At 49.7% G+C, this 142,807-nt stretch overlaps 1 long non-coding RNA gene across 1 annotated transcript; it reads left to right on the forward strand.

The window, feature by feature from the left end:
- The first annotated feature begins 408 nt into the window (after positions 1 to 408).
- Positions 409 to 121,212, forward strand: LOC132012862 (uncharacterized). The gene is made up of 3 exons (XR_009402782.1): positions 409 to 458; positions 28,479 to 28,634; positions 121,073 to 121,212. It is a non-coding gene; the product is annotated as an uncharacterized LOC132012862 (long non-coding RNA).
- Positions 121,213 to 142,807: the final 21,595 nt, after the last annotated feature.

Raw genomic sequence — 142,807 nt, forward strand, 5'->3', positions numbered from 1 at the left:
TGCAGTCTGTGGAGGTATTCTGCCCAGGCCCAGGCCAGCTCCTGCCGGAGGTGACCGGGCCTTGCGGGAGCTGTCTGCTGGGGTTTTGTGTCTGGAATCCCAGGGGAGGAGAAGAGACCCCCCCACCCCACTGCCCCAGGTTCTGCTTGGGGCTCCTGCCTGCAGTTTCCTACTGTCAGCAGGCATGACACAGGGCTGCTGTGTGGGCACCGGTGCATGTGAGGTGATTACCCCTTTAATGTTTAATGTGCTGAAAAACCATTAGACCCCGAAATGGACAAGTTCTCAGTTGGTAACTTTAATTATTGTTAAGACTCAGTCACGCCTGCTTATTAGCAATTATGCATGGCATCTCCCAGGGTGCCGTGGGCCTTCCCCTTTCCCTTCCTTCTCCTGAAGAGAGCAGGTTTGCAGAGGGCGGCCTTCCCATGGCTGGAAGAGGAGCACCAACCACACAGGTAGTTCCCGTTGCTTCCACCAGAGACTGGCCTTGCTTAGGGCGGAGAAGGCCCCTTGTTTCTTCTGGGAGGGGGGAGGAGGGGCCTTGCCGGGTAATCGGCGAGAGTTGGGGGAGGGGGCCAACTGCACATGATACCCTTTACAAAGCCCTTCTCTTCCAGGACCTCATTTCCTGGGGCCATCCCCATTTTACACACAAGCCCACCGAACCTTGGAAGTTTAAGTCACAGCAGTCACCTCCTCGAGAGCCTCCCTTCTGGGAGAGCGGCCCGCTAAAGCCCGGGCCATCCCTGCCGTCCGCTGCCCTTGCTCCAGACCAGCCTGGGTCTGCTGGTGCCTGGCCCTTCAGGGACTCTGTCCTGCAAATGGAGAGTTGAGACATGGTCAGCGGGAAGCTGGATGTGGGAGGTGATGGGCAACTGGGAAGCCCAGTTTCAATCACATACACGGAAAGCCAGTCTCTAGGAAGTAAGGCAAGAGCAGATTCATAGAGGCAGAGAGAGGGATGGAGAGAGAGAGGGAGGGAGGGGGAGGGAGGGGGACAGGGGGAGGAGGAGGGAGAGAGAGAGGGGGAGGGAGAGAGAGAGGAAACACAGAAATCATTCCTGGTTCTTTACTCTCCACTTCAGTGTGAGGTCTGGCTGGCTGAGTGCGCTTCCCTATCCTTTGGTTCCCAGAGATGGCCCTATGCTCTTCCAATAAAGCCCCCTCTCCTGCCCCAGATAGTTCCCTATCCCAAGTCCCTCAGTGAGCTCTGACATAAGCATTTCACGGCCAGCCCAGGTGGTCAGCCGGAGAGAAGGGAGCTCCAGCATTCCTTCTGACTTCGGGGGCCAGGGGGTTCCCGCAGAGCTGTGGGTATGATGTTGATTTCAGGCTGGAAGAAGGGACTGAGAGGAGGCAGCGCCCCCCCACCCCCCCACCCCCAGACCACCAACAATGCCCATCCTCCCCTGGAGAGGCTTCCTGGAGGACCACCTCTCTCCTACCACCCCCTGCCCAACCCTGGAAACCCTCACACTGGGCAGGCTCAGGGGAGTGGCCGAGCGGAGCCATGAGCCCACAGCCCTGCCTCTAGCCCCAATTTTTAAGAAGGGGAGGGGACACATAACGGAAGGGAAAAACTGAACATGAGTAATGGGCCTGGAATGAGGCATGCGAGATAACACTGAATAATAACGCGTCAAAAACTACAAGATATATTTTTTTTATTTCCCAGTGGAGTTTCCATTGCGCTAATCCATCACTGTAGAGCAGGCAAGATTATGCTTTCCCCAAAAAACTCTGAGAGATAAATGTGAGTAAATTAGGGTTTATTATATTATTTGGGGTGATATAATTTCCAAGCGGGCCCTTATTAAATTACTTCCTCTGGTGCTGACACCTTGTGCCTGGGTTTCAGCACCTCCGCTTTGCTCCCCTGTCTGAAGCTGCTTTGTATTTTAATGCTTCTCATCATGTGTTGTGGGGGTGGGGTGCCCGCGGAGAGAGCTGGAAAGCAGTGCTGCGTCACTGCTCTCCGGCTGGGCTTCTTCCTTGCCAGCCTTCCCGTCATCCCAGCAGCACAAACTCACATCGCATCGATGCTGGGAAAAAATACACAGGCACCCAGCCCAAACCCTCACTGTTCAGGTGGGGAAACTGAGGCCTGGGGAAGAAAAACCAGTTGCCTTAGGTCAGACACATAGGTAGAGACAGAGTTGAGACCCGCATACCTGGAGCTGACTCCCAGGACAGTGCTCATTCTTTGTGTGGGGTCTTTTTGTGCCTGGAAGTCTTTTTGGCTAAGGTCAGCTTCAAGCCCAACAGAAACCCAGGTAATTTAGGAGTTTGGTTGTCTACTATTCAGTCTTCCCAGTGACCCAAAGAAGATCTGAGAGAAGACCTGTGATCTAGTCTTGGTTGGACCACAAAAAAGCTGTGTGAGCTGAAGGAAGTGACTTCACCTCTCTGAGCTTTTATAGTGACTATACCATCTTTATAGCAAAAAGGTTTGGAAGAGCTTCGTGGTTTTCAGACTATGTTTTCAGCAGTGGAACTCCGTTTTGGAACGTTATCTGGGACTCCAACATATAAAATAGTGAAATGCAGAGTTGCAGTAACTGAAGGAGAAGCCTGGGGTTGCATGACCCTCCCTCAGTTTCCCTCCATCTTTGTCCCCCATGGTTTGAAGCCACTGGGCCCAGTTCCAGCATCTGACCCTGAATTTGCCCTGCAGTGTTCTCCTGGCATCCTGACCAGTTCTGCCCAGTCTCCTCCAGCCTTGAGGGTCTCTGATCAAACTCCACAAGGCCGGTCCACACAGCCTGCCCGCTAGGTGCCAACACGCGTAACTTCATGGTCATCAGCCTCGGGGTTGTGCCATTTTTTAGCTGTGTCAGCCTGGGCAAGTCTTTACTTTTAATCTCTCTGAGTCTTTCTCATCCTCTCTGAAATGGGCTAATAAGAATCTTGACCTCAGAAGGCAGTGAGGTTTGAATGAGGAAATACACAAGAGTCTTCGCATGGTATCTGGCATGCTGTAAATTAGCGGGTTGTTATTTTATTTTCTTTATGAATACCACCGTCTTGGTGTTTTTGTTTTTGTTTTGTTCTTGGTGAGGCGTATGTAAGTGCTTATGACACAGTCGATGCTTGACCAGGGGGTATGTGGTGATGTCATTTTTATTAGCTGTTATGATAACAGGCTAAGGGACTCCCAAGTTGTGCTTGTCCATGCAGACGGGAGCACTAAAGCTGCCCTGACCAGGGTCTGGGCTTCCAGAGAGCACACTAAGGAAGCTGGAAGGAGGACAGTGTGCATCACCATAGGGGCGGGAGCAAAGGACTTAGACAGGGGGACGCTCTTCTCAGGACACAAGAAATTACACAAACCGAGTAGTTTATTTTTTTATTCATCTATTTTTTTAAAGATTTTATTCATTTGAGAGAGGGTTGAGCAGTGGATGGAGGGGCAGAGGGAGAGGGAGAAGCAGACTCCCTGCTGAGCAGGGAGCCCCATATGGGGCTTGATCCCAGGACCCTAAGATCATGACCTGAGCCGAAGGTAGATGCTTAACCGACTGAGCTACCCAGGTGCTGCACAAACTGAATACTTTCAAACAACACCTCTGAACTCGCAGACACATGTTGCTGGGGACTGTAGGGAGAGAACAGGGGTGGTGAGAAGTAGTGTTTGATGGGGACCGAGATTCTGTTTTGCAAGATAAAACCTGTTCTGGAGATCGTTAGTACGGCAATCCACAGGTATTTGACGCCACTGATCTGGACATGAAAAAGATGGTAAATTTTATGTTATATGCATTTAGCCACCATTTAAAAAAAAAAAAAAGAAGAAGAAGAAAAGAAAAAGAAAATCATGAGGAAGAAAACAACAAAACCACTACAACACCTAGATCTGACTTCCCAGTACTGTAGGTCAGAAGTCTGGCCAGGAGAAGGCCTGCGGTGACCCAAGCTGACCTCCTGGGACCCAGAGGTTCTGTCCCATTTCCGGGTCTTTCTAGCCTCCTGGCCACTGTGTGGCCCACACAGGTCCTGGTCTCCTCCCCAGTGTCCACACAAAGCAGGGGCCAGCAGCTCACTGGGGCTGGGCCAACCTAGCCAGAAGCAGAGGGGCTGCGTAGATATTTGTTCTCAGCAGGTTGGGGACCCGTTTTTCTGACTTCCCAGTACCAGAAGTACCAGGTCAGAAGTCTGGCGGGGCTCGGAGTAGCCACAAGGCTGACTCAAGGTATTCTCATATGGAGAAGCTGGGGAAAAATCACTTCTGAGCTCATTCAGGCTGTTGACAGTGGTAGGACCGAGGTCCCATTGTCTTGCTGGCTGTTGGCTGCCGGTCACTCTTACCCCTACCCCCAGGCTGCTTTCAAGTACTGTCCACACAGTCCCCTCCACCTTCAAGCCAGCAGCAGCATGTCGTAGCCTCTTGGTTCCAGCCTCTCTGACTTCTCTTCTGTGACCAGCAGGAGAAACTCTGCTGTGAAAGTGCACGGTGATTAGGTCAGCCCCCCCGAATCATCTCTGTGCCTTAAAGTCAACGATTTGGGACTTTAAATATGTCTGCAAGATTGATCACAGCCACACCTAGTTTAGTGTTTGATTGACTTGTTGGGAGAGGAATTTGGGAGGCATTTTACACTTTTGCCCATCCTGGCAGGTATCTTTAGAAGGGGATGGAAGGAGAGGCAGGATTTCCAAGGGCGCAGAAGGGCATTCCGGGTGGAGAGCTCCAGAACGAGGAGGATGAGGAGGCCCTGAGCCCTGGGCTGGATGGTGTCTGTGGGGTGGGAGAGGCAGGCCTAGCGTGTGAGTGTGGTGCTGAAGCCTGTTCCCGAGACATGGCCCAAACCAGTGGGGGAAGTAGCAGAAATGGTCTTCTTTGCTCTCCATACGAAGAGCTTGTTTCCTTTCTTCCTTCATTCTGTTATTCACCTATTCTATAGGTATTGTGGGGTACCCGCCATGGGCCAGGTCTGTGCTAGATTCGGAGCACACAGTGGTGTGTGAGCAAGGTGGGCTTGAGCCTTGCCCACGACGTGCACTTGGAATCCAGGCAGGAGAGATGAGCGAAGAGGGGCCTCCTGTGCAAAGGGGAGTGTTGCGGGGGGCGGGGGGGAGCCACTGGAAGGTTCCTTGTCCCAGGGCCCTGTTTAGAGTGGATGGAACAGGAGCCCCTTGTCTCCATTGGAAGGTGGAGGGGGACAGTGGCCCTGAGAAGGGTCATCTGGGGGGTGCTTACCCAGGCCCCTTTTGCCTTTTGCCAGAAGAAGTCCAGTGCTGGCACTGGGAGGAGCCCAGAATTGTCCCGAAATGCCTAGTTCTGGGGGAAAGGGGTGCAGAAGGAAGTACAAAACTGTTTGATCAGAGTCTGGCCCCTGGGAAAGAGATAAGTGTCTTTTTCTTGGCAGCTGCAGCAAAAGGAGCAATCATCGGAAGGTGGCATTTTGCATTAAAATTGTTCCCACCAGCCAGTGACATTTTCTTGTTCCTTCTGGTCAGGAGACCTTTCAGTGCCACAGATTCAAATGACTCAGGAGTCAGAATTTCTTTCCCTCTGGGGGAAAAGCCAGTCCAGTCACCCTGGGGTGGACGTACAGATTAGCGGAGGTTAAAAAAGCAGATGAACTAGTGACACAGGAAGGACCAGTGTGAGTGAGGGCATGGAAGGAGGCAAACTGTGTTCTGGGCCTCCCAACTGTTGTGTCTGTGAGGGTAGCAGGTCCCTCACGTGCCTTCGTCCCCGTGGGGAGAGGCCCTCAGCGTGCTCACCGAGGACAGTGGTGGAAGGTGTGCATGGGAGCCAGTGTGTGTGTGTGTGTGTTTGTGTGTGTGTGTGTCCACACGTGCCCACAGGGGCAAGCCAGCCCTTACTGGAGCCTGGGCGTGTGTGTGTGACCATACAGCTCGTGAAGGGTTGTCCTGTGGTCTGTCTGAGGGGTGGGTGGCAGCTGACCCTTCTGGCTCGTCGCCCACCTACCCACAGTCCTCCCATCTTGGTGAGGGGTCGCACCGCGGGGCCAGCTGTCAAGCCCCAAGCCTTTCCTCCCTTGCTTTCCTCTCAAGTTCAAATTTCTCCTCTTCAGATAGACCTTTTGTTACCAATTCAGCCAACATACCTCCTTTGGCGGTCCTAGAGGTATGCTCCATTTCAGTACAGATTCCTTTCCTTTCCAGGCTTATCTCTGCAGGAACTTATCTTGTTCTGTGCTTGTTTATATGATAGTGTCCTCCACCCTCTCCAGAATGCAGCTCCCTGAGAGCAGGGATGGCTTTCCGGAACGTATTCCCAGGAGGCACTCAGGGAAGGCTTTGTAAAATGAGTGATGAACCGACTGGTTGCCTTGCCTTGCCCCAGGAGCTGACGGAGGTCTTAGAAGAGCTGTTGGAGGCATTACGCCACAGACCAGATTAGCACATGAAGGACTGAGTTCCCTGTCAGGGAAAGCATTCACAGACAGCCTGAGTGAATGCTGTTAGCTTTCCACACCCGTGGATTACCACCTGAGTGCCCTATTGTGGGACACAAAGTCATCAAGATCCGGTCCCAGCGCACCTCCCCAGCCTCATACCTCCTGTCTGCGTGGCCTGGAAAGCCCTTTCTTTCTTCCTTGATGTAAACTCTTTCTCAACCCTCTAGCCAGTGCTCCAGAATTCATGCGCTGTGAAGTTAACCTTGACTCTCCAGGCAGAACCCTGTCCCTGAGGCTTTGTCACCGCTCCTGGGACCCTTTGGTATGCACAGCCTCGCTCCGACCACTCTGGTATATTCGCCGGTGCACCCCACAATAAACCCAAACTGCTCGGAGACAAAGCTTGTAGCTAGACATCCTAGGGCACAGGGTAGGAGGGCTGGCAGGACGGTGAAAGGTGCAGGTACCATGAATGTGTCTTCTGTTCTCTGACCCACCCCCCACACCCCGGGTCCCTCTGATCTGACGACCACCAGATCCTTTCTTATAACTCCTGGGCTCAGCTTGAGAGCCTCCGATGCCCCGGGGAAGGCAGTAACCAGCTGACTATACAGACTCCCGGGGAGCCAAGGACTGGGGGGGGGGGGGGTCCTTCCCCAAGCTTGAGTCACTGGGCAGAGGGACTCAAACTCTGGCCACCAAGGAAGCTTACCAAGCTCCTCCTTACTATGGCCCAGATGGATTGTTCAGGGGAGACCCCAGGAAGAGACACTGCTTTTGGGGAGACCAGGGCTGGGTGAGGAAGGAAGAATTGAGCCCCAGAGATCCCCAGTGTCAGTGTGCATCCCCCCAGAGACGCAGAGAGCAAAGAACAAGTGGCAGAGGGCCGGGGAGGGGCCATCCCGGGGAAGATCGGAGCGGGCCCCCTGCAGCAGGATGCCAGTCTTGGAGCAGGCTGGGCTTGTGGGTGTACACAGGCAGCAGAGAGCCCTGGGGAGGCCTCGAGGGGCACCACCCTGAACCTGAAGTTGGAAGCCAGAGGTCCAGTCTGACTCTGCCACTTCCTAAGCACACAACTTTGGATGAGAGTCTCCAATTCATCCAAGCCTCGGTTTCTCATCAACGAAAGGGCTTAAACACTGTATTGTGCACTATCTCATTTAATCTTCGTGGTGTCTCTCTGAGGGAAGCACTGTTTTATTTCCCATCTTACAGATGAGGAAACCAAGGCTTATGCCAAATAACTTGTGCCTAGCCATGCTGTTAGCCAGTGCTGGGCTTTGAACCAGTGCCCTGTCTTGCTGTGCACACAGGTCCTCTGCCGCTACTCTACCCTGCCTGGCAATTCCTGCCAGACCTCGTGCCCAGGCCCAGTGTAAAGATCTGATAGTGTGAGATGCTCACATGTGAGCAGGGCTTGCATGTGGGACTGTGGCCATGGGGTCTGGGCTCAGGGCAGCCCCTTCTCTGGGACGCGGCTCCCCTCCCCCAGCCAGCTCTCACTGGGCCGCCCCCCGGGGCAGGTGCAGGCTGCTGCCCTCTCTGCCTGCTTCGGCTGCTGCTAAACTTTACACTGGGCTCTGTCATTAGCCCAACAACAAGCTCCCTGTTTGACTAGCCCTGTCCAAATTTGCTCGGCGCGAGCAGGAGCCCATGGTAAGTAAACGGTTTTCTGTTGATATTTGAGCACTAATGAAGAGGCAGCGAGCGGGCCCATTAATAACTGAGGAGATGATTGTGTTTGCAGAAGGCCTGTATACAGCCTGTCGGCCTGCCCAGACAGGGCCCGCCTCCTTATTGATTTCCCAATAAGCCGCCGTGATGCTCTCGCTCTCTGCACTCCGTGCAGGCCCAGGGTTAGATTTCCTTTCCCTGGGTGCCGCGACCCCACAGAGGCCCTGCTCAGCCTGCCACTCAAGGGGCGGTGGGAGCTTCATTCATTTCTCATTCATTCATTCAACATGCCTGGGTGGAGCGTCTTCTATGCACAGCTCATTCGGCCAGTAGGAAGTCCCTGTCCCCACCTAGAAACAGAGACTGCCCTCGACCTCACCTGGGGGCTTGGTCCCTGATCCCTCTGGGTAGACATACAGGCAAAAGCTGATTCTCTGCGGACCCCTGACCGTGCACCAGATGGTAACTTGTCACCATGTGCTGCCCACCAGAGCCCTCTACCTCCTTCTTGAACTGACCAATTGCCTAACCTGTGATGGAGGTCTGGCAGTCCTGGGGTATTGTCTGTCCTCCCCATGCTGTCCTTTAACCTTGAGATCCAACAGGCTCAGCTTGGGCATTTCTGGTTTGGGAAAGGGTAGTTAGTTATGGACAAGGACTATAACATGGCTGGAGGCCTACTCATCCTCCCTGCTGGGAACCTTCCAGATCCTGAGCTCTCTGGGGAGATGCAACAGCAGATCCAGGGCCAGGGCTCCAGGAAGCATGCCAGGCCTCCCAGCCTGAGCCTGGTTTGGGGGAGGATCATTTCTGGCCTGTCTTGAATGGGACATCAGGATGACCAAGGCCATATCCTATCTGATGAACTCCTAGTCTGGTAGAGAAGGCTGACCTGTGAAAAATACTGCAAAGCCTGGGTCCAGGGCTGTGGCAGCAGAGAGAAGGGTGCTGGAAGTCAGGGAGGACTTCCCAAAAGAGGTGATATTTAAGCAGGTTCTTTAAAGCTGGCTAGGGGTTTTTAGAAGACATAGTGACTGCTCCCATGGGTGAGGAAGGAAAAGAATGAGGTCTGCCATTGATGGTAGTCCGCAAAGAGAGCCAGATTTGTGTCTTCTGACCAGGATAGATTTTTGGTGGAAGGATTTTGTCAGGCAGCTCCTTGAGTTGGAATTGGGGTGCTATGTTGGGCTTGGAGTGAGATGCTCCTGGAGGAACACCTTCCTGGGCAGGGTGTTAGTGCCCACGGCTCTTCCCTCATTGGAGTACTCCTGAGAAAAGATGAAGTAAGGCATGGGGTTGGGAGTCAGGCCACTCCCTCTCTCATCCTAGCCTGGTCATGAACGGCAAGAGTGACTTCACTTCTCGGAGCCTTCAGTTCCTGATCTGTAGAATGAAGCTGGTAACAGCTGCCTCCGCCAAAGGGGAGAAACAGTTGGGGTAGTAGAATAGGAAACGCTATGAAGAAAAGCCGTGCAGTGCTGGGAGCCTGTCAGCATACCAAGAAACACAACCCAAGCATCTGTATTTAACTTTGGTCCCCCGGTAGACAGGTAGCTCTCATACACTCTGTTCCCCTCCCCAACTGACATCATAGCAGTCTTCTCCGGCAATGGCCCTGGAGAGGCAGCGGGCAACGCCCATCAACAGACACTGCGAGAAAACCGTACTGGGAGGGTCTCAGAGCCGGATGGAGATGGTCTCGGACTCAAGACCAAGGAACTGGGCACAAAGGATTGAGGAAGATGCCTGAGCTGGCCCTAAGGAAGCCAGCCTTGGCATTGCGTCCTCTCTCCCAGGACACAGAGGCCCCTGGTAGGGCCGCTGGCTTGAGTACCCTCCAGCAGAGGACCCCCAGCACCTGGTCAGTAGGGCCATTTGGAGTCCCCTCAGGAAGGAGTGAGGAGTGAGAGGCCAACCCACAGGGCCTGTCCCGCTCAGCCCTTCGTTAGGGCCCCAGCCTGCCTCCCTCTCTCACTCTCATCTCTGGGATCGGCATGAAACTGGGGCTGCAGAGGGCCAGCGCTCCTGCTGGCTGGAATCTCCAGGTTAGTGGGTGTCTTTGACCAGATTCTAATGAGGGGAGAGGAGGTGCTGGCAGGAGTGATCTCCTTTCTACCACCCTCATTGGCATACCGCCTTGTGCTACTTACCGTTGCTCGTTGAGAGCTGGAAAGAATGAGCCACAGCTCTCCTGCCAGCTCCTGGCCCTTAACCCCAGGCTAGCACAGCCGGCTGGAATGGCAGGTACCATCATGCAGGCCAGACCCCCCCGGGTCTTGGCTGCTGACAAGGGACTGGATATTGGAATCAGCCAGCTCTGGAATCACTGGTCCTAACCACCTTCTTCCAGAAACTGGAGAGGAGTGCTAGAATGAAGGGCAAGATCTGAGTCATAGCTGGAATCTTCAGAGGCGGCCCAGGGTGGCCACACGTGTATGTAGGTGATGGCGCTGCCCCCACAGGGGAGCTGTTCATGGACCCAGAGCCATGCAGACTGCCGAGTCTTGCAGCTCTGGCTCACTGCCCTGGAACGAGCATATGGCGGCGTGGGAGGAATGGCTTCTCCCTCCCTCAGCATTCTGCCGTGTCCCCCTCTATGGATCTGCAGCTCTCCCGCAGCAGTCTCTAGAATTGCTTCTGCTCTGCCCTCTGTGCTTTCAATTGCTTCCTCTTTCCAAAGGAGTTGGCGAGATGGGAAGAGGGGCCCGCACCAGAGTGGCCTGGGCACCCTTCCTCTCTCTCTCCTGCCAGGACTGCCCTGTCTGCAAGGTGCCTGCCTTCTTCTCCTCCTCGCTGGAGTGATGTCTACCCTGTAGGGAGAAGACCTGCAGTTCCAAGTGCAAAGTTCAGTTTCTGAGCAAAACTATGAGGAGCCCGGCTGTGGATGTAGATCCAAGCTGGGCTTGCCAACCCCGCCTTCCCTGCAGTAGGCTGGTGGTTCTTTCTGTTCCTGTGGAGGGCGCCACTGGTGGAGCCAGGCAGCAGAGGATGCACAAGTTAGGCTGGGGGTCAGAGCATGGTGTGGGGAGAAAGTGGCATGGCAAACTGGCCCAAGAAGAACACTAGCAAACGAGCTGGAAGGAGAGGATGGAGGCAGGTCCCGGACGGCCTCAGATGCTGAGTTGAGGACTTTGAACTTTACTGGACTCGTGGTGGGTGGAGGCCCCAAAGTGTATGCCAAGGTGTGGCAAATATCAGAATTGTAGGGATCTGGAAAGGTGGCTATGGATTCAGTGGGAGGAGCAAGGAAGAGTAAGGTGTCACAAGAAACACCAGGGTTTCAAATTCGGTTGCAGGGTAGATGTGGACAGCATTCCAGCATTCCCAGAAGCTGGGAGTAAGAAGGGGTTAGCCAGGGTGCAGACATAGAACGAGGACAGCAGGAGAAAGCGTGTGGTGAAAGAGCACGGCTAGAGACACAGCCAGTGAGGACACTACCAAGTGGGGCTCTGGGGGAGGCAGAAGAGGTGGGAAATGCCCAGAGGGGTGGGGGCCCCAGAAGGCAGCTGAGGGGTGCCCCTGAAATCGAGGAGGGGGGTGCTTTGCATAGTGTACGGGGTGGCCACCTAGAATTGAACTTAAGCAGAAGCAGGTTGCCCAAAATAAGAAACGCCACTCAGAAGTTAAAGGGGATGAGGACCGACAGCAGCTCTTAGGTGTGTCATTGGAAGGTGGGGACAAGGGAGAGAGATGCTCTCTCCCAGCCAGACTGGGGCATTCTCACATCGCCTTCTGAGTCATCCTCTGGTTCCCATGGTAAAGCTCAAGCTCCTTACACAGCATGTGAGAGCCTTCTCTGTGTTATCCTGCCCCTCTTTCCAGCCAGTTTTGGATTGAGATGTCTTGTCCTGCATGGCCTGCATGGCCCCAATGTTCCAGTCCAGCCAGGCATCTCCTTGGCCTTTGAATATCTTGCTGTGCTTTTGCAAATGCCAAGCCCAGTGTCTGGAATAATCTTCTGCCTCTTCTCTCACTGATAACTCCTGCCCATTGTGAAAGACCCTGCTCATAGGTCATCTCCTCTAGAAAGGTTACCACCTCTGGGGTGCCTGCTCGTTCCTTGGGCATCATACTGTAGACATTGTTGGTAGTTCATCCATGAAAATTCATGACAGATCCTGATTTTATCTGGGCACTCACCACTCTCCCACATGGCCAGTGGCTTTAGGGGAAGTTGATTTCCCTTGACTCTCAGGCCTCAGAGGTAAGTCTAAGTGGTCTTAAATAAACCTTGTCCTCCTGCCAGTGACTGGTTCAGGATCTGGGAATGTACCCTACATTTGGACCAATAAAACACATGAAAAGAAGTAGACAAAGAAGCTTCTGGAAATAGTCTTCCTCTAGAAGAAAGCCAGGAAGAGAATTTCTTGTGTGCTGCCCACTATCAGGTCTGGAAGGGATGGCTTCAACTGTTTCAGCTGCTCCTGTCACCAGACTGAAGAGGAAGCCGAAACCAGAGAGAGCACAGAGGAGGGGCAGGAAGAAGCAGGGCTCCTGGTCATGTCATTGAGCTCTTACATAAGCCAGCTCTGGATCCTGCCTTAGCCCTTGGCTTTCTGCTACATAAAATAATACCCTTTCCTTATTATTTAAGTGAGCTGGAATAAGAATTTTTGTGACATGCAGCCCAGTTCCAGTAGCACTTCTAGGACTTCTGTGAGGTCGTATCATATTCCAGGCTGAGACAGTCTCATAAGCAGTCTTAGCTCCATCCCTGGCTCTTTGCACTGTGCCTTGGAATACCAGTTCACAGGTGGATTGAATAAGTGCATGATTGAAACCTGGGCTCATTTGGCCATACTCCTTAGGATGTCCTATCTCAAGGGTGATTTTTCCAATCCCAAGACCCCTGTCAGACTGTAGTGGGACCCCAAACTTGGCCTTCAGACCTTAAGAACTCAGATGCTCAGCCATTGTTATACCACAACTGTAAACACTGCCCAAGGATCTCTGTGTCCAAAGGAACTTTTGTACCACACACAAGGTTTGCTCAAACCAGCCCTCCTCTGTACACTTTTGTGTCCTTGACTCAGGCTGATCTCACTCACCTGGGCACCACCTTTCCTTAAGATAATATTATTTGGGGGGTCTGGATTTTAGAGACCGTTGGCTCAGCCACAGATCTCTCCGACCCATTTGAACTCCTTCTAGTTTTGGGGTATTATGATGAATCATGCTGCTGTGAAACTTCCTGTACAAGCCTTTGTGTGGACATGCGTTTTCTTTGTAAGGTTTTGAAGGTTAAATGGGAGCTGACTCGATTGTTAAAGCCAAAGGAAAACATTCCTGGCAGGTTATACAGTATGTACAAAAGTGCATAAGATTAAAGTGCTGTGTGTATGCAGGGGATAATAGTAGTTCGGTATCGTAGGGAAGGGGACAAAAATCTCTTTTCCTCTCTCTCCATCTTGAGTTCATTGCCTGAGGCCTTGAAAATTAGACTGACAAAAGGAGATAGACAGAAACAGGAGGCAAACAGATTTTATTAACACATATGTCTTACATATACACGGGAGGACCCAGTGATGAGTAACTCGAAGAGGTGGTTAGAACTTGGGCTTCTATAGCATCTGAACAAAGAACAGTACATTTGTAGAGAAGTGACAAGACAAAGGAGGAGGGGTTTAGGCTCTTAATGGTGGCTAACTGTAAGAAGGTAAATACATGGGGGAAACTGAAGGAATATAAGGGTGGTTTTAGCAAGCTTTGTTATGTAGATTACTCTGGTGCCACCTCCGGGCAGATGAGAGTCCAGTGCTGTTCCCAGTGAATAACAATCACCCTGCCCTTCCTGGTAGAGAGGAGACCAAAAAGTTTATCCTGTGTCTGGTTTTTAGAAATTGCCTTCAGTCCAAAATAATCCTTATGGTAGAGTGGCATTCTCAGGGAGTGGGATAGAGGTAGTAGGGCTGTGGCGCAAAGCTTAAGGCACTGGGAGTGGGGACAAGGTGTGTTGAATTGTATTTTAAAGGCTTTAAGGAAACTGAAAGGCGTTCTATAGGAATCAACATGGTCACGCATGCCTTGTAGAAAGGTCCCAGGCTTGTAGCACAGAGAACGGGCTAGCTAAAAGGGTGTTAAAATAGACAGGTGTGGGACGCAAGTCCTAAACCTGGTCCTGGTTCAAGGTGGGGGTGGTTGGAGGGCAGATTGGATAGATTAAGGCTCTGTGTATGTGTGTCCTTGGGGAGGTCAGGACATGGGGCGTCGAGAGGGTAGCCTAGTGACTCAACCTTGCCTGCAACCCCATGAACACCCCTTCCCCAGTGAGAAGGCAGCCCCCAGCTCCGTTCTCACCCATCCGTGTATGGCTCTCAAGGTTAGCGCCATGGGGGTCAGCGCTGTTTAAATGTTGATTACAGAGACTGTGGGAGCTGCTCAGATTTCTAATTAAGATTAAAGAATGTACCTGGCTTATAAATGGTTCTTAGGAATGTATAATTTGATTAGCCTGTTTTCTCTGGGCGCTTTCATTTATGGATTAGCGAATGTGGCCTCTGACTCCAGGTGGGGTCACTGGCTCACCGCACACAGAGTTTGGGACCTTGCAGGGCATTACGATGGGGGTAGTTAGGGCAAGAGGAAGAGAGAAAGCCCTGGTCAGTGGGGCACTTCCTCTCTTTCTCCTCATCTTCCTCTTCACTTCTGGATCAGTGAAGAATGCCCAGCTCGGGATCAAAGCATGCCCAGATCCTGACTGTAAGATAAACGTGCTCACCTGGACCTCATTTACACTCATTTATTTCTCTCCAAAGGCACAGGAGGCTGGGTCGTCCCACTGCTGAACCCAGTCCTCTTGCATTCTCTTTCCCATTTTGAGCCCATCCCACGGATCCCCAGCAGGGCTAAGATCTTTTTAGGGAGCACTGCCCGAGTGTCCATCATAGTGATAGCACAGCTTTAGGGCCCAGTCAAAGGCAACCTCTTTCCACCAAGCCCTGGGCATCGCCAGTGATGGGCCGGGCCCACGGTTGGCATCTCGGAGGTCACACCACCCCTGCACCTGAGGCTCCAAGACAGCTGCTCTTCACCCCACCCATAGCCCTTACCTACCCCCCTCTGCACGCTCACTTGTGACCCCCAGGGCACTTTCCCTTCCGTGGGTCTCTTCCTCTCTGAAAAATAAGTAGGTAAGTAAGTCTATTTTACAACTGCATGGGTATAAAGCCAAATAAGTTGATATTATGTGTTGAAATGGTTTATTCCATCTGCAAGCTCATTTGTTTTCTTCTGATTTCAAAGAAATTGAAACGTTTCCTTGGTTCCCTTAATGGGCCCTGGGCCCTGAGCCTCTTGGGACTGATGGATAAGGCAGCTCCCCTCCCCTGTCCCCCTTGCACTGCCCCCTTCAATCCGAATCTCCTGATAGGCAGCCTACCTCCCCGCCAACTGACCTAGTGACCAGTGGCAGGTCTCCAGGGTCTGGCAAACCAAATGCTGCTCCTCCCCGCAGAAGTCCTCAGAGGAAGCCTATGTTAGTTTTGCCCTCAGGCTGTCCCTAACCTCCCCTAGCCACCCCCTCCACCTCAGCACCCTGCTTCTGAAACCCAAGACCCTCCTGTAGAGGAGGCCGAAGTCTTCCCGCCATCCCCCAACCCCCAACAAGGCCTCGCCCAGTTGGCTCTGCTTTCCTGGCCCCACTGTTTTCTGTTTGAGTGTCTACCCTGCTTGGCACTCCCACATGGCTGACCTCTGGGGCACTCTGTGCGATGCTCAGCTCCTGTTGGCCAGGGGTTCTGAGAGTGGCTGTAGGAATGACTGGGGATGGGGAGGCCATGGAATGAGTATTTTAAAGAACATTCCAGGGGCTCGAAGTTAACTTCTGCATCAGACCCCTCAGGTTGGAGTGGGGAGACTGCCCTGTAAGGGCCTCCCAGGCGATTCCCTCCCCCTGCACATAAATGTTGGAGGGCCCAAGTATCAGGAAAGGGCCTGAATTCTCCTTGCCCCTCCTTCCTTCTGTTTCACCCCTGCTCAGAATTCGACCAGTGCTAGCAGCCACTGTGGTAGGAGTGGTAGGAGTGATGGAGGAGAAAACAATAGGTGTAGCCTAACCTCTGCTTTGTGGAGTGTAAAGTCTTCTCAGAGGATTTTCCTCTCTGCCACCCTAACCCCCACCCATACAAGAGGCTCGCCTCTTCATGCTTCTGTGGAAGGGGTCTAGGGGCTCAGCCTAACTTCTGAAGTTAACAGAAAACATCTCTTGGCAAAAATGCTTGTTGACAGAAAAGTGCTGAATTTTAGGAAAGTGACATGAGAAGCAGAGCAGGCAGCAGTTGCGTGCCTTTGGAGAAATGAGTCTAGACGCACTGGGAAGGTGAGCTGAAAGCTACTGCACAGGACCCAGAGAGCGTACCCCTGGGCTCTGCCTCAGGGTGCCCACTGCCCAGGTAAGCTGTGACTCAGACTGAATCCCCTGACCCCTCTGAGCCTCTGTGTCTCCTTAGGACTGACTGAGATAATCCAATGTATGTTTCAGCCTGTTGTAAATGGTAATGAACTCTGCACGTCATTCATTATTATCTTTCTAAGTGTTGCTGTGGTTATTCTAAGGGGAACAGTCTAGAAGAAGCTGAGCACTAGAGAAGTCTGGAAGCTGGAGTTTGGCTCCGCTTCCTCCTGGCTGTGTGATACATGGAGACCCTTCACCGGTCTCATCCTTGTAATCATTATCCCGTAAAGGTGGGAGAAGGGACTGTATCATATTCAGTCTGGGTTTAGGACTTCAGTGCAGTCTAACTCAAGACCAGGTTCTGCCAGAATTTCCTCTTGGTACATCCAGAACCCACTTGAGTTCGGTTTGTACCTCTCTGCTTGTCAGCCCTGGCCTGGCCTTAGAGGAGGTCGGGATTGAGCACCAGGCTCTCTGGTTGGGGGGTGGGGGGGGGTGTTCTGGAGGCAGCCAGAGATAAATCCTGTAAGGCCGAGGAAGACAGATTGCTTGAGTCCATGCAAAGGCTAGGAGACCTTACTAGGAGACCACCTCGACCCATTTCCTCTGCCAGCTCCTACACATCCTCAACCTTAGGGCTCCTCCTCAGTGATGCCTTCCTGGGAATGGATACACCTACAGGTAGTTGTGTCTTGTACCCCGCTCTGCCTCCTTCCAGTCTCTGTCCTCGCATCCCAAACTGCAGAGGGCCTGGGAAAAGCGACGGAGAGCCAGGAGGGGTGGGAGGACAGGCTGGGAGCCAGCTCTCTGAGCCCCGCCCGGCCACTGCCAAGCAGGCTGGCAAGGGGATGCTCTGGGCTGCCCGCGCCGTTCAGGAAGCGTGTTGGGACGGGGCTAATGATAATTAACACTTGGGGCGCGTTTTGTCTTCGAAGTGCTTTACAAACACGACCTAATTAGCCCGCGGGGAGGAGCGGCGCCACCGAAAAGCTTGCTTGCTTTATTATTCATTTCTATAGCGTCTGGAGCGCGCCTCCCGGCGCACGAGTGTTAGCTCGCCAAGTGTAAGCGAGGAGGATGTGCGGGTTGGGGCGCCTCCTCCTAGCACCTCCCCCTCCCAGCCCCAGGTCTCCGGGTGAGTGCGACTCCGCCCAGTTCAGCCTCTTCTCACACATCTCATTTCATCTCTGCGGCAAACTAGAAAAAATTGTAGGCTTTGGGGCTCAGAGAGGTTAAGTGACTTGTCAAAGACCACACAGCCGATAGCGGGGCACTGAGACTCAAACCTCAAAGCTCCAGGCTTTCGCCACCTCTCCAGGCGCCTGGAGCATCTGGGCATCCCGCGGGGCTCCGCGCTTCGGGGCGCAGTGGTAAAAGCAGGCGGTGGCTGGAGAAGGCGGGCGGCTGGCGGCAGTGCGCGCGCGCGTCCCCGGCCGGCCGAAACTGTTGCCAGCTCAAAGCTCCCCGCTACACCTGAGCGGGGGACAGATGTGCATCAATATTTATTCGGAACTCCCAGGAAACCTGGATGAAGTGTAATTATCTCAGCTCAATCAGCTCGGATTAGCATAACATCAAGTCACCCATCAGACGAAGGGTTTGATTTCGGGGATCAAAGCGCCGCGCTGTAGCCGCTGATTAATCGGGGAGAAGAGAGCAGCGAGAAGAAAGCTGTGCGGGCTCTGCGAGTCGCAGCTGCACCGCTTTGATGCGTGGATTGCACCAAGTTAACTTTCCTGGCCCGCTCGGCGCTCGCCCCTGCCGCTTCTCCGACTGCTGCGCCCGCCGGGTCTCCAGGATTTGGTGCCTCTGCTTGGGCATCCGGTCGCCAGTTGTAACATAAACCGCCACCCTGGCCCACCCCAGGACTGTGCTGTGAAGCGGGGTGCTTATCCATCCATTTTTTTGGCGGGAGGTGCAGGTCGCTACGGGCTCGCTGGTGGGGACGCCTGAAGATTCTCTGGAGGCTGCCCCAAGGCTGAGCGGGGGAGTCGGATGCCTGCGTTCAAGGCCTGCGTCCAGAACTCACCCTGTGTTCTTGAGTCTGTACCTTTGTACAGTGTATTCCGAGATGCCCTTCTGTCCATTCCGTTCCCTAACAGACTCTGGGGTCTTGAACTCTCAGCCCAAATGCATCTTGCCTTTTGCTTCCCATTATTTCCTGAGCTAGGGCCACCTCTGTTGTGGCTGAGTGGCCCTTGTGCTGTCACCACCATCATTTGGATAGCACTCCTCCCCGCCCCTCAGACTTTGCTCTGAGCAAATCTGGGAGGGACCCTGGGGGCCCTGGAGGAAAAAGCATTTTCTGGAGGATGAGGGTGTGCAGCAGGGTTAGAGTTCACTGATTATCCATCCGGACCCCCCCCCCCTCATTTGCACTGTCTCCCCCTTCCTCCCCACCAGTGGTGCTGAGGGCAGGAACTCTGTTATACTGATGTTTGTGTCCTCTTGGATACAATCCTTTGCCCCAGATGGATGTGTATTTTAGCTCCTGTACTTGGCCAGTTCTGTTTACTTGACCAAGTCACTTGACCCCTCCAGGAACTCAGACTGTTGGGGAGCAAAGGTCTTTGTGATATTCTGTGTTCTGTGATCTTCCTTCAAAAACCCTGTTCTGTGAAGCCACTCCCAGGGGACAGTGCCCTAGTAGGGGTCAGGGAAGCCTGGAATCTTGAGGTTGAAGGAAAACTCACAGATCCCTTCCTCATCCTCTTGACAGCCTGTCTTCATCCTTTGCTTGAGGGGATGGGAGAGGGGAACAGGGGTCCTGAGGGTCTGCCCTGCCACGGGCTCCTGTGGGAGCTTGCTCAGCATGGCAAGCGTGGGGAAGCTGAAGGACCTGTATGGCTACACTTCAAGGCTCTCTCTGGCTGGTAGGAAGAATGCCATCAGCTGTGGCATCCTCCAGAGTGTCTGGACACCAGGATTCTTCCTGCTGGAAACACCTGAAGAACAGTGGAGACCCAGAGGGTCTCAGAGCTGAGATATGAGTGTGTCCATTGGTGTTCTTGTGGGGAGTGTAAACCCCTTGCGGGCAGGGACTATCTCTATTTTATTTCCTACTGAGCCCCAGAATCAAAGTTTGGTGCTGGGCACATAGGGGCTCAAGAAATAGATGTAGAATAAATTAAAGAAGAAATGAATGAAACAGGGAGGAAGGAAAGAAAGAAGGGGGGAAATTAAAAGATTGCCTGTCCTGGTAGGGGGCGGAGTCTTAAGAGTGGGTGGGCAGATGCCCAGTATCCTGGCAGAAAGAGGATTTATCTCCATTTCACATCTCTGCCATGCAACATCGTGGATTTTTCTCTCCCCTTTAATTAAGAACTAAATATAGATCTTAATTAAGACACTGATGAATTTAATTTAGAGTGGCATTAGGGCCTTCTCTTGCAAAGCTCAATGCCCTGTTTGTATAATGTGGGATATAAGCTAAATGAGTGCTTGCTTGTTACCACCATAAATAATTCCCTTGCAAATCCCTTTTGAAGCATTGCGAACACTAATCTACCCCCATCTAGAGGATGCTCTTGGACGCCCATTGCCTCGCCCCTCTTTGTATGTTTCCCTCCCAAGGAGGACCCATCTTGTCCCCCTGCTCTGACCAAGTCAGGCATCCTTCCCCCACTTCAGCTACCTTGCTCGCTACTGTCTTTGTTCACACAAGTCCCTCTGCTGGGAATGCCTTTTCCTCGCTTCTCTCTCCAAGTCTGTCCGGAGGATTCCTCCCCTTCCCTCAAGTTCCACCATGAGCGCATGGAGTTGACAAAGCCCTCTCTGTTCTGTCTCCCCATCTCCTGATTGCTAAGCACATGAGGTGTGAGCCCCAAAGACCCATAAGGTCCAGTTGAGTCCCACACTTCTTCAGCCATGTGCTGTCTCCCGCCCCGTAATCGGGTTCTAGGTGACAAGCACAGGGCCTGTGTGCAGGCAGAGGAAGTTGGGACTATGGCTTTCACCCATGGGACTCAAGGAAGCACCCCTCCCATCTCAACCCTGGATGCCTGGTGCTGTCCTGGGACCTGGGAGACCTTTCCGATTTCTGCAGTGTGTCAGGGCATGGCAAGGGCAGTCAAGTGGAAGGGTAGAATGTGACTTGGGCCCATTTTATCCATTGTTCGGGTTCCTGTCTGATACCAGGAGAACCCACATGGTGAATGAGGGCTGTAGCTCTAGAATCAGTGGACAGAGTAGACTTGGTTACCTTACCTGTAAAATGGGGTTGTCACGAGACTAAATGACATTTCGCTTTGCCACGCGTAGCACCTAGTGAGTGCCCAGAAAACGGTGGTGACATTGATGATGGTGTTCGGTTGGAGATTGGGCGATCTGTAGTCCAACAAAGCAATAAGTTGTATCATTCATGCTTGGTTTGTAGGAAAGCTGGGATGCAGGGAGTGATCGGCCTCTGCAGGAACTCCATGCCTTTTGTCCACATTGCCTCTGGCTCTGGGCCCTTCTGCTGCCCTCTGCACGTCTCAGCTGTGAAATGATGGGGTGGGATAGAGGGGTTTCACTGCCTCCCCACACCCTACCCCCTCCTGGTCGTCTTGAGCAGTTCAGCTCCCAGCCTCCTCCGCCCTCTTTCCTTTCCTCACACTGGTGCAGTTTCATCACAAGTGTCTAGAGAGCGGGCACTCTGTTTCTCAAGCATCTTTCCCACAGTGCCGGACACACTGTTCTTTCGTGTGGCAAGTGGAAGCTCTCTGTGATGTGATAAATACTTTCCCGGAGCCTCCTGCCTTGCTATGGCACCACTGTCCTGGGCTTTGCACAAAAGCTGTACCTTTTGAAATTTGTGGATTCAGTTCCCTTCTCTCTCTCATTGCGAGCACATGTCGAACACACTCTGTGAGGGGCTAGCCCAGCATTCCTCAGCCTCAGCACTCTTGACATTTGGGGCCAGATAATTCTTTGTGGTGGGGGGTTTCCTGTGGTCTGTGCAGTATTTAGCATCACCCCTGATCTCTACCCGCTAGATACTAGTAGCAAACCCTCTCTCCCAGTTGCGACAACCCAAATGTCTCCAGACATTGCCAGATGTTCGACATTCCTGGTGGGCAAATCGTCCCCAGTTGGAAACCATCGTGTTATATAAAGCACTGGCCATATGCATTATCTTATTTCTCTTCTTGCCAAACTTGGCTACAGATACTATTCTCATGCTCATTGTGTAGACAAGGAAACAGACTGGGCAGAGATTCTGGAATCAAACACAGTGTCATCCGGAAGCTGGGCACTTCTCTCTGTGAGCTTCAGTTTCTCACCTTTAACATGTTGATAATCACACTTTGCTCTCAGGGTTATTGTCAGGTTCTTAGCACAGTGCTTGACATTTGGTGAGTGTCCAATAAATATTACTGAATATTCTTTTGTAGACGCACATTCAAATTCAACAGCCCCTTTTTAATGCCTACTGCGTGCCTGTCATAGCAACAATACTTACCGAATATTCGCGATACAGGAGAAACTGCTTCAACGTACGAACTCATTTGACCCTCGTAGCCATCCTCCGGCCGTTATTCTTGTTATTCAGATGAGGAGCAGAAGTGCAGAGAGTTAAATAACTAGCTACTAGCATGAGATGGGATTTGAACCCAAGACAGTGTTGCCCCAGAGTGCATGCTTTTTATTGCTGCACTGTGCTGTGGCCCCACACTCTCCATGGGAACTGCCACGTTCGTGTCGCTATGAGCCCCATCTCCAGAGATGCCCCTATCTAGAACCATACTGTCCAGTTGGGTATCCATCAGCCATCGTGACTCTTTAAAATTAATAAAAATGTCAAATTCAGTTTCTCGGTCATACTGGCCATAGTTCAAGTGCTCAGTGGCCCTGTATGTTCAGTGGCTAGGTACTGGATGGCTCAGACACGGAACGACCACACCATCACAGAGAGTTCTCCTGGACAGCTCTGTTCTGGGACTGTGGAAATGCATTTCTTTCTCTTCAGAGTCTTTTGATATCCCTTTGGCTAACTGGTGTCAGTCAACCAACAATTCTGTTTCTGGAACTGTACAGCCACCAGAGTTTTCTGTTCACTCCCCATGGGGGAGGGCCCTATGACGAGTTGCCTGGAATAGCAGGCAGGACTGGAAAATAGAGAACTAAATAAATATGGCCCCTTTTTCACAAATATGATTTATAAGAGCAGTAGGTCGTTAACTTGCAGAACTGAAATGTTAGTGCTGTCTTTGTATCACGTGTCTAGGAGCTAAGTGAATGCAAGAGGGGCTAGCTTTGTGTCAGAGCCAAAGCTCATGGTGCAGCTCAGGGGACAAATCATTCTCTCAGACGGTCTTCCTGGAGGGGTCTTCCCCTAGGGGTCTTCCTGGAGGAGGGTCCTGGGGACCCTTCCTTAGAGGACAGTCGGCCGCTCCTCAGGCAGGTAGAGACGGGACGATGTTTTCTGGGTTCTGGATCTCCAGAACTCAAACTCTCTTTGGCTGGAATTTTTGCTGTTGAATGAGGGTGGAGCTATTAGGCAGGTTGGCATTATTTAAAAGCGATTTTGTCAGTTGGTAAAGAAGGTACATTCCAGGGGCGCCTGGATGGCTCAGTGGGTTAAAGCCTCTGCCTTCAGCTCAGGTCATGATCCCAGGGTCCTGGGATTGAGCCCCACATCGGGCTCTCTGCTCAGCAGGGAGCCTGCTTCCTCCTCTCTCTCTGCCTGCTTCTCTGCCTGCTTGTGATCTCTCTCTGTCAAATAAATAAATAAAAATCTTTAAAACAAAAACAAAAACAAACAAACAAACAAACAAAAAAAGAAGGTACATTCCAGAAGTTACATGGTTGAGCATGGTGAGTTAGATCAGAAGAGAAGAGATAGAAATATTAGGATGTCATTTCTGCTTGCACCTCTGGAGACCCAGCATCCTTCTTTACTGATTCGCAGCTGAGCCCTTTATCCCACCTCCCTAGAGCTCTCAACCCCCACTCCCCACCATGTCAGCTGACCCTGACCAATTGCCCGTCTTCCTGCTCCAATTCAGCACTCCCCTAGCTCAGAAATTGCTTGGTGATATTGGGAACAATGAGGCCTGACTCTGTTAGTTCAGAGCAAAATGGTTTTTTTTTTTTTTTTTTAAGGGTATTGCATTCTTGGTGATGTATGGATAAGTCAGGAGAGCAGAAGGAGAGCCAGGACAGGAGGGGAAGTTGAGGAGCTCCAGAGAGGCTGGAGCCTTGCGGGACAGGGAAGGTGGCTGCTGCTGTTGGTGCATGCGCTCGTGGTCCCACAGAGCTGGGCCCTGGCTCATTCCCACCAGAGGAGAAACCCTACATGCTTGGCAGGGAGGGGGGAGCCATAGGGCTGCCAAGCAGCTAGGGGCTTCTTAGGGACAAAAGAGGGATCAAATTTAGCTTCATCTCATCCTTGCTGTTTTATTTTATTTTATTAAGATTTTATTTATTTATTTGACAGAGAGAGACACAGTGAGAGAGGGAACACAAGCAGGGGGAGTGGGAGAGGGAGAAGCAAGGCTAGTGGGAGAGGAAGAAGCAGGCTTCCCGCTGAGCAGGGAGCTTGATCCCAGGACCCTGGGATCACAAGCTGAGCGGAAGGCAGATACTTAATGACTGACAGAGCCACGTCGGCGCCCCTCTCCTTGCTGTTTTAGACAAGAGTGAGGCAGTGAGAGGGGCTTGGGAGAGAAGGTCCACATGGGGCCACCCTGGGGCCCAAACATTGCAGTGATTGCCTGAGGTCATACAGCAAGTCAGTGTTTCCATAGCTTGAACTGAGGACTCTGTGTGTGTGTGTGTGTGTGTGTGTGTGTGCTCTTGTGCTATGCGTCTTGTCAGTCACTCATTACTGTGGTTGCTGCGCAGGCTTCCATGGTATGCGTGCCCCATATTCACCTGCTTTGGGTTGATTGCAGCTTGGCTGTTATTTTTTGATTAATAGACTTAATTTTTTAGAGCAGTTTTAGACTTACAGAAAGACTGAATTGAAAACACAGAGCGTTCCCATGTATCCCCTCTGCCCTCCCCCTCACAGTTACATTATTACCATCTTGCTTAAGTATGGCACGTTGGTTAGAGTGGAGGAGATAATATTGATACATTATTATTGATGAAAGTTCATGGTTCACAGTAGGGTTCCCTCCCGGCTTTGTATATCGTATGGGTTTTGACAAATGTATAGTGTCATGTACCTGTCATTCCAGTATCACACCGTGATTTCACTGCCCTGAACATCTCTTATGCTCCCCCATTCATTCCTCCCTCTCTCCCTCCCAACTGCTGCCAACCGCTGATCTTTTTACTATGTCCAGGATGTTTTTATTTGCTGCTTTGGGGAATTTTCTAAGGGCCTCCCCTCTTGGATCTCTAGACCTGACCATACCTAGCCCCAGAGGCTTTTTGGAAGCCAGGCACCATGGGACTATTTCAGGACTGTGTGAGCTGTCTGCACGGAAGTTGGAGCTACTGCTGGAACTGGATGATCTCGCCCTGTGCCATTGGTTGAGCTGTGGCCTCAAGAGGGCTTGGTGCTCCAGGCCCTGTTTGGGGTGAAGGAGAGCAGAGGAAGGGAGGGAGTGGCCTCGTCAACTGAGAGTTCAGCTCTGGTGTCTTTTCTAGCCCCGAGGCCCTTGGAGACCCCAAACACTCAGCTCCTTTACAGCTGAACTTAGAAGCCAGCTGCCTGGGCCTTTTCCCTCCTAGTGCCTCTGGCTCAGCCTGGGGCTGCCTCCTAGCTTGCAGGCTCCCCCACTAAGTCCCACTTTCATTTCTAAACAGACAGTAAAATAAGCGATTGATTTTTGGATATTACATAAGTGGAGCAAGGGAAAGTTTAATAAGGAAAAGAGTAGAGGGAGGGGTCTGAATATCTTAAACTCCAAACTACAAAAAGCCCACCATTTCCAACCCACACAGAAACAGCTACAAGCCAGCTATGATCAGAGAGCATGCAGGTGGCCCCAGGCCCTTAGGAGAAGGCTGGCCCAGCCAACCAGGGCTCTGCAATGTCTCACTGGAGGCTGAGCCGAGGCAAATCTTTTCCATTTCCTCCTGTTAGAGCTCCCATGGTCATTCCTTATGTTCCCCAGGCCATTCTGCACCTCCACGGTCCTTCCTGTGATTCTCAAACCACTCCTGAGGCAGCCTGAGACTTCAGGCAGTCAGGGGTACCCAGGATAGGAGGGCAGGAAGAGACCACAGTGGCTGAAGTCAGCGCCTGGCATTGTAAGGTAAGGGAGCCTGGGCTGAGAAGGTGCTGTTAGTGCATAACAGGGGCTACAGTTCAGAGGTTCCAGTGCCTGGGCAGGGCCCGTCCACTGTTGGCAGGTGAGATGATGAACGTGTAGAGTGCTTTGCAGGGAGCCTGCGGTCAGTACTGTCCTCCATACTATTAATGTTGTGTACGCTCTAGACCAAGAAGCTGGGCTTTGGCAGAGTGGCTCTCCCTTGTCCAGGCCTTTGCACTCCTGGTTTGGTGTTCTTGACTGTTCCATGTTTTCTTTATGGTCATCTAGCTCATTTCAGGTAGGGTGGTCTGCCCACATCACGTTGATTGTGTGTGTGTGTGGCGGGTGGGACATGAATGATATGGACGGGTAACTAACACTTGGCAGGAGGAAGGCGGAGGTTTAGTAAGTGTCTTGTGGGTCCTGCTGTACACTGGCCTCCTAGGCTTAGGAAATTTTCACTTAGAACATATGGCTCTGAGTAGTCCACTGGGCACCGGGGTATCTTCTGCACCCCCTTCTCTTGGAGTCCCTTAGTTCTCGCATATAAAGGATGTTGGTAGACAGGACCGTGAATGCCACATCTCCCCCAAACCTGGAGTCCCAAGAACAGGATCCCCAGAGGGCTTAAAATCTAGATGGGTGACCTTTCTCCTATGGGCAATTGCTGGTCTGCTTTGAGGTCCTTGCTTGGGTTGGGTTTTGGAGCCAGCAACCGAAAAGCACCCCTCCCATTGACTATAGCCCACAGGACATTCATCCTGCATCTGGTGCTGGTGTGTTTTCATAGTAGCTACATCCTTACCTAGATTCCTGGGTTCTCTTTAAGAAAAGATTGGAAGATGTGAGACCGCAGGAAAGTCTTGGTGACTTCCTCTCACTGGGTTGTGGAGATTCAGGGTGGTCCTTGTCTCATGAGTGAGGATAATGGTGCAGGAGGATAAATGAGAGCTCAGGGCGCTCTGTGATGAGAAGCAGACCCTGACTGAACACCCCAAGCAGACTCTGATTGAACACCGAGTGCTGCCTGGGTTAGGAGGTGGGAGCAGCGTCCCCTTGGTGTGGACCTGCGTAGGGGCAGTTTGCATTTGAGAAGGACCCTGAGTAATGGGTAGGAACTGAACAAATGGTGGTGGGAGGAAAGGGTGTTCTAGGTGGCCACAGTGGCCCGGGCAGGGGACCAAGGCAAGAAATCCTAGTGTACTTGGGAACTGCTAATGTATCAGGTTTAACTAAAGCATGGAGGATATGTAGAAGAGGGATGACGGAGGCAGCCTTGGTGGGGCTTGAGCTGGGTCATGGAGGCTCTCCAATGCCAAGTAGAGGAGTCTGGGCTGCATTGAATTGTCAGCAGGGAGCCTTGGAGGTTTTTGAGCTGCAAATGTCATGATCAGAGTGGTGCTTTAGAAAGATTAACTTAGCTGTGTTGCACAGGATGTTGCTGAGCAGTAATCACGTGATTGCTGGGGTTGGCGGGGGTGGGGAGTGGGGGGTGGGGTGGGAGGGTGGGGGGTGGGGGCGGGGGGGGGATGCCTGAACTAGAGATGTGGCCATGTGAAGGAGTGTAGGGTGTGCCCAGGGAAAGCGCAGAGGAGATAAAGATGCGACTCTCCTCTGTAAGCCTAGCTGGGGAGACAAGGCATATATGAAAGATATATATGAAAAATGAGAGAAACATCGGAGGAAAAATGAATGAATTGCCAAGTTGTATATGGCCAAGTGCCAAGTACATGTTTTGGGCTGATGGAAAGAGATGGACCAGGAGTTGGAGCAGAAGGAAGAGTCGCGTGGGACCATGTGGTGCTTGAGTCTGTTCTTAAAGACAAGGAGTATTTGAGAAGGAGAAGAGGGGTACAGGTAGAAGGAGGGAGTTCCTGGCAAGGAACAATGTGAGTGAGGGTAGTTACAGCTTCAGGTGGGACCTGGGGCTACACTGGACTGCACTAATCATATTACTTCTGGATAAAGCCCTTTATTAAACTTCAGATGCCCGGAGCTCGGAGGCCAGAGGCGTTGGGAGACCCAGTTGAGGGTGTCCCACACCTGCTTCATGGAAGACTCCAGATCTCTAGGTCCTGCACAAAGCCTTGGGCGGGCTGGCTTCTGGCCAGAGTCTGAAACTCTCGTGCCATCCTCCGTGCTCAGGCTGGTCCCCTCCCCAGGAGCTATTGCGGGGGGTACAGGGAAGGAATGCAGGCCTGGGGGCTGGGTTTCAAAAAGCAATGTGGCTGTAGAAGGCAATGAACAAGCCACACTTTCGAGAGCTTGTCTGCTCCCTGGCCAGCCTCACTTTCTGGGTGCTCAACAGGATCCTCAGATTTCTATGAAGAAGCCTACTCTTTAGAGCCCCAGAAGGGCAGTTCTCCCTGGCTTCTTGTTTTCCCTCCCTCTCTGCCTTCAGTGGCCTCATAGAGAGACTTCTTCTTTGAGGTCCCCTTTGGTTGTCTCCAAAATGGGGCTTTGTGGAGGGAAATGACCAAGACCGCCTTCACCATGTACTCCAGGCTGATTCTGCAGAGCCAGGCATAGAGACAGAAAAGAGGAAACCGTCCCTGCTGGGTGTGCCCATCTTCAATCTCTGTTTAGGGCAGTGAGGGGTGGGGGCGGGTCCCCGTTAACACTCTCCTGCCAGTGAGGAGCAACGCTGACTCCCTCTCCTTTGGCCAGCCTAGGGATCCAATACTAGACTCAGGGAAGTACAGATGTATACAGAAGATTCCAGTTTTGATGTTGGGGGAGGAGGGAGAGTCGTGGATCCAAGCTGTGCTGGAGGTGGATCCAGGATAGGCAAAGGGAAAAGACATATTTAGGACCAGGCAATGTGACCCTATCTCTCTCTCTCTCTTCTTTCAGCCCTTGTTTTTATTCAAGTAACTGAAGGCTAAGTTGCTGATCGGCCCACCCTGGGAGGGAAACTTCAGAAAAGAGGACTGTGCAGCCAGAAGCCCGAGACGGGAGGAGCAGAGCAATGTCAGCTTTTGGATGCACATCACAGGACCCATGATCCAGGTGAGAGAGACCTCTGCCCTCCTAGCCCACCTCCCGCACAGCCAAAGCAGGGGTCAGGGCGCCCCCGCTGGCTTTCGTTTTGGCGGGTGTCTTGGCCCCTCCTCAGGGGGGCTCTCTGTCCCTCTGCCCAGGGGCTTGCCCAGGCTTTTGTGCTGCCTTTGGCTCCCAAGCTCATGGTCAGGTGACTCTAGTGCTGCTCTGGAGTAGTCAGGTCTCATCACTTGCCGCTTGTAAAGAGCCTGCCCCTGGGTCAGATTCCACCTGCTTTCCACTGTGGCTCCCCAGGGTGGGGGTGAAAGCCCTGGCCCTCAGGGCTCCCCATGAAAGGATGCAGGCCTAGAGCATAAAGCCCGAGGATGCCCCCAGACCTAGGGCTGCGTTTTGGCCACATCCTGAACCCCAGCCTGGCGCATCTGCATTCTCAATACAGCCCGGGAGAGGCAAGAGCATGCAGACTGCCAACCCTCCGGCCCCCGGGCTTCTGAACCGAGGAAATGTCTGAATAATGAATGAGCCGCAGCACATCAGAGCGGTGGCCCTGGGGACGGTGTGGGCAGAAGGAGGGGCGCGGACAGGTGGGAATAACTGGGCACGGGGAGAGATGCCGGGGGCCCCGATGAGGGCCATGGCTATGGCTTCCCCTGCAGAGCAGAGCTGTGGACCCGCAGAGGGAAGTGTCCATGGATTGTGTCGCACCTTGGGCCTGTCCCACATCGGAACTCTTGGATCAGGGTCTGTTCTCTCCCGGCCTCAAACCTCCTACTCAGGAAGGCTACTTGAGGACTTTGCAGAGGTTGTGGAGCTGGATTTAGACTATATGTGGGGATCAAAGCTGCCTCCCCCGTAGATGAAGATTATAGGACGGGAGACTTTGAGGGGGCATTTAGAGGAGGGCCAGATTAAGCAGGAGAGCACCTGTGGTACATGTGACTCCTGGCAGATTCTGGACAAGGGCAACTTGCAAGGGTGTCCCCAGCAGGGGTCAAGGCTCCTCAGGGCCACCAAAGACTTGATGGCTCAGCGATGAGACCCCCCCTTCTCTTGAGGCAGCCTGTTTCATTCAGCAGTTCAGTTGCGTAAACGTCCAAGGCTGTGACCTGGGAGTCCCCTGCCCCTCGTTATCTCTGCCAACTCAATACCATCCTTGTACTTTCTGCATGGCCAAGAAGGGCTGCAGTTTCCACAACTCAGCCTGCAGACACAAAGGGACGCTCCTTGGTTGGAGTCTTGCCACTTGCCTGGCTCCTTTCCTCACTGAGCCCACATGTTAGTTCAAATCTGGAAGCATGAGTGTCCCTCTTTTCAAGACAAATAACTGAGGGACAGAGAGACTGAGTAACTGGGCTTGAATTATGCCCCCAATAACTCACTGGTGAGCTGGGATCCGAATGTGTGTGGCTGAGCTGGGCTTGGAACTGGAGGAAGTTTTCGTCCTTTCGTTGGCATTTTCGGGGGTCTTTCAGTCAGGCTCCCTATTGGGGCAGCTAGACAGCTGCTACCCATTGCCCCAGCCCCCCAGGTCTCTTAAGCCCCGTTGGCAAAAAGTAACTGCTAGGGCATGGGTTGGGCCAGGGTCTTCTTGGTCCTGGATCGCATTCATAGGAATTTCTCCCCCTTCCGTGCAAAGCCAAGTTGAAATAGGTGAATGTCCTGTACTTTTCAAGTGTGTGGGACCCACCTGATAGCCCTTGTCCCTGGTCTTGCTACAGGACCATTTTCCCCAGGCTTTCTCCCTCTGCCAACAGCCAGAATTGCTCCAAAGCCCGTGGCAGACCCTCCTCTCAGCTCAGAGCAGATGCCCTCTACCCACACTCTCAGCCCATCCTTTAGGCAGGAGGCAGCATCCCTGGGCTCTGATTACCAGGGGCCCTTCCTCTCCCCCAGCTCCTCCTCTGAGCTCTGCCCTCCCAGACCTTCCCTGGCTGCTAGCTGCAAACATTGGTCCTAGTCAGAGCCCAGCCAAAGCCCCTCTGCCTCGGGAAGAAGTTGGCCCTTGTTCTTCCCATTCCCCTCGCTTCTGCAAAACTGACTTGAAGAGCTGGAGTCAGGAGCCCCAACATCGGCCCTGGGAAAGATGGTTCAGCAGAAAGGGTTTCAGCTTTGGTGGGAGCCAGCCTGGATCACCAGAGGGCCAAACTGTCTTAGAACCTTCTCTGTACATACGACACACCGAGGCCAGGAGGTGGGGCAGGCTGGGAGCAGACCACCTGATCCCCGGCCTCCCTGGGGTCGGGCTGGGCTCCGAGCTGGCCTGCATGGACCAGACAGTGACCAGGCCCCATTAGAACAAAGCCTCCCGGCCTGGAGGTTCCCTCCAACCCAAGTGCACATGTCACTACACCTCACAACAAATTTCACTGTCGTTCATGTTTTATTAGTATAAGTGCCTTAAAAGCAGATCAGAGATTCAACTAATTTGCTCATTAGTAAAAGGAAATTAGCCATTTGAGATCTGTTCTAATAAAATTAGCTTGGTGACAAACGCTTTGTTGCCGTGTTTATTAGATTACACACTCCCTGCATTTTAGAGGCCAGAGCAGCGCTTGCCGGCTCTTCTGGGCATTCTCAGAGCTTCTTCTCTTCCTTGTTTTGCGGAGACTCTTTTTTCCCCTTTCAAGGCTAACTGGGAGGGCCTGACCCAAATCTGTGTTCCATTCACGCATTCCCCAAGCCCTCACTTGGAGCGCGAGGTCTGTCTCCAGGTCCCTCTGCTACCTCTTTCCCTGGACTCTAGGCTTGGCCCCATCCCCCCACCCCTCACCCCACCCATCCCCTTAAGTTTCTGTGTCGCGTGTCCTTTAATGGATCCAGCATCTCTCTGTTGCCCCACCAACCCCCCAAGATCAGCCCCAGGCTGCCAGCTGCGATGCCCCCTACCCCCTGCCCTCCCCAGACTGCAAGGTGGGCCTTCTCACTGGTCCTCCCTTGGTCTCCCATCCCACGGAGTCTGCTCCCTTACACTCCAGCTTCGGACCGCCCTGGCTTCACCCCGTCCCCTGGAAGTGACCCACCCCCCTGAGCGTGCTCAACTTCCGTCCTGCATGTGCTTGGTTGTCTGGAGCTTGGCTGGACTGGACAGAAACCTCCATGATGCATCCCACCACAGGGCGAGCTGCCTGGAGGGCTCCACAGGTGTCTGACGCCACGGGAGGGCTGTGGGGATCACGGGGAGCTCCCAACTGACCGGGATGTCATGGTTTGGGCGCAAGCGTTCCCCAGCATCGCCGCAGCACTCCGTTGGCCCCTCTCCTAGCCGTATCTTGTTCTACACCGTGAGTTTCACCGCAGCCGGGAGCCTTAGTTGCTCTGTGCCAGGCAGAGGGGGCGCTTAGGGCTTCTGTTGTGTTCTCTCGTTTAATCTTCTGCATGACACTAAGAGGTAGACCCTGTGGTTATTCTGACTTACAGGATACATTTCCTATAGCTACGGCGCTGGGAAGCTGCAGTGGGGGGAGACCGAGAACCCAGAGTGTGTCTCTCTGAAGTGCCGGGCCACACTGTGGGCTGCCGGCCCAGACTGGAGTGTGGGTGTGACCTTCCTGAAGGGATGGGGCCTGGGACCTTCCAGTGCCGGCCACAGGCGGCCTGTGGTGGGTGCTCAAAGCATTTCTCAAATGTCCAGGTGGATAGGGGAGGGATGACCAGGCAACCCCACCCGCTCTAGGGTCAGACGCCTGTTGGACAGGGGCCAGGGCCAGTCCAGCAGAACCAGAGCGCTCATCCCTCTCCCCCTTTGCTGACAGCAGCCCCAGGCCCCGCCTCTCCCTGCCCCTTCCAGCTCCCTCCTCTCCTGGCACAAATCATTGGCTCAGACAACAGCGATGGGTTTATCCCATAGGATGTGACTCTGAATATTAGAATGTCAGAAGCAGCAGCCTTCGCAATAAGTTGCTGTCAGAGAGGAAATAAAAGGGGAGTTGCAGTTATTTAATTTGGGGCTTTCATGCGACAGGCTAGGCCTGAGGACTCACTGCTGTGTGCCCAGCAGTCGGGACAGCAAACCTCATAGGACCCCCGCCCTGGATTCTCCAGTCATACCTTCCTCTAGCCTCTCCCCCTCCCCCGACGTGTCCCACAATGGGGGCCCTCGCAGTCCTGCAGTCCTCGGAGCCCTGTGCTCCCCTGCTCCTTCTCCCCACTGCCCTGCCCAGCTCTCCCGGCTCCTTCCACCTTTGCTGCGTTATTTATAATATAAATGATATTTACCGATAATATTATCAATGCTAAACATTATTATTGGTATTAGTTATTAATAATTAGGGTTCTTGGGGTGTGAGTGACACCGTTCAGGTGGTGACCTCCGCCCCGCATCAGGCTCTGTGCTCAGTCTGCTCGACATTCTCTCTCCCTCTGCCTCTCTTCCTCATGCTTTCTCTAAAATAAATACATTTTTAAAAAATAATGATTAGGGTTATTAATATTTATCCTTATTCTATCTTTATCCTCACTTTACCACCACTCTGGTGAGGCAGATACGATTTCTCCCAATTTAAGGAGGGAGGAAACTGGGCCTCAGAAAGCCGAAACATCCAGGTCTTCTGACTCACATAAAAGAAGACCCAAAGGAGGTCAGTCACGGTGGGCCCACAGCGCTCCGCAGCTCTCTCGGTTGTGGGCGCTCCCCGTTCGGTTTCTGGCTTATTTGCTGCTCTCTTGATCATCCCACTGGGACTGCCCCTCCATCTCACAGAGCTCTGGGCCTGGCGCATTGCTTCCTCAACTGCCAACAGCCCCACGTCGGTTCCCGGCCTTCTGTTCCCACTCAGGCCTCTCCCGCATGAAGGTTCTTGTTTTTAGTGGTCAGCCGTGCCCTGGAAGAACCACAGCTGGGGGCGGGGATGCGGCAATCGCAGGCGCGATGCCCCCTTTTCTTACTCAAGGTTGTTTTTCATGAGCAAAGTCTTCTCAGTGGCTTGTTCTGCCTTTGGCTGATTTTCGGAGCCCGAATGGTTGCTCCGTATTTGACGATTTGGTCCCAGATTTGGGGAAGAAAATTTACTAGCCTCTTCACTGCACCCTCCCTGGAAATTGCCTGGATTCTTGAGACCAAGGTATATCAGTGTGTAACATGAATTTTATTTGCAAAGGTTGAGGACCTCTCTCCCTGTACGGTGTCTCATGAGCTTCTTGAGCCCTTTGATGACCGAACTTGTCTCAAGACAAAACTGATTTGGATATTTGCAGGAGCTCCCGTGGAGGTCTCCTCTATCCAGGGGTGAGGGCCAGCTTCTGCAGCAGCTGAGCTATTCCAAGACCTTGAACCCCTCTCCACTGAGGGTCTACTTGCCCACCAGCCCTACCTGATGCATACCACTGATGAAAATGGAGGGGGTGGTTTCCTGCAGGGACCCCTGAAATTGTGACCCATTTCCTTATGAGGCTTGTCTGGTAAGCACTCCTCTTTGGAGGAGGGCCTCTGGTCCTACCTTTCCCTGGTGGACGGATGCTGCTCTCCAAGGATTTCCTGGATCTCACTGCCTCCAGAGCCCCCACAGTCTTTGGAGCAGCAAGTTTTGTTCTCCCCATACAGCTTCCTAAAACACAATTAACTCACCACATTGTTCAAAGCCTTGCTGGCTTAGCACTTACTGTTGGATAACATTGAAACCTTCTAGCCTGGCATTCAGAGTCCTTCGTGATGATGCCCCAACTTACCTTTCTAGGCTTCACTGCTGTCGGTTCCCCTCACACTCTGTGCTCCAGTCGGGGGAGCCGTCTGCTGCTCTTCGAATGGGACGTGCTTGCTCACACCCCTGTACCTTTGCATATGCTGTTCCCTCTGCCTAGAATGCCTTTATCCCTTCTCTGTTCGGAGGTAGCTCCCTTTAGGACCCATCTTGGTGCTCACCCAGTCTATTAACGCTTCTCTGATTCCTCCTGGCAGAGGCACGTTCCCTCCTCTCTCCTTTCCTGGCGCTCTGCCTTCTCCTGGGCTAGCCCATCGTACTCGTCTACCAAATCCACTATCTTCTTCTTCCATGTCTGCTTCTCTGTCTAGCCTATGAGCAAGGTGAGGGCAGCGGTGGTCTCCTGCTCATGTCTATGTCTCAGTGTCTGACACAGTAGCTTCCTAGTAAATATTTGTGGAGTGTGAGAGTGACCTTTCTTTATTTAAACCTTTTCTGCCAGAAGTGAGGTCTCTTAATGGCGCATTGTAGGTTTTCAAGTCTTTGGAGTACAGCTTACACTCCTGTTATATCCAAATCGATCTATATGACAACATTCAATTCAGTTCAATTTTTTATCATTTTGGGTGGCTTTTAACTTATTTAATATTTATTGTCAGTAGCACTGGGAGATTCTGTCCTTCCCAAACTCTATTTTGGGGCTCTAGAATTGCTTAATTTGGTTTTGTCCATCGGTTGTAAACCGTTGTCTTTGAAGCCTAAAGAAGCATCCTCCCCTTCTCTTATCCCCACCAACCCCACCTTTGTTCTTTGAGATCAAGGGTGCTGGTGCTCCTTGCTGCTGCCACAGGTTTTTCTAGAACAGCTGGTGTGTGTGTGTGTGTGTGTGTGTGTGTGTGTGTAGGAACATTGGTATGGTATGGAACAATGGTATGGAATCAGCTTGTTATTTCATTATTTCTTCTTTTAATAAGCAAATTACTGATGCTGGTGAGTATTAAAGATTAATCCTATAAATTCCTCTCTGAGCCGCAGTGATCCCTCAAACAGGCCCCTTCCTTGATGGAGTACATTCCAGGAGGGAGGCTCTGGAACAAATCTCATCCTCAGGTGGGGGGAGGGGAATTGGTGATTTTTGGACTCCTGAGCTGACACCTGCCCTATCTGGCAGTTGGAGGGAGGCAGTCCTGGAGGGAGCCATGGGATATTCCTTGGGACCCTGCTCCCTGCCTCCTTCTCCAAGCCAGGGACCCCGGGGGAGAAATGGTGAAGCTACAGGTTACCATACCTACGGCTCAGAGGAAAGAAAGTCAAGGGCAAGGTGAAGCGTTTTGGGAGGCTTGGTGCACTGGGCTGGGACTCCTAGGGTTAGAGCTGTGTGGGGGCTCAGATCTATCATCCGGGTCATTCTCTAACTTCCACAGAGGTCCAAATCCAAACAGCCCCTAGCAGAGAAAATCTGTCTCCAGATGTGTTGATGGATTGGATAAGGGACACCCCATCTGGTGTCCAGTTCTCAGAAGGAGGTGGCAGTGCCCACTGTGCCCTCTGATGGCCCTTCCCATAGCACCTTTGGGACTCTGTGTCCCTAGTTCTGTATGCCACAGAGTTCTGACTCCCACCAACTATAAGTTCCTTGGGGCAGGAACTGTGTCTGATTTATTTTTATAATTCAGTATCTAGCACTGTGCCTACAGTGTAGATTGGGTTCACAAGATTTCCTGAAAAGAGAAGGAATGGGTAGGTCGAGGGACATAGTTGGGTTGGAGAAGGGAAGCAGAGGAGAGATCCTTGACTCTGTGATGTCTGCCCGGTGACTTGTTAGGTACTTGTGTTCCCCAGGGTGTCCCATATAGTCTGTGGCCCCCTGTGTCCCTGAGTCCTCGAAGCAGCTTAGAGCTGAGGACAGGCTCCCTAACTGGTCTGGACAGAGGAGTGGGCCAGGTCAGGGTCCAAGGGGAGACCACAGCTGTAGGAGCTGGGTCACACGCAGTGGGGAGAAGGGGGCGTTAGGATTGGGGGAGGGAATTGGCGATGTCCAATGCTCGGGGTCTGGGGTCAGCTGAGAGTGCCCATCTTGGGGAGATGTGTCGATCCCCTGGCCTCCGCTCACATTCTGGCTGGGCTAGGCTGGAGATGGGCAGCTGTGGCCCTTGAGAACCTGTCCCAGAAATGCAGAACTATAACCCAGATCGTCCAGCTGCCCAACCCACCCCCAACCTGGGCTTCCCTGCCTCTGAGTCTATGACCCAGCAGAGTTTTTCTCTTTCTCTCTATCTTATTAAAAGCCATCTACCCCAGGCAAGAGAGATAGCTGCCTGTCGATAAAACACCAATAGCCGTGTACTCTCCTAATCAATACTGGAGTGGAGAGGGAAACAATTAGTAGCTTTTTATCTTCCAAGGATTGGGCTGTCTTTTGCGCAGGGCAGAGGTAGAGGGCACCTGGCAGGGGACAACAAAGTTCTTCATAAATCAAAAGTTAGTGACTTCTAGATCTTACAACATTGATGGATGTCTGGAGAGTTGTGTCTGGGTTTGCTTACGGGGAGGGGTTGGAAGGGGAGGCAAGCTGGAGACCCTTACTCTAAGAGAGTGAGTTCAGACTTGAGGGAGGGAGACAGGCCTCACGTTGCAGGGACTGGTGGCTTTTTTGGCCCACTCCAGACTTGGCTGAAAGTTTATAAATCATCGAGGGCAAGACTTCAGAACTTGAAGATCCTTAGCCATCTATGGACAGATGCCCTCCTTTTATGGAGTGAGACTCAGGCCTTATGAAAGCAATGACTTTCCCAAGGTCGCAGAGAGTGTCCATGGCAATGCCACATGGTAGCTCATGAAATCCTCTCAATAAGCCGATCAAGTGGGCTCCTTTCAACCTGTTTCATGGCTGAGGAGCTAGAGGCTCAGAGAAGCCAAGTCACGGGTTCAAGGTCATACAGCCAGTGAGCAGAGAAGCCTGGCTCTGTCCGGCTTTGCAGTCCATGCCCTCCCTCCAGACGTGCAGAGACAGTCTTGCTGGGCCAACCTGGGGCCATCTTGTCATCTCACGCTCTGTGAGCAGAGCATGGATCTTTATTTTGACAACATCCAAGTTCCACACCACTAATTGCTATTGTCTGTTGGAAGTGGCCCTGCTCTGTGTTTGGGATGATGCATGAGGTCAGCCTGGGGATAATTAATGGGATCCATCCTCCTTTCTTCTGCTCAATTGAACTCAATTTGGGTGATTTTCATTAGTCCATCTGGAGGCCTTATCCCACACAGGGGTGGAAGGCTAATGGGGTAGTCGTACCCCAGGGTCACCTGGGTCTCCCACAGCATGGCGAGTGACTGACACAGGTCGTCGTGGTGAGGGGCTGGCTAGTGTCGAAATCCTCCACTCTTCGAGAAGAGGAGGACGACTTGGACGAACCCTGCTCTGGGCCCAGGCATGTGCGTGGAATAATTGTTCCTCTCCCCTCTGGTCCTGCTGGAGGCCTAGAAACCAGGATGCTCTGAGCTGAAAGGCATGGACTTATTTTCTAATATTCAGGCCCTTTCTGCCGCACCCTTTCTCCCCCAAGCCCTCGGCCAGTCTTTCCTTGCATATCCCCAGGGACAGGAAGCTCACTACTGCTCCGACAGAGCTCCTCCAGTGTCCTTCCATCAGCCCTTTTTGTGAATTCTCCTCCGCCATGGGGCTGCCATGTGGGTGGTCAGAGTGCCATTGCTGGTCACCTACGGCTTTGGGCAACCTCACCCATTCCTTTCCCCAACAAGAGAATGGATACCACACTTAATGGGCCTAATGGTCAAGTTCATTCTCTTAACAACTCTTTAAATATCGGATCCTATGTCCTTGCAAGTCTTCTATAGGCTAAAGACAGCCAATTCCTTCAATATCTCTCTACCATCATTTGAAGCCCATCTGCATCCTGGTCACCCTGCTCTAAATCTCTCTAAAGCACTCACCACTGAACCCAGGTCCCAGGGAGGGCTTTCCCTGCAGAGACAGATGAGACTATCACCTCCTTCATTTTGGACCCTTTGCCTCCATGAAAGCAACCCACACCTGCTAGCTTGGCTGGTGACCCCTTCACAATGCTGAGTCTGTGCAGCCTGGAGCCCCTAAGTCCTTTTCACAAGGACCAGGTGAGACCTTACTCAGGACCATCATCCTTGAGGTGCCTACAGCGGCTGTTACCACCTTCCACTCTGTGCCCTTAATAGAGAGAACCCAACCAGCACACATCTGTGCGGTCCGTTATGTGCTTCGCCTTTTGCTAGTTCAAAAGGAGGAGGGGACATGGCTTCTCTTCCCAAGAAGAGAGACCCCTGAGAGTGATGTTGGTCATGTGAGTGTCCTGTGAAGACAGAGCGCTCTCTGTCTTGGGTTCCAGCTCTGATTCTGTGCTTCCTTCCTCCTGCTGTCCTTGGTGTTCTGCCCCCTCACTCCCTGAAGTTCTATGCTCCCTCTCTCTTCCAGTTGTCTGTGGATCCTTGCTTAGCCCTGGGAGTGATGCAAAGGGGAAGACCAGGAAAGTACAAAGGTCTAACCTAGTCCGGACTAACACTAGTCCGGCATCCTTAACACAGCTCGAGTAGTTTCTGCTTGCACCTCCATCCAGGTAGGTTGAATATGTTCACGCCAATTTGGCGGCCACACACTGGGGAGAGGGATCCATCTTCACCGGCTTTCAGAGGATGGTCATCTTTTGGTCAGTGCCCCACGTTGGATTCCGATCACTGCACCCGGATGCCCTCAGCTAGCATGTTACGTTGCAGTGCCCTGGGCTCGCATCGGTTGGACCCAGGTCCTAGCCCAGGATCCATGCTTGTTCCCTGTGTGCTCTCAGGAAAACTACGTGACATCTCCCAGCCTCAGTGTTAAAATCTGGAATACAGGGTCATAACTTCCTTCCACCAGGACTGAGGTGGAACTTGAAGAAGATATCATGCGCTCTACCGCTCGTGCAGCACCGTGCTTGCTGAAAAGATTCTATTGGTTCTTTATTGGCATTTTTCTACGGCTGATGAAATGAACCCTTACCAGGGTGGGAAGCTTGGGCAGAATGGGAAGGACTGGGAGTTGGAGGGCTGTGGCATGGTGTGCAGGCAGCCGTGCATCCCTGCCCCCCCCTCCCCAGCCGTCCTTCCTGGTCTTTCTCCCAGCTGGGCCCGCCCGTCTGGGGAGTTGGAGAGGCTTCCGAGCTGCCCCCACTGCTGCTGGAGCCTCGGGTCCTGCAGGAGCTGTCGTCTCTGCCCCCGGCTCTAGGCTCTAGTGACACTGCAAGTAAACAGCAGTTGTCAGAGTCGATTTAACGTTGATATTTTTATCACATATCAGGGCCCGGCGCCATGGCAAGGAATGACAGAAGCAGAATGCTAAATAATTTCTCTAAATAATGTGCGCTCCCTGGGCTGCCTGCAGGGAGAAGCCGGGGGAGAGCGGGGACGCTGGCTTGGTTTCCTGCGCGCGCGAGGGACATGTCTCACTCCTCATCCCCCCGGGCCCTGCTGCTGACAGCCTCCCGCGGGGGGGCTCCCGGCTGAGTGGGACCGACCACAGGGCAGCAGATGTGGGTGGGAGTAGAGGCCAAGGAGAAGCAGGGTCAGGGAGGGGAGAGAGGGAGAGGGTCAGACTCAATAAATACTTGTTGATTTGATTTGAAAGAGGGACGAAAGGGAGGACAGAGAGGCAGGAGTTCGAGACTGTGAAGGGAGGGAAGGTAGCACAGATGGAGAGAGACCGAGGGAGCAGGGGAAGTCAGGGACAGGGGAAGAGGAAAGAGACATGGATGCCAGCAAGGGTGACCCAAGCTGGAGTTGCCCGGGGAGAGCAGGAAAAGGGGCTCAGCCAGGGGACCAGGGAGGGATGGGGGGTGGGTGATGAAGAGACGGGGCCTGGGGCAGGCTGGACATCCCAGAGGGCCACAGCAACAGCGCTAGACAGGCCCGGGTCCCTGAGATCGAAACCTTGTTATTTACAAACCTTCGTCATTCTACTCCCCTTCTCCCCCAACCGGCCACTTCCTTCTGGGCAGAGTTTCTCCTCTGGGCTCTGGGAAAGGCAGGGAGCTCAAGGTTGTGCAGGTTCAAAGCCTTCCCAAAGTGACGGAGCCGTCTGTGGGGGAAGCCACACAGCCACACAGCCCAGCAGCCAGAGTGGGAGGGACCAGAGAAGAGGGCCCTTCTCCTGGATGGGCCTGGCCATCTTGACCCCTGCCTGGCGACAGGACTTCCAAGGACTCATTGATTCCCGTCTCCCGTCTCCCCCTGGAGAACTGCGTCAGTCTCCAGTTCCAGTCCCCGGTGAAGTGCTTGAATGTATCACATGGTCCGTGCATTATTTGTAGAATGAATGAAGGAGTAAATGAATGATGTCACGGTGAAGGGACGTCAGAGATGTAGAGAGTTAAATGACCCTTCCCACAGCACGTTCGTGATGCACTCAGGATCCACAGACTCCCAGGCTGAGGACAGGTCTTCCAACCTCTCTGTAAATCTCTGGAGCCTGGAGGACACTTTGGTCCAGACTCTTGGTTACTAAGTAGGTGAGGGTTGAGTCCTGACCAGTCTAGGCTATGGCTGAGTCCTTCTAGAAAGTCTGTCTTCCCCCCTCCACACTTCCTCAGCATCTTTCCTATCTCTCTCCTGTGCCAGTCCAAACTGCCAGGGAAATATTGTAATGATGCGGCCAGCCGTAGCCCGCCAAAGCTCTCGCTCATGCCATCCTCTGTTGCCACAGTAGCAAGAGCCCCCAGATCCCCGCGGCTCATCACAGGATCGGGGACTCTCCTTCCTACATGGATGCAAAGTACGTCTGTTTTTGTCCTCATGCCAAGGCTTCCCAGGTACTGGAAACTCAGGGGCCCGTGTGGGAGACTCATCCCAAATCCTGGCCCCTCCTTCCTCACTTCTCTTCACATATACGTTGGCCTTTATTTTTGCTCGCTCTTCGGCAGCCCCCCTCACTGTAACATCCGGACCTTACTGTCCAGAATCGCCCCCTCCTCGGAACTCCTGCCTCTGTGCTTTGACCACAACTTCCCATTAACTGAGTTCTCTCTCTTGCCATTTCTTCTTTCCCAGTAAGTGGTTTTTTTCCCCTTCCCTCTTTGAGAGTCCCTTGATTTCTGTCACTTCCCTGTCCTCATTTCCTTTCCCACCCAGTTTAAATTCTCTGGTCCACCATCTATCCACTGTATTAGTGGAACAGAAAGACGGAACCAATAGACAGTTATATCTATATGTCTGTATCTATATTTATGTAAGAGATTTATAAGACATTGTGTGATGCAGTTACAGAGCCTGAGAAGTCCCCAAACCTACAGCCAGTGAGCTGGAGACCAGGAAGAGACACTGGTGTAGTTCTGACCTGAAAGCGAACAGGATCCAGACCCAGGGAGAGTTGATGTTTCAGTTCTAGTCTGAAAGCAGGAATGAACCCTTGCCCCACTTGAAGGCTGTCAGGTAGGAGGAGTTTTCCTCTGCTTTTGGGAGGGTCAGTCTTTATGCTCCACTCAGGCCTTCAACTGATTGGATGAGGCCCACCCTCACTGGGGAGGGCAATCTGCTACACTCACACTACCCATTCAAATGTTACTCTCATCCAAAAACACCCTCACAGGCACACCCAAAATAATATTTTAACCAAATGTTTGGGCACCCCATGACCCAGCCAATTTTACACATAGAATTAAGCAATTCAGCCCATCCTTTTGCAATATCCTCCTGTCCTTTGCTGCATTGCTTGTGTCTCATGACCTGGACAGATTCTAAACCCTGGATCAATACAGCAGTCTCCTTTGCTCATTTCTCAGTCTGGGATGATGAGTGCCTCCGGCCACACATACAAGCATGCACATCCACGCATGCACGCACACACACACATGCACACACACATGCGCGTGTGCGCACACACACACGTGCACACAAAGCACTGAGCCCCCTGGCCTTTCACCTGGCCTTCAGCGGCACTCTCCTCAGCCCTTCTCCAGTTCCCTAGGTAGTTCTCTTTCCATTTCTCCAAGAAGCTGTCTCCAGCCTCCTTTACCATCCTTGAACTTCCTCAATACTTCTCCCACCCACCCACCCCCATCCATCCCACCTCTGGCACCATGAGATGGCAGTGGCCCTTCCCCCACAGTGCCTTCAACAGACTTCTTCCTCCCCCACACTGACTCCACATATCTGTGTATGAGCTTTTCCTGGGTCCTTCCTGTCCCTGCGAATGGGGGACCATCTTTTCTGTTTCCTGCCAGGACTTAATCTCACCATCAGCAAGCAACTTTCTCTGCTACGACTTACAAGCCCCCCTCCCTGTCTGGATCCACTGTCTGTGCACCACTGGAACACCAGCGTCTCTCGTACACGAACAAACATGCACCCTTCTCTGACTTCCCACGCATCCCTCGTCATTGCTCCTCCTCTTTCTTGTAGAGGCAGACTTTTTGAAACATTGTCATCATTTTCTGTTTTTATTGCATTCATAGCACTGGAATCAATTTCACCGATCACTCTGTTGAGGTCACCTGTGACCTACTCCTGTCACCAAATGCGACAGGGAGGTTTAGCTCGTGCTCTGCTTGACCTGTCCCCATCGTCCCATCTAGCTGACCACGCCTTCTGGAAATGCTCTCTTTCCTCCCGTGGTGCTGTTTTCTTCTGTTCTCTTTCTTCGTGGTCTGAGTTCTAAACTCTGTCTCCTTAAATTCTGATATTTCTCAGGGTTCTTCTCTCTGCCTCCTTCACCTGACACTTCCCAAGCTGTCTGGGGGCTTGAGGCCAACCCCATGGCTTCGGTTGGGGTTTATCCGCTGGTGACTCTGGCGCCTTCTCTCCACCCCAGCCCCTGTGGAGTCCACTCTGCTGCTGATCCCCTAGACGTCACTCAGCATCCTCACTCCCAACAAACACGCTCCCCTCCTGGATCCCTCCCTTGGTGAATCCTTTCATTCAGCACGCACTTTCGGCGTGCCTGCTGTGTGCCAGGCAGTGCCCTAGACTTTGGGCACACTCCCCCCTGCTGCCCACAGCAGAAGCCCCTGCGGGCAGCTTTCAGTGCTCTCACTTTCCATCTCCTAAAACACACAATGCTGCCCAATCGACCTCTGCAGTCTCATCAGGACTTACCTTCGCTCGGTTCTTGCTGCCTCCCGCTTGGGTTACTACCTTAGCTCCCAAACCTGTGCCCCTGTTTCCAGTCCTGCCCACTTCAACCCCTTGCCTCTGTGAAGACCAGACAATTCTTAGCACTCCACTGTGAAGCTCCAAACCCCTAGTAGATTCTCCTTGCTCTCAGGCTCCCAGGTACCAAAGCCTCCCCTGCCTCTGTGTGGCCTGGCCCCTGTTTGTTTCTGCAAGCTTGTTTCTCTTGCTCTGCCCCATCTCGGTCTACGCTGCATCCACCATGAAATGTTTGCAGCCACAGGCATGCCATGCTGTCCCCTCTGCCTGGAATGCCCTGTCTCCTCATCTTTGCTTGCGAACCATTCATAGCTCAGGTGACACAAAGTTCCTGGGGGCACCACAGCAAGGAGGGGACAGTCTGAACCCAGCTCCTGCCCAGATTCAGGCCTCCCACTGGGGAGCAGACACTAATCTGGATCCCTTGGGAGGAGGGCTTGGCTTAAGGTCACTGGGGAGTGGGATAGCTGGGGCCACCACTCTGAGCCCAGCAGGCCCCCAGACTCCCTCCCCAGCCCTGCTTCTTCCTGGAGCCATACCTGTTCTTCCCATAGATCCTGTGCCCAGGCCCTAGGTAAACCACCTTGGAGCCTAAAGTGGTACTCAAGTGTGGGCAGCTGGATATGGTGGGTAGGCCATGAAAAAGACTTGTCCCAGCTCTGTCCCCTGCCAGCTCTGGGCTATTGCTTATTGCTTCTGGTCCTTTTGTGCATCTCAAGGATGGAATTAGAAGCCCACCACATGGGCTTCTTTGAGGGCCACCAAGAGGGCCAGTACAAGGTGTGAAGCAGCTGAGTATGTGGGTCATATGTGCTATGCAAGTAGTAAGGCTGCTCAGACCAGTAAACCGGTTTACTGTCCGCAGGGTGTATGTGGGAGTTGGTAAGAGGGTATTCCCAAAAAAGGACTTTCCCCCACTTTGGCTCCCTCTAGTAGATGTTCCTATGGGGCATGAGGGGTCCCTGGCCAGTCTCAGGAGGGAGGGGAGGGACAGGAGGCCCGGAGAAGGCAGCTACAATTTGGAGAGCCCCAGGAGCACTGAGGATGGAGACCCCGAGAGGCCGGCCGGGCTGATGCCAGGACTTGGCTGTGCCAGAGTTTTAAACTGGTTGCTTAGAGTTGAGTGTTTAAAGCAGTTTACTCATGGTGCCAACTGTTCTTGGATGGTTTTCCCTAAATGTTTTATGTTTTGTACTTGTGCCCAGAGGCAGTTTTATCTGGTGGGGGCACTTCTGTCAATCTGTCACCATGAATGATTGGAGAGAGGGGGGAGGAGAGGGAGGGAACAGACCGAGAGGAGGAGGAGCCTGTGTCCTGGGGTGGGGGGCGGGGGCGGGGGTGGGGGCTGGGGAAGGTCTGTGTACCGTGGTCTGCTCAGGCAGGTTGTCCAGCGGTCACTGCCCCCATGGACTGAGCCCTGAAGTCCCCCAAATGCAGCTGGATGGGGGCAGAGTATGAAAAAATGGGAGGCTGGTGTTTTTGCCTTCAGGGCACTGAGGATTGAATGACAGGTCTTTCTCTCTCTCTGTCACACACACACACACACACACACACACACACACACACACAGAGCTGGGATGCAAGCTCACCTTACCAGTGAGTGGTTTCCTATAGGACACTACTTACGGAATTTTGGGGAGTTTCTCCATCATGATGCCTTTCCTCTGTCCTATTACCTGGCATCCCCTTTCCTGCGAGCAGTGACTCTGACTTTCCCCAAATCTTAGGTCAACTGTTTGGAGGCCTCGGCAAACACTGAGAGGGCACAGTGCCTCCTCTGGGAGGAGGGCAGGCCACCGGCCCGGGCCCCTCTCTCTCCGGTTCCTGACTTGAGCAATTAGATGCTGAGTGGTGGCCACTCCAAGCCTAGAGCTGGCCTAGGGCGGCCTCTAGAAGCCTCGGAGGACTAGTGGTCAGGGGTCAGCAGGCAAGCTCCTGGAGGCCCGGCCCTCGTCTGGTGTGCTTCACGCTCGGAACCATGCCTGGCCTGTGACCGGCGTGGGGTCAGTACTTGCTAGATGACTGAATTAAGACGTCTCAGGATGGTGGAGCTGAGGTTTCACTTTGTGGAAGGGCAGGGAGTCTCACGCACCTGCTCTTTTAAAAAGGCAGGTGCTTGAGTGAGAGGCGGGGCATGTGTTGCCCCCAGTCACGGAAGGTGGCCTGCCGCATCCAGAATGGCCACTCTGCCTGTGACGGCGGTGTGAGCTCAGTGTCCTCACCAGTGACATGGCCTCCCAGGGCAGCAGTGGAAGTTCAGACCAAGTGGGGACTGAGAAGGAGGCACATAAGCAGCCCAGAGGGCAGCGGGCCTAGGAGGAAGGACGCCTGCCCTCAGGGAGCACTGGGTGCCCACTGGGCTGGACTTCTGCGCCCCCCTGGCTGGCTTGGGGGGCCAAACCCAGTGCTGAGGTCTCAGTTCCTCAGGGGTGAGGGGGTCAGGGTTTACCGGGAGGGGTGGCTCTGCTTGCTCCTCCCTCCTGTCAGTTCCGCTTGCAAGAGCCCCTCTTGCTTTTCTGACTGAGTGGATGGGAGTTTTGGTAACATGTCGAGGAGAAGGGATTATTGGGGGGCATGGATGTGACGTGCGACACGCTTACACAGGGGACCACAAGCCTGGGGAAGCACACGGACCACGGAGGACCCATTCTACCCCAGACACACTTGCTCGAAAACTAGAAAATCACATAGGGCTTTAGAAACTCTACCGTTTCACCTGATTTCCACAGAACTCTGAGATTTTCATTGAAGATAGTTTTTTCCCCCCATTTTACAGTTGGTAAAACTGAAGACCAGAGCAGGGAAGGAGATGCGAGTGTAAGTGTGATCCCTCCAGTTCCTGGGAAACAGTTTCCTGGCTGAAGGGACCACAAAGCTAAAAAACCAAAGAGCGGGGGTACCTGGGGGCCTCAGTTGATAAAGTGTCCTGACTTTTGGTTTCAGCTCAAGTCTTGGTCTCTGAGTCATAGGATCGAGTCCTGCCTTGGGCTCCCCACTCAGCATGGAGTCTGCCTGAGAGTTTCTCCCTCTGCCCCTCTCCCTGCTCTAGCTCACTCTCTAAAACAAATAAATTAATAGTCTAAAGAGCAAACAAAACAAAACAAAAAACAAATGGCTGTTTTGGGAGCTTTGGTCACCAAGAGGCCAGTCTTTCTAGATTAGTTAGAAAGACTGTCAACAGTAGGGACAGGGAGACAGGGGTTCCCGCTCACCCTGAACTCTGCTAGCTGAAATGGGGCTAGGGACAGACCGCCGTGGAGCAGGCACGGGATCCTGGGGGACACTGAGAGGGTCACCAGGTCCACCTGTCTCCAGGCCCAGAACGGTCTCGTGACCCAGGCATTAGCAATGCAGTGGGAGTCATCCCGACTCTGGGCTCTAGGATCTCTGCTTGTTGGCTGTGCCTCTGGGTCCTCGTTTGCATGATGGTGAGATCTCTGGGAGCGAGCCTGTTGTGGCAGGAAGACCGTCTGGACAGGCAGGAAAGGTGGGACTGGAAAGGGCCTCTTTGATCCCAGAGATGTGGCTGTTAGATTATAGGAGAACACCGCGGAGTGTGCAGCATGTCTGTCAAGTTCAGAACCAGTGCTTGTGGAATTAGAGTGTATCCTGGACAGGACCAGCTGCAGCATTTGTGGGACCCCTTGGTGCAAACTGAACATGTGAAACCCCTTGTTCAAAAACGATTAAGAATTTCATCACGGTGACTGCCGGCCTGTAAACAAAGCACAGGGCCCCCTGAGTGAGGGGCTCTATGTGACTGTGACTGTACCGTTCAGCACTGGCCTTGGGCCATGGCTGATGGGTAGCACAGAGGGCTGTTGGAACTGGGGAGGGGTCCCGTCACTCCTTGGGGGCTTGCCTTTGCCCTGCAAGTCCTCAGTTTGTCTGGGGCTAGGAAACCCTTTCCTTGCAGACCGACCTCCCAGAAGGGACTGGGGGCCTAGAGTGGGGGTGGAGATGTGGGGGTGTCGGGGGAGGGGAGGGAGCCGCCTCCTCACAGAGCAGACAAGGAGGGAAGTCTCCACCCCTCCACTCAGCATTGTTCCCTCCCCACCCCAAAGGCAGCGCAAGGTAATAGTTTTCGACACATTTCATTGAAATATAATAAAATATTTGCATGGCGTTATTAGATAAATAAGGGTTGACTTGAGGCAGTGCTTATTGGGAAATGTGATATGAAAATTCATTTAATATGAAAGAACGTGGAAGCTTAAGTTTATGGTAATGGATTGATTGCAGATAGTATCTAATAACTCCATACAAATATATTTCAATCACAATATCCGCTGGGGTGGTCCTCGGCTCCAGAGGCGTACGGGGCAATTGTGCGCCCGACCTCTCTTCCGGGCCAGATTAGAATTAATTAATTGCTAATATTGTGACATTACTTTTGTAATTAAGAAGCCCCATAATTTTCAGTGGCAGTGAGAATGAGAAGTGTTTATTATTGTCTCAGATGAGGCTGGAGAAGTTAGAGAAGCAGAAAAGTAATAGCAGAGAGAGAAATCTAGGGAGGGAGCATGCATCATTTCATTCCCTGGGTCTTGAGGTTTGGGAGCCAGCCCAGGCCGTGGGCTCTGGCTGAGCTCAGGGTGGGAAAGCAGGGACCAAAGGTGGGTCATGCTTGAGGAGTCCGTGACATGCCCCTTCCTCCCTTGATAAGCTGTAAAATCCATTTGTCCTTGGCTGGGATGAGCTCAGCCCCGCGATGGCCGCCACTTCTGGGCGTCTGCCGAGGGCCTGGAGGAGGAGGGGCGCCTGTCTCAGGTCCACATGCTGGCCTGTCTCCCAACACACAACCCCGGGAGTTTGCTTGTCTTTCTGCCTTTTCCTTTCCTGGGGAGAAAATGGAAATAATTTCCTTTGAAACGTGACATTTCCTAATCCGGCGCCCGGCCTGGCTGACAGCAGGATTAGTGTGCATGGGCTGCCAGGCCCGCCTGGCCATATGCAGGCGTCTCCTGAGGGCCTGCGGTGGGCAGCGCCAGCCCCTCCCCTGGCTCTCCTCCCACCCCGGTCTGGTCTCGGCCCCTCCATCTGCATAGGGGGAACCGCTGAGCCAGAAGCCCACTCAAGCCCTTTCTGGACCTGTCTGTGGTGTGCGTGCGTGGGGAGGTTTGGGGGTGGGATGGGCGGGGAGTCTCACACACCAGAAGCAATTAGTCTTATCATGGGTGAGGAGAGGAAAGCAGGACCTGGAGAGGTGGGTTCAGGTCTTGGCTCTGCGTGGACCAGCTATGTGACCTGGGGCTGGCTGTTCGCGTCCCTCTCTGGACTTGAGACTTCTTATCTTTGAATTGAAAGCCTTAGTATTGCATTAGATTGTCTCTACCTCTTCTGCTTCCTGCAGTCTCTGATTCTCTACTCTTTGTCCAGCTCTTTTGTTAATGGCCAGGACTGACACAATCATGGGCCATCAGCAGTAGTTCCGTATGAGGCATTTGAGGCGTTCTTCAAGGGCAGGAGCTGGCTGTGCTCTCCCGGCTCTGTTTCTGCCTCCCGAGGTGCCCAGGATTGGTGTGGTAGCTTTGCACATTGCCCGGCAGAAAGTCCTTCAAACCCTCATACCACCACAGGCCACGCATTATGTAATACACGAAGTCAAAGCCTCATGGCAAGCTGACAGGTAAGCTCGGCTTTCCCCCTTTAGACAGATGAAGAGAGATTCAGAGAGGTTAGGTGACTTGCTCAAGGGATTAATTCAAGCAAATTCGAACCCCTAATAGATGGGCTCCAAATCCCCTGCCCCTCAGGCCACTGTCCCATGCACCATAGGGGCCATCCTCCCTACCCTACACCCTCTACCAAGTCCATGAGCTTTGGGCATCGGTTCCAGCCCCAGACCACCTTGGCTGTGTGTATAATCATCATTTGTCTACAGTAGGGAATTGGGTACTTCCTATAGGGAGGGTTCTAGTGTGCTCCCAGCCCCACATTCTGGAGCAGCCCCTGTGAACTCCAAGACAGGGACCGCTGGAGCTGTCAGACCAGAATGCATGGTCCCCCTGCTGTGTCCCCAGATCCAGTGGAGAGCCGAGTGCTCTGATTAGATGACTTAACCAAAGAGCTGAGAGGTGGACGTTTCCTAGGCAGGTTCCTGGGGATCTCCTTTTTGGTTCTCGAGACCAGAGAGGAGGCAGAGGGAGCCCAGGTTGGGTTGGGTTGGCAAGGGAAGGAGGGAAGCAGTGAGGTGTGGCCTCGAGAGCTCTAACCTGAGGGTTGGCTGCCTTTGGATGGATTTCCTCCCTTCCCTGGCTCTTAGTTTTCACATCAGTGAATCAGAGATTGGCTTGAGAGTCTAGGGTCTCTCTGAAGCACTCTGAGGCCAGTGGGAGAGGAAGGAAGATATCCTATAGATACATTTTCCTCTACCTCCCGGCCCCTCATCTCTTCTGTGTACTGTTGTGGCTGTCCTCCCCGTGCTGGGAAAGTCTGAGAGCACTTTATTTAGGAGGCTGAGGTGTTTGTGTGGAAACTAGCGAGGGGAGTTGAAGGGTAATTGTTGCCATAATGGCGAGAGGAAAGAAATGTACACAGCTTTGCTCAGCTCAGCCCTCCCTTGCCCATCGCTGATGCAAACAGCCCACCATCGAGCTCCTTCGTTACAGTGCAGAATTACAGATGGGAGAAAATGCCTCCAGTGCACGACCCAGGGGTAGAATGCAGACAGCTTGGTCCGAGAGTGCCCTTCTTGGAAGTGGTATTTTTTTTTGGAGATTAGAGTAGCAATACTCAAAACAAACCTGAATGCTACGGGCTGGGAGAGAGGGGCCGACCTGCACCAGCAAGGTGTGGTCCACCGGGATCACCCATCCCGACACCTGGTGGATGTTTACCTGACCTGCTTCTTTTGAGTTCGGTGGGCCTCGTCCCACTCCACACTCTCTTTCTTTGTCTTCCTGACTGTCCTTTCTTCTCTGCATCTTGGGTGTCTCTTTCTTGGTGTCTCTGCCCCTCCCAGTTTTTTCTCTCGTGCTCTCCCTCCCCATCGATCTCCGACCTCTGCATTAGCATTCACAACCTCCAGCACCAGCCACTTAGGCCAGAAAGACAGCTCCTTGGAAACACAATTGAAATATTTTTATAAATGACCAGCGGAGTTTGAGTGACATGCCCTTCTTAGGCTAAATAAAATTAAAGTTAAACCTTCTAAAAAATACATGAGCCAAACATCCTCTGCACATTTCATTATGCAAATGCAGCTGTCCGGCACTGCACAAATTAGCCCTCCTTTTGAAATTCACTGCTGCTTCTTCTCTTCCCTTCGCTTTCCTCTCTCTCTCTTTTTTTTTTTTCTCGGGGTTTTGAGCGAAAAAGCTTTGTGATTTTAGGCCGACAGCTGGAGTCTGGGGGAGGCGGGGGGCTGGAGGGTGGGAGGGCCAACTTACTGCTCCTGGTTTTCTCTTTGTCCCCTTTCTTCCCTCTCTTTTGGGAGAAGGTGGTGAGAAAATGTGGAGCGCATGGGTGACTCCTCACCCTTTCTCTCTGCAAACTGCTTTGCAGGGTCTGGCCAGAAGAGGTCAGTCTGGGGTTGGGAACAGGGCTCCCTGGCTGGGCTCTCCCAACAATCTCAGCCTGGGGGCTGTGGGAGCCTGCCGCCTCAGGGATGGCCCGGCTGGTGGCCCACAGACCCGCTCCCTCCCCGGGTCTAGACAGTACTTCCCCTGCGCCTCAGGCTTAATAGAGGATGTCTCTCCTATTGCCTGATTCCCAGGTAACAACTAGAAAATTGGAGCCATGTTCTAGGGGTGCATCTTCTCTGTACCTAGCTCTCAACCCGAACTGGGAGAGTTTGGGTTTCATACAGGTGGGGGAAAGTCACACTGAGTTGGACAGATGGGAGAGGCGCCCTCCTACGGCCACAGCCCGCTGACCAGGTCACCTAGGAAGACCGTCTTGTAATCTTCCCTGCAGATGCGTAAGGTGGCATGACAGATCACCATTAAAATCACTTATTTACCCCAGTCCCCTTGGGGGGAAAAACACCAGGGAAGGGGAACAAAATAAGTCATGTGAAGGTGTAAACAACCTTCTAGAATCTCAGTATTTAATTGCTTCTTGGAAGGGTTCATATATCTCCCCGCCGGTATGGGGACTGAGAGGAAAACAGATGTGTTGACTTGGCCACAGAACAGGCTGTGGCTTTAGTGACTGTTCTCCAAGCGGAAGCACAGAGGGCAGGGCTCAGGAAGCAGCACGAGGGGAAAGAGCCACAGAGACAAACAGAGACTCTCCTCCATCCCCAGAGATGATCTTGCCCTGACCCTTTGGGTTTCAGGGAGCACATGGCTTGCAGCCAGCCAACCTGCGGTTCGCCCGAATCTGGATAACCCACCCTGATCTTGTAGGACTGGATTCCTGCCCCCGCTCCAGCTCCCAGCAACTTCGGGCTGGTCCCTGGAGTCCCAGTTGCTCTTGCCCTTGCTGTCCCCTCTGACTGTCACTGGAGGAGAGGGTATGGGGGAAGGGAGGAGGGAGGTGTAGGGGGTAGTGGATGAAAGAGACTCTGGGTTGATCGGGCAGTTGGCAATGGGCAGAGACCCACCGGACACTTCCTTTCCATTCCAGCCTCCCTGGTCTACACCTGCCTCCCCTGACAATTACTTCACTCCCACTCTGAGCCACTCTTTCCCAGTTGCTGGTGAAATTCCTACCCTGACTCCAACCAGCTGTTTTTTGGTGCTCGAAAACTTTAAGTGTCCAGCCTAGTAACTGCAAGTGTTTATTGAGTCTCTGCTATGTGCCAGGCATTGAGCGAGGCTCGGGGGGTGGCGGAAGGGGACTCAGGGAGGCATGACCCTTGGCCTCACGGAGTTTGCAATGTAGCAGGGAAGCCCAACATGGGTGTGTGGAAGGAGCTAGTGATGGAGACTTACAGGCACCGGAAGTGAGGGTGTGACCAGGGGCAGACACTGGCCAACTGTTTACTAGACCTCTTCCCTCTCCCTTCTGGGGTAGAGCTAGACTAGCCTTTCCAGTCTCCCTGGCAGGAAGTATGGTTTTCTGACTGTTGTCTAGCTCCTTGCTCCTCAACGTATGATTCCTTGGACAATAGCATCAGCATCACTCAGGAACTGGCTAGGGACGCAAATCCTCGGGGCTCCACATCAGCCCTACTGAACCCGAATCTCTGGGAGCTGAGCCCAGGGATCTGCAGGTGAAAGTGTGAGAAGCCGTTCTGACCCATGGAATAGGACGGCAAGTTCCACTGTCCGGCAGTGCAGTGATTCCAATTGGTTGCTTTCTTTTTCCTTCCATTTATTGGGCATCCGAAACACAGGACTGAGTTAATCCTGTTCCGCACTGCGGGGTAACTGTCACCGTTCAGCTGTGAGAGGCCCCTGTTTTGTTTTGCTTTATTATTTCTTTCCATCTCAGCCCCATACTTAGTTCCCTCGCTCTATGGTATCTCAAACCTGATACGGTTTGGTCTCTTCCTTACTTCTTTCACGCCGTTTCCCATGTTTGTTCATGCTGCTCTATCTCCATCCATTTCATGGCTTCCCACTCGTACAGGCTATTTCACCTACGCACCCACCAAAGGGGGCTTTAAGGTCCTAGTGACCAACACCAGGCTGCCTCAGTTCCTTGCCGTGATGGACAATTTCAAGCATGCCCCCTTGTCGGTCTCTGTGGGAGTTTGTGTGCAGCGCACACCCAGGTGAGGGCGTGGTGGCTGTGTTCATGTCCACTCAGAACTGGCATGTGGGTCCTGAGGTCGGCTCTCTCTGCAGACTCCGCCACCACCAGTACCGGTGGCCGGTGTTTTTCCTGCACTTGGTGTCATCTGGCTTTCTAACTGTCCCCAGGTGGATGGGACTTATGGGGGTGCTCCTCTGGTTCTTGAGTTTCTCTGGTTACCGTGCACCTCACGGTGCACCTGTTACAGCAAGCGACTTTGCAGATTTCACCTTGTGTGAGTTGCCCGTCATATTTCTTTCCCTTTCTCGGTTGTTTCTGTTTTTGTTTTTGTTTTCTCCTTGTTGATTCAAAGGTGTTCACGTCTATGCTATTTGCTGCATATAGGCAGCTCTCTCTTTCAGTTGTTGTAACACCTTCTCCCGACTGGTCACCTGCCTGCTAACTCTCTCCGGTATTCTATTCTGTCAGTGAACAGAAAGCTTCAATTTTATTCTAGCCAAATGCATCATTTCTTTTTTTGCCTGATGGTTTGAGCCTTTTGGGGTCTTATTAAAGAAATCTTCCCACACCAAGGTCACAAAGATATTTTTTCATATACTCTCCAATAGATTTGCAGGTCACATTTAGGGCCCTAATCATGGGGAGTTTAGGTTTTTATACAGCAGAAGGAGAGATTTAAACGTGTTTTTCACCTGTATGGTAAGCCAGTCTTCCCAACACTACCCACTAAACAAATCACCTTTTCCCCCAGTCTTTAAGATTTCCCCTGTGTCATATGCCTGATCAGATAGACACACAAATACATAATATATATGTGCATATATAAATACACACAAATGTTTTGTTGTTTGTTCTCAATTCTGTTTTATTCATTTCTCTGTTAGTTCTTGTGTCAGTACTCCCTCCAGTCTTCTTTTCAAAAAATGGTTGTTGTCATCATTAGTACTGTTTGAAAATAGGGTAGCTCTCCTCTCTTTCAGGAAAATGGTAAGATTGCATTTCCCTGTCCACTTGGAGTTCGCTGTGGCTCTATGACTTGATTTGGACAATGGAATATGAGCAGAAGTGACACATGTCACTTCTGGAAGGAAGCTTTCAGAGCCAGTGTGGAATCCCCCGTGTTCCCTCCCCCCTGCCGTGACAACCTGCGATGCTCTGGCCAGGTACTACGCTGTCAGCCTGGGTGACATGGAGCAGAGCCTCCAGGCAACCTTCGATGGTCATGTAACGAGAGTGAGGAACACACCTGGGCTGCTTTCAATGATCGCACTGGGAGGTTATTGTTTCCACAGCAAAATCCAGCCTATTCTGACTAAAACAATTACCGTGGGTTGGACTAGCCAGTAGCTGACAAGGCATGTCCCTCCTCTTTGTACTTCCTTTAAAAAAAACTACATAGCTCTTTGTGCTTCCATTTTAGACTTTGTCAATCTTCTAGGGAATTCCAGCTGGAAAAATTCACTAAAACAAGGTATTTTCAGTAGGATGGTGACAAAAGAGGGAGGGTTTCAATTGCTGAAATGCACGGAGATTGAGTTTCCCCAACAAGCATCAGCTTCTCAAGTACAAATGTTGTTCCCTCATCCACGTGCTTCACTGACCTGCCTCATGCCGTCCTGTTGCCACGTTTCTGGTTCGTCGTTTCACTATCTTCTCTTGTTTTTCATTTTTTCTCACTTCCCTTGTATGTGAATCACCAAAATTTCTCCCGAGTCTCATTCAGAGTAGCTTTCCCCCTTATCCGAAGTTTTGGGGGTCACTGACCCTCGGCTTTCGGAGGGCTCACCTTTTATCCCACATTTATCAAGGGGACCTTCTAAACAGTGACTGTTTTTCCCCCCAAGAGGAATTCTGATGCAATTCAAGATAGTAATAATAATAATAATATTGATATAATTCAAGATATTACAAAATTAGCCACTTTGTTACAAACAAGATGCTGGGAGAAATTAGACGGTGGGTAGGGGTGGGAAGAAGAAGACAGACAGACATTGGGATACATAGTTTATATCGTCAGAAGATACATTTTGTATGGATAAAGAAGTTAACTGTGGAAAGGGGGACAAAGGGTGACAGTGGTCAAAAGGTATAAACTCTCAGTTATAAAATAAGTATAGCATGGCAAGTGTAGTTAATACCACTGTATTGCACATTTGAAAGTTGCTAGGAGAGTACATCTTAAAAGTTCTCAATACAAGAAAAAAAAATTTTGGCACTACATATAGCGATGGATGTCAACAGGCGATCATTTTGTAATACATACGTATATGAAATCATTATGTTGTTCACCTGAAACTAATGTAATGTTGTATGTCAATTAGATCTCAGTTTTAAAAAATAGGAAGTTAACTATAAAAGTGAAGTCACAGAAAGCTAGAATAAATACCCGATTTCTGTTTCTAACCTTAGTAAAGTATTCATCCGATCAGGCAAACCCAGGAACACCCCTAAGAAGGAAGAGAATCATAAAAGCAAGACAATTCCGTAAAGAGGAAATGAAGTAAGCAAATAAGTGCTATAGGGAAAAGACACTCAGATTCTCTCATAATGAACTAAAAACTCATTTTTAGTAAGCATGCCAGAATTTGGCTCAGAATTGTATTGAGTTTGTGAATTAATTTGGGGATAATTTTCTCTACTTATTCAGATCACCTGTTTTATCCCTTAATAGTGTATAACCTGTCTTTGTAAAGGCCCTTTGAATTTTCAGGTAGATTAAATTCCAAAATACTTTATATTTTCGGTTGGTGCTGTGACAGCACCTGATTTCTAGCTGAATATTGAGGGACATGGGTTCAGCTGCCTGCCGTGGAGTCGAAAATGCGTTCAGCTGAAGTTTTCCTAGAGTTTGCTTTGCGCCAGTTGCCGGCTGCCCTTCCTGACCCCTCAGGTGTGGGAGTACGGGAAGGCGGGGTGGGGTGGGGGAGGGGGGACATTCTCACTTGAATGATGCCGCCAGAAGGAGGCTGTAGTGGTTTTGTGCTATGTCAACGTAGCTCAGCTCGAATGAAGGGTCCCAGAATTCCCTTCTCTGAGTGACTCTGGATTAGGATTGAGCACAAGAAAAATCCAGGTGAGGTTTCAAAGGCAGAAGGCAAGCAGCAGCCCTTAGTCTACAAAGGTCAGTGCTGGGAACCAGGTGCCGCTGTAGCTCAGACGTGTTGCTGACAGTCTCCTGGCTCAGCTCCAAGGGGCCAGGCTGCTGCTCCTGCTGGGTCTCCCTCTTCAGCTGCTCTGAGTCCTGGGCCAGGGGCTCCCGCTCCTTCTGCCACCTGTCGAGGTTGGAGGCACCGAGAGGCAGATGCAGGCTGCAGTCTGCCCGCTCTCCTTTGCTTCACGGTCTGTGGTGATGTCAGGCCCAGCGTCAGACAGAGGCAACCGCCTTCCATAGACCCCTTTGCCAGCCAACACCAGTGTGGAAAGCTAATTCCTGTGATAAGTCCCAGTTTCGTCTCCCTCAAAGCAGTTCTGTTTTTTCTGATGAGACCCTACAGACACAATGGCTCCATGCACTCTAGACCTAGCAGGTGTTTGAAGCTGACTCTTCTCTTGTAGGTTTCTCAGAGGCTCCTGTCTGACGGCAGCTCGCTTCTGTGGGCCATCCTCAAGCTGCCACCCCTCGCCGGAACTCCCCCTTTTCATCCAGTGGGTGCTCACTCTTTGTGGGAGTCCCCCTGTTCTCCCGGGTGCCTGTCTTGTGTAGGATACAAGGTGGCTTGCGGATGGCTTTCTCCTTCCCACTTCCGGTCTAAGGAAATGCAGAAGCATCTTCTGTTCCTGACAAATCCTGGGCAAAGCTAGACGCTAGACCCTTGGGATCCTCATGGTACAAGGGATTCTTTTTTTTTAAAGATTCTGTTTATTTATTTGAGAGAGAGACAGAGAGAGAGAGCATGAGAGGGTAGAAGGTCAGAGGGTGAAGCAGACTCCCCGTGGAGATGGAGCCCGATGTGGGACTCGATCCCGGGACTCCGGGATCATGACCTGAGCTGAAGGCAGTCGCTTAACCAACTGAGCCACCCAGGTGCCCCGGTACAAGGGACTTTTATCAAGCTTTTGGAGATCTTTGGAAGTCCCCTTCGGGGGGCACACTCTCTTCATGGCTCCTGCCTGGGGAAGGATGGGGACACTTTTATAGCAGTTCTCCCCAAATAAAACTACCATGCAGATTCATCTCTCCATTCTCACGTTCTCTGTCTTCTGCATCCTCTCTGCAGATCGCAGAGCCTTCTAACTGGTTTTGAACATCTGCTTTGCCATTTCTACTGAGAGACTGGCACTTGTGTCATGGTGCCAAAATTTCCATATAATACCCTGTGAAGACTGAATGAAGCGCCCCTCCTAGACAGGAATGCTTGCAGAGGAAGAGGGCCACCCCCCTAACCAGGCCTGCATTCTCAGAATGCAGCCTCCAACACTTCCCTTTCCCTGAGGAACTTACCAGAAAGAGCAGTCTGGTCTCCAGGCTGGCTCTCAGGAGAGATCCTAGAGCCACACAGTGTCAGAGCGGGAAGGTGTCACAGAGGTTGCTCGTCCTACTTCTTCATTTTCTGGGGAGGTAGCTGGGGCCCACAGAAGGGAAGCAACCTGCTTACAGAGATGCTGTGTTTCAAGCCCAGGCTGGAAGGGATTCTGAGTACACACCTCCTTTTTCTGGGACCAGCAGACTCTTAATTCAAGTAGACACCAGCTTTCCTACCTCCAAGAAGACCTGAGTGTGTACTCAATGGTCCGGAGGTCCACGGGGAGGCGGGCCTCTTGCAGCTGGTTGTTATGACACCCAACCAAGCTTCCCTGCATTCCCCCATTTGGGAGGAAGCCAGAGAGTTCGGTCAACCCCTGGTGTGTGAGGCTGGTGTTGGGGCTGGAACCGAGCAGTTGGGGATCTGGGCCAGTCAGAGGGCATCGGCAACCTCAAAATGCAGTCTGAGGACTAGGCTGCCCCTGGTTTTTTGTACACGCCCATTGCCCGTGGCTCTCAGGCCCAAGCGTCTGTGCTGTTCTTCCGTACCCCACTAGCTGGCCAGCTTGGGCTGAGTCTTGCTCTGGAGGCACATCCTGGGCTCCCAGCATTGGGGGCCGGGACTCTACCCTTCTCAGGCACAGCTGGGCATCATAACAGTTCCCTCCCCTAGCTCTGGGAGGAGGACCCCTTCCCCAAAGAGCAGAGCCTTTGAACAAACTTAGCTATGGCTAGAATATTCCCTTTGAGTCCACAAGGGCAGAGGGTGTTATGTGACTCAGCTGTGAGGTATATCGTTGTTACTGTGCCGAGTGCCGAGCCAGTTTGCATATGCCGTTCCTTTTCATTCTGAAAGTAATTCTAAGAGAGCGCAATTGAGACTTGCCTAGGGTCAAAGACCCAGCTAGGAGCAACCTTATCCAAGGGTTATGAAATTACACTTCTACCAGCAAAAACCAAGAACACCTGAAGCCAACTTTGGGAGTCTTTATACCCTTTCTTACAAAAGGGGTATTGAACTTTTTAACCCCTGGCCATCTTTTGGGGGGAAATGGTGTCATCATGTTAACAGTTCTCCTGTCACAGGTAGGAGCAAGCATTCTTTCTTGTGTTTAGGAGCTGTTCCGTTTTAGGAGCATTTGTCCGTTTCTCAGTGATTTATAAGACATTCTTTCTCCTTTCAGCAAATTAACCATTTGTAATATGATTTTCACAGTTTGTTTTCCAGCTTATCATTTATTTATTGGCTTTGTTTTGCCATTTCCCACCTCACCAACCCCCAAAATCAGTGAATTTGATTTTTATATGGTTAAGTGAATCATCTTAGCGAATGGGCTCTGGATTTTGGGTCATATTTAAAAAGATCTATCCTACTCTAAGATCATACTTGTAAGAGTCTCCCATTTTTGTCCCTAGGATTTTATGCTTTTATTTTGTAAAAATGTAAATATGTGATTCTTCTTGAGTTGATTTTGATCTAAGATGTGAGATTAAGAATCCAGCTTCAGGGGCGCACGGCGGGCTCAGTCTGTGGAGCACGTGACTCCTGATCTCAGGGTTGTGAGTTTGGGCACCACATTGAGTGTAGAGACTACTTAAAAATTAGGGGGAAAAAGGAGTACAATTTTTCTTTTTTATTTTCTCTCCAATGGCTACCCAGTTGGCTAAATGCCACTTATTTTTTAAAAAATTCCTTCTTCCTCCCTTTTGAAAGGATGCCTTTGAGTTTCTTCTGTTCCATTAATCTGTCCATCTGTTCATGCCACATACTATGGTGTTTTAATTATTATGGCCTCGTTGCCTTATAATTTGTTTCAATATCTGATAAGGCTAATCCTGCTTCTACCACCATTACTCCTCAAAAAATATTTTTGCTAGCAATTCTCATTTATTTCTCAGAGTCATTATTTATTTCAGAATCATCTTTTCAGTTCTGCCCTCCAAAGCCCAAGCAAACAAAAACAAAGAAACAAAACTTAAAAAAAAAAAATCCCTACTCTGTTGATATGGGGGGGGGGGGAGCAGGATCATACTGAATCTGTGCATTAATGTAAAGAGAGTTTTCTTATTTTCGATGTTAAATCTTCATCTGCAAGTCTTCTGATGGAGCCTTATGATGTTTTCTGTTTTTTTTTTTTTTTCTTCTCGATCTTCTACATTTCCTGGTTTAATTTTGTGTATCTGATCTTCTGTTGCTATTACAGATGAAATTTTTCCTTCTGCTCTGTTTTCTAACTGATGGTTGTTCACATATATATTTTGTTTCTTGCTATTTTGTATCATTTCTTTGTTGTTATGATATTCATAAGTGACAATGGGGTATAGTTTCCTTTTGTGCTTTTTGTCAGATTTTGATGTCAGTGTTCTACTATTTAAAAAAAAATTGTATTCATTTGTATGTGCCAAAGGAGTTTACAGAGCATCAGAATGATCCCTTTTGTAAAGTTAGTTACAATTCTTCTGTGACAGTCCTTGGGCATGGTGCTCTTTGTGTGGGGGGGTCACCTTTGACAATTATCTGTGGTTTTGCACAGCAATTAATCTGTTCGAGTATCGCACTTCTCCGCGTTTAGTTTTAACAATTTATATTTTCCTGTATACTTATCCTTTTTTCCACATTCTCAAATTATTCTGCATAATGATGAGCAAAATAGTGTCATGTTATGTTTTAAATTTTATCAGTTTCTATGGTTATTTTCCCATTATAATTATTTATTTTGGGTATTTCTGTTTTCTCCCTTTGGCTTGATAATGTTAGCTAATGGTTTATCTCTTTTATGAGCTTTTTTTTTTTTTTAATAGAATTGCCTCTTGGAGATATATATATATTAATTCTACAGTTCTTTAATTTCATTCATTGTATTCTGCTTTCACATAACTAATGTCTTCTTTCTGCTTTGCACAGCTCGAGTTTTTTTGTCTGTTTCCTAACTTCTCGAGTTGCATGGTTAATTAACTTATCTTCATTTTTACCTGTGAACATCCTTCTAGCACAATTCCGACATAACACTTCCATTGGGATTATTTAAAGGTACTTTCCAATTTCAGCTTTGACTTCCCCTTTGTCCCAAATGCTCTTTAAGAGAAGGAGTAAACATTTCAGAGTAGTCAGAATTTTATTTAAAAATTCTGATTTTATTTCATTATCATCCTAGCACACAGTTTCTGTTTTGTTTGGTTTTGTTTTGGAGAACGGATTGTGGTGGTATTTGTAGACTAAGGTGTTTAATTTTTTTAAATTTTGTTTTCAGGGTTTTGAAGGAATTATTTTCAGGATACCAGGATCCCCCTCGCTTTTTTTTTTTTATTTTAAAGGTTTTATTTATTTATTTGACAGCCAGATATCACAAGTAGGCAGAGAGGCAGGCAGAGAGAGAGGAGGAAGCAGGCTCCTCACTGAGCAGAGAGCCCATTGCGAGGCTCAATCCCAGGACTCTGGGATCATGACCTGAGCCAAAGGCAGAGGCTTTAACCCACCGAGCCACCCACATACCCCCAGGATCCCTTTCTGAATTTGATGATTTGCTCCTCTGCATCCTGAATTATTTTGTGTTCACTTCCTCTGGCATGGGCTGGGTGGCCAAGTGTTATCTCTGACTAATAAAATGCTTCTAGTTCATCTTATGTGTCCTGTAGTTTTACTTAGAGAATGTTGATGTGATGATGTTTGAAATACGAATATTCCCAACTGTTTGATCATCACTGGGGATGGTGATCTCTATCATTAGAACGTTTTCTTCCTTCTAGTTTAATATCCCTCTGAGTCCTACTCGCAGCCCTCAGCTTAAATCTTACCGCATCTTAAAATTGTGCTCCTTCCTTTCTCTCTGTTGGTGCTCACCTGCTCTATCTTTACCCATTCCTTTGATTTCTACCTCTCCAGGTACTCGTGTTTTAAGAGACATAAGAAATTTGGACCTTATTTTGTGATCCAGTCTGAGAGTAAAAATATTTTAGTGGGGGGTTGCCTGGGTGGCTCAGTGGGTTAAGCCTCTGCCTTCGGCTCAGGTCATGATCTCAGGGTCTTGGGATCAAGCCCAGCATCGGGCTCTCTGCTCAGCCGGGAGCCTGCTTCCCCCTCTCTCTACCTGTTGCTCTGCCTACTTGTGATCTCTCTCTGTGGCAAATAAATAAATAAAATCTTAAAAAAATATTTTAGTAGGTAAAGTGATACCATTCACATAAATTAATATGACAGACATGTTTGCTCTTGTTTTTTTGTTTTTTGTTTTTTCCTTTTAAATCATGTTTTATGTTATACTTTCTGGTTTTATTGCTGGTGCATTTATTTTTTCAATCCCTTACTCCACATTCTGTTTTATTTGCTTGTTTTTTATGTGTATGTTTCTTCTAATAATTTGAGAGGCTTTCATTTTCCCCCAAGTGGTTACATTTTGTATGTTGTCTGTGTGTGTGTTCCCTAGTATCTATTGACTCTTTTCTTTAAAATGACAAAATTGCTGTATTTCTACTAAATGCTACCTCCCCCAACTCTTTAGTTGATCATTTATTACTGTTTTTCTGAATGTTTCCCTTTTATACCTTTAAATACTCACGCATGGCTACTACTTACTTTATTACCCTTAAATGATATCTTTGACAGCCAGTTAGAAACAAAATGTTATTACCATACATACACAGTTTTCTACCTTCTCTTCCTTTCCTGAGCCAAGTTTTGTTGGTTGTAAACTTTTTATGTTATCAAAATTTAAAACCTTCACGTTTGGGGTATCTGGGTGGCTCAGTCGTTAAGCATCTGCCTTCGCCTCAGATCATGATCCCAGGACCCTGGGATCGAGCCCTGCATCGGGCTCCCTGCAGAGTGGGGGGCCCTCCTCTCCCTCTCCCACTCCTCCTGCTCATTTGCTCTCTCTCACTGTCTTTCTCCCTCTCTGTCAAATAAATAAATAAAATCTTTAAAACAACAACAACAACAAAAGCCTTTGCCTTTGGTTCTAGAAGCATTATTACTACGTTGCTTTGGTATTGGTCTTCGTCTCTGCTACCATGGATCTTGTGTCACTGTAGTTCTATAGCTTCGCTTTCTTCCATTCATCTTTTGATTGCCTTGAGATTACCCTCTTGTAGATTCCTCAAGCTCATGAGATTGATCATCTCATGGTCTTGCATGTTCATAAATGTTGCCTTTACACTTGATTGAAAGCTTGCCTGGAAATGGTATCTTCAGTCACATCGTTATTTCTTTGTTTGAATAGAGTTGTGGCGATGTCTGCGGTTACCCTGATTGTTTTACCTCCCCCTTAAAAGCAACTTGATCTTTTGGGCTGAATGTTCCAAAGGAGTATTTGTCTTTGTAGTCCAGAATATTTACTAGATTTGATCATTCTTTGCTGGTATTTTCCTTTCTAATTGGTAGATTTGCTCTCGTATTTAAAAAAAAAATTCTTGTAAAATATCTTTAAATACCTGTTCTCTTCATGGGGATATGAATTACATATATGTTTGTCTACCTTTCAGACCAACCATTTTTCTATGATCTTGGTTTTCTAACCTTTTAATAATTTCTGATTTTTCTCACTTTCTCCAATTTTGTCGTCCATGGGGCTCCTATGCTTTCAGCAGGCTCTGTGGTTGGTTTTACATTTTTTTCCCTACTTATTTTCTGAGCTCTGCCATCTTTTGACTTATATCTTTTGCTTGCCTTGCAAAATTTTTGCCCCTAAACATTTGTATCTCTTCGTTGTTCTCTTGGTTTGTAGAAGTAGTTGCTTCCTTGAATTTTAAAAATTTCTAGCACAATATGTTTGTTCATTTCTCTGGTGAGGGTTTTTGTCTACTACTTATTTTTTCCTCTATTCTCTCCTTTTTTGTTATAATACCTTTATTACATAAATTCTATGGTAGTTTCTTTTTGGTTATTAATTCACTTTTTAATGAGGTGACTTTTTCCTGGACCAGCTGTTGACATGAGGTTCTTGAGTGGGGTGGGGGAGAGCATGGTCATGTTCTAGGCTCAGCACTTTCCTATAGGGACATGAGTGTAAGATTTTTTTTTTTTTTAAACTGGTCTTGTTTAGCAGTTCTCAGGGGCAGTTCTCTGGGTGGCTGCATCAGAAGCCCTTGCTCACTTCTGTTTCTAGTTACCACCTTAGACCTGTCAGATCAGAATTTCCAGGGGTGTTATTTAGTCATCTGTATTGGTAATAGGCTTCCTGGGTGAATCTGCACATCCATTTTTTTTTTTTTTTAGATTTTTTATTTATTTATTTGACCGAGAGAGAGAGATCAGAAGTAGGAGGAGAGGCAGGCAGAGAGAGAGAGAGAGAGAGGAGGAAGCAGGCTCCCCGCTGAGCAGAGAGCCTGATACGGGGCTCGATCCCAGGACCCCGGGATCGTGACCTGAGCCGAAGGCAGAGGCTTTAACCCACTGAGCCACCCAGGTGCCCTGAGTGTAAGATCTTTTAAGCTTTACTTCTGTCTAGCCAACTGACAACTGCAGATACACTCATAAGGTGGAGTCCCATTACTTTCTCCTCCATTACTAAGAGACTGCTTTCTGCAAATATGACTTTTCTGCCTGATTCATCATTGGTCCCACCTTTGCTTTTTCTGCTTCATGTCAAAATAAGTTCAAGAAAGTTCCCAATGTCCAACCCACCATATACTTGTCCTTATTATTCTTAACAAGAGAGTGTGATTTCTTTTTTTTTTTTTTTTTACTCTGGAGAATGGCACTTTCCTTGGAGTGTGTATTCGGCTAGTTTTACCCAAGCTCTGTGCCAGAGCTGTTTTCTGTTAGCGTGTTTCTGTATCCCAGTTATGTGTTGTGTCTGAGTCTATAGGTCTTTGCTAACTTTGTCAAAGACAGAGTTTGTTTTTATTCTCCTTGTTGGTTTTCGGTGATTTTTAAGAGAAGTATTTTCCTTTTAGAACAGTAACCAGAACTTCCATGCATTCTTTATTTTGGTGGTCTGTTTAGCTTATAGCTTCTGTTTACTGCTTATTTGAGACACACTAATAACCCTATACCTCAATGCCTATTTCTTTTTTTAAAAAATTTTATTTATTTATTTGACAGAGATCACAAGTGAGCAGAGAGGCAGCTGGGGGTGGGGGTGGGGGAAAGGCTCCCTGCTGAGCAGAGACCCCCCGACACGGGGCTCGATCCCAGGACCCTGAGATCATGACCTGAGCCGAAGGTAGAGGCTTAACCCACTGAGCCACCCAGGCACCCCACCTCAATGCCTATTTCTATGTGTCTTTTCAGTTTTTACATTTGCTACCAATTGACTGATGCTCTCCCCATAGTTTCCAACTCAAACTTCTGAAACAATTTGATTGGCCCAGCGAGTCACCATTGTCCTTATTTGGATAGAACCTCTTAATGAAACCTTGAATCAGTTCCTTTCACTGGTCAGGTAGCTGTGGTTGAGGCTCTTAACAACACAGCCAAGTCTATATGGTCTTAGACTGTCTCCTTACCAGGGGAGTATGGGCACAAGGGTTTGTATGGGCAGCCTTAATCTAGGCAGTGACTTGAGGTTAGGACTGAGTCTGTGGGGTTTGGGGTGAAGCCCCCAAACCAAGCCTGGATGGAACAGTACAAGGTGAGACTGACTACGCAGGGAGGGTGGCGGTTGCACTTGGTCCTCCACCCTCCTCCCTCCCCTCCCTGTTCCGGGATCTCCCCCAGAGAGCAGCAGCTCTCACTGGCTCAGGACCTGCATGGCATTCTGTTGAGTTAACACCTGGGCAGGGCCTAGGAGGGCTGGGGCTTGGGGCTGAGGAAATGCAGGAAGCACCGAAGGAGGGGAGTCTAGAAGAAGGACCCAGTTTGGAGGCTGTTGCCCGTCAACCTGAGGGTACACGTCTGGGGAACTGCGAAGAACAAACCACAACAGTCATGAAGCTGGAAATTTTCAAGACGGGGGACGTATTGGAAGGGAAGAAAGAAGAGGGATGGAGGCAAGAGCCTCTGCTAAGACAGAGCCACAGAACTCAGGTGCTTTTTGGTAATGTGGGCAAGACAGAGAGCAGTCAAAGATGGCACCACTGACGGAAGCCAGGAAGTGGGATGGAGACCTGGAGCAAGAGGGAGATGTGGCGCCGGGGGTCAGGGGGAGAATCAGGGAGTACTTTTAGGGTCATCAGCGTTGGAGGAGTTCAGGTAAATCGGCTAGTTGGTTTGTTGTACCAGTGTTCACTTATTATAATTAATATTTTCTCTTCAGTGACTATTAGAAACAGTCATGCCAGGCCAAGGCTGGCTTGGCCTTTGGATCTGTGCCTATTAAGACCGTCCCTGGAGAGTAGTTAGTGTGATGAATGGAGGACTTGCTCCTTCTCTCCCCCTTCACCGCAGTCTCCTTCTGGCTCTCTTTCTTCCCGCTGCTCCTACTCCCACTCTGCTCCTTATGCAGTCGTAAGCTTATAGGGTGTAGGGGATGGAAGGGTAACTTATAGACACTCTAGTCGAACCCTCTCCTTTTACAGAGGAGGAAACTGAGGCCCTGAAAGATGTGACTTTCTTCAGGGTCCCAGAACCCAGGCCTCCTGACTTTTGGTCTGGGCTCCTGTCCAGTATGCTAGACCACTCTCTAACGAGTGTGTGATATTTTCTCGGTATCACCACTTTGCACGGTGTGTGGGTTCACTGTAGATTTGCATGCCATACTGTCCTAAGGAGTCCTGAAAATAAATATTTTATTTTTAAATTTTTTTTGAGATGGAGGGAGGGCCAGAGGGAGGGGGCAAGAGAAAGAATCTTAAGCAGACTCTGTGCTGAGTGCAGAACCCGACACAGGGCTTGATTTCACCACCCTGAGATTGTGACCTGAGCTAAAATCAAGAGTCAGACACGCTACCCAGACACCCTGAAAACAAACATTTTAGAGAGATTTCTCTGGAGCTGGTGGCCCAGCCTCTGGCCCTATGAGCTTCTGCAACTGTAAGGGAACTCTTCCATCCAGGAGCCCGCACAACCTGTTTATTTTCTCTCTACTCCACTTTCCTCCAAGCAGCCCCTTGCTCTGGGGGTGAGTCAGGCCTCACCCCTTCTTGCCCGGATTGCAGCAACAAGCTCCCAGTGGTTTCTTTTCTCTGCTCTGGTTGCCTCTTGTCTCTCTCTGTTAAGGACAAATTCATACGTTGAGGTCTTAACCACCATTGCTTCAGAATGTGCCCTTATCTGGAGATAAGGTCTTTAAAGGGATGGGGCTGACATTAACATCAGATCATATGGTGGACCCTAATGCTATAAGACTAGTGTCTTTAAGAGAAGAGGAGATTAGGACACAGACAGCACGGAGGGAAGATCAGGTGAGGACACAGGGAGACAAAATGAGGAGGGAGGCCTCGGAAGAAACCAACCCCGGCTGCACCTTGATCTTGGCCTTCTCACCTCCACGACACAAGTCTTTGTTGTTTAAGCCCCACAGGCTGTGCTTCTTTGTTATGGAATCCCTGGCAAACTCATACACCCTCTTTCCCCTCTGACCAGAGGGAGGTTTCTGGGATGCTATGCTGACCCCTTGCACCTACAAAATAAAGTCTAGCGTGGCCTGTAGTTGTTTCGTCATCTGGTCCCTCCTCTCCAGCCTCATCTCTCCCTCATACCCCAACCCCAACCTCAGGCATCAAGGCCAGAGACATCAGACAGATTCTAGTTGTTCCAACAGACCAGGCCCCTTCACACCACTATGTTTCCCCTTGGAGGGCCCTGTGGCTTTCGTGTCTGCCCAGCTCACTCCCAACCAGCTGTACAGCCGATTCAGATATTAACCTCCCCTGGGCAGCCTTTCCCAGCTGGTTCCCTTTCCTCTGCACTCAGTACCTCGTTCATCTGTTCTGCACGACTCACACACATACGGTCCTCCCTCTTTTCCTTTCCCTCTTCGAGGGAGTGCATGGTTGGAAAGTCTTACTCTTCTCTTGATCTCTGGGCTGAGGCTGGGAAAGAGGTCTTCATTAAACATTTGTTGAATTGAGTTGAAATTTAGATCTATAGGGGTCATGGGCCTATGCTCTAAGGAAATAGAGGGACCTGGCTATAGCCTGGCTCTGGCCCAGCCCGGCATTAGCAGGGGTGTCGGCTCTGAGTGTGCAGTTTGCTGCTCAGGACATGAGGCAGGGGGTCTGTGGGCCGTTCACAGCACAGCCGGCTGGATGGACGTCTGTGTCCATTTCTACAGATAGAGTGACATGGGCAAGGATGTTTCTGGGTCCTAGTCCTGTCTGTCATGGGACCCAGCACAGTTTAGGAAAGCACCGAATGGGTTTAAAGGATGCTTCCAGGGCAGAGAGTAGAGCTGAGAGTGTTGTCTCTTACCTCAGAGAGTATGGGCTCGAATCTCTGCTCTGCCACTTAGTAGGGTAAGTTCCTTAATCTTGCTAAGTCCTGTTTTTCTCATCCATCAAATAGGGAGAGTAGCACCCAGCCACGAGTGGTATTGAGAGGGTTAAATGCAATAACCTCTCTTTAACAGTTAACCTCTCTGCCAGCCTGCTCTCTTGACCCACATCCATCAACCCGTCCATGCATCCACCCCCCGCCCCCCATCTATGGATCCACTGACCCATCGATCTCTCTGGTGCTTTGTCCAGTTCCAGGCACATACAAAGGCTCCGTAGATGTTAGTTTCATAAGCAGCAGTGGGAATATTTTCTTCGCTTTCCTCCGTTTCAGTGACAGGGTTCAGAGGGCACGGGGGCGCTTTTCCCAAGACTGTTCAGGTTTTTGACCTGTGCCCTTACCGCCACCACAGGTCCAGAGGAGTAATAATAATAATAATAATAATGATAATAGCAGCTGCAATTGCGCAGTCTGTGGGGCACCTGGTAGCTGAATGCTCCCTGTTCACCATTATGTGAGACGCACCAAGAAATGCACTCAGCCCCATGGCAGGAAGACCCTGGCATCCAAAGGGGAGATGATGAAAGCAGTGGGGGCAGGGGTTCCACATCCCCAGCCCAGCTGCGGTTCCTCTGGTCCGTCACGTCGGACTCTCTTCCTTGGCAGGAGGCCTGAACGTAGAGAGCTCGTTCATCAGCCACCTGAGCTCTTAGGGGTGTTTGGCCTTGAGGGTCCTTTTCCAGGGCTTGGAGAGGTGGCTGGGACCCCGGGCACACTCTCCCCACCAGCTTTCCCCGGTACCTGCCTGCTTTGCGGAGGTCGGCTCTCCCTGGCAGCCATCCCAGGCAGACGGCCCCTCCCGCGTGCTATCCCAGAAGGCCATGTCCACGTTCACGGACCATTGGGTGCAGGCTGCTGCTCTCTCCTGCCTAATTGCCGTTGTCCTTGTTAACACCCTCCCTCTGCCTTCACGCCTCACACCCACCCACCGCTCTGGCTCCCCCGAAGAGTGCCTCCTACTTGATGAACAAGATGTAAGTATACAACTTATTAATCTTCCTACCAAGGCAATTACAGCCCCGCAAAGTTCCTCCTTGGCCACGTTGTCTCTTCTATGACAACCTTATCAGGTTAGCAATTTCAGATCTGCATTAAGTGTTCAGAAATCAATTTTCAGCTTATTTTGTGTTGCAAAGTTTGCCATGCCTGAAACCGCACTGCTAATTGAACAAGAGCAATTGATGTTTTAGCAGTAATTAAAGATGGTAATTATGACCAAATCTCCCCCATGGCCCTGCCGTGTTTGCTTTTGGACCTGTCAGAATGGCAGGCAGGCCAAATCAATCTTAATAAAGTTGGCATTTCAGAAGTCCCCCCAGAAATAGTGTCACCTTCAGGGTGGGGATGGTGGAGCCATGGGGAGCCAGGGGGACAGCATATTTGGGGCTGTGGGGTGACCAGTTAGCTGGACAGTCAGGGAGTCCTCGGGTGGGAGCAGTTTGGCCTTCTGAGTGGTTTTCGAGGGAAGGAATGGATGAGGTAGGGTGAGCAGGCTTGGCATTAGCTAGTTTGAATAATTTCAGTTGCCTCTAGGGCATCAGGGTTGTTCCTAGTTGCTTGGTACCTGGCCCTGCGGTGATTAGGATAGAGAGCTAGTGACCCGGAGTGGAAGAGGGTCCCATAAAGGAGCCAGTTGCCGTATGGGCTCTGGATTGGTTTGTTTGCATATGACAGGTGCATTCTAGGTGTTTGCTATTTCTAGGAATTAGCTAGTGCTGGGCGGGGCAGTACCTCCAGTGTTAGCAAGGCAATAATAATCGGATGTCAAAGCACCAGAGTAACAAAACATGCTGCCTACATGCTTGGACTGAGCATGCTGGATGCCCTAAGGGCTGGGCTTCAGAAAAGGAGTGCTGCAGTAGCAGTAGACTGCTATTAGTCTACTGTTTTCTAGGGAGAACATGAGAGCAACTTTGCAAAACAATGTAAGCATGGTGCCAACTGCTTGAGGGAATGCACACCAGAGCTGGACATGCCAACTGCCTGCCATTATAGCTTCTGGAAACCAAGAGGAGCCCCTGACCTCATCCAGCTCATTGCACGGCAATCTAGAGAGAGCCATTGGGTCATTCAGTGGGCATTCCTATCTGCATTTCCATGATGCCTAGGACGCAGTGCCTGGCCGCGGGGGCTTTATAGTCCAGCAGGGAAAGGAGAGCGGTAAGCAAATGATAAGAAGTACAACACAGTGTCATGGCATAGCCATGCTGGGTTTATGGGAGCACTGAAAATGAGCCTAGATGGGTGAGAGAGGGGTTCCTGGAAGCTTGGTCTTTAAGGCTGAGTAGATGTCAAACCAACTGAAGCTGGAGGGTCCTGCTGAGGCAGAGGGGCTCAGCCTGAGTCGTGTCTTGGAGGTGTGATGCATTTCAGAGACACACTGTCTGGTGGCTTGTAGAGTGACCCCTGGATCTTTCTAGAAAGGCTAGAGGGATTCCTTGGACAACCACTCTTCCCATTCTTGTACTTGGTCACATGTAGCAGGTCAGTGCAATTGAGCAGAGAGCCTGGCTCATGGCCAAATGATCCCAACAGCTCTGTGCTCAACACTGCCTCATCCCAGCCTTTGCCTCAGTGGGGTTGGGAAGAAGCAGGCTCAGATTGGGGCCGCCTGCCTGGAGCTGTTTTGGGCAATGCTGTGAAATGGACTCTCCCAGAGAAGAGAGCAAGGTAAGCAAGATCTCTGGCTATGGAAATGTCCACTGGTCCCCGCCGAGCATGCAGCCTTTCCTGGCCACAGGGATGTGTGAAAGCATGGTTACCGAGGCACCAGTCACACACACACAGACCTGTGGAAACACACACACACACGTAATAGATATATACACGCACTGAGCCACAGAGGTCCGCACAGGTACAGGCACAGCAGTGTATGCAGATATGCCTGAAGTCATGTGTTTATATGTGCGCCCTGAAACCCCACCCACGTGTATACCATTTGCATACATGCCTGGGCACCCAGGGTGGGCATGTGTGCACACGCTCAGCCCTAATGGGAACGTTGCCCTCTGGTCCAGGTGGCATCAGTTTAAAAAACGAGGTAATTTGGGAGCCAGACAGGTCTTCAATCAGAGGGCTTACCTATTCCAGAGTAGGCAGTGGGGGTGGGGCGGGGAGCGAGTGCAGAGGAAGGGGTGAGCTGAGTCTGGTTCTTCGGTTTCCTCCCATGGCCTGGTTACTTGAGTTGGGGGGGCAAGTTTCAGCCCTTCAGACAGGTCTTCCCCAGTCTTCAGACTTCACATCGTCAGTCTCTTCCCTGGCAGGGTCAGGCCAGGCTTTACTGATGGCCACAAAGCTCTGGCAGCTGTAATGGGAGGTTCTGGTTCCTCCTCCACAATGATGGGGGAAGTTAGGTCAGAGAGTTTTTGAGTTCAGAGATCCTTTTGCTCAACGCTTGCATTGTCTAGATGCGTAGGCAGAAGCCCAGAGGGGACAAGTGACTTGCCAAGGTCATGTTGAAGGTGTGTGAGGGTGTACCTCCCTATAGCCCCTCCCCATGACTGTGAGGTCCCTCTTTAGCAAACCGTACAGCATGGGCTGGAGTGTCTATAGCATCTCAGCATCTGCCGAGGCTTGGGGACGTGTGCCCACTGAAGCTCAGATTCTACTGGCCAGAACGACACCCCTCATAGCTGAGGGTCTGTGACGATGCGCCCAGCCCCTTGTCCATGGCAGCCTGTGTTTGGGTTGACTGGAAGTCCTCTTCTCTGTCCCTTCAGTACCGTTGGTTGAGTCCTATTTCCTTCCCCTGGTCAGCACCCTCTCCTGGCGGACAGCAACCTTTCCTCTCCGCAAGGACTAGCACCTCCTGATACAACTTACACACCTCTCCTTTAGGTGCCTTGTCAGGAAAGGAGAGAATAGCTGGTCACTTCTTTATTATGCTTCCTGATCCTATTCCTTCAGGTACGTCCAGTTTACACACACAAACCTTGCAGGAACTTTCTAATCTTTGGCTTCTCTAGGAAACAGTATCAATGGGGAAGGTGTTGACAGGGCTGGGAGATTCAGCCAGAGGGCTGGTTTCTCAGCACAGAGCTGATTCTTGAACCTTGATGGGGCCCTGTGCCCTTTCTCAGGTGGGGTTACTGTGCAAGACCCTTGCAAGACTGTGCAAGGCCTGTTTACACAAAGTTGGGGGGGGGGGTCGGAGGCCAGGTCAGTGCCCCAAGACCTTGTGTGCCTATAACTTCTGGATTTATCAAACACTGAACATCGCCTATCACCTTGGACCCCCACAATCTCCCGAACTCCACTCTCTCAGCCAGCCTGTCTTTGTTCCTAAAGCTCCTTCCCTGGATGGGTGATTGATTAATTGATTTACATATTTATTAAAATGTATTTTAGTAGCGTCTTTGCCTTTGATGCCAAATCTCATTTCCTATTGTGGGGCTGCTGACAGCCGGCATTGTAAATGCAAAGACACTTTACAAAACAATTTAAATAGCAATTGCCACCAGCTTAAAAATGAGCAAAACAGACAAATAAAATACTGATGAGGAAATTGGCAGCTTCAGGACAAGGAGGGCCAGGGGTTTCTGAGCAGCCAGCCGCTCTGGGTGCCGGGATGGTAAAGGCTGTGTAATTGTGTCTTTGGAATGGCCCAGATTTTAGGTGTGGATGAAGGGAGGTTAACAGTCGCTGCTCAGGGAGCAACAGTACCTTGCCCTTAAAGGCAACTTGTCTTCAGGGAAGCAGAGCAGAGGGGACTGAGCAGAGGGGACTATTCAGAGGCAGGGAGCAGTGAGGGCTTGAGCCTCCGTATTTGCCCTGTAGTCTCAACTTGCGAGGTTGTGCTTGCTTGCTCTAGGGAGCAGTCTGGGCACAGAGGCTGGCCAGAAGATGGGAAAGCAGCAGGCAGCTTGTTCTTGTCCAGCCAGCGGAGCGGGAAGAGTGTGGACAGGAAATCCAGTCTCTGGATCCTGGTCCCAGCCTGGCCCAGCTGTGAGTCTTGGGCAGGTTATGTTCTCCCTCAGGGTTTCTGCTTTCTCTGCAGCAGGCACTGTGCTAGAAATCCAGGAACACTAGACTGGGAGCTAGTCCTGCTCTCCACACCCTGGCTGTGTGACTTCACGCGGGTTGTGTTCCCTCTCTGGGCCTCATCGGTGGTGTGAGAGCAAAGGATGTGATGCTCTGTGAAACCTCTTTTTTTCTTTTTTTAAATCTATGATTTGGTAGGGGCCCATGATACTATGTGGTCGCACTGATGGTCTGATTGTAGAGAGGGAAAGAGGGGAAGTTGAGTGGGTGTGTGGTGGGAGAAGCAGACTGCCCAACAGGAAGCCAGGACCAAGCCAGAATTTGGAGCAGGACGTGATTGCATTGCCCCTGAGAAAAGGCAGAGACGAAAACTGTCAGAAAAGAGGCCCAAATCTCCAAAGGTGAGTCAGAGATTACTCATCCTTCTCATCTTTTATCTATTACTGTCCTCTGGTTGCTTTGCATCTCCCTGCTTATGCCTTCTCTGTCTCCATGGTGCCACTTCCTCCCCATCTGTGGGGCTGGCCCCCAAGGCCACTCCTGATGCTGCCTTTTCCTGCTGCTAGATTTACTTCCTGCATGAGCTCATTTTGCAGCTATCCTCTCTTTTTCCAAGACACTCAGATTTTCATTTCCAGCCTTGACCTCTTACCAGAACTCTAGTGTCATAAATCCAGCAGCCTGTAGGACATCTCTCCTTAAATGTCTTGCTGTCACCATAAAATGTCTAAAACCACTTTCCGTATCTTCTCTCACAAGCCACTGCTTCCCCCTGTGACCCCTAGCGGCCACTGCCTTCTTCTTCTTCTTCCTCATCTTCTTCCTCTCTTCCTCCTCTTCTTCCCCCTCCTCCTCCTCCTCTTCCTCCTTCTTCTTCTAGAGCATTCTTCTCATTTTAGTTTCTTATATACAAGGAGTTATCAAAAGAAACCTTTGTATGGTGTTTATAGTTTTTAAGGCATCTTTCCGTGCATGGTAATATTTCTTACAGCAAGTGTGCATTGAGAAACTATTATCTGCCATGGGCAGGGTGAAGGAGTGAACCAAGCAGCCACAGCTCCCTGCCTTCATAGGGCTTAGGTTCCCATGGTTTCTCTTTGCCCCAGGCCTCTGAGTGGGCTGCCTTGTTCATGGACAGAGAAACCATGCTTAACTTGTCTTGGGAAGCTTCCAGAGACTTCAAGCACAGATTTTAGTTCAAAATACATGATCCGGACTTTTTTTTTTCTTTTTCTTTTTTTTTGCCCCAAATGTGGGAAGCACTTTGTCTAAGCATGGCATGGTTCTAAACACTGAGGGTTTGAGGATGGAGTCCCAGCCCTTAAGGAACTTGCAAACTGGAGGAACAATGTATCCACAGGGACTTCAGCAGCAAACCAAAACAATCAGCAAGATATTCACAGGAGAGCCATCTGTTCATTCAGGGGTTCATTTAGTGAACAGATAATTATTGAAGACCCCAGATATGCCAGGCACTGTGCTGGTTGCAATGAATGGGGAGAGAAAAGAAATAGTCCCTGCCCTCAAGGAGCACATGCTCTGGTGGAGGAGAAAGATGCATGAACAAGGATCCGTGCAGAAAGGGCCAAGGGAGGCAGGAAGTGTGAGAAACTGCTGGGACAGAGCTGCGGGGCCAAGAAGGCTTCCTGGGGAAGGGAATGGCTGGGCAGGCCTCTGAGGGTGAGCATGCCTTCATCACCAAGTGGACACAGGCACTGCATCCCGGTGCCCGAGAGTCCGGCAAGGCTGGGATGTAGGAAGGCTTCAGTGTCAAGTGAGTGCAAGTCCCTGTACGGACAGATGACCTCAGCTGAAGAGAGAGCTCTTCTGGAGAGATTGGCACAGGCTTCCTGGAGGAAGTGGCCTTGAGCTGCACGCTGAAGGATGAGGAAGATCTGGACAGGTGGGGATGAAAGAAGAAAGCTCTGGGAGTTCAGGGGCTCCCCTTGCCCTGGGGCAGCCAAGCCCTCCATATTCTGGCCCCAGCCCACCTTTGACTTTCTTTCCCAGAGCCCCTTATGCATAGCATACTCTACTCTTGGCAAGACGGGATGGTGCACAGTTCCCATGCTTTCTAACAGCACCTCTCAGGCAGCCCCTCCTCTTGCAGGAGCCTTCTCTGTGTTTCTGCATGTCAAGGTGGTAACTATTCTTCAAGATCAGGGATTCGCAGGCCTCATCTTCCATGAAGCCTTCTCCCTCCCTCCCAATGGGCAGTCTCTCTCCTGCTGAGTGTGCCCAGCTCTTTCCTCTGACAGCTGTGGCTCTTCTCTGTGGCCTGGCCCATACCAGCTACCTGTACCCTGGTTCTTTAAGGTACATCTCACCTCTTCCGCTGGATGGCAGGGTGGGGCTTCTGCCAGTCATCCCTGTAGTTTGCCCAGGGTGGTTGACAGAGAGAACCCCGGATGCTGGAGGCCACAGTGAGCCAGGGTGGGGGATGGGAGCTGAGCCTGGCATGAAGGGCCTTGGGGGGCACCCGAATCTCTTGGCTCAGATCCAGAGAGGGGGGTAACCATGCCTTAACTGTTACAAATGGGTATGATCTCTTCTTACCTGCACAGTACAGTTAATGTGTGGGGAAGATACTGCACTCATGAGGAAAGCCACCTCTGAGAGCGGGGAAATGGGGTCTCATCTGACAGGTGAGGCCTTTCCTTGGGTGCTAGTCAAGAGCCACCATTTGACCTGCCTTGGTAGGCCCCGTGGTGGCCTTGTAGTCTTGAATCCAGCCCCAAGTGGATAGCCAGCCATGTAGGGAACTTAGTCCCTGCCTCTTTTGGTTTTGTCTAATGAGCAAATCATTCACTCACTGACTCACTCACTCATTCATTCATCCAACAGTTGACTAATGAGAGTACCTACACAGGTGCTGAGGTACAGTAGGAAATCAGGTGGTACTTGTCACTTACATTTGCTGTCATTATTAAATTTTTGTTTTCCCTGAATCTTAAGAAAAGTCTTTGTTTAAATGCCTGTCTGCCTCAGTTGTGCCGTGGGGAGGAGATGTGGGAGCAAGGCTGGGCTGGAGTATGAAGTGCAGGAAGGCAGGGGAGTCCCAGGACACCAGGGGACCGTGAAGGGGGTGGGAGAGGTGTGGGGGGGTGGCCCTTAGAAGGGCGGAGGTCAGCTACTTCGTTTGCCTGCCCTCTTGTCAGAGATGCTGCTTGCCAAGCTCTCCTCTGCCAAACCCCTAGGCACTTTGGGTTTGTCTTTCGCAAGGGTCCTTTCTTTTCAGGAGGCGGTGTCCTGGCGTATTGAAAACACAGGTTCTCAGGTGGCACGCCTGGGTTTGCCCCTTCGCATTCGCCACTTCCTGAGGCTCTCTGAGCTGACATCTCCCTCAGGGGGTGGGTGTAGGAATGACAAAGATTGTGTGTGACCAGCTAGGACCCAGTGCATACCATAGTGAGGGTTTAATGAGTGACAACTGTCACTGTCATTATACAGAGGTGCCAAAGCCATGGGTTCTCTATTGTCAAGCAGGAGAGAGAAGTAAAAATGCAAAAAGAAAAGTGCTGTCTTTTATTCATGGAGGGCAGGTGGGTTTGCGTACTCTCTCCTCTCCTTGGCACACCCTCCAGTGGCCTAGTCACTCACTGGCTTAGTCAGCTGAAGTTTAGGCTGGAGACTGAACACAGTGAAGGAGCTGGTCGGCCAATGGGAGGCTCAAACCCTCAACCTAGTCTTTGTTAGAATCATGGCACATGGAGCTGGTACACAGCCCAGATACCAGCTAGCCTTGTGGGCCTCCCTGAGTATGAGGCGCCTCATAAGGGGTAGGCGCGGGGTGGCTGAAGTTTCGCAGATGACCCCCCCCACCCAAAGAAGGCCTCCCCAGTCTCCTGTCTCCAGAGCCCCAGGGGGAGCTCCCCCCTGCTCCCTTCCCCTGGAGCGCCATTCATGGCTGTCCCCATGGCAACTGCGATGGGGACCCAGTTGGGGGGATAAGAGAGGGATGAAGGAGAATAATCAAGAATTACTTGTTTGGGAAAAGAAAAAAAGGAGTGGAGAGGGAGAGTGGGAGGGAGAAAAGACAGGAAGGCAAGTAGAGAGACAGAGGGGAGAGAAAAAGCAGAGAGAGAGGGAGAGAGAAGAGAGTCTTTTCTTTGGGGAAAAATGGAAATTTAATCAGATCAGTTTTTATAGTGCAAATAGAAAATCAGTTTTAATAAAGCCAAAAGGAAATGCAAAACAGCCGCTTGAGATGGAGATTGTGTTAAACAGACAGCTCTTTAGGAGCAGCCGAGTCTGGGATGTTTATTGTGCACAGACAGAGCAAGGAGGGGGATTTCTGGCTGAATTTCAAATAGACATTTGATTTGGCTTTGGGGGTGGGTGATGAGCCCCTCCCTGGTCCCCTCCTCTCTACACTCAGGCCCATCTGTCCAGGGAAGGAAGTTTCCCAAAATGCGAGAGAAAAAGAAGGGGAGGGTGCAAACGTGGGGGGGCACCAGCCTGACCTGGAGCAGGAGGAGTCATCCTCCCCTTCCAGTGGGGTGTGTTCCCCGCAGGTCTGGCCCCCTCTGCCTGCGCAGAGACTGGACGCTGCCCTCCGTGAACACACCCACTGTTTTCAGCTCCTGATTCTTAATTATAGTTCTGGCCCAGCTCTTGGTTTTATTGCTTTCATTTATTATAAAAAGACCAGTGTCTGTTTTTTTTTTGAAACGGCTATCTGGTCAAATCACGGTTGATAAGCAACACTGAGCTGTCTTTTTAAGACAGGCCAAATTTATCACACTTAAAAAAAAAAAAAAGGCAAGCCTTCGATGGCCTATTAGAAAATTTCCCCCCCTTTTCCCAGAGTGACATTTTAGTAAAAGGCTTTATTTTTCCCCTCAGCTTTCACAAAGCCATCGCCTTGAAAAAGAGAGAGGGGGGAGGGAGAATGAACTGCAGAGCACTTTTGAGGCTGTTCCATAAAATAGATGGAGAGGGCACAGAAGATAACAGGATCTGTCCTAATGGGGCTGTTAGCTCAGGAGGAAAAGAGGGGGCCTTGGGCACGTGTTTGTCAGCTGTTATTTTTGTAATTAGAAGAGAAACTGCACTTTATATTTCAGAAACGCGGCGATTTGAGGCTACAAGGAAGATGTAGGGTCTGGGCCAGGAAGACAGGTTGGGAGGAGTGGGGGGTGGGGCAAGACGGTGGGGGTGGGGCCCTGCTGGTGGTTCCTGGGGTTAAGGAGCTCATCTGTCCCCTTTGAAGCTGGCTCATAAGGAGAGAGGAGCCCCGCAGGTCGCCCATCCCTCAGTAGGCTCCTCTGTCCTCGGGGTCCCCGCCCCGTATTCATGGAAGCAGGTGAAGTCAAACTGTGGGCCCACCAGGCTGCTGTGGGGAGGGGCAGGGCTGGGGTCCAGGCAGCGATTGTTCTGTGGTCCGGTAAGCCTCTGACTGTGCTGGGGAGCACAGTCAGACAGGAGCTACGGAGGGGCCATTCTGAGGGCCCAGCCCTAAGCAAATGTGCCTCTGGAGCTGTTTGCGGAGTTGGCCCTGAAGAGGAGGGCGGGTCCCTGCTCCTCCTGAGTGGGTGGGTGGGGGAGGAGGAGTGGCCTGAGGCTAATTCCCGAAGAGGAGGGGCTTCAGGTAGAGGAAGTCAGCGGGCACCAGGAGGCTTCCCTCCCAGACACCTTGAGCTTCAGACCCTTCCTGGCTGCCTTCCGATCGTCTGGGAAGGCTGCTGCTCCGTTCCTCCTCTGCCTCTTTCTCCGTTTTTCTCCCTAGCGATATTTCTCACCGCGTCCTGTTGAACAAAGACAGCTTTAACTGTTAACAGCCACCTCCCTTTGTTCTGGCCCTGAGATCAGGGCTTCAGAGGAGTGTGGCTCCTCGTGCTCTGCTGTGCCCTGTCTGCTGCCTCAGGGTGGGCCTCCTGTCCCTGGCACTGAGCACCTGGTCCAGCAGTGGGGCCACACCTGACATCTGCTGCCATGAGAGCCAAGGAGAGCACAGGAGCTGGAGGAGCCTGGCCCACAGAGCTCTGTGGCCTAGTGAGCCAGTGTAAGGGGGCTGGGCTCTGAAGCCAGAGAATGCTGGTTTGAAACCCAGCACCACCGTCTGCCATGTGGTGGGGGGAACTCGGAAAATTCTTGGACTTCTCCAGCCTTCAGTTTTCTCATCTGTAAACTGGTAGAGGCTTGTCAGGAGAATTAAATCAAATGGTGACTGCAGAGCTTGTGCCCCAGAGCTCAGGACTCAGGAGGTGTGAGCCTGCCTCCACCGCCTGGCTGGGAGGCCCGTTGGAACTGGCTGCCTGGCATATTCTGCTTCTTAGAGGGAAAGGTGCAGGCTCAGCAGGGCAGCCCATGTGCCGCTGGAGCTGGGACTAGAAGGTCTAGGATGCCCAGTCTGGTGTCACTTCAGTCCTTGATGGTGTCTCTCAACTCCCCAGGGCCCTCTCGGGTGGGCCATTCCAGTTCTCCAGGCCGTGGTTTCCTCATCCCAGATGATCTCTGGTCCAGTTCGAAAAAGTCCAAGTCCTGTGAATCCATTCTGGAACTCTGAATGCTTAGATCTGTACGTTGAAACGATGCCCAGAAGCCGCATGGGTGGGCTCTGTTTGACCCTTCCCTGCAGACCTCATGGACTTGGAAAACCCAGCCTGGAAGACAGGTGTCACGATGTTGGAAAACTGCAACTCTCAGGTCCCAGGGAGGAGGCACAGAGTGGGGTCACGAATTGGCCCCCTCACCAGCAACTACGAGGTTCCCCAGGATGCAGGACTTCCAGTGCTGAAAGTGAGGAGGTCCAGGCAAGGTAGGATGAGTTGGGAGCCTTAGGACAGGGCTCAAATATGATTCTGTCCTTCTTAGTTGTTGCCCTACTGTGGACAAGGCACAAGAACACAGTAATGACAAAAGCAACCCTTACCTGGAGGGTGCTCAGAGCACAGAGGAGGGGCGGCGTGATGGGCAGACGAACGGCCCTCCAGTGTGCGAGGAGGGGGCCTGGAGAGGGGGAGGTGAACTCTGGTTTGGTGGTGATGGGGGGGTAGTCATGAAGGCTTCCCAGAGGAGGTGGTAGTTGAGGTTTGAAGGCTGAAGAGGTATTTGTAAGGCAGAGGAGAGGGAATGCTGGAGACGGAGCTCAAGAGGCAAAGCTTGCAGAGCTATAAGAGGACGTTTAGTTAAGCTCTGGCACAAAATGGTGTGTGATGGGCATGGCAGCGCAGGAGGCTGCCGAATGGAAATGTACCCTCTCCCTTTCCTTGCCTGTGGGACGGGGTGGGATGTTTGGAAGGAGAAAGTCCTCAGGACCAGGGAGAGGTTGGGATGCCCTCTCCACTTCAGGATGGAGACATAATTTCTCTAGAGTGTCCTGTTTCATCTCAGCCTTCCAATGCCTAGGACAATGTTACAGAGCTCCCCATGCCAGCGCTGCTTGGCTCCCTGGCATGGCTGGGTGCCTGGCCCGTGGCTGGAGGCCAGTGGCCCAGAGCCCAGGGAAGCCAGCTGGTGACAGGATAGAGTTGTCCTGGCTTTGGCCAGGCAGACCAGTGGGCTCTGACCCAGGCCGCGATCCCTTCAGGACCTCCTCTTAGAGATATTTAGCTCTGTAAAGAGGCAAAGACTCTGTTTCACCAGTATCCCTGTGCTCTGTGTTCCCTCACCTCAGTCACTGGCACAGGAATCCAAGGACCTACCTGCTTTTGGGGGGCTGAGCTAAGCCAACCGACCAAGGCTAATTCCACTCCAACTGCCCCTGCAGTCAGGGGGCCTAGATGATTAAGAAGCCATGCATCAGAGTCAGATGGTGAATGCTAGACCTCCGTCTGAAGACCGAACCTAGGGATGGGACTGTCTGATGAATTTATCAGTGACTTTAGGCCAGCCACGCTCACTGCCGTCACCCCTGTGGGAGAGAATGTGTTGTCTTGGTCTACCTCAAATCCTTTCTGGAGTAAAACAGAGTATTACAACCAACCAGCCAGTCAGAGATGTTGACCAGCAGCGCCTCACAGGAAGGAGGCCCAGGTGTCAGGGGGGCCAGTGAGGACCAGGATCCGGCTCTATTCACAGCTCACATCTTTTTTTATGTGCTGATAGTACACTTGGCTTTGGGAGATTTGCTGTCAGAGGTTCCCACACTTGTTTCTCCTGATCCACAATTGTTTACTAATGATAATTTTGGGGGCTCAAGGCTGGAAATAGATCTATATGGGTCCTTAAAAAATGGACCAGATAAAGACAGTGATAACACTATAATAAGGGGTGTGTGTGTGTGTGTGTGTGTGGTTGTGGTTGTGGGGAAGCACATACTTGGATCCTAGTGCAGCAGGTGTGGGGCCTACCCTGGCCCCGTCCCTCAGCTGCATCTCCTTCCTCCCTGTGCAGGGGGTGGGAGTGGGGGGTTGGGGGGAGGCTGAGGAGAGTTGGGGGGAGACACCTGTCCACCCAGGACTTAATAATTTTCTGTTCACTTAGTAGGTCTCCCAGGAGTCTGTGAATTCCTTGAGATAGGAGGCCTCTTTTTTTTTTCTTGTCTTTGTATCTCCAGGGCCTGGCACAAAGTAGAAACTCAATAAATGTTAGTTGAATGAATGAATAAACGTTTGAATAACAGAACTACCTGCTCTAGCGACCTCTCTCAGGATTATTGGGAGGATCAAATGAGATAATGCACATGAAAGCACTTTGTAAATTGCAGAGCTCTATACAAATGCAAATCATTCACAGCTTTGGTGGAAATTATTATTCAAATTATTATTATTATTTTCACTGTGAAGGAGGACGGGAAGGAGAGGGCAGTGGGATCATTCCCCGGTGGTGGAAGCCTTAGGGCTCCAGCAGCCGGCACTGGCCCATTACTCCAGAGCCTGCCTCCCTGGCCCTTAAATTCTCCCCGAGCTCTGGGCTACCTCCCCGGGGGGTGGGCCTGACAGCAGCTGCCTGGGCTGGGGCAAAAGTTGCTGTTGGAATCCTGCCCAGTGTGGGGACTGAAGCTACAAGCACATCTCACCCTGAACAAAATGAATTAGACGCCAAGCTCAAAATGAAAAAGGTTTTCTTTTCTCTGCTGTTTTCCTTTCTTTTCTTTCTTTCTTTCTTTCGTTTTTTTTTTTTAAGTAGAAAAGGTGGTGTGCTAGAAACGGGGTGCTAGCAGAGAGAGAGAGCGAGACAAGGGGGCACCCCAAAACCCACAGTTCGCCGGGTGTCCAGGCTGAGCTCAGGTTTGCAATGCTGTTACCCCGCCACTTCAACCCCTGGCCTATGGGAGGGAGGGCTAGCCGGCTGGGCAGCCAAGAGACTCAGAGCAAAGGCGTGATTGATAATTGGCGACTGTAATTCTATAATTCATCTCCCTGCACCGCAGTGAAATTAAAAGAGTTTAGGTTCCCAAGCATAATGATCATCAATTAAACGCCGGGGAGATTTAGTGTCCTCATTTGAATTTTGTTTTATTTATTTAAATGTCTCTTTGCGGGGGAGGGGAGTGTCGGGAGCGGGGGAGCGGGGAGCCAGGGGCTGGGGCGGGAGGGAGGCAGGGGCCAGGCAGGGTTCTCCGGGGCGCGGGCCGCGCGGGGCTGCCCGGGGGCGGCGGAGGGTGGAGCGCGGTGCTCGGGGCAGCGGGCTCCGTGAGACAGGGGATCCATCTTCCCGGGCCTAATCAGTTAATACTGATAAACTGCCAGCAATAACTGCCAATTGCGCCGCCGTTCTGGAGCTGCCAGTTCATTCATTTAGGGAGTGCGGCGGCCCGTCGGGGGGAAGCGCTCCCGGGCCCGCGTCTTTCCCGCCTGTGCCCCACGAGGCGGGGGCGCATCTGGCGCGGGCGGAGGGCCCCGCCGACTCCTGCCCGCGACCCAAAGCGGGCAAAGGCCGGCGTAAGGGTGGCGGAGGGCTGCGGGCCTGACTCTGGCCCCGGGGCGGGCCTGGGCGGCCCGTGGGAGGCCTGCCTGGTTCTCCCGCCCGCGCTGGTACGCAGACGGCACCGGCTTCGAGGCTGCGTCTCAGACGGAAACGTCTCCCGGCTAAGCGGTGGGATCTCCTTGCAACGGGCCAGAGGAGGAGGCCGCAGGAATCAGGCTACTTCTGGCGGCCCTGCCCTGCCCCGCTCCCCTCGCTGTGGGACTCTCCACATCTCCGGAAAGGAGGGGGCTGGGCTGGGCGGCCTCTAGGGGTCCCTCTAGCTCTGTGGCTTGACGGAAGCTACCTTTCCAAGCCGGTCTAGAGCAGGGGTGCCTGACACACCCGCCGCCCTCCTTCCCAACCCCGGCAAGTTTGAGACTCGGAGGCCACCTCTCCACCACTCTGAGCCCCGCCTCCCTCCCCAGTTGCTGTCCATTTTTCGGGGTTGGTTACCGCGGCAGTTTCCTGGCATACTCTGATTCCGACTTCTCGCTTGCAATCAAGAAAACTAAAAATAGAGCATAAAGGAGCTCTCTAAGGGGGGTTGAGGGGGTGGGCAGAGGACGAGGAAAATGCTTGGTTCCTCCTGGGAATGAGACCTCATCAGCTCTACATAGGGAGTTAGAAATCCAGTCCAGACCACGGACAGGGGTGCGGTGCGGGGTGGGGACCCTCTCCGACCACCAAGTGGAGGGAGCTTGAAAGAAAATTGTGTGTGTGGCAGGGGGCGTGCCTGGGAAGTGGGGTTGAGGAGAAGGAGGATGCCTTTTAGATCTTTGGGGATGAGGCCCGTAGCATGCCTTGCACAGTGGATCCCCACCCCTGGGGTTGAGCAAGAACTAAAATCCCTGGGGGTTACTTGGGCACCAGAGGTCTTGTGTTGTAATTCATCTGCCAAGAGGGGGCGCTGTATTCTAATTTTAACAAAAGCATCTTGTGTAAACTGAGGCTCTCCAAGGCCGGTGGTACCTGGCTGTATAGTTGGGTTCTCTGGCTTGAGACACACAGGAACCCCGTCAGAGATTTCCCCCTCAGAAATGGTATCGTTTGGCTTGCAGGGCATGGATGTTTTCAAGCCAGACATGATAAGATTGGAAACATTGCAGGGGATAGGGGAGTGCTAGGAGTCAGCCCACAGCGGGGAGTGCTGAGGGAGAGCCTGGACTCCCAGACAGCTGGTCCCAGGACATGGGCAAACCTTCTCCCTGGTAGAGCCTCTCTCTGAGCCCCCCTCCACCCCGGGGAGCTCAGAAAGGTATGTGGACTTGTGTAAATGACTCAGCAGTTACTGGGGGAGACAATCCTGATTCTGAATCCAGAGCTCTAGGTTTGCAGTCCTAGCTGTACCACTCCATGACCTTGGGCATGCCGCTTTTTCCTATAAGCCTCAGTTTCCCCTAGTGTCTAACAGGATGGGTTGCATAAAAGCTCTGGAGATGAAGAAGTCTTGTGTAAATGCAAGGAACATCGTTAGGACTTTCATCTCCCATGCATAACACAGGCAGCAGCCCAGCCTTATCTTCCAAGGGGCAGTTCAGAGGGAGGACTTTATCTGTACCCCTGTTTGGTGGTGCCTTCAGGACCCCTTTCTCTCACAGGGCTATCTTTAGGACCCATGATGCTTCCCCTCCTGCGAGAGGAAGGGAAATGGTTGATACTAGAATCCAGAGACCAGCCATGCTTTGGTACCACTGATTCAAATCAAGATACTGTCTTTCAGTCTCCCCTCCATCTTGCTGAACTCATTCCGGCTCCCTTAGCAAGCCCATCTAGATGGAGAGACAGTTCGCCCCTGAAAATGTGGTGATTTCTCTAGTGAGGGAGGGAAGGCTGAACTGTGGGGAGCCAGGCCTTGTGGGGTGGGGGTGGGTGGCACCCCTGCACACCCCGAAGAGGCTTTCCCTGGCTCCCTACATACTGATGCTATCTCCAAGTTTCTAAAAGAGCCCCGCCACCGCCCCTTCCTTCAGGAAGGCGAAGGGTGTTCTGGGTTGATCCGAGGAGAGTTGAAGGTGACTGACCCCTGTTCCCAGGGAGCACCCACTTCCGTTTATGGACATTGCATCCTGCACCATCCACCCCACCATGGCTTCTCTGCCCTGATGGGTCTGGTGTGAGTGGGAACGTCTTTAGCCCCTTTGGGAGGTCCAACAGGTGTAGTTGGGAGGAGGAGCTCCAAGGGCAAAGACTACCATTTTCTGTGTGGAATCTGTAAGAGCACCAAGCCCAAGTGGGCATGAAGCCCAACAAAGGCTTTTTAAAATTACCATGTGCTGTCCTTTCTCTGATTACAAAAGTAATACATATTCATGGTCAAAAATTTGGAAAATACAGAAAAGCACAAAGAAAAAAATTCATCCATATTCTACTACCCAGAAGCCACCACTATTAATATTTGAGGTGTATCACCTCGCTGTCCTTTTCTTTCTTTCTGACTCTTTATCTCTGTCTTTTAATAGGAGTCTCATGCAGTAACACTTTTTTTGTCTCCTAGTTTATAACAGCATGTGGGGAGCATTTCCCCACGCAACAAACACTAGGCAAAAATTGTAGCCAGGTGTTTGGTCCGGGAAGCGTGAGAGAGCACACTCTCTGAGGGGCTCTCAGCACTGACAGATGGGGCTCTCTCCTGCTTCCAGTGAAGGTGGAGGACCATACAGTCCACAGGCGGGAGGGGTAGCTGGAGAGGCGGGGCAGGCTGTCCTTCAGGGTCCCTCCCCAGGCATCTCAGGAGTATGCCAGCTGCTCCTGGAGAGGGCAGAGGTGCTGGTTACTTAGAAGCTCAGGATAATACTAGAAATGTCAGGCACTTGGAGGGAGGGAGAGCCCTCTCCTCCAAGAGAAGAAACAGTAACAAAGAAGCCAGTTCCAGTCAACTGCAGAGCTGTACTTTAGCTAAGGTGGGTGCTGGGGGAAGGGTAGGTGTGCGTCTGTTGCCTCAGGCTCTCCGGGTGCTGGACATGGTGCTTCAAGATCTCGGTTTGGAGACCCGGCCCACACCTGTTGCCTGTCTGATCCCCACACAGCATGTCCTCACCTTCCTTAAAGCATTCCGCCTGGGTCAACGTGATTCAGACGTGACAAAAGCCTGCCTCCTCTCTACGCCCAGACAATTCTTCTCTTCCCAACTCCACTCAGGATGCTCTTGCTTGAACAGTAACAAAAAAGCCCGAAATAACCTGATTAAAAAATGGGCAGACTACTTGAATAGAGGATATCCAGATGGCCAACCAACACATGAAAAGATGCTCAACATCACTAATTATTGAAGAAATGCAAATGAAAACGACAAGGAGATGTCACATCCACTAGGAAGGCCACTGTTAAAAAAACAAAGTGACACGTGTCCAGGAGGATTTGGAAAAATTGAAGTGGTCATGCACTTTTAGCGGGATTGTAAAATAGGCACAGCCGCTATGGAAAACAGCACGGTGGTGCCAAAGTAAATAAATAAATAAATAGAATAGACTAGAACTACCATGCAGTCCGGCAATCTCACTTCTGGGTCCACCTCCAACAGAACTAAAAGCTGGATCTCAAAGAGCTATTTGCATGCCTATGTTCCCAGCACCATTATCCACAGTATCCAAGAGGGAAGGAACCCGAATGTCAGTTGACAGATGAAACGGTAAATGAAATGAGGGATTACACACAAGAGAATATTATTCAGCCTGAAAAAGGAAGGGCATTCTGATACATGCTGTAGTTCGGATGAACCTTGAGGATGTGTTGCAAAGTGAGATAAGCCAGTCACTAAAAGACAAGTACTGTGTGATTCCACTTTTGTAAGGTGTCTAAAGCGGTCAGATTCCCAGAGACAGAAGTAGAATCCTGGTTACCAGGGGCTGGGGGGAGAGGGAGTTGGGGAGCTGTGGCTTAATGGATATAAGGTTTGTGTTCAGGATGAAGAGTTTTAAAGGAAGTGTGTCGCACAACAGTATAAATGTACTTAACTGAGTTGTACACTTAAAATATGTTATGTTACGTGTTTTTGGTTTGTTTTGCCTTTTTTTTTTTTTTTTAACCATAGTTAGAAAAAGGAGAAGAGATTTTCTCTCTGCCTTCCCTGGCCAGCTGAGCAAAGAAAGAGCTTCTCACAGTCTTGCATTTTCTACAGAAACCCCCTAAGTTGACCTGTTACCATTTTTATGTGGTTGCGTTCGAGCTTCTTTCCAGACAAGATCTTTGAAGGCAGGGGGTAAAATCTTCACCTCTTTGTTTTCCCCATAGCATCAAACACGGTGCCTGGAACATCACGGTGGCCCAGCTAATGTCTGCACACTGAATCATCCCTTCCTTCCATAAACTCTGGACTGTGGGCTGGAGGGCGATGGAGAGAGGAGAGAGGAAGAAGACAGTGCCCAGACAGGACTGGGGTTTCCACATGCGCCTGTTTAAGCAGCTGCTTTGTGTGGCTCAGTTCACACATACTCACACTTTTACCTCACGTGTAGATAGTGACATCAGGGGAAGGGAGAGACCTTGAGTTATGGAAATGGGGTTTTGGACTCTTCCAGAACTTTTTGACTCAAAAGGTTTGGAAGGCATTAACCCAAACCACTTAGGACGTGTACCTAGTCTTACCCTTCTTCGGAATTCCTCTTGAGAAGCGGATTCACTACTCTCCTCAGGAACACAGATCAGTGTCTTACAACTCTTCTGCCAGGGAAGTTTCTCCTGACCTGTCACCTCCATCCCTCCGGCCACCGCATACCCGCGTACACTTCTCCCAGGCACCATGTCCCTTGTAGGCACTCTTAAAATTTGCCCTCGAACAGAATAAGGATCGCTTACATGAGGTATCTGCAGTTTTCTCTTTGTAGGGTGGTTCCTCTGCGAAATTAATTGTCTGGTTCTCTTGAAAAGCAATCTTTTCCCCTAGTTCATGTTTCGTTCTTGACCTAACATGGCCATTCCTGGCCCTTAGAATGGGATTTGCTTCTGGTGGGGAATTAAATTTCCATAGCAACGCTGGCAGCCATGTCCGGAGTACTGTGCCCCAGCCGGAGGGCTGGCTGGTACCACACCACAGGGCCCTGGTTTGCGGGGTTGTAAGTCTCCTTTACTCAGACCACAGCCACGATGACTCAAACTACTAAGGGGACAGATAAAAAACACATGAAGGAGTCTGCCTGCTCTTAGTTCTGGGGGAACCTGAGCTTCTGAGGAGACACGGGTGTTTACTTTGTTAGCCTCACAGGATTAAAAAAAAAATAACAGAAAACTGGGGATTGGGGGTTTTCATCTCTTTTCTGAATCAGCTGGGTCTTTTTCTCTAAGCGGGGCACCCTGCTAAGCTCCAAGCGGGAGAAAGGCCTGAATCCTAGCTCTGGGGATTTGTCTGTTTGTTTAAAGTGTATTCTTAATGGCTGTTTTTAAGGAAGCCATAGCAGTGTGAGGGTTTCTTCCCATTCCCTCTCGGCCCCCCAAAAGACTACTCGGCTCTCCAGTGGTTTGTGGAATCACTTCCAGAGTCCCTAACATGGCAGTCCAGGCCCCCAGTCCACTGGCCTCAAGCTGCTTCCAGGGTCTCAACTCCCTTAATTGCCCCTTGAGTTCATGCCCTCCTGCCAACAGGACGTTAGCCTGTGGTCAGGACACAGCAAACACTTAATTCCTCTCTGTCCAGTGCCTGTGAGCTTGCAAATGCCTTTTCTCCCTGCCCACTTGGAAGTTCTGTTCCTTCTGTAAGACAGGTCTTCTTAACGCATGTGTTGTGAGGAATTCATTCTCCTTAGTGCGGAGGGCCACCGGATGTGGCTGGAGCCACAGGAAGCCCTCTTGGCCAGCGCTCCCATCCATGGGGACCATTGTCCATTTGTCCTAGTGAGCCAGCCATCTTCTGGGTGTGCCATGTCATGAAAAGATCTGGAAGCACTGCTTTAAGGCCCAGCTCAGTGCTGCCTCCCCCGCAAAGCCTCTTCCCGACCCTCCAGCCAGAAGTCTCCCTGCCTCCCTTAGATACCTCCCCCAGTCCTTCTGGAGTGTCTTATGGTCTGCTTTGTATCATGGGTATTTATTGCTTTTCTATAGGCATCTTTCCTGCTTCCCTCCCCCAAAGGATTGGAAGCTCTTTGAGAATTTTGTTCTTATTTAGTTACACGCAGTGTTTAGAACTTGTCCGCATGTACGTGGGACTCCTTAAATGTTGATTTGAAATCTAGGGCTTCTGTAACCATAGGTCGTCCTCCAAGCCGAACCCCCTTTGATATGCTGGTCCTGTTCCAACGACTCCACCGCTGTTCAAAATGCTTTGGAATTTCTTTTCTGGAATTACTTTCAGAGAAGGTTTATGAGCCAAAGAATAAAACTAGTCTCTTTTCTTTAGAATCAAACAACTTGTATTTAATTTTCATTTTGTTGTCATTGCTAGTCAACAAATATTTATTGAGCCCCAGGCACATAGTTGTTTTTTCTTTTTTTAAAATTTAATATAAACTACTTGTCTACCTTATTGGCAAGATTTGGCTCCAAACAAGTTTGGTCTTTTTCCAGAAATCGAATCTACCCTCAAAACATTAAAGGTTTACTGTCTTGGAGCAGATTCACAACAATGAAAGCAAAGAATATAAAACTGCAAAAAAGCAAAACTTAAACCAAAACAACACACACACAAAAGCAAACAACGGTGAGTGCCGGCAGCCCTGGGACAAATGCAGAGCCTCCCAGGTCCTACCCTACAAGGGACAGCGTTAACTTGGATGCATGAAATCTGAAATGTTTGTTTAGAGGACAAGGTCTCTCTGGCTTACATCACACCTCGGACAGGAATATGTCATTCAGCAAACAATGAGTCAATACTGTATGTGGTTAGATCTTGGCTTTGAATGCGCCGACCAGCCACCTTGGGCAGTCATCTGAAGTTTCTGGTAGTTTACTCATCTGAAGGGATGGGTCGTGGTGGTATCTACTTAATGGGGCTATTGATAAAGTTGAGTGTTGGCTCTGGCATCCAGATACTCTGATCGTAAAGAAAGTACCTACCAACAGTTTAGATGACTATCTGCCCCCCCCCCCAACCCCGAGAATAGAAGGGCTAAGGAATAAAGCGCTGCCTTCACACTTCCAAAGACTGAAATGACAGACTGGCTTTATGATGCTCTGATTCTTCTGGAGAAAACTGTAGAAGTTCCTGGCATTTCGTTGCCGTAGAAATGATACGGGCAAGAGCCCAAGAAGAAGTTCCCCTGAATATGGTTAGGCAGAGGGAAGGGCAAGTGAAGAAGACCAAGAAATCATTTATTAAGAAGCAGGATCTGAGGTGTCTGGGTGGCTCAGTGGGTTAAGTGTCTACCTTTGGATCAGGTCACGACCTCAGGGTCCCGGATTGAGCCCCATGTCTGGGCTCCCTGCCCTCTTTGGATCAGGTCACGACCTCAGGGTCCAGGATTGAACCCCATGTCTGGGCTCCCTACCCTCTTTGGATCAGGTCACCACCTCAGGGTCCAGGATTGAGCCCCATGTCTGGGCTCCCTGCCCTCTTTGGATCAGGTCACGACCTCAGGGTCCAGGATTGAGCCCCATGTCTGGGTTCCCTGCCCTCTCCCCGGTTCATGCTCTCTCTCTCTCAAATAAATAAATAAATAAATAAATAAATAAATAAAATCTTAAAAAAAAAAAAAGGCAGGATCCTAGCTCGGCCAAGTGCATCAAGTAATTCCTAATTTCTTCTGGTGGAGGAGCTATTTGGAAGACAGTTGGGACCTTCTTCTGAGCTGTGGGCTCTGCTTCACTAAAGCCGGCTGCTGTCCTCCAGGCCTGCGACACTAGGACCTGCCAGTCAGAGCTCAGCTTCTCCAGAATGCTTTCCCAGCTGATTGTGCCTATAGATAACGGCGACTTCCCATGTGCCAGGCATTTCACACAGACCCATTCACTTCCCAAAAAGAGGTAGGTACCATGATGGTGCCTGTTTTATGGACATAGCTAGTCAGGGGTCTGAGCTATCTTAACACCCTAGCATCCACATCATGCCTCGGCCCCATCTACTTTAAGAATTTGGAGATTTGTTTAAATGAACGAATTCCTTCTTTATCACATTTATTGTGTGTCCTCCTCCCACAGTGTGTACGCTCCACAGGTTCAAGAATTGTTGTCTTTCTTATTAACTGCAGAATCCCTAGTACCTGGAACAGTGGAAGCACACATCGGAGATGCTTAGTAGATATTTCTTGAATAAATGAATGTCTTCACACATTTGTAATATATTGCTTTTGTCTTAAACCTCCCCCTGCTTTTTTTTTTTTAAAGTACATTGCTTTTTAGGGATTCTGAGCTGTGTGTCCCTGGGTCTTCGGAGAGTTCTGTATTGTATAGGTGAGTTTCAATCGGTGTTATTAATCAAGGTACCAACTCTATTCCAGGGAAAGCATATTCCCAGTGTAAAGCCTGTTTTCTGTGGGCATTTTTCTTCTTTAGAGGCGATCATAAGCCCAGGAAATCAACTTATCTCAGAGATGTCATGATAAATAAGGCCTGCAGACATGATGTTCTGGTGTTTGTTTAATTTCTTAGACGCTTCCCTTTGCCACAGTCCTCAACCCCTGTTGTTCACACACAGCTGTTCAGCTATCCTCTTGCCTGAGTGGAGTGATGTGGTTCTGGTCCAAATCTCTTGTGTTACAGCAGAGGAAACCATGTGTGTACTTGCCCATGGTCACGCAGCTGGCAGAGCCTGGAATCCAGTGCCCACCTGCCTCCCGGTCCAGTGTGCCTTCTCTGTCACCGTGTGCCCTGGGCAGGAAGGCCTTGTAAGAACAGGGATGGAAACAGATGTCACTGATCCCAGGGATGTTGGGTTCGGGGTGAAGGGATGACAGGAGCTGAAGGGTGACAAGAACCTCTCCTTGCTCTGCACCATCGCGGGGCCACTGTGCTCATTGGCAACCCCCTCAAATGATGGCATTTTCAGCAAATGGAAGGGAAGTAGGTCTTTCTCTTTCCCTCCCCCCACCCCCCATTGTAATTAGTTGTCAGAAAATTTTAGATGGAAAGGGGAATGCTCAGGTCCTGATGAGATGATACAGCAAAGATTTCATTTCATCTTGAATTTGACATTAAACTTTAATAGTCTCAAGGACAAGAAGCCAAGAGATATCAGATGTAATGAGATAAAGCAAAGTTTCTCTGACAGCAAATTTGATCACAAATGGGCTCCGAGATTGCTTCTTTGATATAAATGAAACATAATTCATCTTCCAGCGCCCTGAATGGGCTTTCAGGCTGGGGATGAGGCTGGAGTCTCTCTTGCGGCTCTGACAAGTGGCAGCACAGGGAGGAGGTGGAGGCTTGGCCGGACCCTGCCTGCGCAGTCCAGTCGCTCCGCGGATCTGGGAAGAGCCGGGGCAGGCGGCCGCAGGAGCCGGAGGGCGCCGGGCGGTTCCAGCCGGTGGCTGCGGACGCCTTCTGCTCTGAGCTGGGTTTCGACTTGGGAGGTTCTCCTCAGGCTCAGAATGGCAAAGAGTATGTCAAGCAGGACAGGAGCCCCTTACACATCTGGGCTCTGTGGGAAACCACGCTTTGATGATTTCCTGGCTTGGACTTGCAAGGTGAACGATCCCATTCATCCTCTTCTGACATCCTTTCCTGAAGCGGTTTCTTCCTTTTCCCAAACTTCCTGTGGCTGCCCAAATTCAGAAAGTGTAATGCTAGGTGGGGGCAGGGCGGAGGGGCAGGGCAGAGAGACCAGGTGGAGGGGCTGGGTGAAGGGCTCCAACCTCCCAGTCTCCATAAGCACCCCCCACTGGTTTTCTTAATCTTGCATAAATTACCATGTTAATTACAGGGCCTGCTTGCCACCTTTCAGCAAGGTGGTTGCCCTCAGCCTGTCTTGCAGAGAGCACTGCAGGGGCTGCTGGGTCAGCTGCTCACGGCCGGGCAATGCCACCACTGTAGCCTCCTACCCGCCCCCCCCCCATCCCCCGCCTCCAGCCCTTGCCCCTTCTGATCCTACCTCCTCAGGCCACAAACCTGCAGATATTTTAGGATAGATGACTTACTCTGATGCCCCAGGCCCTCCACAGTCTGGTGGCTCTTGCCCTTGTTTGCTGCCTCTCCAGCCAGTCCTCCGTTGCCTGTCCACAGCATCCCCTTCATGGCCACAGTGGGGGAAGCGCTCCCCGCACAAACCAGAGCCTTCTCATGCTTTTGCTTTTGAAGTCTACTCAGGAAGCTCTTCCCCTGGTCAAACACAACTCAGCCTCCTTCAGTCCTGATGTCACGTCTTCTTTTTTAAGATTTATTTTATTTATTTGCAAGAGAGAGAATCTCAAGCAGACTCCCTGATGAGCACGGTGCCCAAAGATGTGGAGCTTGATCTCATGACCCTGAGATCATGACCTGAGCCAAAATCAGGAGTCGGAAACTTAACCGACTGAGCCATCCAGGCGCCCCCTGAGGTCACATCTTCTGAGAAACCTTCCCTTCCCGGGTCTGCCAGGAGACAGCTCCCCTCCCCTGGGCTCCTGGACCACTGTATGACTCAGGGTCTGTTTTCCCCCATTTTACTGCTATTCCTGTACTTTCTTTTTCCAGACCAAGAGCTCCAAAAGCCATGTCTCATTGATCTTTACGTATTCCTGGGCTTATCATGGTGCCCAGCTTAGAGCAGGTGGTCAGTGAGGGCCCATTAGATGAAACCAAATCCTGGCCAATAGCATGGTCTTCTGGAACATGCCAGGCTCAGTGGCCAGTCAACCCTCTCTGGCAGTTGGGAGGATCGGAATGCGTGCACACTTGTCTGTCTGCCCAGGTGAGATAGTAGCAGTTCCACCTAAATAACTTTGTCCCAGTTCTCCTTGACTGAGGGGAGCCTGGGTGGCTCATTCCGTTAAGTAAGCAGCTGCCTTTGGCTCACATCATGATCTCGGGGTTCTGGGATCAAGCCCCTCATTGGCCTCTCTGCTCAGCCTGTTTCTACCTCTTACTCTCCCTCTCTTTCAAATAAATAAATAAAATCTTTAAACCAAACCAAACCAAACCAAAACAAATCCTCTTTGATTGAGAGTTTGGGATTGCAAGGTTGAGACCAGACTGCAGACAGCTTGCATCTTTTCCTCTTTCCTAGAGGCCCAGAGTGAGGACTCGGAGGAAGGTGTCTTTATCTTTTTCAACTAAAGACAGCCTGAGCAGGAGATAGGGAGAGAGTTCTCCTTGGATTGGAAGTAGAGGCAGAACAGAGCTGGGAAGCAAGGGCTGGTGCACTCATTCTTGGGGAAGGTGGCTTTGAGACTCGGGGTCCAATCAGAAATGTAGATTTAGCCCAAATGTCTATCAATCCACAAATGGGTAAACAAACTGGGGCATATTCATACAGTGGAATGTTATTCAGCCACAGTGATACCTCGATACCTCCTGCCATGTGATAAACCTCAAAAACACGACGCTAGCTGGAAGAGGCAGGCATAGAGGTTCTGAATTATATATTTATATGAAGTGTCCGGAAGAGGTACGTCTGTAGAGACAGAAAGCAGATTGGTGATTGTCAGGGGTTGGGAGAAGGGAGCAGAGGTATGGGGTTTCCTTTGGGGGTGATGAAAATACGTCGGATAGAGATGGTGGTTGCCTAACACTGTGAAAGTATTGTCTACTTTATATGAATTTCATTTCAATAAAAACAGTTAAAGATAAGCCAACACAAAAGGGAATGTGGGTGTCATTCTGGGGGATCTGGGGAAATTCCAGAAATTCTACGGGACATCTTTCTATCATCCTGAGTCGCTTATGAAGCTGCCCACATGGATGTGTGGGTGTCTGCCAGAGCTGTCACTCTGCACAACTCCAGGGGACACCCCAGACATCACGATCCATGCAGATGGAGTTGCCAGAGCCTCCCTGTAATGGGAGGGTGTCATGGCGCCTCTGGCTGAAAGAAGGGGATGGGGGAGGCTCCAGGCCAGACTCCTTCACCCGTGTCTCCTGATCACATAGTCATGAAGTGATTTATTTCCCTCCCTGTAGCTGCCAACCAAGAGGCCTGACTGCTGTTGCCCAGGAGCCAGTGGGTAGAAAGAGGGTATGCTCCTCTGTGGCGTCAGTCTCCATCCCTGCAGTCCTGCCTGTCTCCCTGCCCAGTGGTCATTGCCAGCACTCTTGAGATACAGTGGCAAGGGAGGGGAAAAGACCCCAGGTGATGACAGAAGAGACCCAAAGTCATTATTTTAATGGAGTCATTGGCTGTGCTTCCAAATCTCCTTATCAATGTCATTAGAATTAATTTGATTACATGCTCTCCCTCTTTCTCTCTCTCTCCTTTCTCATCATGAATGACTCTCCTTGTGGATGTGTTACTCTCGGGCATGACAGGTTTCCTCCTGTTGGGACCTTTGAGGCCCCGATGGCAGGATGGGGGAGGTCCTGCTCGCTCAGAGCTGGCTGCGGAGCCCTCCTGCTCCTGGACACCAGCTTCTCTTGCTCTCAGGGCCTGGGCTTGGAGAGGATCGTAAAGTGCTTCTAGCCTTCTGTCTGGTGGTGTCTTCCTTAAGAGCTCAGAAATCCTGCGTCCAAGTCCCATGAGCCACCACACAATACAGGGATAAGAGCTCTAAGAATTTTGTTTTGCTCCTTAATGCAGAATTCTTAAACCATGTGCAATTGTCCATCCTGGTAGTGGCCTCCCCTCCTGCCTCATCCAGGCCTGGTAGACCAGGGGCTTGCAAGACCATTTCATAAGGGCTATGGGGTGACCTGCATACTGCGGAGGGGTTCAGGGAGGCATCAGGGGTTGGAGAACTTACCAGCGGCCTGGCCTCAGAGGGAAAGGATCTATCTGGAGGTGAGGGGGAGGATGGCTCTACAGGTGTTGCTGTTGGGTGAGCCCCCAGGGGTCCTTGTCATGTTGAACGACTCTGCCCCTCTGTTCTCTGCGTGTGAGAAAATGCATTTCCAAAGGGCTTGGGGTCATGCCTTGTAAGGACGGAGGGTGAGGACACTATGCGGCAGTGTGTGGCAGTGTGGGGGAATGACTGCGGGCAACTCAAATTCCCTTTCTGGACTAGAAGGATCAGCTTAAGCTGCTATAATGAAGTACCATGAACTGGATGGCTTAGTACAAGAGAAATTTATTGTCTCACGGTGCTGGAGCCTAGAAGTCTCAAATCGACATCCATGCCCCCTCTAAAACCCTAGGAGAAGATCCTTCCTTGCTTCGTCCAGCTCCTGGTACCTCCAGACATCTCCTTGGCGTGTGACAACAGAGCTGCCGTCTTCCCATGACTTTCTCTCTGTGTCTCTTCCGGCCTCCCTCTGTGCCTGTCTGTTTCTGTGCCCACATGTCTCCTTTTCATAAGGACACCTGTTCTCTCTCATGCCCCCACTTCAACATGGTTGTCTCTGTAAAAACTCGATTTTCGAATAATGCCGCATTCTGAGGCATCAGGGGCTCGAACTTCCACATGTCTTTTTGCTGAGGGGAACAGACCAACCCCTCCTCTGGGCCTCAGTCCCCTTGCCTGTGCAGTGAGGGTGCGACCAGAGTCCCTCCACCATTGACCTCCCGTGATCCTGTTCCAATTGCCAGAAGCTTCCCCTTTTCTTTTGTCCCTGTGAATGACTGAACGTCTCAGTCCCCAAGCAGAGGAAAGGGAGGGTTTTGTACAGGGCTGGGCAAACCCTGAGACCCTCCTAGGGACCCAGCTAAAGTGCTCGTTCTGGTCCCATTCCCAGAGCTTCTGACCCGGTGGGATTGGCGGGGGTCTGAAGATCTATACTTCTACACGCTCCCCGGGATTCTGAGGCTGGTGGTCCTCAGACTTCAGTTTAAGAAATTCTGCTTTTCACGACGTATATGTATATCAAAACATCAAGTCATACACCTTAAATAGCTATAATTTGAATTTGTTGATTGTATTTCAGTGAAGATGGGGTGAGAAGAGAAATGCCACATTGCCTCATGGGCCGGCCTCGGGTCTGGTCCTCATGTAAGACGCGGCGCAGGGATGCTGGGAGGGCGGGCTGGAGCCCTCAGCACCTTGGACGCACCGCTGGGGCTTAGTTGCAGGTGCCGTCCAGAGAGCCCCGTGGAGGGGCGGCTCCCCACCATGTCTGCTCCCCGGCTTCCCTGAAGCCCCTGGCCGGCAGAGAATCATGGCTGTGAGATGCAGGCGGGGGCTGGTGCAACAGGCGGGCAGCTCCCATCACCTCAAGGCCTGTGACAAACACCTTTCATTTTCACTGAGAGGAGTCAGTCACGTTTTGTGGTCCCAGATATCCTTCCTTAATTGGTGAGACGGGGCTGATTTATTTGTTAATTAACAGATGGAGACGCATGCAATAATGTGGTTTGCTTTATTTATACTTGACAGTGGTGGGTTTCTGGAGAAGCGCCTGGGGAGGAGGGAACTGCCTGAAGGCTGGGCTGAGGTACCGGCTGTGAGGGGAAGATGAGTCATCCTGGAGGAGGAGGATAGTGGCTGCTTCCCTCCCCCCAGGTGGGTCCCATATTCCTCTGTTGACCAGGAAACCAGTGTCCCTGCCCCGTGGCATTGGCAGATTTGTTTGGTCAGGGGAAAACCATAGGTATTATTTTTTAAAAAGCTCAATTTTCCCTCCTTTCTTGTTATTTCTTTATTCCTTCCTTCTGGAGACAGCGACACACTGTGCTGGGAACTGGGGGAGCCAGCAGTGATCTCCAGAAACACAGCCCTGGCTTTCAGACAGTAGTTGCCCTCCTTTGTGCAGTGAGGTAACGCTGAAAGGGCTGCTTAGTTTACCATCTCCCTCCATGCTCGGTGTGAAGAAAAGCAGAATCTACCAGAATACGTTACTGCAGGAAGCTTTGTAGCAGCCGGGCCCTGGGGCAGACCCAGCCGTGCTGGCCCCTCAGTAGATGCCTCCTCTACCTTAGACAGACCTTGTTGGGGGAGAGTGAGTCATCCCCAGTGCCATTCCAGAACAACGGGAAGACCTTCCCTTAAGGAGCTCACATGTGGACAGAGGCCTGGGCTGCCCGCAGGGAGCCATGTTTGCAGACCTTCAGCCTGGTATGTGGGCAGTCCTGGATATGCACCCCTCCCCCTGGGTCCAAGCCTTTTAATTCCAAAGGTGGGGACCAGGCTTCCAAGGTAAACTTTCCCTTTGACCCACAGCTCAAACTCTCTTTAAAAGACTTTGGTGTGTAGAGGATGTCATCTGGGCCAAGTATCAGAAGTGAGCCACGTCTCTGCGTATCTTGTCATTTGCAGTGTTCAGAGGTTTTCCTATGTCATTGTGCCTTAGCACATTTTTTTGGTTTTGCTAGGATATAATTTTTATTATTTCTTTATTTTTAAATAAAAAAATTAACATATAATGTATTATTTGTTTCAGGGGTACAGGTCTATGATTCATCAGTCTTACACAATTCACAGCACTCACCGTAGCACATACCCTCTCCAATGTCCATCACCCCGCCACCCCATCCCTCCCAGCCCCCTCTCCTCCAGCAACCCTCAGTTTGTTTCCTGAGATTAAGAGTCTCTTACAGTTTGTCTCCCTCTCTGATTTTGTCTTGTTTCATTTTTCCCTCCCTTCCCCTATGATCCTCTGTCTTGTTTCTCAAATCCTCATATTAGTGAGATCTTATAATTGTCTTTCTCTGACAGACTTATTTCACTTAGTGTAATACCCTCTAGTTCCATCCACATCATTGCAAATGGCAAGATTTTGGGTTTTTTGGTGGCTGCATAGTATTCTATGGTATATATATATATCACATCTTCTTTATCCGTTCATCTGTTGATGGACATCAAGGCTCTTTCCACAGTTTGGCTATTGTGGACATTGCTGCTATAAACATTGCGGTACACGTGCCCCTTCGGATCACTACATTTGTATCTTCAGGGTAAATACCCTGTAATGTGATTGCTGGGTTGTAGGGTAGCTCTGTTTGCAACTTTTTGAGAAATCTCTATACTGTTTTCCAGAGTGGCTGCGTCAGCTTGGATTCCCACCAACAGTATAGGAGGGTTCCCCTTTCTCTGCATCCTGGCCAACATCTGTTGTTTCCTGACTTGTTAATTTTTGCCATTCTGACTGGTGTGAGGTGGTATCTCACTGTGGTTTTGATTTGTATTTCCCTGGTGCTGAGTGATGTTGAGCATTTTTTCATGTGTCTGTTGGCCATTTGGATGTCTTCTTTGCAGAAATGTCTGTTCATGTCTTCTGCCCATTTCTTGATTGGCTTGTTTGTTCACTGGATGTTGAGTTTGATAAGTTCTTTATGGATTTTGGATACTAGCCTTTTATCTGATAAGACATTTGCAAATATCTTCTCCCATTCTCTTGGTTGTCTTTTGGTTTTGTAGACCATTTCCTTTGCTGTGCAAAAGATTTTTATTTTGATAAAGTCCCAATGGCTCATCTTTGCCCTTGCTTCCCTTGCCTTTGGCGATGTTTCTAGGAAGACATTGCTGCGACCGAGGAGGAAGAGGTTGCTGCTTGTGTTCTCCTCAAGGATTTTGATGGATTCCTGTCTCACATTGAGATATTTAATCCACTTTGAGTCTATTTTTATGTGTAAGGAAATGGTCCAGTTTCATTCTTCTGCAGGTGGTTTTCCTATTTTTACAACAACATTTGTTGAAGAGACTGTCTTTTTTCCATTGGACAGTCTTTCCTGCTTTGTTGAAGATGAGTTAACCATAGAGTTGAGGGTCCATTTCTGGGCTCTCTATTCTGTTCCACAGATCTATGTGTCTGTTTTCATGTCAGGCATACTGTCTTGATGATTATAGCTTTGTAATAGAGCTTGAAGTCTGGAATTGTGATGCCACCAGCTTTGGTTTTCTTTTTCAACATTCCTCTGGCTAGTCGAGGTCTTTTCTAGTTCTATACAAATTTTAGGATTATTTGTTCCATTTCTTTGAAAAAAGTTGATGGTATTTTGATAAGGATTACATTAAATGTATAGATTGCTCTAGGTAGCATAGACATTTTCACAATATTTGTTCTTCCAATCCATGAGCATGGAACATTTTTCCATTTTTTTGTGTCTTCCTTAATTTTTTTTCTTTTCTTTTTCTTAAAGATTTTATTTATTTGACAGACAGAGATCACAAGTAGGCAGAGAGGCAGGCAGTAGGAGACTGGGAAGCAGTCTCCTGCCAAGCAGAAAGCCCAATGCAGGGCTCAATCCCAGGACCCCAGGATCATGATCTGAGCCAAAGGCTGAGGCTTTAACCCACTGAGCCATCCAGGTGCCCTGTCTTCCTCAATTTCTTTCATGAGTATCCTATAATTTTCTGAGTACAAATTCTTTGCCTCGGTTAAATTTATTCCTAGGTATCTTATGGTTTGGGGTGTAATTGTAAATGGAATTGACTCCTTATTTTCTCTTTTGTCTTATTGTTGGTGTATAGGAATGCAACTGATTTTTGTGTATTGATTTTATATCCTGACACTTTACTGATTTCTTGTATGAGTTCTAGCAGTTTTGGAGTGGAGTCTTTTGGGTTTTCCACATAAAGTAACATATCATCTGCAAACAGTGAGAGTTTGACTTCTTTGCCAATTCAGATGCCTTTTATTTCTTTTTGTTGTCTGATTGCTGAGGCTAGGACATCTAGTAGTATGGTGAACAGCAGTGGTGATAATGGACATCCCTGCAGTGTTCCTTACCTTAGGGGAAAAGCTCTCAGTTTTCCCACATTAAGAATGATATTTGCTGTGGGATTTTCATAGATGGCTTTTGTGATTTTGAGGTATGTACCCTCTATCCCTCCACTGTGAAGAGTTTTTATCAAGAAAGGATGCTGTACTTTGTCAAATGCTTTTTCTGCATCTATTGAGAGTATCATATGGTTCTTGTTCTTTCTTTTATTAATGTATTGTATCACATTGATTGATTTGCAGATGTTGAACCAACCTTGAAACCCAGGAATAAATCCCATGTGGTCATGGTAAATAATTCTCTTAATGTACTGTTGGATCCTATTGGCTAGTATTTTGGTGAGAATTTTTGCATCCATGTTCATCAGGGATATTGGTCTGTAATTCTCCTTTTTTTAAAAATTTTTTATTTTTTATAAACACATATTTTTCTCCCCAGGGGTACAGGTCTGTGAATCGCCAGGTTCATACACTTCACAGCACTCACCAAAGCACATACCCTCCCCAATGTCCATAACCCCACCCCCCTTCTCGCAACCCCCCTCCCTCCAGGAACCCTCAGTTTGTTTTGTGAGATTAAGAGTCACTTATGGTTTGTCCCTCCCAATCCCATCTTGTTTCATTGATTCTTCTCCTACCCACTTAAGCCCCCATGTTGCATCACCACTTCCTCATATCAGGGAGATCATATGATAGTTGTCTTTCTCCACTTGCAGCAATGTCCACAATAGGCAAACTATGGAAAGAACCTAAATGTCCTTCAACAGATGAATGGATAAAGAAGATGTGGTATATATACACAATGGAATACTATGCAGCCATCAAAAGAAATGAAATTTTGCCATTACGACAACATGGATGGAACTAGAGCATATCATGCTTAGTGTAATTCTCCTTTTTGATGGGGTCTTTGTCTGGTTTTGAGATCAAGGTAATGCTGGCCTCATAAAATGAGCTTGGAAGTTTTTCTTCCATTTCTATTTTTCTGAACATTTTCAGGAGAATAGGTATTAATTCTTCTTTAAATGCTTGATAGAATTCCTTTGGGAAGCCATCTGGCCCTGGGCCCTTGTTTGTTGGGAGATTTTTGATGACTGCTTCAATCTCCTTACTGATTATGGATCTGTTCAGGTTTTCTGTTTCTTCCAGGTTCAGTTTTGGTAGTTTATACTCTCCAGGAATGCTTCCATTTCTTCCAGGTTGTCTGATTTGCTGGCATATAATTGTTCATAATATGTTGTTATAACTGTTTCTATTTCTTTGGTGTTGTTTGTGATCTCTCCTCTTTCATTCATGATTTTATTCATTTGGGTCCTTTCTTTTTAGTTTTTGATGAGTCTGGCCAGGGTTTTATCAGTCTTATTAATTCTTTCAAAGAAGAAGCTCCTGCTTTTGTTTTGGTCTGTTCTATTGTTCTTTTGTTTCTATTTCATTGATTTCTGCTCTGATCTTTATTATTTATCCTCTCCTGCTGGGTTTAGGCTTCCTTTGCTGTTCTTTCTCTAGCTCCTTTAGGTGTAGGGTTAGGTTGTGTACTTGAGACCTTTCTTATTTCTTGAGAAAGTTTTGTATTGCTGTATACTTTCCTCTTAGGACCACCTTTGCTGCATCCCAAAGATTCTGAACAGTTGTGTTTTCATTTTCATTTGTTTCCATCAATTTTTTAAACTCTTATTTAATTTTCTGGTTGACCCACTCATTCTTTAGTAGGATGTTCTTTAGTCTCCATGAATTTGAGTTCTTTCCAACTTTCCTGTTGTGGTTGAGTTCTAGTTTCAAAGCACTGTGGTCTGAAAATATGCAGGGAATGATCCCAATCTTTTGGTACTGGTTGAGACCTGATTTGTGATCCAGAATGTGGTCTATTCTGGACAATGTTTTGTGTGTACTAGAGAAGAATGTGTATTCTGTTGCTTTGGGATGTAATGTTCTGAATACATCTGTGATGCCCATCTGGTCCAGTGTGTCATTTAAAGACTTTATTTCCTTGTGGTTCTTTTGCTAAGATAATCTGTCCATTTCAGCGAGGAGGGGGTGTTAAAGTCCCCTGCTATTATTGTATTATTGTCCATGTGTTTCTTTGATTTTGTTATTAATTGGCTTATATAATTGGCTGCTCCCATGTTAGGGGCACAGATATTTAAAATTGTTAGATCTTCTTGTTGGACCTTCCTCCTCTCTTACTATAGTCTTTGGCTTAAAATCTAATTTATCTGATATAAGGATTGCCACCCCAGTTTTCTTTTGATGTCCATTAACATGGTAAATGGTTTTCCACCCTCTCACTTTAAATATGGAGGTGTCTTTGGGTCTAAAATGAGTTTCTTGCAGACAGCATATTGATGGGTCTTTTTTTTTAGTCCATTCTGATACCCTGTGTCTTTTGATTGGGGCATTTAGCCCATTTACAGTCAATAGTCAGGGAAACTATTGAAAGATATGAATTTAGTGCCATTGTGTTGCCTGTAAAGTGACTGTTACTGTATATTGTCTTTGTTCCTTTCTGATCTATGTTACTTTTAGGCTCTCTTTGCTTAGAGGAGCCTTTTTAATATTTCCTGTAGGGCTGGTTTGGTGTTTGCAAATTCTCTTAGTTTTTGTTTGTCCTAGGAGCTTTTTATCTCTCCTTCTATTTTCAATGACAGCCTAGCTGGATATAGTATTCTTGGCTGCATATTTTTCGCATTTAGTGCTCTGCATATATCATGCCAGTCCTTTCTGGCCTGTCAGGTCTCTGTGGATAGTCTGCTGCCAATCTAATATTTCTACTGTTGTATATTACAGACCTCTTGTCCTGAGCTACTTTCAGGATTTTCTCTTTGTCCCTGAGACTTGTAAGTTTTACTAGTAGATGACAGGGTTTTGACCTATTATTGATTTTGGGGGTATTCTCTGTGCCTCCTGGATTTTGATGTGTGTTTCCTTCCCCAAATTAGACAAGTTCTCTGCTATAATTTTCTCCAATATACCTTCTGTCCCCCCTCCCCCTTTTCTTCTTTTGGGATCCCAATTATTCTAATATTTTTTTGTTTTATGATATCACTTATCTCTCAAATTCCCCCGTTGTGATCCAGTAGTTGTTCATCTCTCTTTTTCTGAGCTTGTTTATTCTCCATCAGTTGATTTTCTATATCACCAATTCTCTCTTCTGCTTCATTTATCCTAGCAGTAAGAGCCTCCATTTATTATTATACCTCATTAATAGCCTTTTTGATTTTGCCTTGGTTAGATAGTAGTTCTCTTATTTCTCCAGAAAGGGGTTCTATAGTATCTTCTATGCTTTTTTTCAAGCCCAGCTAGCATCTTTATAATCATCATTCTGAACTCTAGTTCTGACAACTTATGAATATCTGTATTAATTAGATTTCTGGCTGTTGGTACTGCCTCTTGTTCGCTTTTTGAGGTGAGTTTTTCTGTTTTGTCATTTTGTGTAGAGAAGAATGGGTGAATGAGAGAATAAAATGCTAAAGGGGTAATAATGATCCCAGAAAAATATGCACTAAAGAAATCAGAAGAGACCTGAAAGTAGGGGGAAAGAAAGTTAAAAAAAAAAAAAAAAAAGGAAAAAAAGAAAAAACATATGATCAGACTGGTGAATAGAACAGAGCCACACATTAGATTTTGGGTGTATTTTGGTCTGTTAGAGGAAACTGTCTCCCAAAATTTTAAAGAAAGAAAAACATATTTATACAAAAATAAGGGTAAATATGATGAAGGGATGGAATATGACTGTAAAGATGAAAAATTTTTAAAAAGATATTAAAAAAGGAATTGTAAGATAAGATGTTGGTTAAAATAGGAAAGAGGAAAATTTTTTAAAAAGTAGAAAAGATAAAATCAAGAAAATTTAAAAAGTTAAGTCTGAAAGACTAAAGAATCCATGGAAAAAAAGCCATGAATTCTTTGTGCTATATTCCCCCAGTACTGGAGTTCTGCATTTCTCATTGATTGGTAAACTTGGTCTTGGTTGGATCTTCCGAGACAGGGCCCTGTTGCAGTTATTCTCAAATGTCTTTGCCTGAGGCAGAATTGCACCGCCCTTGCCTGGGACAAGGTTAAGTAATCCGCTTCGTTTCCCCTTGGGAGCTTTTGTTCCCTGAACACTTTACACTTTTTGTAGAGCTCTGGAGGACCGGAATGAAAACGGCGGCCTCCCAGACTCCAACCTGGAGGAACCGAGAGCTCAGGGCCCCACTCCTCAGTGTGCCCTCAGAAAAAAAGCAATCGATCCCTCCCGTCTCCCAGGTCTGTGGCCACACTCTGAGCTCACCAAACCTGTGACTGAGCATTTCTGACTCTGGTGCTTGGCCCCGTTTACAGTTTCCAAACCCTGCAGATTCCTTCTGCACCCTCCCACGCAGCTCCTCCTTGAGGAAAGTGAGGCTCCCAGATCTGCTGCTTGTTGGGTCCCTGCTCAAAGAGCAGTGGCCCGACTGTGCCTTGGATCATGGTTTATGGCAATACCAAGCTCAGAGCCCATTCCTCAGCACCATCTTTGCAGCCAGCTTCCCTGATCTGATACATGGGAGCTCTGCTGCACTCAGGCACCCCCAGTCTTTCTGAGACCATACTGTCCCAGCCAGGGTTCCACCCCCTGCTTAGCCACTGGCATGATGTCCTTCAGTGGAGCAGATTCCTCAGAGTCCTGATTTTGTGCTCTCCTGCTCTATTACTTGTCAGTAGCCAGCTAATGGAGGCTCCCTCCTCCCCGCCGTATATCTTCCCCTATATCGCCTCTGATTCACTTCTCTGCATGTCCTCCCTTCTGGAAAGTGGTCGCTTTCCCGTTCATAGAATTGCTGCTATTCTTCTCTCCAATCTCCTGTTGAGTTTGTAGGTGTTCAGAATGGTTTGATAGCTATCTAGTTGAACTCCTGGGACAAGATGAAATTTAGATCCCCTACTCTTCTTCCACCATCTTGCTTGCCCCCATTCCTTAGCACATTTGATCTGCTTAGCACATTTGTTATCAAGCCTGTGAGCTGGGCACTACATTCCCCTTCATTTTACAGAAGAGAAAATGGGTGTGAAGAGGTAGAGGTCTCCCAGCTGGTGAAAGGCAGAGTGAGGCTTTGGTTCTGGGTGCTCTCAACCCCCTCCAGGACCCTCCTCCCAAGATAAGATAAGCCTTGTCCATGGCCAGAGCCCAATTTGCACCCATTCCTAATCTCCCTTCTTTTTGTCTCTCTATGTGCACATGCTCATCCCCAGATGAATATCAGGACACAGTCTGGCCTTGTGCACATCCACGGCCCGTGGGAAGCCAGACCTGCCCGGTAAAGGTCTGGGTATCCTTTCCACTGAACCTTGCTATTTCTCCTTCTCTGCAGACTGAGGGCCATGTTAACTGCATTTCGGGTAGATTGAAAGAATGAGGTCCTCCCGAGAAACAGCCGGGGTGGGCAGGCAAGCAGCATAATGGCTCTGAGTTCAGGCTCTGAAGCTGCCCTCTTTGGGGTCCTAGTCCTGCTCTGCCCTGGGCGAGCCATGGGAGCTCAGACAAGTGACTTTGTCCTCTTTGGGCCTCAGTTTCTCCCTGGGTTCAACGGGGAGAGCCTAGTCCCCATCTCATACAGTGACTGGAGATGAAGTTAGGTGACACACGTTAAGTGCCCAGCATGGTCATAGGCAGAACAAACGATGATAAGGGGGAGGAAGTGGATGAAGGAGAAAAAGGGGGCATGGATGGAAGAAGAGGAAGAGAAGGATGAGAAGAGGTCAGGCTTGTATTTATAAGAGTTCTGTAAACGTCCTCATGGCCGACAGGGGAGAATATGCTCACCCCTGTGGCCCAGAAGAGGCCATCTGACAGCGAGAGGGACAGCGTCCCTTAGCAGATGGGCAAGGCAAGGAGCAGCTTCAGAGGGTCCCCCTCATGGGGGTCAACCACGCATCCACACACATGCCCACTCCCCCTTGGCTCTGCAGAGCACCTTGACAGCGAGTCATGCAGAGTTGCAGTGCCAGCTTCCAGCTCCTTCTACTCGACTCTGCAGAGCCCTTTGCTGCAGTTGATGAAAACAGATGGTATAAGTAATTAGGAAGCCAAACAGCTTTGCTAAGACCCCCAAGAAGGTAGCTGTTTCTGCTGAGCATTCATAACTGCTAGCATTGTGCCCCAATCCGGCGGCAGGGCCTCCACACAATAGTCAAAGTGACCCCCTCAGAGGGTAAATCAGACCTTGTCCCTCTGCTGCTCAGAAAGGATCCCCATTTCACTAAAGAAAACAAGAAAAAAGCCACAGCCATACTGTGTCCATCAGGTCCTATGGGATCTGACCTCCCATTCCCCCTTGGACTCATCTCTTGCTAGTCTGCCCTCTCACCTGTTGCTCCAACCACATGGGATGTACCAGGCACACTCCCACCTTGAGGCCTTTCCATCAGCTGTTTCCTGGGCCTGAAATGCTCTCCCTAGATGGCCCCCTGGCTCACTCCCTTACGTTGAGTCATTGCTCAACTGCTCCCATCTCTGTGAGGATCACCCTGACCATTTCAACTTAAACTGCAAACCTTTCCCCATCGCCTTACTCTGCTCTACCCTGCCCTCAAAAACCCTCACCCTCTCACATGCTAGAGAATTCTCTAATTTATTATGTTTTGCCTGCTTCCCCAGTTAAGAATAGAAGCTCTGTGAAGGCAGAGATTTTTATCTGTTTTGCTTAATGAGGTAGTCCCAGCTCTTAGACTGGGTGGTCTGGTGCGTAGTATGAACTCAATGAATGTGTGTTGATGCGTAAGTGCTTTCTGTATTTGCTTACTTAATAGTGACAACAAACTTACATGGTAGGTGTTAGCATTAGTCCCATGTTACAGTTAAAGAAACTGAACCTTAGAGAGATCAAGTAACTTTTTCAAGGCCACATGACGAAATAATGGCAGAGCTCATTTTGGAACCTAATAACACTTTGTTTTTTTTTTTTAAGATTTTGTTTAGTTATTTGATAGAGAGAGAGGCCACAAGCAGGGGGAACAGCAGGCAGAGCAGGCAGAGGGAGAAGCAGGCTCCCCACTGAGCAAGGAGCTTGTGGATGGGCTTATGGATCCAGAGAAGAAATGACACAGAGCTGAGTGATCATTGCCTTCAAGGGGTGCATAGTCCAGCAGGGCTGACTGCCAAGGGGCTACATGCAGGCTTGTAGGAAAGGAAGCATGACTAAGCTGGAAAATTTGAGATGGTTTTCTTTGCAATGTGGCTTCCAATGATACTAATCTGCTTTCATGTCGTCTGGGTACCACAATAGCCACAGAAAGCGGCACACAAAGCTCTCTGCACAGAAAGCTCATGTAGGAAGGCAGAAGTTTTATGTGACCATTTCATTTGGTGCCTGACACAGTGTTGGTCCCCTGAAAGCTCTTGGTAGAAGTGACAGGAGCTGGGGGATGCTCGAAGCACATTCACATTCTGTTGCTGCTTTAGTTCGAGATCACTCTGGCTGAACATCACAAGGGATGAAAATCATCAAATTGCTCTTCTATTTATGTGCAATCCCAAAGGCTAAAGGTTAGGTTTTTTAAAGTCTTGATCAGTGAACTGTCCATATAAGAGGATAATTGAACCCAGTTTCTTGGTATGAGATGCAGGTTTTGTGAAGACTTTTTCCTGCTAGTGAAAGGTCAGCACGATTCCATATGTTACTGTTACTTCTGGGGATAATAGTTAACTTACGCTGAGTATTAACACTGTGCCAGGCTGGTGCTAAGGGCCTTAGCTACCCCAGTAGGTAGATGGTAATAATTTTTAACATAGAAGGAAACAGACTTGGAGGCATCCCTAAGATAAGGTGCTCAGTCTAGCCCAGGGCAAGGAATACAGTGGGTGTTCAAACAAAGTCTGTGGCCCCTTTCTTGGCTACTCTCCTTAATAGTACGCTATGGTTGTAGAAACCTTGAACTTTCCTAGACACACCTGGAGTCCATTAGTATTTGCCGCCTGTACCACCTCTGGGGTTAATGAGTTTTATAAGCTGACAACCAGCTGTGCAAGCAGTAGCTCTTCCTTTCATTTGTTTTAAACTACCTATTTCAGGCTTCAAGTGGTGCCTCTGTAGATCCAGCAATTCAGGAGCTGACGAGCACATTCATGTTCATCTTTCATAGCCTTTAATCTTGCAGCCATTTACTGTGCACCTGCCATGTGCCCGGCTTTGTGCTGCTCTCTGTGGACACACAGAAGAGATCTTCCCTGACCTTTAAGGAGCTCTTACGTAAAAGATTTTGATGACTGGACTCTCTAATATAGTTGTGAGGAAACGGATTTGGGAACCAAGGGAGCAGAGGCTACATCTGAGCACATAGGCTGTGCGCTGCGCAGCTCCAGGTAGTGTCATCCACAATGGGTACAATTATGCCTCATGGAGTTGTGCAGTGCACAACCTGCACATCCATGTATGGGGAGCTTGTAGCTGCTGGAGGTAACGGAGGCAGTGGGGGGTGGTGGGTGTCATAAGGAACTTACTAATATTTTCTTTAAAATTCCATTTCCTTATCTCTAATATGGTAATCCCACTACCTTCCTCACAGAGTCGCCTTGAGGATTAAAGGAGATCATGCATGCCGAGTGAAGATTATAGTGTCTGGCACACAGGGGCTGCTGAGTAAATAGAAACCTCTATCATCTTGTCTTTCCAGAGTCAAGAGTGTGCTTTGCTGTGGAGTGAGCTCTAAACGGGTCTGATCTTATCTGGGAAGGCTCAGACCTAAAGTCCTACCTGAGAACATGCACGTGCCTTATTGAGTCCTTGGCGCTAATCAATAGAAATAGTGTTTTCAACTGCAGCTGGAAGGTTAGAGACCTCATCTGAGAAGTGCTGCACAGAGTGGCTGCACAGTGGCTCCCCATCTCTTTCTTGTAAAACTTAGACAAAATAATAATAAAAATGACTCTTTTCCCTGTTATCTAATCAATATTTGACATTTTGGGCTTGCCAGAATCTTTGAACACCCTCCTTAGATTTGGGCAGTTCACACAGATTTTGGATAATTCTTCCTAGGGTAGAGGCCACAAGACTTGCACAGTCAGCCTCCCTTGTTGGTGAGGCCTGGCTCATAGGTGAGTTTGCACAAATCAGACTTGTCCACAGACTTGGGCTTAGAGAGCAGACAGATAAGGAAGGCGGCCTGGCCAAGGAGACTTTGTTTGCGGACTGATGCGATGGTGGAGTTGTTGGCTTTTTTGAGGGTGGCAGTAGCAGAAGCTTCCAGCATTCGCTGAAGGCAAATGAAAGGGGTGTTTTCATAGGAGACCACCCACAGTGAGGTTAGGCATCTGTCCTGACTTCATGGCTCTGAACACTTTCATCCTCACTTAAGTCAGTCATGGAGAAGTCCCTCCCACCCCATCCCCACCCCTAATGGAGCCCAGCCCTCCACTGGGCTCTGCATGCCTCCTCTTCTGCCTTAATGTCTCCTTCCTTCTAAGCTCCTGCCCTCTGGGATTCATGGTCAGTCATCAGCAAAACAGCTTTTCTTAATTTCTTTTTTGAAAGTCCCTACTCTAAAGTTCTACCCTAAGGATACCATTTTCTGGAGACCTAGGACCCTTCCTTGCTTCTCATGGTTGCTTTCACCCTATTCTCGATCTCTTCTGTCAGAACGCAGAGTGTGGGGAATCATATCAGGAGTTGTGGTTTCCTAATGACTCTTGGTGGCTTGCTCTCGTTTCTTCTAGATTTTAGCTCCTGGCTCACTGTTTATCTCCAATACCACCTGTCTGAAAATGCCTGCTGGGTTCAGTACCTATGAGTCTTTCAGGACCTTGGATTCTCAGTCCTTGACCTCCTCCTCCAATGTTCTTGTTTTCCACCCTGTGCCAGCCACCCACTCCCTTGGCCATACCCTTCACCTTGTCATTGTCAGCCATTGCCACCCCTCCAATATATGCATTTAAGGAGCCTCCACTTTTATTCTCTGACCCCCACTTTTATTCTTAAGTGCTAGTACTCTCGACTCTAACAATCCACCCCCCATTGGAACATACAGTTCCTTGATCCAGATACCCTTTGGGGATTGCTGCCCTTCGCAGGCCCTCCTTTTTATCACCATCCAGCCTAAATTCCTTAAATTACTGCTTTGGCATGCCCTCAGCTCCTTTGCTTCTTCTCTCTTTGCATTTGAAGAGCAAAGCCCCAGCTCTGATGAAGTTTGAGCTTCCACGTGGGCAGCCAAACATGGTGGGAGAAAAAAAACACAATCTCATGTGATTGATGTTACTCCACATTTAGGAGCCAGACCTCAGGTGGCCCCTTGTGCTGTGGACTATCCCACTATATCTTCCCACCTCTCACTCTACCACTGTCCCCCATGCCTGTGTCATCCCTTTCCCCTCTTTGCTCTTAGCTTCTGACTTTGCCTCCTATGCCACCACCACCACATCAGCCCATCCATGCTCCTGCCTGTCATCCTGTCTCTCCTGTTCTGGGTGTATCACCCATGCTCCTGATCAAGTATGCAATCCCACCCCCACCAGATTTCTAAGTGTGTCACCTGCAATTCTTGCTGTCGCCTGTCTCATCCATATCCCACTCTCTGCTGCATCATTTTCTCAGCATAGAGCATGCTGTTACCTCTCTCACCTTGAAAAAAGTTGTCTTGACCCCTTGTCTCCCTTGAGCAAATCTCACCAAAGAATTGTCTATGCCTGTGCCTCCAATTTCTCTCCTCCAGTTTTCTCTTCAACTGACTCCAGTTAGGCTGTGCTCCCCCTCTGAAACTGCCCTTGTCAAGGTCGCAAATGAGCTTTGAGTTGCTATATCCAATGGTCAAATCTTTGTGTTCATCAGACTTGGCTCATTGCCGACATTTGACAGCTGACGACTTCTTCCTTCCCCAAACATTTCTTTCGTTTGCCTTTCAGGACACCACTTCTCCTGGTTCTCCTCTACTCATCAACTCCTTTTTAACTCCCTGTCCTCATAGTGGTGGAATGTTCCAGAGCTCAGCCCTCGTACCTCTCCTCTATCTGCCCTACTTGATGGCAGCCAGTGCCCTAGCTGTAAGTTCTCAGCAGAGAAGATGACTTTCAAATGAATGTGTCCAGTTTAGTCCTCACCCCTCAGCCCCAGACTCCTACCTAGCTGCTTCCTCCTCATCTCCACGTGGATGGGATGTCTGAAAAGGAACTGCCGACCCTGCCCTCCATACTGGCCGTAACAAAGTACCACTAACTGAGTGGGTTAAGCAACAGAAGTGTATCGTCTTGCAGTCTGGGGGCTAGGATCTGAATCAAGGTGTTGTCAGTGTGCTGCTACCTCTGAGGAATCAGAGAAGGATCTGGTCCATGTCCTTGCTTTTGATAGTTCCTTGGCTTGGGGCAGTGTAACTTCCAGCTTCTCTCCAACTCCCAACCTGTGTGTGCATGTGAATCCGTGTCCAAATTTTCCATGTATGTGAGGACACCAGTCTTGCCAGAGCCCACCCTGATGACCTGATCTTAACTTGACTACCTCTGCAAAGACCCTATTTCCAAATAAAGCCACATTCTCAGGTATTAGGAATTAGGACTTCAACAGATCTCTTGTGGTTCAGCCCATAATATCCACATGTCCTACTCTATTCCATTTGGGTAAGTGGTCTCCATTCCTTCATCGGCTGAGGTCAGAAACGGAGTCATCAGTGACTTGTCGCTTTCTTCCCCACTGACCTCCAGATCCATAAGCATATCTGGTTGGTTCTACTTTCAGATATATTCAGAATCCAAATCCCTCTCTTCACCTCCACTCTCCCTCCTGGTTCAAGCCACCATCTTCTGTCATCTAGGTTAGTGGCACCAGCCTCCTAACTGCTGGTCTCCCTGCTTCTGCTCCTGCCCTGCTACAGTGACGCTTTAAATATGTTAGATTATATCACTGCTCTGCTCAAACTCTTCTAGGCACCCATGCAACACCCGCCCGCCCCCGCCCGCCACATGTAGAGTCAGAGGCAGTGGCCTATGAGGCCTTCCATGGCCCACCACCGGCTTTACCTCTTCGGACTCACCTCTTGCTTCTTTCTCCTCCCTCTCTCTGCCCATCCATTCTGGTCTCTTTGCTGGTTCAGCCTTAGGGGCTTTCCTTTTGCTGTTCCCACTGCTTGGAATGGTCCTTCTCCAATGACTCTTGCCTGACTTCCCCCATTCCCTTTAACCTTTGTCCAAATATCACTCGCTCTTGTGAGGTCTTCCTGACCAACTTATGTAAAAATGCAGCCCTCCCACCCTCACTCCTTAGACCCCCCTCCCCCAACTTGATTTCCTCTCTAGCACTAAGCCTCATCTGATTCATTATGTATTTTACTTGTTTTGGTCAATTTTCCCCACTTGAATGCCTCCTGGGAGACAGGGTATTTATCTGTTTTGATCACTGCTGTATCCCTGGGCCTAGAACAGGACTGGCACATACTGGTGATCAGGAAATATCTGTACAAGGAATTAATTAATTAATTCAATCATCATTATAATAATGGCACACCGACCATGATTTGCATCTTTCAGAGGATGGTCACTGCTGAATGTATCCTCCTGGAGCCTGAGGAGGTCAATCTGATTATCCTCATGGTGCAGGTGGAGAAACTGAGGCTTTACATGATTATGTGATAGGTCCCTGGTCATGCTGCTGGGAGCAAAACAAGAGCTTGACTTTGGAATCAGACCATCCGGGTTCAAATGCTCACTCTGACTCTGTATGTGTGTCCTTCAACATTTGACATAATGTCTTGTAGCCTCAATTTCTTTTTCTATAAACCGGGGGTAATAATTCTCATTTCATAGAAGTGTTGAGAAAATTAAATGAGCTCATCCTTGGGAAGTGACTGGTAAGTAGTAAGCACTTGACAAACATTAGTGTTTGTTATTATTACCCCCATTGTTACTGCTAGTCTCCCACTGTTGAAGCAAGGACTACAATTGTGGACAAGGGATTCATTCTCTTTCAACACCTTTGCTTTCTATTGGCATCAGCTCAGGATCCAGTTCCTGTGTGGAACTGGAAATTAAGAATTAAAAAAAAAAAATACCAGGTCTGGTCCAGCCTCTGCCTCAACAACGGTATGTTAGTATTAGTGTGAGTGTGAGTGTGTATGCAGGCGAGTGTGTTGCTTGTGCCTGGGTGTCTTTATTTTCCATTTACCTAGAAAATTGATAGATTTCCAATTTAGAGCAAGGGGGGACCGGGAGGGAGAAGGAAAATGGAGCTGCCCATCAAAATTAGCAGGGAAGTGGGTAAAGGTCGTTTGATCACAGCTTGGCTGCGCTTGGAATTAACCTGCATAACAGAGACTTGTTGAGCTTGCAGCTCTTTAAGGAGCATATTAATGCTAGGAGGGAGGCAAGGAGACACCTGGAGAGAAGGTCAATTTGTGGCTGCTCAGATCAGCAGGGCGCTGGCACAAACCTGGCTGCAGAAGACAGCTCTGGGCCACCCAGGGGAGGGGCAGAGGAGGAAAGCCTGGCATCTGGAGGAGGGCCCGGGCCCTCTGAGGGCTGCTCCTGAAGTCTGGAGGGGCCTGGGGAAGCCCTGGCCTGGAGCTGGGAGCCGCAGCAGAAAGAATGAGTGAGGGCAGCCCGGCCTCCTGTTGTGGCCATTGCAGATTCATTAATCGTCTGTGGGAAGAAGAATGGCGGCATTTCTATGATAAAGATGCTGGGAAATTAGAGGGAGCAGCAGTGCTGTTTACTGTTTTTATTTTATTTTTATTATCATTAAATTGCTTTCAAGTCACCTGTAATTCTCCTAGGCTGTCACAAGTACAAATCTTTGAGGATTACACAAGACACGCACGTTCAGAAAGGTGTAATTTAAACTTTGAGAGGTCTGAGGGCCGGAGCTCTTTCTCATTACCTCCCTGGCCGTTGGCCTTCATGGGTTGAGGAGGTAACTGCCCCCCAACCCCCACCCCCATCACCACAAGGCGGGTTCCAGCCCTTAAGCTTTGTGATTTTACCACCATCTTGGGGGCATGGTAGACTGTGAGGCAACTGAGGTCAGGAGGGAAGGCCTGAAGGGAAGAGGCATGATCTGGGGCCGGCCCTTCTGTAGCATGAAGATACTGATATGTAACTTGCAGGATTACGGTTTGGCTTATGGAAGACTATGGTTCCTTTGTTCTGACACCAGTTCTCTGACACCAGTGGAGTTTCCTGCAATTTGATTTAATTTTGACACTACGCAGAATTCCCATCCGATCCCGATGTGAAAGCTTATGTCTCCATCAAGACTGCCCTAACCCTAGATGCCTGCCACAAATGAGGTCCCTGTCCAATCTGCACTTCTGTTCTGACCTGGCTGCAAATCCAGGGGTTCCCAGAAACGTGCTGTCAGTTTTGATAATTTTTAGAACTCACTGAAAGCACTATGCTTACAATTACAGTTTCATTCTAAAGGATACAACTCAGGAACAGCCAAATGGTCTCAGGGTGTGGGGTGGCACAGACCTTCCATACCCTCTCCTTATAAAATCAGGTCAAATCCCCCTCCCAGCATATCAGTATGTTTACCAACCGGGAACGTCCCCTGAGCTTCGGTACCTGGAGGTATGATGAGTTTCAGTATGTAGGCGTGGTTGACCAAAGCGACAGTCGTGCAATGGAATTCAATCTCCGGTCCCTCTGCCCTCCTCAGAGGTTGTGGGGTGGGGCTGAAAGTCCTGTTCTTGGCCCTGCTGGCTTGGCCATAAGGGCCCACTATTAGCATAAACTCAGGTATGGTCAAAAGGAGCTCATTATGAATAACAAAAGACACTCCCCCTTTAAAAAAAATTTTTTTTAAAAATTTTGTTTTATTTTTTCAGTGTTCCAAGATTCATTATTTATGCACCACACCCATTGCTCCATGCAATCCGTGCCCTCCTTAATACCCATCACCAGGCTCACCCAAACCTCCACCCTCCTCTCCTCTAAAACCCTGTTTGTTTCTCAGAGCCCACAGTCTCTCATGGTTCATCTCCCCTTCTGAATTTCCCCAATTCACTTTTCCTTGCCTTCTCCTAATGTCCTCTGTGTTATTCCTTATGCTCCACAAGTAAGTGAAACCATATGATAATTGACTTTCTCTGCTTGACTTATTTCACTCAGCATAATCTCCTCCAGTCCCATCCATGTTGATACAGACTTTGGGTATTCATCATTTCTGATGGCTGAGTAATACTCCATTGTATATATGGACCTTATCTTCTTTATCCATTCGTCCATTCAAGGTCACTTTGGTTCTTTCCACAGTTTGGTGACCGTGGCCATTGCTACTATGAACATTGGGGTACAGATGGCCCTTCTTTTCACTACATCTGTATCTTTGGGGTAAATACCCAGTAGTGCAATTGCAGGGTCATAGGGTAGCTCTATTTTTAATTTCTTGAGGAATCTCCACACTGCTTTCCAAAGTGACTGCACCAACTTGCATTCCTACCAATGGTGTAAGAGGTTTCTTCAACAAAAGACACTCCTACCTGGAAATTCCAAGGGGTTTTGAAGCTCTGTGCAGTAAACTAGGGACAAAGATTCAATTTTTTTCTTTTTTTACCATATGTCCAGTTGCCAAGTTAGAGTTACCCCGGAGCGCATTAAAAGTTCAGCCTCCAGGGGCGCCTGGGTGGCTCAGTGGATTAAGCTGCTGCCTTCGGCTCAGGTCATGGTCCCAGGGTTCTGGGATTGAGCCCCGCATTGGGCTCTCTGCTCTGCAGGGAGCCTGCTTCCTCCTCTCTCTCTGCCTGCCTCTCACAGACTTGTGATCTCTGTCAAATAAATAAATAAATAAATAAAATCTTTAAAAAAAAAAAAAAAAGTTCAGCCTCCAGGGCCCTGGCTCTGCAGGTGATTGATATAATAGGTCTGGGCTGAGACCTCCGCATTTGCATTTCTAACATGCTCCAGGTGGTGTTGAAGCTGGTGGTCTATGGATCATACTTGGAGAAATGCTGGTAGAATATAATGTATGGTAACATGCATGAAATCGCTGACAACTGTGACATTCATCACAAACATTAGGCATTATCAAGAGGACTGTCTCCTTTGAATGGATCTGATTGTTAGATGTGTTAAATGTAATTATAATTAAATATCAGAGCTGAAGGAAACCTAGAAGCCTAGGTGTCTAGTTCCCTGGAACTCCTGGAAGGTTTCTCAGGGGTTGGGAAAAGTGGAAGATGAGGTCAGAAATGGGGGTGTGCTGGGCCTCATGAAGATTAGAGTTGGGCCATTTGCAACACTCCCTTAGCTCCCTTAGTGATGCCTACAGTCCCCACCTCTGCTCCCCTGTTCTTCCCTCCATGCATGCCAGTGATGGGAAGCCCCACACACTGCTTCCCACACACTCAGGCTGTTAAGTGCAGCCTAGCTCTGCTAACATCTGGGGCCTCAACTATGACCCCAAAACTCTCACGAGCTTTTAATTAAGCCTCTCCAGCTATCATCTCCCAAAAAGCCACGTGGAGAGTGATCCTGAACTGGTATCTTTAGGGGTTGGGGCAAGGAACTGGCATTCTTAATAAGTTCCCAAGGACACTGAACCCCTTCCCTTAGAGCTTCCCTTGTCTCTAAGTTGCTGGGAAGTCTAATGCAGGCTCAGAAGGGTTGGCTTCCTGACTGGCAATAGTAGGCGCTCAGTGGATGTTTATGGAAGGAATGGGAATATCCATGAATAAATTTGCTTTTCCTTCTCCCCAGCTTAAAGTTCTTCTGTGTCTTCCTTTGTTTTTCCACTCCATGCTCTTGTCCTGACCAAGGGTCCCAGGAGGGTTTCTGGCCTCACACGGGATCTTACTCTCCTGGTTACCCTCTCTCCTGCATCTTCTCTCTTTCTGCAGCTCTTTCTACATTACCAGGTCTCCTGAGCCCTCCTTCCGAGGTAGACTCCTGGTCTTCCTTTCTCTGTGCGTCTGTTCAACTGTTGCTACTTTCCCACGTAGGTTCATGACACTCCATTCCTCGCCTTCCTCCTGCCCTGCCTCTGCCTCATTTCTACATCCAGTCTGTGGCTCAGTCCTCTCTCTTTTACCTCTGATCTTTGTCTTATATTCATTTTTATCTTTCCCTCCACATGTTACTCCCTACATCAGGCCTTCATTGATGAATTGTAGCTGTGGTTGATCAAATCAAAGCAATAGCTTCTCCTTTCTTCTTTGGAAGCTTCTGCCTTCCAAATAATGCTGGACACTTGGCCTAATTAATCATTGTAAGTCTCAGCTCTTTCATACCATTACCCTGTTTAAAATGTTTTTCTGACTCCGCACTGTCAGCAGAATAAGATCTGCAATCTTTGGCCATCACAAATTGACCCCTACTTGTTTTTCCAGATTTATCTTCATTCCCCTAAACTTCCAGTCTTCCCCAAATTCTAGATCCCTATGCTCTTGGACCTGAACACTTGCTGTATTCTCTCATATCCTCATCCTTACCTTTGCTTTTTTCTCAGAATCACTGCTTCCGCCTCAACCCACACAGACTCACCTACAATGATACCTGCTCCAGGAAGCCTTCCCGTCATTCTCAGACATAAAGTCACCCTCTGGAACCGCATAACCCACCTCTGGTCTCTACTCTGCTTTGCTTTGTGGTTGCATATTTATGTATCTTAACTTCTGAGGTGATCAGCCTAGGGAGCTGATTCAACGATGAGGAGATGTTCAGTGACAGGAACTGCTATCATTGGCTGACTTTACAACTTACCATTAGTTATCACCTCCATTTTAGAGATAGGACAATTGAAGCTTAGGGACGTAAAGGCCAAAAAGCTGACAAATGGCAGGGATGAGGTTCAAACCCAGCTTGACTCTAAATCGACTCTCACTACTCCATCCCCAGCTCCGAGGACAAAGAAGAAACCCCTCATTATGGAGCAACTACTGTTGACCAGTGCTGGGACAAGTCTGGCACGGAACAAGACAATCTCATAAAATAATACACATGTAAGCAGCTGGCACGGTGTCTGGCACACAATGACTGCTGAGTATCAACCTCACTGAGAAGTGGGTTGACTCAGTGTCAACTTCTGCTCCAGTGTCTGCTTCCAGAGCAGCGGCTGTGTCTGCTTCTGGGTCGCTGTGGAGGGAACCTTCAGCCAGACGCAGTTCCCATAACCTTGGGCAAGTCTCACAGATACTCCGACCTCATTTCCTCACAGCGAAATGAAAAGCCAGAGGACTTTTTTTTCTAACTCCAAGAGGCGAGGGGTCACTGAGTGGTAAAGAACAAGAAAACAAAACAGGACCATATTTTCCTTATCCATTCTTCCATTGAAGGGCATCTTGGTTCTTTCCATAATTTGGCAACCGTGGCCATTGCTGCTATAAACGTTGGGGTACAGATGGCCCTTCTTTTCACGACATCTGTATCTTTGGGGTAAATACCCAGGAGTGCAATTGCAGGGTCATAGGGAAGCTCTATTTTTAATTTCTTGAGGAATCTCCACACTGTTCTCCAAAGAGGCTGCACCAACTTGAATTCCCACCAAGAGTGTAAGAGGGTTTCCCTTTCTCCACATTCTCTCCAACACATGTTGTTTCCTGTCTTGTTAGTTTTGGCCATTCTAACTGGTGTAAGGTGATATCTCAGCGTGGTTTTAATTTGAATCTCCCTGAGGGCTAGTGATGATGAACATTTTTTCATATGTCTGATAGCCATTTGTATGTCTTCATTGGAGAAGTGTCTGTTTATATCTTCTGCCCATTTTTTTATATGATTGCCTCTTTTGTGTGTGTGTTGAGTTTGAGGAGTTCATTATAGATCCTGGATATCAACCTTTTGTCTGTACTGTCATTTGCAAATATCTTCTCCCATTCCATGGGTTGCCTCTTTGTTTTTTTGTCTGTTTCCTTTGCTGTGCAGAAGCTTTTGATTTTGATGAAGTCCCAAAAGTTTATTTTCGCTTTTGTTTCCTTTGCCTTTGGAGACATATCTTGAAAGAAGTTGCGGTGGCTGATATCGAAGAGGTTACTGCATATATACTATGGAGTATGATGCCTCCATCAGAAAGGATGAATACCCAACTTTTGTAGCAACATGGACGGGACTCGAAGAGATTATGCTGAGTGAAATAAGTCAAGCAGAAAGAGTCAATTATCATATGGTTTCACTTATTTCTGGAGCATAACAAAAAGCATGGAGGACATGGGGAGTTAGAGAGGAGAAGGGAGTTGGGGGAAATTGGAAGGGGAGGTGAATCATGAGAGACTATGGACTCTGAAAAACAATCTGAAGGGTTTGAAGTGGCGGGGGGGGGGGGGAGGTTGGGGTACCAGGTGGTGGGTATTATAGAGGGCATGGATGACATGGAGCACTGGGTGTGGTGAAAAAATAATGAATACTGTTATGCTGAAAATAAATTAATTAATTAAAAAAAAGAATCAGGGGCGCCTGGGTGGCTCAGTGGGTTAAAGCCTCTGCCTTCGGCTCAGGTCATGATCCCAGGGTTCTGGGACTGAGCCCCGCATCTGGCTCTCTGCTCAGCAGGGAGCCTGCTTCCCTTCCTCTCTCTCTCTGCCTGCCTCTCTGCCGACTTGTGATCTCTGTCTGTCAAATAAATAAATAAAATCTTTAAAAAAAAATAAAAAAAGAATCATATAGTATGTAGCCTTTTCAAAAAAAATAAAATAAAAATAAAAAAAGTTGGAAAATAAAAATATAAAAAAAAACAGGAAGTGATTATTTTCAACCTTTATTAGTCCTGTGACAATTGTTTATTATATATACACTTTTTATGTTTTTTAAAGATTTATTTATTTATTTGAGTGAGCGAGAGAGACAGACAGACAGACAGAGATAGTGACAGAGAGCACGAGCTGGGAGGAAAAGGAGAAATAGGCTCTCTGCTGAGCAGAGAGGCTGACACAGGACTCGATCCCAGGATCCTGGGGTCATGAGCTGAGCCAAAGACAGGTGCTTCACCAACTGAGCCACCCAGGTGCCCCCCAAAATGTTTATTATAAAGATGAACTCTGATCCCCCTGATGGGCTTATTGGTAGGATTTCCGGTAGTGAGCCTTGGCACCTAGACCAGCAAGTTTTTTGGATTTCAGGGTAGGGGATCAGCTACAGCAGGGCTGCTTGTACTGGATGAGGATGTCTTTGGTCTCCTTCTTAGAAGCCTCATCCATGTACTTCTGATAACAGATCACCAGGACTTCAGAGATGTACTGGTGGCCTGCATAAATCTGGGCTGCTTCTGTTGCTGGAGCACAGCTCGGTCATCTTCAGGGGCCGCCCATTCACCTTCCTGAGGCTGTAGTGGTCTTCTTGCATCCAAAGACCGGCCCGGACAACAGAGGACCCTTAGACAGCATGGCTGTGAACGTGGATTATTTTCATATTTTGATCCTTCCCTCAGCAAGGGCATTTCTCTGGTTTTTAGGAAGACAAGATAATTCCCTTCTTGGAGGCTGAGTTTCTGAGGCCAAAGTCCCCAGCTCTCCTGGGCTGGCAGGGGACAGAGGACAAATAGCTACTTCTCCCGGATGCATGGAGGGGTGCTACTTGGAACCCCTCTGTCTCACGGGGCACTGACTTCTGCGGGATCTGGCCATGCTTGGTAGAGAGTTAATGTCTATAGGGCAAGTTAGCAGAAATCACAATTGCTTTGATTAAGGGAGAGGGATGGCTATGAGCTTTGATTTAAGCAAAATGGACAAAGAGTGGGAAGGAAATCATCCACTCAGCTCCCTTTGCTGGGTCCATGGGCCTGGCTTTCCTCTGTCCTGGCTGCTGACCCCTCTGGTTTCCTCTAGGCAATGAGCCCCTCTCCCTGGTTGTGCTTTACAAGGTCCCTGGGTTTTGTTGTTGCAGAGAAGAGGACCAGTCCTGCTGTGGGCTTTTGAGTGTGAATTTGGAGAGAGCCCCAAGATGCCCCGGAAGAGGCTGTGATGGCAGAGCCGATGAAATTGGCTGTGGTCAGGACAAAGATGCTTGGTGCACCTCAGGCAGCGGGGGTAACTCAGCCTGGAGCGGTGAGTGCCCTCCCTGCATGTGCTCATTGAATCTGCTCACCTATCATAGGAACACAGGTGCATGCCAGAGGATGGAAAATCTTAACAAAAAGACAAGAAAGGGGAATGAAGAAGGTGGGTTGGAGAGGAGACAGGTCTGAGCCCAGTGGTCCTCAAACTTGTGGAGGTTGACTGCTGGAAGCTTCCGAAGCTAGCATGTGTTGCGCCCTGCTAAGCAAGAGGCCTGGTGCCAAGGAGCACTGCCCGGGTCCGTTCAGGGGATCGTCACAGTGATTGCGTGTGGCAGGTGGTATTGTTCATCGAGGAGGCTGAAGCCTGGAGGGAATCAGGTCTTCACCCAAGTCACAGTGCTGGGGAGAACTGCCAGACTTTGAATCCGGTTCTGTCCTGCACCTCCAGTTCACGCTCCAGCACTGCCTCCCTCTCCATAGAACATCGCAAAAGGCTCATACGTCCAGCCTTGGTATAAAGCACACTTCTCACCCCCAAGGGCAGGGGAAAGGGAAGAGGTGAGAGAGGGAATGGAAGATAGGGTACTTGTTGAGTCCTTCAAAGTGCTGCCACTTGGCTAGGCACTCCACATGTGTTTAATTTCATTTAGTTCTTCCAACACCCAGGTGGGGAAGACATAATTGCCCACATTTTGCAGATGAGTGTATTGAGGCCCAGAAATGGCAGTTGATTTGTTGAAGGTCACAGAGTTAGTATGTGGTAGACCAAGTATTCTAATCCCGACGGGTCCAACTTCAAAGCCCAGGCTAATTAAAAGTATAATTTTGTACGAAATCCAGGAGCATTGCATACAAGATTCTATTAAAGGCAAGCTGTAGCAGGGGCCAACATTTAAAAATAAATTTGTAGTTGAAAAATTTATAATTAAGGCAATCATCAATTAACTTATTTTTCTGGGAATAGAGAAAGGATTGCCATTATTGAATCATGGCTACGGAAGAATCTGGAGCCTCATTTAAGAAATGGAGTGCGTTCCATAAAGCAGGAGGTAGAGAGAGGAGATCAGGGAAGCTGACCCAGGCTGCATGCCCAGAAAGGGGACTTGTTCAAGAGCTTTCTGGGCATGGAGAGCAGCCAGGAAGCAACGCCAGGTTAGCCGCTGCCTCAGAGAGGAGTTTGGCTTCCGTCTAGGGCTGTACGTAGTATCTGCCAGAAAGGTTCATATGATCTCAGAAAACAGGGACTGGGAACAAACTAATTTGATCATTTGTCTTCCCTGCTCAATAACCTTCAACGGCTCCCCATTGTGTCCCAAATAAACCCCAGAAGCCTTACCTTGACATTCAAAACTCAGCATAATCTGGTCCCAATTTACATTCCCAATTCTAGCTCCCACTCATCACCCTACATAAACTTCATGCTTAAGTTAAACTGGCCCACTTTTCATCCCATTAACCCAATTCTGAGTCTTTCTCCTTTTCCCGCTGTTCCCTCCAAATCTACCTAGTAAAGTCCTGCTTGTTCTTCAACTTCCTCTACAGGAGACTCCTCCAGGAAGTCTCCTCTGATTGCCAACCAAGAAACAAATGCTCCCTTTCCTTTTTAACACTATACACATGGCTCTGATTGCCTGGTACCTTGAACTCAGATTATTTATGTACATGTCTAATCGTTCCTACTAGGCCCAACCTCCTTGTGGGCAGAGGGAATATATCACAAGTGGGAGGGTATGAATAAACAAGTTACTATCAGGCTAAATGGTTCATGTCTTGTCTATGACATCATTGTAGTTAAATAAGGGTCCGCATTTAAGTGTAACAATTTAAAATGACTTAACCTGAAGTTGCTTAAAAGTGTGCTAGAGACTTGAAATGTTTTGAGAACTAGATTTTTTTTGGAGTTTACAAATGATAAATATTCATTCATTCATTCAACATCCTCCAGGAGGAATAGTTTTTTTTTTTTTTTCTCCTTCTGAAAACCTTGTTTGAGAATTTAAGGCTATAAGTCCCCCAGAGACTGGGTCAGTGAGGAACCATGAATGCCACAGGGCCCTAGTGCTGATAGGACTGTGGGGGTGTGTGTGTGTCCGCACAAGTACACACATGCCCATGACTGCCAGTCACCGGACCAGGCTCCTGATTCACGCGGCTCCATTCACAGCTGGAGAGAGTAGCTTTCTGAGCAAGATTCATGGCTTGCCAGGCGTCCATCTCCTCCTGTGGTTAGGTCAAGCCAAGGGAGAGAAATTGAAGGATTTTGCTATTAAAAATACTTGGTAACAGGCCAAGTAATTTCTCCTGCATTCAATCCCAAGTTGCACTCTGTTCATGACTGGGAGGGGTAGACATTCCCAACCAAGAAACGCCTCTCACTCGACTGCACATCAGCGGTGGCTCCCACCTTGTCTCTAGTACCCTTGTAGGTTTGCTAAATTAAGTCAGCAATGTCCCAACTTGGATCAGTCCCTGTCACTGGAAAGACAGCCACACTGGCCAGAGGCCAAGTGCTGCCCAGCTCCGTCATTCTCGGCACAAATGTGGACTTACATGAATGAAAAAAAAAAAAAATCATTGTTCTTTCTGGCTCTCTCCTGTGTGGAAAGTTGGAGAATGATCTCATTTTGAACAGAGAGTAAGATGACTTTCCCTCTGCTTGCTGTGTCCCGAGGCAGGTGACACAGTAGTCAGGAACCTGGGGCTTAAGAGTCCGTGCAGAGCTCAGCTGTGGGTTTTGTTTTGTGAAGACAGGGTGGTGGAGGCTGGGGTCAAGTTTCATGACCTTGTTGGGCCTTTGCTTCCTCATCTGTAAAGCAGGACTCCTCATTGTGCTTCTTCTTGTGGAGAGATTTAGACGAGCTGAGCATAGCATTGGACAAAGGAAGTACACTCGTTGAGTATCATCTGTTGGCATCACAATGGCCAATGATGATGGCTCAGCTCACCTGCCAAAACCACCTCACCCCAAAGACATCAGCCTTCTTTCTTTGCTTCTTTCTCCCAAAGGATCACTCAACCTGAACTCAAATCTAAACGTGAGGGGCGCCTGGGTGGCCCAATGGGTTAAAGCCTCTGCCTTCGGCTAAGGTCATGATCCCAGGGTCCTGGGATGGAGCCCCGCATCGGGCTCTCTGCTCCGCGGGGAGCCTGCTTCCTCCTCTCTCTCTCAGCCTACCTGGGATCTCTCTCTGTCAAATAAATAAATAAAATCTTAAAAAAAAAATCTAAACGTGAAATTTTTAGCATTTCCTGTTGAACATTGACCCTCATTCAAGCTTCCTTTATAATTGAGGTCTAGGCAATAAACACAACTTTTCCTTCCGGTGGGGTGCTGAACCACGGTGAAAAGGTCACAGAGACACCACCCTTGCCTTTGGGGAAAACTGTAATCCTGCTGGACTGAAAGAAAGGCGCCCCAGTTCTATACAGCACCCCCTGTGCGAATGCTGTGGAAAATGAGAGGTAAACCCAATGACCAGGTAACTGGCACTAAGCCATGTCAGTGCCCTGCCTTATTTAATTATGGTTTCCCTTCTCTGCTATCACCAAATTAAAAAATCCTTGACATGGTAGTCTAGCAACACTGTTATATTGTCACTCTGCACATTATATGGAAAGAACAAATTGTTTTCAGGGAAAGTTTCAAACAAATTTATGAGCTTATGGACAAATTGCCCATTATTGCTTTCAAAAAAATTTAAACACTGTCAACGGACTAATTTTCAATCTTAAAGAGAGAGAGAGAGAGAATACCATCTCCCTCCCGTGTTTCTGGAGCTTTAAGATTTATAAATCTTGCTGCTGTGCGTTTTCTCTCCAAATGACTGTGACCACCCTTGATGGTGCTGAGCGACACTCAGACTCACATTGGCAACAAAGGCAGAGGCTCAGAGAGGTCAAGTGTCTTGCCCATTTTCCTGTGCTGAGGAACTGGTGAGGTTTTGGAACCCAGGACCCCTGACTTCGAACGAATCCCGTGTTCTTTTTGCTACATTACTCTGTAGTCAACTAGTTATGCACCATTTCACTAGCGTTTAATTAGCTAAAAGGGGAAACAGATAACCTTGAAATTAATTCAAGTTAACACTAAATGTTGCTAACTTTTTATTAGTTGAATGTTTCCATTAACTTTTCCAGTGGCTGCTTCTTTGTACCCCCTCACAGCAGTGAACAAAATTGAGTTAGTGCTCAATAAGTATTTACTGGATAAACAAAATAGGTTGGCTGACTGGGTTTGGCTGCAGGGTGGGGTTAGAAAGTTCCATCACTGAAGACAAAGTTGAGCAAGTTTTCACTTGGCAAGTTTTCTTTCACTTGGCAAGTTTTTTTTTTATGAAGTCTCTGTTCTAGGTACCATGTGCCAGGGGCTAGAGCATCACACAGAGGAGACCCTTGGCAAGTTACTCAGCCTCTCTGAGCCTCAGTTACCTTGGGTTTTAAAAATGTGGGATAATCGTAACACCTAACTGGCAGGATTGCTGTTAGGATCAAGTGAGATAATAGAGGAAGAGCTTGGTGCAGAGACTAAGGCCTGCTGGTGGGTGCTCAGTCCATGGCAAGGAGAGTGATTATCAGTGTCCGTGCCGTATACTGGTATTGGTCCACACCCGACGGTTCCAGAAGGTCTGTGATGTACTTGGCTTCAGTCTCAGGAGCAGGTGCCCAATGTCACAAGTGGTTTGTTGAAGAGCAGAGGAGAACAGAGACAAGCTATGGAAGCAGATCTGGTCTCCCATGGTCCCCACAGAAGCAAGGGCCTTCTTCCTTTATTTTAGATGACAATGAGGGAAAGGACCCAAATAGCAAGGGTGTTGGTCACATGCCACATGCCCCATGGGTTGTCCCCTCAGGATCCTTTTGGGAATTCTGGGCCCGTGGGCCCCTCGGCCAAGTGCGTGGCTCGGATGTGTGCAGGGATGCAGGGATAAGGTACGAGGACCGTGCTGGGTTCATGCTGTAGGAAGACAAAGCTGGCAAAGCCAGGTAGAGTTGGACCTTCTTTTTTTTTTTTTTTTTTTTTTAAAGATTTATTTGACAGACAGAGATTACAGTCAGACAGAGAGGCAGGCGGAGAGAGAGGGGGAAGCAGGCTCCCTGCTGAGCAGAGAGCCCGATATGGGGCTCGATCCCAGGACCCCGAGATCATGACCTGAGCTGAAGGCTGAGGCTTAACCCACTGAGCCACCCAGGCGCCCCAGAGTTGGACCTTCTTCTGCAGTCCTCTGTCCCCTCCCTATGGTGGAAGGAAAGAGGACTCCTGTCTGGGACCCTAAGGTGCTCCCGCCTCAGCCCTCCCCTTGAACAGGACTCTCCTGAAGCTGGGTACTGAGAAGTCAGGGGAAATGGGCAGAGAGCTGCCAGGCAGGGGTGGGGGGGAGTGTAGGCCTGGAGACCCTCCATTCTGACTCATCCCAGCCCCAGCTGCTGTCCGGGCCCGAGGTACTGCATTGGGTTGGTCTAATGAACAGAGCGGCTGGCCTGCTCATTGACAGTCTGACATTCTTGCTGACCCTGCCAGCAGCTGCCTCCTACCCTAAGGCGGGGGTGGGGGGAGCCACTTAGGAAGACAGCAAAGCAACCTGCCACCAATTCATCAGCAGTTGGCTTCCATTAGGGATAGGACAGCCTATGAGGTGGGAGAAGGGCGGGCTGCGATTGAGTAGAAGGACAAAGACAGCTCTGTTTGTTTAATCTTATCAGGCTTCCACATCCCAAAGGGATTCTAGGGGGAGCCTTGGGAGACAGGGCAATGGCTGATCGTCTCTTTCAAGGTGGCAGCCGGGTTCAAGCGTGTCTTCGCCTCTCTCTTCCATCAAAGAAAATAAAATGGCAATTTGCCGATTGTATCAATCTGCAAGCGTATGTGAGGTTGGTTGCAAATTGTCTGGGCTGCCCCCTCCCTGAGCATTTATCTGTCCCCATTTCTGCTGATCTGTGGTATCAGTCCATCCCCAAGTTCTGGTCTCCCAGTTGGCCGATCCTTTGTGTCTGGCTCCATGTTTTCCTTCCCGCGTAGCAGTTGGAGCAGTGGTTCCAACGGGGAAGGATGTGCTGCACATTGGAAAGGCAGGGCTCGGAACTGTGGGATCGTTGGTTATGTCCATGACAAGGACAGTTTCTGGGTCTCCCTCAGGGTGTCAGCACCGTGGATCCTAACTACTCTGCAACGAGCAGGACGGTCCCCTACAACAAAGACTCTTCCTGCCCCAAAGGCCAGTGGTGGCCCTGTGAAATGGGTAGGGCAACAGGGACACAAAAGGGTAGGGCGACAGGGTACTCTGAGGCCACTGGGCTCAAGGGGAGCTGATGCACACCAAGTCATTAGGAGACCGAGAAAGCAGAATTGCAGGGCAGTCATTTAAAAGGGGCTGTTCCTGGCAGTGGACAGAGATTTCTCTTCCGCTCTTCGGAGCTTCTCCTTGTTCCAGAAAATACAGAAATGACCCAACAGCCCAAAGAAATGTGGATTGGGGGTCTCGTGGAAGCCCGTGAAGAGTGAGGCCCAATGAACCAACGACTCCTCATCATTTCTGCAACCTGTTCTTTAGAACCTGAAACATCCGGGTGGGTCTGTGTCTCTCCCTTTTAGCCAGAGCAGGAAGGACCCTAATAGCACTTGTTCCTCAGGTTACTACCATTGCAGACCTAGGGAATAAAGCCCTTGCCCTGAGCTTGTGCTTCAGAGGGCTGTGCTCGGGCCCTCCCCTCACCCGGGACCTGGCGATTCCCTGTCCAAACAATTCGAGGCTGGCTCCCAGGGCCTCTACCCCAGTGCGCACATCCTGAGGCCCGTGATAGCCAAACAGGAGCTGTTTTGTATTTAGCAGGGTTGGGGGGTAGTGGGAGGATACAGACCTGGAACTCACAGCCTGAACACAAGGATGGAGCTGGGCAGGAAGAGAACGGGCAGGGCCTTCTTTGGGCTTCCTTTTCTAGGACCCAAGCCTAGCTACCTTCTCCTATTATTACAGCCTTCCCCGCTGACAGGGATTCCCAGACCTTAAGGACAGCACAGACAGTCCTCCTGGTAAAATACCTGTGTCACCTTAACTGAATTTAGGGCCGTTCACTCAGATCTTCAGTTTCTCTGCAATGATTTCTCAGAAGGTCAATCACATGCTTTTGTTGGCTTTTAGAAGTATGCACATCCCCTCCGAGATTCTTTGGGGGTAGGGAAGGGGTCCGAGTGGGACTGTGTCGGGGCATCTTCCCACAAATTACAAGGACTAACCCCGTATGGTCAGCCGCATTGCTACCCCAGCTCTGTTGTAAATTACGTCCATTCCTATGTCTGTCGGTCCCGGTGTTTGTTTATTGTTTTCTTGAAAATTTTACCTTTTGGGGACCAGGGCACAGGGCCATAAACTTAGCCCATCAAGTAATAAATTTGCATGGCTGGTAGAGCGTCCGTAGAAACAGTAGACGTTACGATGTTCCAGGCTGAAGCTCTTGCAATGTCTTTGATCTTTTACTGACCAGTAAATTATTTACTGGGTCTGTCATAAAGATAAACCAAAGCCTATAAACTATAGTTATAGTATTACAAATATCTCCCCTCCTCCCTGGCATCTTCAGAGGCAGACTGTGGCCCGGATGCTAATGAGACATCGGGGCCTGGCGTGGGGCTAAGGCTTTACCTGCTCTTGGTCTTTCTTACACCGTTGCTTCTTTCCTTTGAGCCAATTGCCTTCCTCTCATGCTATTTGGCTTCACTTTCCCTTCCCGTTTTCGGAGGTCCAGAGCTGAGATTCTGGGAGGGTCGTTCAGATCCCACCAGTCCTCCCTGGCCTCCAGGAGGCCACCCCGTTCTCTGCCTGAATCCCAGGCCAGCCTCAGCAACTCCCGGGGGGGAATCCACATCCCCAGGCCCCGCCCCCTGGCCCCAGGCCCAGGGCCTGATCCTTCCCTCGAAATCCATCTGCCTTCAAGCCCAGAACACCTGCCAGCCCCTGGGAGAGTGAACTGTGCCCAATCAGTGGCCGGTTCCAACTGACACTTTGGGTGGTTGGGAGCATTTATTCCAGAGAGCCGTGCGGGTGTGAGCGCGCACGTGCCTCTGGGTACAGGGGAACAGATGCCTGCCAGACATTAAGTACCTTCTTTCATTTTCTTTTTCCTTTGGCTTTTAACTAGCACCTTCCTCAATTAAAGTGGCAAGGCAGAACAGACAAGGAAATCAGTGGATCTCTTCCCAAACATCAATAAAACAAATTTCTCTCCGGGATACCTATTTGTTATTTGGATATCAGACTGACTGTAATCTGTTTCCATTTTCCTCTTACGAGTCCCCCGCCAGAAGCTAGAGGCTCAGCCATGGATATCCTGCTGTTTCCATTTGGCTGAACGAGGGGATAGATTAGATTCCTATTTGCTATGCGGATGCTCCCATCTGATATCCATTAACGTGTCAGGGGAGAGCCTGGAAAATGTGTCTCCCCGATTTATTTTGGGTGTGGTGGGGTGGGATAGCGGTAGGGGGCCTCTGGGAAGATGTCACCAGCTGCCTCAAAGATACCGACATGGCTTGCTTTTTCCTTCCGCTTGGTAATAAATCATGGCCCACGTTAGTTGTATTCTGAGAGATAGGAATACCAGTGACTGTTCCCTGCAGGACAATGAGAAGCTAGATAGACCCTGGTTCCAACCTGGGGAGAGTGCCCTTGGTGCGGCACCCCAGAGGGCCCGGAGTGCAAGGTGCTCCATTGTACAGATGAGGACACTGAGACCCAGAGAATTTAAACAGATGGTTTCCATGGAATCACCTGGCCCCCTGGTCTTCTTCCCTGCTGCCACGTCCCCTGTGGAGTGCCTTCCAGCATAGCCACGTCCTGCCCACCCCTTCCTTGTGAGCACAGAGAGGTCAGGCACGGACGGGCCATTTATCTCCGTATTTGCGGTCAATCCTGAAGGCAGGGCCATGGCCCCTATTTTGCTGCGCCCTGCAGTTTTGCCTAGCATGGTGCTGGGCCCAAGGTGGGCGCCTGATGCATCCTGGTCAACGAGTGGCCCTGGGAGTGACTGTCCTCTCCAGCAATTGCTTCTTGAGCCCCTACCTGTCTGTCCAAATCATCTGACTCCAGAATACTCCGGTCCCGTGGGCCTCATTCTGGCATTTATGGTGGGTCTCTTCTTTCTTCCTTAGCGGAGAAGGACAGTCTTCTGCCATGTGTGTGATCCCACCCCTGCCCCTCGCCTGGCCACTGCCACCAGCTGCGGCTCTCCAGCCTCTCCCCCTTCAGGGGGACAGCTCCTTGTTAAAGAGAGTGTCATTTCCTATGACACTGACGGTCCTTCAGAACTGACAAGACCTGTCTCTGCATCTCAGAGTCTGCCACCAGGCTCTCAACCCGGGGCCTAAGTGACTTGTCATCTTCTCTTGGCTGTCTCCAGCTCTCCGACTGGACTGGTGCTCCTCCTCCTCCCTCCCCACTGGAGCCATAATCCTCTCCCTTTGATATCACAATTGTCTCCATGGCACTGAGCAGCCCTCCCAGCTCTGCGGGGGCTCTCAGCCCCAGGAGAAAGATGGAAATTACAGCAACAAAGACCCTCTGAAGAATAATGTCCATCTCCACCCTCCCTTCCCCCACCTCTTTCCCCTTGTCCTGAAAAGCATTTCTAGTAGAGAGGATACCCAGGAACTGGGAGAAGGGCAGAAAGGCCCTCGGACAGAAGGGTGTTTGCCGCGGCTGTTCGAGTGGGATTTTTTATTTTCTTACTTAAGCAGCATGCCCAAGAGCGCTGGCTCCTGCCCTCGGTGCAATGGGGGGAACAGGGTGTCTACAAACAGGACAGGCCAAGTTTCCAGAAGCTGGTGAGGAAGCCCCAGCCCCCTCAGGATGCCAGAGGACTCTGGTTTGGGAGGCAGGGAGGGCAAAGGGAGAGGATGTTAGGGCAGGGGTTGGATTCCCAGCCGTCCATGTGGTGCTGATGGCTTGGCATGGGATGTCCCCGCATCTATTCAGATCGGATCCCGGTGTTTTGTATGTTGTAGGGGTTCTGCTGGATTCCCCCAGACTCCAAGCAGAGACTTCTGAGGTCTCTTTTGCTCTGGCTGCCATGCCAAGGGCACTGGGCCAGCTCTCAGAACCTTGGGGGTCCACTCCTGGCATGGCCATTTGCTCCTTCTATGCCGAGGTGGAAATAGGGCACAGAGACACTCGGGCCTGTGCTGTCACTACATGGGGGTAAGCGCCCAGCCACTTGCCCACCCAAGGTCATTCATAATCTATGTTACAACCTTGTTAGGCAAATAGGAAGCTCTCTGTGCAGCCTTACTTAATACACAGTTTTAGATGCCAAGGTTTACGGGTCTCGGTTTCCTCATCTGTAACATGATCTTACTTGCCATCTTCTTATGGAATCTCACGAGGAGATGAGCACAAAAATCCTTTCTGAAGTATGGAACATGAGGGATGATGATTTACCTTCTTTTCTTACCCAAGTGCATCTCTCACAGAAGGAAGGAATATGATAGAATTTTCCATAAATGCTCAGAAATGGTTTCCAGGCCACCGGGATTCCTTACTGTCCCTGCCTTGCCAGTGCCCTCATCCCTAACTTGCTTTGGCCTCAAATATCCCCAAAGCCTGTTGATGCTCTCTGTTGACCCCCCCACCCCCACCCCCAGGAAGTGCGGGCTCCAGGCCTGGCTGGCAAAGAAGGCTCTTGGGGATCTGGCTCCCCCACCCTCCTCTCTGGCCACTCTCCGCCTCACAGACCCAGCCAATCGGCATTTTGATGGGTTAGAATGCAGAATGCTTGCTCTGGCTCGGTGCCTTGGCCCTGCCTGCTAAGTCCTCTGTTCCTCAAGTCCTGGGTTAATTGCTACTTCCTCCAGGAGCCCTTTGGATCGGGTTGGGTGCCCCTGATCTGGCACCGGGTGGTGCACTTAACTTCTGGTTTCTGTTCCCACTTGACCACAGACTCCACGAGGCAGGGGCAATGCCTGTTTGTTCTTTGGCACATTCTGCACCCAGCAAGTTGCCCGTTGTATGGTGGGTGCCCCATACTTCCTGAAGAAGGCATTAGTTCCCCCCTAGCAACTTTGCCTGGAGCCATTCAGCTCACTGCGTGTCTGCGGAGGACCTCTGGAAGCCAGGCTATCCACGAAGCCCAGGTAGCTCCTGGGCTGCAGACCTGCCTCCAGCAGTGGGCTCACTATGTGGGCCAGCATCATGTCACACTGAGCAGGATGGAGCCCTCTGCACCTGAGACCTGACGTGGGGCTCCCCCAAGCCTTTCTCCCTAAGCCTTGCCAGCTGATTGGTCCAAGGCCAGTCTGCCCTTGATAATCCCCTGCAGAGGTATTTTAGTCCTAGCCCAGACTATTGCTTGATTGGTACTTCTGCTTAACCTGTAGCTTTCAGGTGCAGGTATGGAGCAGCAGAAATGTTGGAAGAGGCAGGACCACACCCAGCTAGCCAGGGCGGTGGTTCCCAGTCTGGTTCAGGGAAGGCCTGTTAAAAATTAACGAGCTGAGGAGGAAGCCAGTGATTGCATTTTAGACTTGCATTTGCAAGGTAAAGGTTAGGTAAATGGGCTTTGCTGAGAGGTGGGACAGACAGCTGCACTGAGCTAGTGGTAACAGTGGGCAGGAGCACATGGTGATTAAGGAAGAGGTTTGCTCCCCCAGAAAGGGGACTCTCTAGGGGCTGCTTCCTGGTGAGAGACCATTTAAGTGAATTCATTCTGGAGGCTTCTGCCTTCCTTCAGTGAAGTCCATGGGCACTGCTTTTGCTAGCTCTCTCTGAAGACCAGCTGGGGCAAATGAACCAAGTGACAGGAGAGCGCACCCGTGCATTGCGCAGGTGTCTGATGAACCCATCCATCCATCCATCCATCCATCCATCCAACCATCCATCCTCCCCTCAACTAACTTGTAGGTGCACCTTTCTGTGTGCAGCACTATCCTGGGCTGTGGGGACAGAGCGGTGAGAAGGACATTCATTCCCCACTCTTTCTTTCACACCAGCGTGTGGTCAGAAACCAGGGTGGAGGTTAGATGTCTGCTGGTCGCTTTGCCTCTGTCCGTCCAGACCACTTCTCTATCTCAAATCAAGGCCACAATGGATATGTCACAGAGACACAGGTTGGGATAGCCTGGCCTTCTGTTTTTGTATTCCCTGTACCATTTCTCTAAAGAGAAGCACCCAAGGTTGAGTAGGTGAACCAGCCACTAGGTATTGTGGCATGGCCTCAGCTTAGACGGTGCTATGTACAAATTATAAAATAAAGGCTCCTTCCTCAAGACGCGTCACTGCCATCTGCTGGAAAACTGTCATAATGAACAGACCACTCTGTGTGACTGCCACAGGAATGGCGCCCCCTTGATTTGCCAGTACGTCACCCGCCAATCCATGCGGTCTGCTATTTAGTGTGAACAGCTCTGTGGATGCGCTGGGCAGTGGCTACTGTCTGATATCTCAAGAGAAAGATGCAGGCTCTGTCCAGTCCCAAATGCCCGAGATGCCCAAACCCACCTTTGTTTGCCATTAGCATGTATTCCTAAAGTTTCATTAGGTAGAGAGTGACTGGGGTGGAAATTTACATGATTCTAAACTACTTGAGAGAAATCTGACTAACGAGGAGGTGGACAGTTATCTAAGAGGGACAGGTTTTCTTTTTCCTCTTCCTTATCCATTTCTCTTCCCTACTCCATGCTGGGGACAGAAAGCATCAATGCTCAGGTAGTGCCAGTCACTTGGCCAGAATTCTTCCCCACTCCTTGGCTCCCAGGACTTACACATTCTATGGAGGAACTCTTGAAGTATTTTTGTTTAAGATCCATTTCTTTATTGTTTAATTTAAGGGATAAATCTCTGGCCTCAAACCCCTTCATCCACAGAGTAGGTAGATAAGCAAAGTAATGTATTGAATCAACAAGACATGGAAACCAAGGTTTGCCTTGAAGAATACTGAGGACCTTATTTCCAACCCCATGGGGGTTCAACACACACACACACACACACACACACACACACGCTTGTGTGCACCTGTGTGTGCAGTGATTGGGAGTCGGTGAGCCAGTGTTTAACTCGGTGCCATTCACCAATGTGTCAATAAACGCTTGATGAACTCGGTGGTCGTTATCACTAATGAATGGCCTTCCCTTCCTTGAGCCCTGAGTTCAGTTGGTAAAGTAAAATAAAGATGTTAGCTCTGTGTGGTTATAATTTGCTAGGGAGGCTATCACAAAGAGACCACAGACTGGGTGAATTGACACAACAAACACTTATTTCTCACAGTTATGGAGGCTAGGAAGTCCAAGATCAAGGTGCTGGCTGGTTTGGTGCCTGGTTCGTGGATAGCTGTGGTCCTCACTTGGCAGAAGGCGAGAGGGAGCTGTCTGGGGCTTCTTTTTCCAAAGGCACCAATCCCATTCATGAAGGCTCTGTCCCCTTGGCCTGAGCACCTCCCAAAGGCCCGGTCTTCTAAAACCATCCCGGGGAGGGTTAGGATTTCAGCGTATGGACCTTGAAGCCTGTAGCAGTGTGGTGTTTTAAGAATTGTTTTGGGTGAGTGTCCAGATGCTTGTTCCTGGGGGCTGGTGGTGCCAGCTACGAAGCCATGTCCCAGACCCCAAATGGCAGGAACGGGCTGACCCAGGAGTCTGCATCCGTCAGAGACCACACATTCCCAAACTGAACATCCTTGCCCCGCTTTGTCCCAGCCCTGTGGATGCAGGGACGAGAGCCCATCAACCTTGAATGCCTCCTCACCTGCTTTCTGCCTTGAATTCTCCTTCCCTTCCCTTATTTATGCCATCTGCTCATTACAGCCCAAGCTCCAAGTTAGAGCAGCTCTGAGCAAACTTGCTGAGCTCGGTTGGCTGTGGGCGTAGGTCTGGGGCAGGGCTGCAGTGTTTGCCATGAGGTACAGCAGGCCCCGGGCTCCAGGGACCTTGGAAGGGACCAGCGCCTTCTGGGGCTGAGAGGCAGAGGATGCTTTGCCTGAGTCCTCGAATGTGTGTAACTAGTGACCTACTCAGGTGTTGAATAAACACCCGCTAAGCCCCTGTATGTGGGGCTCTGTGGTGTGGGCTGTGGAGTTCCACAGGTAAATGCGGTATGATTTTTGCCTAAGGAGCTTACACACGCCACCCCGTATAAAGCTGAATGTGAAACTCAAATGCCATGCCGGCGGTGGGGAGCAGGGAGGAGCCTCAGCTGGAGATTCAGAGAGGTTTCCCAGGGAGCTGGCATTTGAGCCAGCGCTTGGAGGATGGCTGGGATTTCAGTAGGTTTTGATGAGGGGAGGAGGGAGGAGTTGCAGCAGAGGGCAGTCACCTGGAGGAAGGTGAGGAGGAGGTGGGCAGCCTCGCCAGCACACGGAAGCTCGTGAGTTTTGGCGGCTGTGTCAGCTATGGGAAGGAATGTGGGGAAAGGCTGTGGAGGGGTGGCTGGGGACTGATCAGCAAAGGCCTCCCATAAGGAGGAGTCATAAGAGCCAGGGGCCTGTGGTAAGCAGAACCATGGCTCCCCAAAGAAGATCCCCAGGAACTGTGAATGTTACCATCCGTGGTAAAAAAGACTTCACAACTGTGATCAAACCAAGGCTTTAAGACGGGGAGATTACCCTGGGTTATCTAGCTGGGCTCAGTGTTATCACAAGGGTCTTCGTAAGAGGGAGGCAGGAGAATCAAAGGGAGCTGGAGAGGGAAGCAGCCACAAGCCAAGGAATGCAGGCAGTTTCCAGAAACTTAAAGCAGAAAGAGACAGATTCTCCCCTGGAGCCTCCAGAAGGAACACAACCCTGCCAACATCTTGATTTTAGCTCCGCAGGACTCATTTCAGGATTCTGACCTTTAGAACCTTAAAGGTTAAATCTCTGTTGTTTTAAGCCACTAAATCCATGATAGTCAGTTATGGCAGCAAGAGCAAACTGCTTATAGCTGGAAATTCCTAGGGCTCTTGTGGTTTCTAACCTGAGGCAAGCTACTGAAGTTTTCTCCCAGACACCTGTTTTCCATGTTTTTAAGGAGTTTCACTGTAGTACCCACTTCATAGGGTTTTAAGAATGAACTGAGATAACACACAGACAGCGTGCAGTATAATGTCGCTATTAGGGTTAGTCCTACCAGCTCTGTGGGGCTCAGCACCCGGTTCTTGCCTTCCCCCCTTCTCCCCATCCTGCCACTTCTCAGTCTTTCTTGCTCTCGCCTCCTCTGGCCCCGTGACTTGGGGCTGTGTGCATTCAGGTGAAAATACTCATCCTCACCAACCACCACCCCCAACCCCACACCCTCATCCCCCCCACCCCCCGCCACCGCTAGCCCAAAACTCCCCTTCCCCTCTCACCCACTCAGACTTCAGATCACTGAAAGCCTGGTATGAGGGGCTACACCTCGTCTACTGATGTACCTGCCGCAGAACTCAGATTTTAATAGTTATTGGAAAGATACTGTCATTTAAAAAATGAGTTATATATTTTCTTGTAAGCCCAAATTTAAAACTGTTCATTTTACACACAGCATTTATTTAATGAGACCAACCAGGGGATCTGAGAGATCTATGTGGAGTTGTATGGAGATCTATGTGACTAAGCCCAGGTTTTGAAAGGTATATATGGATTGTGCTCGAAGTGTCTTCCTGTGACAGAGCCAGAAACACACGTTGTTTTTATAAACATGCTTTTTTCACAGCTTTATTGAGGTGTAATTGACATGTAACATACCACACATATTTAAAATGTACAATGTGTTAAGCTTCCATGTATCTACATACCTGTGAAATCATCACTGTAGTTAAAATGATAAACACATCATCACCCCCAGAATTACCTCATGCCCTTTGGTAATCCAACCTTCCCACCGCTGAGTGCCCACCTCCCTTCTGGCATGATCTCCCCACAGGCACTCACAGATCTGCTTTCTGTTACTACAGATCAGTTTGCATTTCGATAATTTCATATATATGGAATCATATCGTTATCACTCAGCACGAGATTCATTCATAGTGTCAGCTGGATGGATAATTCATTCCTTTCTGTTACTGAGTAGAATTCCATTGTATCGGTGACCACTCTCTATGCCTGTTCTGTTCCCCAGGTGTTGAACCTTTGGATTGTATCCACTTCGGGGCTCTTACAAATAAAGTGCTAGGAACATTTGTGTAAAAGTCTTTGTAAGGATATAGGCTTGCATTTCTCCTAGGCAAATACCTAAGGGAGGAATGGCTAGGCCATAGGATTACGTGAGTATTTAACTTTTCAAGAAATTGCAGTGCTGTTTTCCAGAGTGGTGGTACCATTCATTCGACATTCCCACCAGCACTGGATAAGAGCTCCTTACCCACACTTCATGTGGCCAGACTTTTCATGTAGATCTTTCTACCAGATATGACATGATTCTCGCGGTGGTTTTAATTTGCACTTCGTAATGAGTAAGGATGTTGAGCATCTATTCATGTCTTCAGATCTTTTGCTCCTTTAAAACAATTGTGTGGTTTGTTTTATTATTGAATCTTAAAATCTTTCTATTTATCCTGGCTCCATGTATTTTTCAAATATATTCCAAGATTTTCTCCCTGTCTGGGGGGTGTCTTTTATTCAACAGTGTGTTCCAAAGAGCAGAAATTTTGTTGTGATAAATTTCAATTTATCAATTTTTTTTATGGATCATGTTTTTGATGCTACTGTTTTGATTTCTTATTTTGATAAAAAGTCCTAACCTAAGGTCCCAAAGATTTATGTTTTCTCCTAGAAGTTTTATGGTTTCAGGTTTTATGTTTAGGATTATGATTATGATTCATTTTGAGTTAAATTTTGTGCATGGTAGGACACATGGATAAAATTTAACATTTTTAAAAATGAATGTCTAATTGTCGCAATGATCTTTCTTCTAAAGATCCTACTTTATTCACTGGCTTGTCTTTGTACCTTATCAAAAATTAGCTGTCCAGCTATGTGTGGATTCTTATATTTTTATGTACTCTTCCAGCTACAAAGTAAGCACTCATTTAAAGTTGCATATTGTAGCAGCTCCCAGATTAGTATCAGAAAGTTTAAATTCGCAAATGCTCCTAAATGACAGTTCAAACTTCCCAGTCAACTTGCTTGTGTCAATATTTATAATATTTATTGTTCGTCTTTATTAGTACTTTTGCTGGAATGAGCCCTGAGAACCACACCTAGCGATGCCTTGGGGAAATACCTCAGCATTTTATAAATGCCTTGCAGACACATTTTGTTACACTCGGGGCTCTTGCTCTTGCTTTAACCCTCTCACTGCCAACTCTACCCTGTGAGGTGTGCTGGCGGGGTTTTGGACTGCCTTGCCCTGAGGGTAGGGACCATACGGAGAGAACAAAGAGTCCCTTTCCTGGCTTTTGAGCTCTTAAGTAGCCTTTTGTAAATCTATTGTAGAGGCAATGGTATTGAGAGCCACGGATTTCAATTCTAAGGGCAAGGTGCTTGAGAGAAAAAAGGGTATTTTTGAATTTCTAAAGCTTGGCTTTAAATATCAAAAGCCAAAGCCAGAGGGCTCAGAGCACAGATTTTATATCGTGAACCAGACTGTGGAGAATAAGTCTCCTTTTCAGCCCAAAAAGAGATAAAATTTCAACGGGGGCTGAGGTGGAGTGGAGGAGGGAGAGTTGGAATGAACTTGATTATCAAGTTTAAAGGGCTGGGTCCCTCGGCAAGGGCCTTAGCACTCGGTCCTGGCTGGGCCCAGGCGGCAGGCTTGGCAGGAGGCCAGATGGGCCTGAGGCCAGACTGGGGTGATTGCCTGACCACCGAGCGTGTAGCCTTGCGTCCCCAGGACCACACACCTAAGTGGTGCTGGAACAGACATTGAAGCTGTGTAGGCCTGGCGGGGCCCCTGCCTCAGAATCCTTACATTCCAGCGTGGGCTGGGCACCCCCACGCAGGGCTTGGAGGTGTGGTGGCTGCGGGGGCTGGTGGCCTGGGAGAGAGGCTTTGATTGGGATGAGAATGATGCAGAGTCACCTGTGGCTGATTGGGGGGGGGGGGGGCCCTTGCAGGTCTGGGAGTGAGAAGCTTGCTCCCCCTCCCAGCTCAAGCATTGCAGAGGCCGCAGGGTCCTATGGAGGGGCAGGGAGGAGACTTGACACCAAATCGAGAGTTGTGGGTGCTGCTAAACACTGTTTTCTTTTTCTTTTATTTTATTTTATTTATTTATTTGACAGAGACAGAGATCACAAGTAGGCAGAGAAAGAGGTGGAAGCAGGCTCCCAGCCGAGCAAAGAGCCGGATGCAGGGCTCGATCCCAGGATCCTAAGATCATGACCTGAGCCAAAGGCAGAGGCTTTAACCCGCTGAGCCGCCCAGGTGCCCCAAACACTCAGATTTCTGAAAGGGGATTGTGTTTACAAGTCCAAGTACTGATGGGACCTTCTGTATACAGAGCTTCCTGACAGGCGGGACTAGACACCAATGCCCTCCACTCTGGGAGTGGCCGACGGGTGGCTTTCCCCATTTATCTCACTGCCCTCTATAAATACTATTTCCCTCTGTGCTTTCATAGCCAGAAAGCTCGGAAGCCCTTTCACTGCAGTTGACCTTGAACAGTGTGGGGGTTGGAGCGCTCATTTCCTGCATCGTGGAAAATCCTCATAGAACTTTGGGCTCCCTCACAACTTAACGACTGTTGCCTGGAAGCCTCACCAGTAACATAGTCCACTCACACATGGTCTTGTATGCTATAGATGTTACAGGATTTTTCCCCCATGGTGCCTGCGCTTCTTGGTTATGCTACTTTGAAGAAGGAAGAGTTAGACCAGACAGAGTGGTGGGCAGCAAAGCTAGGGTTATTGAGTGCAGTACAAACGGCCCAAGGAGGTAGGGGACCTGAGAGGGTTGCCACCAGATTTTCTAATGGGGGGGGTTAATGGGCTTGTGGGTGGGCTGTTGTAATCTGATTGACCCTCCCTGCATCTGTTGTGGGCTCAGGTTTTTGTCACAAGGGAAAGGGTGGAGGTCTCCCTCCAGGGTGAGGTAAAACCCTTTTTAAGGGTGGTTTCCTCTGAGGGTGGGTGGTCCCTTGTCCCTGCCTGCCTGCCTTCCAACTCTCTGTTGTGCCTGAGTTTTCGTGTCCGAGAGACCACCGAGGAGCCAAGCACTGATGCAGTCACACGAGGGTTTATTTGACAAGCTTAAGCTTGGGCCCAAGTATACCCAACACAGCGGAGTAGGGACTTGGACCCTGAGCTTAGTTAAGGCAGGGGTATTTATGGGTTCCTGTTACTAAAGCAGGGTGGGGATTCCTTTACTAAAGCAGAGTGGGGGGGCGCCTGGGTGGCTCAGTGGGTTAAGCCGCTGCCTTCAGCTCAGGTCATGATCTTAGGGTCCTGGGATCAAGTCCCGCAGCGGGCTTTCTGCTCGGCAGGGAGCCTGCTTCCCTCTCTTTCTCTCTGCCTGCCTCTCCGTCTACTTGTGATTTCTCTCTGTCAAATAGGTGAATGAAATCTTTAAAAAAAATAAAAATAAAAATAAAGCAGGGTGGGGGTTTCTGGAACCAAAGCAGGGTGGGGCTTCCTGTTTACTAAAGCGGGGGGGGGGGGGGGTCCTCTGGGACTAAAGCAGGGTGGGGCTTCTTAGAACTAAAGTGAAGTAGGGGAAAGTTCTGCCCTTGGGCACAGGGGTCTGAGATGGCTGCCAGAGCTAAGATGGCTGTACTTATGCTAAGGCTAAACCTGAGGTGGGATGGCCTTAGTTTTTCTGGGCCTCCACACTCCTTCATCCTACGTATTCTATATTGTATTCTTGGAATAAAGTCAGCTAGGGGAAAGAAAATGGTATTAAGAAAATCATAAGGAAGAGGGGCACCTGGGTGGCTCATTCAGTTAAGCCTCTTCCTTTAGCTCAGGTCATGATCTCAGGGTCCTGGGATCGAGCCCCACATCAGGCTCTCTGCTCAGGGTGTGGGGCCTGCTTCCCTCTCTCTCTCTCTGCCTGCCTCTCTGCCTACTTGTGATCTCTCTCTCTCTCTCTCTGTTAAATAACTAAATAAAATCTTTTAAAAAATCATAAGGAAAAGAAAATACATTGGCAGTACTGCACTACATTGATTGAAGAAAAATCTGCATTTAAGTGGACCCGTGCAGTTCAAATCCATGTTGTTCAAGGGCTAGTTGTAATTGCCTACTGCGGTGTAACACATTACCACAAACTCAGTGGCTTGAAACAATACCCATTTATTATCTCCGTTTCCATAGATTAGGAGTCAGCCTTTGCTCTTGGCTGGGCTCTCTGCTCCACACCTTACAAGGCATTGAAATTAAGGTATCTGCTGGGCTGTGTTCTTATCCGAAGCTTGGGAACCTCTTGCAAGTTACTGACAGAATTCAGTTCCTTGTGGTTGTTGGACTGAGGCCCCTGTGTTCTTGCTTGCTGTCAGCCCAGGGCCCTCAGCTCCTAGTAGGAGAATCTCCCTCCAGTCTGCTAGGAAGGAGTCTCATGTAGTGTAGGTCCTCAAGGGATTGACTATGTCAGTGTATTTACAGGTCCTGCCCACCCTCAGTGGGAGGGGTACAGGATGTTCGCACCAGGGGTGGCAGTCTGGGAGGTCATCTGAGAATTCCGCCCATCATAGCCATCAGTCTATGCAACATGCCCAAGGGCAGGATTATAGCTCCAGACAAAGGGAAAACTTCCCCCATTGAATACATTATTAAAGGGATGATGGGAAACAAAAAGAAATTATGATACATCCCATGAATTATTTTTAGGTAGTGACCCAGTTACGTGCACATGAAACACTTTCACTTGGGCTTGGTTTTCATGAGATTGCTCAAGCCAGTGAATCACAAGTATCCAGTGATCCTGTGAAGACAGCAGGGTTCCAGAACTCCCATATTCAATGGACTTCAGGGAGATAGTTTGGTTTAAAGATTTTATTTATTTATTTATTTCAGAGAGAGCAAGTGAGAGAGAGCAGGGGGAGCAGCAGAATCCCCGCTGAGCAAGGAGCCTGATGCTGGGCTTGATTCCAGGACCCTGGGATCCTGACCTGGGCTGAAGGCAGAGGCTTAACCAACTGAGCCACCCAGGCCCCAGAGAGGTAATTTGGTTGAAGAGAAAGGACAGGGAACCTTTCTAAAGTTGCAACTATTTTTATTTAGAATGCATGCTCACTTAATGGGCAGATGTTACAGATGCCTCTAAGTCATTTTTGATTTCCCATCAGTGAATGTATCATTTGAACTTTGGAGAAATATGTCCGATTCTTCTGGATGCTTAGACTGAGTTCTGAGTGTGTGACATCCCTGAGGTTGGCACAACAGCACAGTGAAAATTAAAAAGTGCATCAGAATCACAAGACCTGGCCACTAGTTCCAGATCCGTCCGCAGTTCCAGAGTTAGGGTAAATGTTCTCGAAGGCTTGGCTTGTTAGACTCTTCTCTTTGTCCTTGGCATCAAGGGCATTGTCGAGCTCCCGAAGATCTGGAACGCTTAGGAATAAAAGATCTCTCAGGCTGTTGAGCCCTTCTGAGGATACTTGTCTCTAAACCAGTCAATGTTCACCCTGATCCAGGCAGACTGGGCTCTCTTTTGTTTACAAATATCTCTACAAAGAGGTGCCATGGCCTCTTTCTCTAATCCACTCAAGCGTTCCACCCCACTCCCACCTCTAGGATGATTTCTCATCATCCCCCAATGCC

Source organism: Mustela nigripes, chromosome 1 (genome assembly GCF_022355385.1).
Source record: "Mustela nigripes isolate SB6536 chromosome 1, MUSNIG.SB6536, whole genome shotgun sequence".
NCBI classification, from domain to species: domain Eukaryota; kingdom Metazoa; phylum Chordata; class Mammalia; order Carnivora; family Mustelidae; genus Mustela; species Mustela nigripes.